The 127,725-nt window shown below is 35.4% G+C and overlaps 1 protein-coding gene across 1 annotated transcript; it reads right to left on the reverse strand.

Moving 5' to 3' along the window:
• Positions 1-26,172: 26,172 nt before the first annotated feature.
• Positions 26,173-121,628, reverse strand: LOC145676374 (solute carrier organic anion transporter family member 74D-like; the record flags this gene model as incomplete). Its single annotated transcript, XM_081747227.1, has 10 exons — positions 26,173-26,245; positions 54,619-54,814; positions 55,477-55,641; positions 56,088-56,270; positions 65,511-65,654; positions 71,920-72,060; positions 80,793-80,987; positions 89,146-89,376; positions 91,050-91,308; positions 121,499-121,628. Coding segments are annotated over 10 exons (1,717 nt in total), but the record flags the coding sequence as incomplete, so codon positions are not given.
• Between the last annotated feature and the right edge of the window lie 6,097 nt (positions 121,629-127,725).

A 127,725-nucleotide genomic window follows, 5' to 3' on the forward strand; every position in this document is an offset into this window, starting at 1 on the left:
TCACTTACTGATTGGAATCCAGATTATTTTCCAATAGAGTAACTTCCAATAAACCTTTTGTTATTGTTAATTATTCCATATCGGACTCCCGAAGAAAACTCATCGAAACAACTTATTGACCGTGCCAATAGCGACTACTCTCAATCATGACTCCGTTTTCTTTCATTTAGAAATAGGAAAGAAAGAGAAGAAAGTAGAAGGGTAAAAGAAGGAGGTAGGTAAAGAAGAAAGAAAAGAAATAGGATATTTTAATGAGAAACAGATTACTGGATAATTCCGGAAATATAGTAAAAGGTCGGGAAAGTCGTTGAAAGATGAATCATTCTAAATGTTATTAACAACTAATCAATTTTGGAATGCTTCGGAATAGACACATGTTCCCTCATACCACCCAGACCTAGCTCCAGGCACCACGATCATGGGGTTGCCCAGACCTAGACCTGGAAATGAGAAAAGTGAAATTTAATTCTTTGTAAAGTTATTCCGACCGGTGACTGATAACTATCCAGCATCTGAACTCTGTCCTCTAGGATCGACCACACATATGAATTAGCCAAGAGAAAAAAAAATCAAACTTATAAACTCAATATAAATTTATGTGTCGTATCAATCGAAGTCTCAACTTCCTGGAAGAAAGATGTCGTATTTAGGCTTATCCTGCTATTTTTGCTTCACTCCTCGAGCCGATTTAAACCGTTAGTGACGGTCCTTCATGACCTAGGTTATTTACCTTAACACATATATTAAAACATGACACATATATTACAGATGTTAATATGACAAATGATATCACTAAAATTACTTATATTAAATCTATCATGCATTCACACGCTCACTCACTCAGGACAGTGTATATATGTTTAAAGGAAACCAACTAACTACAAAGGTACAAATAGTTTATCACATTCATAGTGAAAAAAAAGGACAAAACAAATAATTATGAAGAAAATATTAAAAGCACAAGTTCTTGGTTATATATTAATAGAGTAAATAGTATTAAATTTTAGTAAGTTTTTATATATTCAATCATATTGACAAATGGGAAAAAAAACATGTATCATATCTTAGGCATGCTAAAACAAATTATGATTTGCGACATACGCAAATAAAAAAAACTTATTTCACTTAAAAAAAAATTGGACAAAGAGGAAAGGGAAAAAACTTTTTGGTGTATTAGAACTTATATGAGTCTCTACCTCACGTCGAGATATTAAAAAATATTAATAATTTCGAGCGTCCAAATCACAACTCACGCACTAGTCGTAGTGTCCAAAACGTTTCGCTCCATTTAACTTAGTTTGTGGTCATTTATATATATCTCTATATGTATATATATATATATCTATTGGTTTACAAAACCATTCGTCGTCTATATTTGGTTTGTAACTGGTAACAGTTTATATCTGCAATCGCACACTGCTACGTCTATACCCATCTAGGGATTTCGAGAAAATAACTTTCACTAGAGGAGGTTTCTCCTCTCAGACGATCTATTTCCAAACTTATTAATCGAATAATTTCAAGTTATTTATCCAACACTGGGACACTTCACGAGACCCTTCATTAGGATCACTTTCGTATATGTTTATATATGGTTCGGATTAAAAAAAAATGATCTTCCACAGGTGTACGGAGTATGATGGTTCAAATTGAGGATAAAAAAAAACTGGTCAAGTCATAGGATACACATGTAGGTGAGACGGATTCAAGGTACACTTTCCACAATGGTTTTAGGTTAATTGCTCAGGGATAATATTTGTTATGATGTGGGTTACGTTTAGACCTGCCGATATTTTTTCAATGCATGCCATTATATAATTACAGAGGTTATCACTTACATTGATTCAGAAGAAAAGGAAAATTACTTAAGTGCACGGCGGTATTCTTAACAAAATCTACGTTCTTAAATTCGTCGGAAGACTTCTGGTAAACTATAGCAACCAATACACGTCTAGGGGGACAGACACGAGCGCTCTTACATATATTCATAATACATTTAATATCATACTTTTACTTTAACATCATATTCACATACTAATTACACATACATTTCGAAGTATTTATTTCTCTCTCTATATATATATATTTATAATAAATGCGCACACATTTAAATTAATCATCCCCAACAATAAAATTTTACAAGGTTGCAACATTGTCCAAGAAAACAAATGACTTCCAACATTACATTTGGAAACAAATTAAATTTTATCTGATACCGCGCGTCTATAAATTTTTAACTTTTATATAATCAATTCGTGTTTAAATCATGAAGGGAAAAAAAAACTTTGTGAGGCAGGCACGTAACACAGAGCATTTCTAGATATAACTAGGTAAATCAAAATACAATTTCTGGGCCCAGGTTAACTACAAAGTAATTGAAAACCAAAACAGAAAGGAAAGTGACCAACGGATTAAAAAAAAACTTAAGAGGAACGACGGTGAAAGAACGTAATCGAAGTGTCGTCAAATACTAAGTCTTTGTTCATTTCAGCGATAGGTCAAAATGTGATGGAGGACCCAATCATTATCTACTCCATTCATGAATCGTGTCTTGCAACGTCTCAGCTGGTAATTTCAGATCAGAGTTGTACGTTAAATAAATCGTAAGTAACAAGTTCAAAATCTCGGGGGGGGGGGGAAGGTTGAAAAAAAAATTAAAAAAAACTTGAAGAAATGAAGACAGAGAGAGAGATAGAGAAGAAGGAAGACTAAGAATAGGGGCGCCAAAGACTTAAGTGAGAAATAACTAACGCTACAAAGTTAGAAGTCGAATTTCGCTCTCAACAAAATCCATAGCCAAAATATTCTTAATATGCCAAAAAGGGTGGTCTACTCAAATACGTAGACTCAAGGGGCGCCCTGCTGCCAAGGATGCAGTTCTGTGTCCATCAGATCCCAATCCCACAAGAGTTGGCTTGTAAGATTGAAATCCGATCCCCGTATCCGGCCCAGACCAGCAGGATAAAAGGAGAGGGGGAAAGGGACCAGGTAACTGCGTCCCCAATTTTGAAATCTCTAAGTAAAAAAAAAATATTCGACCCCTTAGAAAAACTAAGAAGGTTCGAGGACAGTAATGAAACTAGAATAGAAGTATTATCTAAGATATCCCTAACTAATGATTTGCCGAAATAAAAAAAAATTAAATAAACTGAATTTTGGATCGGTGATTTCTATTGCCAAACTTCACCGATAGCTACCCCGCGCAGACACGCCACAGTCTGGGATGTCGTTAATTTCCCTCATCTAATTAAACTAAGAAAAGACATGAAAATACTTAAAGGGACTAGGGGTCGACATCCGGGTACGCGAAAATAAATTTCAATAACTAATTGTTTTGATTCTGTACCCAGTCAGAGCTGTCGCCTCCATGAACATTGTAAGCTAGCCCGAGTAGGTAACGTGGGAAAAAAAATCTCACGGAGCAGCATATTCTATTTTAAAAAACCGACCAGAAAATATAATTCACTACAGCCTTGTTGTATAACTACTACTGTCTTTTCATAATTTATTATTCAATATGTCTAGTCTGCGATTATATGATGCTACCCCTTCTATCAGATGGTATTACTATGGTTGATTATTACTATAACACATTAAACTACAAAGTATTACCATAGTCCGACTATATATCGCCCTCCGGTCCTCGTGATATTATGGTGCAGGGGTCAGAACCTGAGATGTTTGTAGTTACACGTATCTATTCAATATCTATATATCAACACGCGGCGAAGTATTCACTGGGCTACTATATATTTAACTATATGGGTGTCCTATATTCTATATTCATTTACTACAATATTCATATACTTATTAATATTCATATTCACATTAATATTCATTTGCCACGACGTTATATTCTACAAACACCCTGTTTCCTCTATCTACGCCCAGCCTATTTACACATTTCATCATAATACTTTAAAATCTATAATCACTACAAACATTTCCCGCTCCGATCACCGCACGACAACCTCACTCGAACCCGAGACTCTTTCATCCCACACACAATACTATGTAATACCTGGTAGCTTTATTAAGAACGAAAAAAAAATCCTACGTATGTTCACTGAAACTAGAATTATCCGCGATAATATTTAATGTTTACGAAATTTCTGCAGCAACAATTGACTTCTGCAGCCACGAAGAAAAATGAACATCTAATATAATTCCAAAGCGAAGAACTAGCATCATATCGCCCGACTTCTGTTAAAAATTTACGTATTGTTTATTTACTTAAATATCTCGATTTCTAGACTATGCAGAATGTTGAAACTTTCAGAATATATTAATTTTGGGTCACTTGACCTAACTGTACATTCATATGGGCTGTGAATTATACCTTCTAGGTTTTATTTCGGAAAGAAAGGTCAATTTCATGAAAACTAAATCACTAAGCACCTCGACGGAAGAATGGCGGTTAGTACTGACTTTTGACACTAGGGCTAGCGACGATATAATCAACCCTTGAACAACGGAATGTGACCTTGTACACGGAATTATTATACTATATTACGTTCACTTAATGACGGAGTAATAAAAATTTATCGCATAGTAAATACTACACTGTCCGTATTTAATTGTCTCACACACTCTTTCATCACTTAACTACCACTACCACTGATACTACATTACAAATATACACATACTACTTAAACTACAAGACACATCATGCCAATACACACCAATTATCACTACCATTAATACATGTTGTACTGATAAATACACACAGAAAACATTCATATTCTACCATTTTAAATCGGCTCGAAAGGAAAAGGAAAGAAAGGGACAGGGCCAACTGGCCCTTGTTTCACTGAATCACATTCTTAAGTGTTTAATCAACGCCCTGAGGGGACGTATCGAAGTATTAGCTAACAATAGGACCCCTGCCCTGAAGGGGCAGGAACCCGGAACAAACTACATGTTTAACTCATCCCGCTGGAAGCCGTACTCCCAATTTGGGAGTCAGATAGGAGCCCTTACTGATAATTCACACGTGCATTGTGATCACTATCCTAACTACAAAGAAATTAAATACCGCCATGTTATTACTAAATAAGTACAAAAGAAATCACATTTACTACATACACGAACACAAACGGCAGTGGGGCAGGCCTAACGTAACTCTAAAAGGAGTAATTTTCAGGATGAGAATATTTTAAGGGAGAAACACTACTCTTCCGAAACTGTTTATAGATTTTTTTTCTTTCTAAGAACAACTAGCAAACTGATGCACTTCACAGAACCTGTCCACCAATAATTATATCAGCAAAACATGGCGTTACCGAGTTGACTTCCTATTTCTGCTCTACAGTCCGGTTTTTTACTATAAAATTGGCAAATTTATGGCTCCATAGCTTCCAGAGATTTTCTATACGTTAATAACGTCACAATATTACCTTTATTTTTAGTTTCTCTCAGTCCTTTCGACTTTTAAGTCAGACGAACAAAAACCAGTGTCTTCAGTAGCACTTTCCGGCGTGGAATGGAATAATTGCGCCCTAATATCATAGCGTGGGTTTATCAGCCAATCAAAACTAAGCATTTTGGCGGTGGGGCTTTGAAACGAATAAAATTTGGTAGAATCTGGATTAAACTAGTTTTTTAGAAGGACCTAGGTATCTAAAAGAGAGGTGAAGGGTGGTCCTGAAAATTCTGTCGAATTTTAGATTGGTTATTTGATCTGGAAAGTTCCGTCCAATAGTGGATCTATATTTTCGGATAGCACTGACACCGTAAGAATTGTAATAATCCATTTACATATACATATGCAAGACTTATAACTAATTTAAAATATAAATAAAGATATTGATTCCCAAAACTATCATTCCCAATGAAATTTTTTACAGTTTTTCCATGTTAATTTGAAATAGAATAATGAACAATATTACGAATTATATGAACAGCCAGAAATTTTTTGTTAAACATCAAGTACAGTCGGTGCAAAAAATTTCGGGCACCCTCCTATTAAAAACATAATCTCATTAGACTGTAATGGCATATTACAGTTCCCCGGCGTCGTTAAAAAAAATTTTGTTTGAGTAACAAAATTTTGTTGAATAGAATTAACATGTATTAATACCAATAAACTAACTACTCACTCATACTCTCATGCACTCAAATGAGACAGTGTAACATTCACTTTGGGTATTGAGATAGAAGTTCCCGTTTTTTGTCCTCAGTACAGTTGAAAAGCTTAAGATTCTGGAAATTGTGAGTTCCGATACTTTCACCTTTTAGATTGTGTAAAACAGCGCAATTTTTCAATAATTTAACTGCTAAAAATGTTCACAAAGGAACAGGACTGACAGGAGTTCCAGCTGAGATATTGAAAGAGACAACTCATAGGGTTTCACCCGTCGACTGGCACATCCAATGACATTAGGATCTAGTTTCTCGACTATCACTCCCTCGATTCACTAGAATTCCATTTCCGCCATTAGTTTGTATTTGCGAAGGGGCAGAATTCTGAGATCTACTTGCACAGTTATTGTTAACATTGCCGTTTTGACCATTACCGTTTTCTCTTCTCCGGTACGCCCCGTTAAAGTTCCTCCTATTATCGTCCCTATTCGGGTTCGATTCCCCCATTGTGCGGTCATAGGGGCGATAACCCCGGCGATTGTTAAACATCGGTCGGTTACGAAACAGACGTCGACCATTATATTGATTGCTTTCTGAGCCACTCCCACTCGGATAGCGAGATCCAGCTTGGGTGTAACTCAGAAAGTCCGTTTGGCAACTAGCCGTTGCCTTGCTTTTCACGGGTTTCACAACTTTGGCTTGTCGGGCGAAATACCTCTTTGGTGGGCCTCCAGTTTCTTTCCCACACAGAGCAGCTAGGCGTGACGTAACTTCTCGCACCGTTTGGCATAAGTGGGAAGCAATAGCCCGCGACTCATCTGGTGGAAGAGCGTTCACTATTATGTCCACTAGCTCGGCTTGCGATGGATTTTCTGCAATCTGATAGTACAGTTCGATGATCTTCCAAGCATAGTCCAAAAGGGACCCATACTTGGCCCGATCATATCTTAAAGATTGGAGGTTGCGTTTCTGAAGCCTCTCTATATGTTCGTTGCAGTATTCTTCCTTAAAAAGGATCAGAAAATCATCAAACGTATGGATTCTATATTTAATAGAAGCAAACCACGCGCCTGATGCTGCAATTAAAAGTTTTTCGACTATTTGTAAACGTTCTCTATCGGTCAGCCGATACATTTCTAAACACTGCTGCAATCTACGCAGAAAAACACGAGGCTGTCCATTGGTAATATTCCCGTCAAAAGTGGGAAAACGTTCGATGTCCCTCAGCGAAACCTTGGAACCCATACTAACATAAGCAGGGGAATAGTTACTGGGAATTAACATATTATCCTGCACAATCGGAGTCGTCACCGGATTTACCACCGACGACGTAGTAGCGGTGTTATAACTACCCATGTAAGTGAAAGGGATTCTGTTGGTCGTATTGAGTATGTTGGGCTCCATCCCCGGACCAATCGCACCCATGAACAACGACTCAGAATGGCACCCATCTCCTTTTCCCGGCAACACGCTATGTGATTGTATACCTCCATGTAAGGAGGGAGCACTCACGCTAGTGACCGTAGTCGTCACAACACTCGACTGATTCGGCACACTATTAGAATTGAACCACGACTTTGGTTCTGACCGATACATGGGGTAGTGAGTCGCAATATCCCGTGCATCAACTGACGTTAAATTTTCTTTTCCTGCGCTACATGTAGTTGTTATCGCAGGTAATATTTCTGAGAAATCGCTACCGGGGAAAGTATAGGTTACCTCTGATTTTTCGCGACTAGATTTTGTCATTTCTTTTCGAATATTTACTATGTCGTTCTGAATTTTCGAAATTTTCTGGTCAGTTACTTCCAGTTCGGTTTTCAATGATAAGTCTGACAAGGTTGACTTTAAACTATCAATTTCGGCCTGCTGTGTTTCTAGTTTATTGTCGATTTTATGTAATTTTGTATCCATTTGTTCGATTTCAGAATGTACATGATCTAATTTACTTTCAGTCTCCTGCTGAAGTTGCTTTATGGACTGTTGAGCCTCGCATCTGACCAAATCGATGTCAGTAGACGTTTGCTCTCTCAATTTGTTTATTGAGGAAGCAAAGTCCAAACATATGTTGTCTATTTTGTGAGTTAATACTTCGAATCGAGATTCGGTTTCTCGGTTCGAGGCATCTATTTTTTCATTCATTTCCCGGCTATTCTTATTCATTTCGCGTCTCATCTCTCGGCTATTATTATCTATTTTTTCATCTATTTTTTGTAGCATTTGTTGCAATGAAAGGAGGAGAGCGTCATTATTAGATGACCCAGTCTTCCTTTGCTTTTCTTTGGGTTTATCACCAATTGGATCCCCATCTTTTTCATCATCATCGAGGTCAGATATCTCCACTGGAGATATTTGGCCTCGGTTCTTCGGAGTACTATACCCTCGCTCACCGTCCGAATCGGGATGCTCATTTTCTTTTTCAGAGGATAAACTCATGGGTTCACGCGACTGGTGGAGCTTCCCCTCACATTCTTTACAATATTTGACTATCTCACCAGCCCGGACCTTTTCTGCATTTTCCGCAGTATCCTCTAAATTGATACAACTGAAATGGATCCATTTCAGCCCACATTCGTGACACCTCACTAGCCTACGAGAGACGCGAGCTCTTTTCTCACTACTTTCTAAAGTACATTGCGTACATGAGACTTCCGCGTTCTCGTGTGATACTACTTCCCTATTGGTTGCCATAGTTTCCATATAAAAGGACACAATATAAACACATGCAATTATATCCTTATAAACTAACAATACTTATTAATCAGGTACTATTCATAAATTAAGGGACTCCTATCTAATTCCCTCCTTGGGTCAACTTCCAGCATTTTCAAATTTTAGAAGTCACTTTAGCAAATTCCTTCATTTCCCCCTTTCTACAGAGAGAGACAAAGATAGCAGAACAGCCAATGACTATAATTATTTAGTCTCACTGTAACTTTTAATTATGCACCTTTTGTGGCCAAGTCAATATGTGCTCGATCCCAAACAGTGTTTAATAAATAATTTCAGATTCGTTACCAGGGAAAACAATTGTTTCCATGGTAACTGTCCTATGTCATCGGTCGCCAATATTGAAAGAAAACTCCTTTCCGTTGCCATAGAAACCGCCGTTTCTAGGGCAACAGATCCTGTCACGGTTAGCCAATATTGAAAGAAGACGTAAAAATTTAACGAAGATAAATGAGCTAATGTAGAGGTTGGAGAGGAGTCGCTACAAATTAATTCTCTTTAACGAGGACGATTACGAAAGATCACTTACTGATTGGAATCCAGATTATTTTCCAATAGAGTAACTTCCAATAAACCTTTTGTTATTGTTAATTATTCCATATCGGACTCCCGAAGAAAACTCATCGAAACAACTTATTGACCGTGCCAATAGCGACTACTCTCAATCATGACTCCGTTTTCTTTCATTTAGAAATAGGAAAGAAAGAGAAGAAAGTAGAAGGGTAAAAGAAGGAGGTAGGTAAAGAAGAAAGAAAAGAAATAGGGTATTTTAATGAGAAACAGATTACTGGATAATTCCGGAAATATAGTAAAAGGTCGGGAAAGTCGTTGAAAGATGAATCATTCTAAATGTTATTAACAACTAATCAATTTTGGAATGCTTCGGAATAGACACATGTTCCCTCATACCACCCAGACCTAGCTCCAGGCACCACGATCATGGGGTTGCCCAGACCTAGACCTGGAAATGAGAAAAGTGAAATTTAATTCTTTGTAAAGTTATTCCGACCGGTGACTGATAACTATCCAGCATCTGAACTCTGTCCTCTAGGATCGACCACACATATGAATTAGCCAAGAGAAAAAAAATCAAACTTATAAACTCAATATAAATTTATGTGTCGTATCAATCGAAGTCTCAACTTCCTGGAAGAAAGATGTCGTATTTAGGCTTATCCTGCTATTTTTGCTTCACTCCTCGAGCCGATTTAAACCGTTAGTGACGGTCCTTCATGACCTAGGTTATTTACCTTAACACATATATTAAAACATGACACATATATTACAGATGTTAATATGACAAATGATATCACTAAAATTACTTATATTAAATCTATCATGCATTCACACGCTCACTCACTCAGGACAGTGTATATATGTTTAAAGGAAACCAACTAACTACAAAGGTACAAATAGTTTATCACATTCATAGTGAAAAAAAAGGACAAAACAAATAATTATGAAGAAAATATTAAAAGCACAAGTTCTTGGTTATATATTAATAGAGTACATAGTATTAAATTTTAGTAAGTTTTTATATATTCAATCATATTGACAAATGGGAAAAAAAAACATGTATCATATCTTAGGCATGCTAAAACAAATTATGATTTGCGACATACGCAAATAAAAAAAACTTATTTCACTTAAAAAAAAAATTGGACAAAGAGGAAAGGGAAAAAACTTTTTGGTGTATTAGAACTTATATGAGTCTCTACCTCACGTCGAGATATTAAAATATTAATAATTTCGAGCGTCCAAATCACAACTCACGCACTAGTCGTAGTGTCCAAAACGTTTCGCTCCATTTAACTTAGTTTGTGGTCATTTATATATATCTCTATATGTATATATATATATCTATTGGTTTACAAAACCATTCGTCGTCTATATTTGGTTTGTAACTGGTAACAGTTTATATCTGCAATCGCACACTGCTACGTCTATACCCATCTAGGGATTTCGAGAAAATAACTTTCACTAGAGGAGGTTTCTCCTCTCAGACGATCTATTTCCAAACTTATTAATCGAATAATTTCAAGTTATTTATCCAACACTGGGACACTTCACGAGACCCTTCATTAGGATCACTTTCGTATATGTTTATATATGGTTCGGATTAAAAAAAAATGATCTTCCACAGGTGTACGGAGTATGATGGTTCAAATTGAGGATAAAAAAAAACTGGTCAAGTCATAGGATACACATGTAGGTGAGACGGATTCAAGGTACACTTTCCACAATGGTTTTAGGTTAATTGCTCAGGGATAATATTTGTTATGATGTGGGTTACGTTTAGACCTGCCGATATTTTTTCAATGCATGCCATTATATAATTACAGAGGTTATCACTTACATTGATTCAGAAGAAAAGGAAAATTACTTAAGTGCACGGCGGTATTCTTAACAAAATCTACGTTCTTAAATTCGTCGGAAGACTTCTGGTAAACTATAGCAACCAATACACGTCTAGGGGGACAGACACGAGCGCTCTTACATATATTCATAATACATTTAATATCATACTTTTACTTTAACATCATATTCACATACTAATTACACATACATTTCGAAGTATTTATTTCTCTCTATATATATATATATTTATAATAAATGCGCACACATTTAAATTAATCATCCCCAACAATAAAATTTTACAAGGTTGCAACATTGTCCAAGAAAACAAATGACTTCCAACATTACATTTGGAAACAAATTAAATTTTATCTGATACCGCGCGTCTATAAATTTTTAACTTTTATATAATCAATTCGTGTTTAAATCATGAAGGGAAAAAAAAACTTTGTGAGGCAGGCACGTAACACAGAGCATTTCTAGATATAACTAGGTAAATCAAAATACAATTTCTGGGCCCAGGTTAACTACAAAGTAATTGAAAACCAAAACAGAAAGGAAAGTGACCAACGGATTAAAAAAAACTTAAGAGGAACGACGGTGAAAGAACGTAATCGAAGTGTCGTCAAATACTAAGTCTTTGTTCATTTCAGCGATAGGTCAAAATGTGATGGAGGACCCAATCATTATCTACTCCATTCATGAATCGTGTCTTGCAACGTCTCAGCTGGTAATTTCAGATCAGAGTTGTACGTTAAATAAATCGTAAGTAACAAGTTCAAAATCTCGGGGGGGGGGGAAGGTTGAAAAAAAAATTAAAAAAAACTTGAAGAAATGAAGACAGAGAGAGAGATAGAGAAGAAGGAAGACTAAGAATAGGGGCGCCAAAGACTTAAGTGAGAAATAACTAACGCTACAAAGTTAGAAGTCGAATTTCGCTCTCAACAAAATCCATAGCCAAAATATTCTTAATATGCCAAAAAGGGTGGTCTACTCAAATACGTAGACTCAAGGGGCGCCCTGCTGCCAAGGATGCAAGTTCTGTGTCCATCAGATCCCAATCCCACAAGAGTTGGCTTGTAAGATTGAAATCCGATCCCCGTATCCGGCCCAGACCAGCAGGATAAAAGGAGAGGGGGAAAGGGACCAGGTAACTGCGTCCCCAATTTTGAAATCTCTAAGTAAAAAAAAAAATATTCGACCCCTTAGAAAAACTAAGAAGGTTCGAGGACAGTAATGAAACTAGAATAGAAGTATTATCTAAGATATCCCTAACTAATGATTTGCCGAAATAAAAAAAAAATTAAATAAACTGAATTTTGGATCGGTGATTTCTATTGCCAAACTTCACCGATAGCTACCCCGCGCAGACACGCCACAGTCTGGGATGTCGTTAATTTCCCTCATCTAATTAAACTAAGAAAAGACATGAAAATACTTAAAGGGACTAGGGGTCGACATCCGGGTACGCGAAAATAAATTTCAATAACTAATTGTTTTGATTCTGTACCCAGTCAGAGCTGTCGCCTCCATGAACATTGTAAGCTAGCCCGAGTAGGTAACGTGGGGAAAAAAAAAATCTCACGGAGCAGGATATTCTATTTTAAAAAACCGACCAGAAAATATAATTCACTACAGCCCTGTTGTATAACTACTACTGTCTTTTCATAATTTATTATTCAATATGTCTAGTCTGCGATTATATGATGCTACCCCTTCTATCAGATGGTATTACTATGGTTGATTATTACTATAACACATTAAACTACAAAGTATTACCATAGTCCGACTATATATCGCCCTCCGGTCCTCGTGATATTATGGTGCAGGGGTCAGAACCTGAGATGTTTGTAGTTACACGTATCTATTCAATATCTATATATCAACACGCGGCGAAGTATTCACTGGGCTACTATATATTTAACTATATGGGTGTCCTATATTCTATATTCATTTACTACAATATTCATATACTTATTAATATTCATATTCACATTAATATTCATTTGCCACGACGTTATATTCTACAAACACCCTGTTTCCTCTATCTACGCCCAGCCTATTTACACATTTCATCATAATACTTTAAAATCTATAATCACTACAAACATTTCCCGCTCCGATCACCGCACGACAACCTCACTCGAACCCGAGACTCTTTCATCCCACACACAATACTATGTAATACCTGGTAGCTTTATTAAGAACGAAAAAAAAATCCTACGTATGTTCACTGAAACTAGAATTATCCGCGATAATATTTAATGTTTACGAAATTTCTGCAGCAACAATTGACTTCTGCAGCCACGAAGAAAAATGAACATCTAATATAATTCCAAAGCGAAGAACTAGCATCATATCGCCCGACTTCTGTTAAAAATTTACGTATTGTTTATTTACTTAAATATCTCGATTTCTAGACTATGCAGAATGTTGAAACTTTCAGAATATATTAATTTTGGGTCACTTGACCTAACTGTACATTCATATGGGCTGTGAATTATACCTTCTAGGTTTTATTTCGGAAAGAAAGGTCAATTTCATGAAAACTAAATCACTAAGCACCTCGACGGAAGAATGGCGGTTAGTACTGACTTTTGACACTAGGGCTAGCGACGATATAATCAACCCTTGAACAACGGAATGTGACCTTGTACACGGAATTATTATACTATATTACGTTCACTTAATGACGGAGTAATAAAAATTTATCGCATAGTAAATACTACACTGTCCGTATTTAATTGTCTCACACACTCTTTCATCACTTAACTACCACTACCACTGATACTACATTACAAATATACACATACTACTTAAACTACAAGACACATCATGCCAATACACACCAATTATCACTACCATTAATACATGTTGTACTGATAAATACACACAGAAAACATTCATATTCTACCATTTTAAATCGGCTCGAAAGGAAAAGGAAAGAAAGGGACAGGGCCAACTGGCCCTTGTTTCACTGAATCACATTCTTAAGTGTTTAATCAACGCCCTGAGGGGACGTATCGAAGTATTAGCTAACAATAGGACCCCTGCCCTGAAGGGGCAGGAACCCGGAACAAACTACATGTTTAACTCATCCCGCTGGAAGCCGTACTCCCAATTTGGGAGTCAGATAGGAGCCCTTACTGATAATTCACACGTGCATTGTGATCACTATCCTAACTACAAAGAAATTAAATACCGCCATGTTATTACTAAATAAGTACAAAAGAAATCACATTTACTACATACACGAACACAAACGGCAGTGGGGCAGGCCTAACGTAACTCTAAAAGGAGTAATTTTCAGGATGAGAATATTTTAAGGGAGAAACACTACTCTTCCGAAACTGTTTATAGATTTTTTTTCTTTCTAAGAACAACTAGCAAACTGATGCACTTCACAGAACCTGTCCACCAATAATTATATCAGCAAAACATGGCGTTACCGAGTTGACTTCCTATTTCTGCTCTACAGTCCGGTTTTTTACTATAAAATTGGCAAATTTATGGCTCCATAGCTTCCAGAGATTTTCTATACGTTAATAACGTCACAATATTACCTTTATTTTTAGTTTCTCTCAGTCCTTTCGACTTTTAAGTCAGACGAACAAAAACCAGTGTCTTCAGTAGCACTTTCCGGCGTGGAATGGAATAATTGCGCCCTAATATCATAGCGTGGGTTTATCAGCCAATCAAAACTAAGCATTTTGGCGGTGGGGCTTTGAAACGAATAAAATTTGGTAGAATCTGGATTAAACTAGTTTTTTAGAAGGACCTAGGTATCTAAAAGAGAGGTGAAGGGTGGTCCTGAAAATTCTGTCGAATTTTAGATTGGTTATTTGATCTGGAAAGTTCCGTCCAATAGTGGATCTATATTTTCGGATAGCACTGACACCGTAAGAATTGTAATAATCCATTTACATATACATATGCAAGACTTATAACTAATTTAAAATATAAATAAAGATATTGATTCCCAAAACTATCATTCCCAATGAAATTTTTTACAGTTTTTCCATGTTAATTTGAAATAGAATAATGAACAATATTACGAATTATATGAACAGCCAGAAATTTTTTGTTAAACATCAAGTACAGTCGGTGCAAAAAATTTCGGGCACCCTCCTATTAAAAACATAATCTCATTAGACTGTAATGGCATATTACAAATTACTTTGCAGCAAATAACAACAGTTAGACCTACGCATGAATTTCGATAACAGTAATGACATTTACATCTTAGGGCGAACGGTAGCTCAATGGTAAAAGGCTTAGTGGTAGGATTCCTGGTTTGATCGCCGGACAAGTACGTTTGTGGTTGATTGCATTGAGTTCGTTGGTTTTCTCGGGTTTCCCTTTTCCTCCCAGATTCTTTCTAGTAATTCTTTCGTCAAGGGCGCCGATTTCTCTGTAAATTTGGGGTCTATTCAGATGCAGAAGGTATACATATGAAGATTTTAAGACAAATTGCACTAAAATTATGCCAAATATTGTACATCATAAATACAATAGGGGGGCCCAGGACCCCTCCGCCCCCCAGTGTCGGCGCCCTTGTCTTTCGTTATCATTCACTTACCTTAATAATTTTCTCAGTTAGCCTAAAGAACATAAAAGTGGGACGTTAAACTAAACGATTTTAAAGAGAAAAAAATGCTGACAAATTATTTAATGAAATAACAATGACATAGATATCTTAGTTTTAAAAAGGTTAAAAAGGAAAATAAACTTTAATTAATTTTAAAATAAAAAGTCTTTCTAATAGGAATATTTCAGTAACCTCACTCTGCAATACTAATTACAGTTTGATTGCAACATTAAATGAAATTTTAGGCCCAAAATCTGAAAAATTTTGGTTCCAATTTTTTAAAAACATATTCCAAAATCAAAGCGTTTGGAGTGAAAGAGCATTTTAAAAGTTCTGGACAATCTAAAAATCATTTGAAACACACAAGAAAATTAATTTTCTAGTTTTTCTGATTATTTTTATATCCAAAAGAGTACAGCAGCGAACAATTATCGTTTGAACAAATATAAAAGTAATTGTGAAGAACATATGTTACCAATGAAGAAGAATATCAATCAAAAAGAAGGAACTAAAATAAGGCACCGAGAGCTGATTAGCTTCTTTTGAATTAATTTAAAAGCCATGACTTGCTAGCAATAAAACGAAAACAATCGAAAATATAAGAAAAGAAATATGAGAGTAACATTCGGAATGCCACGACCACAGTAGGAGTGAACTAATCTACAATGTATCCAAAGAGGGAATGCGACAGTTGCAACCCCAGAAGCGCAAACAAGAACCACACAAAAGCCAGAAGAACACACGACAAATGCAAGGCAAGAGCTAACGCTCGAAACTTGGAACACTCAAAACCCCGCCAAGACCAACGAACGAACGAGATGTGTACTTGTAAAGTCCATACACGTGATTGTCTATATGGTAATTACGTCATTACCAATGTTCTTCATATATACCAGAAACATACTTAACAATATAAATATCTACGATAACCATATACTGGATATTCTATGCACGAAACACATTAATATATACATAAAAAATATTCATGCTGATAATTAGGAAAGTTAATTCAGTATTTAGCCATTTACTTCAAGTGGTATATCGGAATGTGAATTTTAGATTATTATTATTTTCTGAAGATTATTGGTTTCTTAAATTATAATGATCAAGCAGCACAATCTTTGTTGGATCAAAAGGTAAAATATATTTCAATAAAAATTTTGGCCTATGTTTAGCAGAAGGGGTCCAGCTCTTTTCTCTAAAAAATGATAGAATTTCGCTTATTTCTACTAATATCAGATTAGTTTTGGTTAGTTCATGTTAACTAAGGTTAGTTTATGTTGTGTAAGGTTAGATTTGGTTACGTTATGTTACGTCTAAGTACTTGCATCATTCATTTCTCCTGTAAATTTTGTGTTTTTACGTGCTTCTGGACCCCTTGTACTAAACATACTCCAAAAATTTTGTTCTAGGCCTTACGTCTGGAGAATTACAGACAGTGTAGCCAAATCTAAACTATCACTTAACTCAGAATGTTCTACTTATTCCGTAGAAAATTTTAGGGCACGTTCAAAAATTTTGTGTCCCCTGATCCAAAAACTAATCCTTGGCCAAGATCGCAATCTTTTGATGCATCCTTTTGGATCGTTTCTAAAATTCTTGGTCTTGGGAGTGTGACATGTAAAAATAATTGAAACTGACCGATATTAATGTCAAATTCATAGTTTGTCCCTAAATTGATTGGTGACAGTTTTGCTGCTCTTTATGCCCAAAATGAAACGTATCCTCCCCGTGCGAAAACAGGCATTCTGCTTGTACATGATATATTGTTCATTAATAATAAAAGAAACTTATACATGAGCCAACAAGTAAGTGTTAGGATAGGGGAAGAACTGACGGAAGAGAGTGCAATTGGAAGGGGAGTTCGACAAGTATGCTGCCTCTCGCCAACACTATTTAATGTCTATCTAGAAGACATAGTGAAAAAGAGTTCACATGATGATGATGGCATTTCGGTAGGAGGTAGAATGATTAGATGCATAAGATTTGCAGACAATATGGCGCTTGTTGCAGAATCTGAAAAGAAAATCAATAAAATCTTAGAAAAAATGAGAAAGGGCTTTGAAGAATATGGGATGAAAATAAATGTTAGAAAGACAAAAGCCATGGTGATTGGAACAAAGGGGTCTGTGTGAAATATAAAAGTAGGAGGAAAGAAAATAGAACAAGTGAATAGTTTTCGATATCTGGGTAGTATTCTTGGTAATAACATGAAGTGTGAACGTGAAATAAAAGCAAGGATAGGAATGGCCAAAGAAGCCTTTAGGAGGAAGAAAAGTTTGTTTTGTGGGACCTTGTGTGAAGAGTTGAGAAAAAGACTCATAAAATGCTTCGTGTGGAGTGTTGTACTGTATGGGGCGGAAACGTGGACATTACATAAAGGTGATGAAAATCGACTGGACGCCTTCGAGACGTGGGTGTGGAGAAGAATGGAAAGAATTAGTTGGGTCGAGCGCAAAACGACTGAGAGAGTGTTAGAAATGGTGGGTGAGAAAAGAACAGTTTTAGATATTATTAGGAAGAGGAAGAGAAACTGGTTGGGACATTGCCTAAGAAGAGATTGTATCCTGAGGAACGTCCTACAGGATATGGAGGCGGGAAATAGAGGGAGCGGCGAAGGAGACTACAATTAATGGATGATATAAAAACAGAAAGATCATACGCGAAGACGAAGAAGTTAGCGGAGGACCGTGGAGCATGGAGGCTTCACAGCTGCGGCAAGTGACCTGCCAATAAAGGCAGAATACCTATGATGATGATGATGAACCAGGAATAAACTTCAAATATATTCAATGTTAGAGGGTATATAATGAAAATCATAAAAATATTGAAACGTCACTTTTTATATTTGTTGCTATATTATATAGATCCATAAACTGTTAATTCCGTATAATAACGGAAAAGTCGATAAATAAGCGAATGGAATCGACCAATATACTCCGGTTTTGGTTGTAATGGAGAGAAATTTTAAAAGCTTTCCTTACCTTATAATTGTCGCGCTTCATTCTTAGGATATCCAAATATACATATCCCTTCCCCCTGACGTGAATTCAGAGCACTTCACTGCACTAGATTGATGTAATTCACTCCACTTTCGGTTATTGAAGTCCTTCCTTTGTATCCCGACGGGTTTATTTTAGGTAGACGAGTCCCCTTTGATCGTCCAACTACCTCCTTATAGGACATAACTTCTGACTTAAGTCCTGGGCCCCGATCCTTGGATTTCCTCCTGGGTCCATCCATGGATCATCTGGTTTCTGATCGGACAATTGTTGCTTCTGGCCTCATTAACGTTCCATCACGTATCAGAAATCTCCGGCACTTATACAATTGAATTTGCCTCACTCTCTCTGGACAGTTATGGATAGAAGCTTGCCACTATACAATAATTTATTTACTCTTTTGCCGTTTGTAAACTTGACGACAAATGTTGATCAACATCAAGGAAGTTTGCGGATAAGTGTGGAATAAAATTGAGTTGAGTTTAACGTCTCTATCAGCAGCGAGGCTATATGAGACGGGTCCTTCTGATTAATGTGGAATCTGAACCACACGAACTCCCGCCGGGAACCGGAACCGGGTCTCCCACACGCCAACCGCTTAGCCATGAAGGAGCTGAGGTGTGAAATAAACTATATAGTGTGAAGTAACTGTGTATTACATGTGAAGTGACATGTCATTTCTTCAGCCGAACAAAACCAGGAGGGACACAACAACAAGGGGTATTCGATACACGATTAGGATAAGTGTAGGATCGATGAGAGAAGCAGATCGCACCGTTGGAGAATAGCCAGCTCCATAAGTCAAGAGTACCATTCTGTTGGTTTATCGCCGCAGACACTTTTGAGTTCGTCAGCAGATTAGTGGAATGAAGGTGTAGGAGAACATCATCGTAAAGACGCATTATCGACGCCCCTTGCAGATCAACAGGATAGAGATCCAGATGTTGACTGTGTCCAGCTTATCCAGGCTCCTCCAGGGGAAAACATTCATCGTTCCAGATGACTAGGACGACGCTAGCCTCGTTGGAATTATCAGTCTGGTGCTCATTCCTTTATCTCAGTTAAACCCTTTCTCTTTCTCTTACCTTTCCCACAACTAGTCATTTTTCAAAATTAGAAACATTTGAATTTCATTAAATTCAACCATAATTTTACAGTTAGGTATCGTGTTGTGCATCAGTTCCATCCCCATTTAGTTGCATTTATTTATTACGTATTCTGAGCTACAACTGATGGCACAGCACCGGCACAATAGGAAGAGGGAGAGGAAGACGTGGAAACAAGTTGATACAGAAGAGGGCAGAAAGATGTACAGAAAGTTGAATAATGAGTTACGGAGAAAGGAGCAGACAGAGCGAGGGAAGAGTTTTACAAAACAAAATGCAAGAACATAGAAGAATTAGATAGAGTTGGAAAATATGAGGAAATGTACAAGGAGGTGAAATCTATTAAATTTCGGAGGAAACAGGGGGTATTACGATGGCAGTAGAAAATATGAATGGGAAGGTAGTCAGCGAGAGAAATGAGGTCATATGAAGGTGGAAAGAATACGTTGAAGACTTATATGAGAGTAGGAATAGACCGTGTAGCCTAAATGTTGAAGTAGAAAATGAAGTAGGCGAGGATGATAAAGGATTTAGTTAGTATTCTTCGGAATGAGTTTGAACAGGATATATCATAGATTAGTAATGGAAAGGCAACCGAGATAGATAATATACCAATCGAATTCATAAAAAATATGGGAGACAAGGGAAAGAAAGAATTGTTCCGACTATGCAATAAAATATATGAAACAGCAGAGTGGCCGAAAGACTTCCTGAAGACAATCATGATACCGATGGCTAACCCAAAGAGATGTGAGGACTATAGAACTATTAGTCTCATATCTCATGCAGCTGAAATTCTGCTCCGAATACTGAACAGAAGAATATGAAAGAATAAATAAAGATGTTGAGGAGGAGCAGTTCGGGTTCAGAATAGGCAAGGGCACAAGATATGCATTTGGATTATTAAGAACGATGGGTGAAAGATTTATAGAAAAATTGAAAGAGGTGTATGTTGTATTTATTGATCTAGAAAAGGCTTTTGACCGCGTGAATAGGGAATTTACAGGGACGAAGTTAAATTTATGGGGTTGCACCCAAGCACTTCTGGGAATGAGCACTTGTAGTGTTATACAAATAGCAATTGTTTCATGTTCTTTCACTACATATGCTTAAATTACTGTTTGCTGCTTAACAAGCTGTTTCTCGTGGGTGTGATTATAGACACCGACTTTTAATAGTTTTAATGAGTGGAGGCAATTTGGTATTATAAATCATGTCTCTATTCTATCCTCTAACCGATCGAATATTTCAGTGATTTTCAAACTGGAAATTCCCTGAGGAGCGTTGAAGCTCATCAATGGTGCACAGGCTACTGTAGTCAAATGACATAAACTGCCAAATCATTTTCAAACTGAAAAAGCAACTTTTATTTCGTTTAGTTTACCTCCTAAACGTTAAACTTTAGCAAAAGTGAAAAGTATCTATCGAAGGATCAATATAATATTAATACAAATTATTCACGTAGGCCTAGTACTAAATTCTCTTCGTAATTTCTCTCTCGTTTCATTTCTGTGCATTCCTTTTGACTGTCATTTTAGGAGTGATTAAGATTAGGAAAAACGGTGATGATGGCATTTTGACTAAAGTACGGACAGAAATTTTATGATTGATCTGTCATATGTGTATGAGATAAACGATTAATCGAACAAGAACTAAACAAATCGATGCAACACCAAACATTTCCTGACACAGCGACATATACAAATGACAAAGCGACATAATAATACCGTTTCGATGTATCGATAACTCTAGTTAAATTACTTAAAGCAGTAGGTGTTGCCAACAGTAAATCAGAGTTTTTACTTTTCTAAACGTATAGTTTTCAAACACGTATATCTATTTCTAAAAGTAAATGGCCAAGTTTTTAACACAATAATGTTTGCTGATGACATAGCACTGATAGTGGAGAATGAAAAGAAATTGATGGAAGCACTTACAAATTTGAACAGAAAACTGGTAAAAGCATACAAAATGAAGATAAATAAGAGGAAAACCAAAATGCTAAAGTGCACAAGAACAGAACAGTAAAAAGCAAACGTATGGTTACATTGAGACAAAATCAGATACGTTAAGACCTTTTCTCTATTTTGGGAGTCTAGTATCCTCGGACGGAAGAAGTGAAAAAGACGTAAGTTCAAGAATATCGCAGGCTAAACAAGTATTTTATAGGATAAAAGGACTGCTAATATCAAGAAAAGAGTCATTAGACGTTCGAAAAGTATTTATTAAGACCCTGCTTTACAGATCAGAGATGTGGACATTGAGGAAAGCTGAAAAATCTAAACCGAAAGTGTTTGAAATGTGGTATTGGTCCGAATGCTGCGCATATCATGGACCGAAAGGAAAAGAAAAGGACGATATATTATGAAGATAACAGGTAAAAGGAGAAACAGCATGCTTGTCCATTTTAGTCTGCACTACAAATTGATCATCGTGTTGATACAGGGAAAGGCAAAAGGAAAACCAGGAAGAGGAAGACCAAGGATAGAATATTTAGATGCAGTTACGAAGAAGACACCTTATGAAAAAATAAAACAACTCTCCCAAGCAGGAGAAAAGTTTTAAAATTTCCATGTTGCCTAGCAACTTATGATTGAGGTGAGTAAGAAGATATCTATTTCCCCTAGGTACCGTATTTTAAAGGTCAATGTCTGCAAACAATGATGCATTTCCCCGAGCAATTTCAAACGATATATTCTAGAACTAGTATTTAAACCCCTGCCTCTTCTCACCAATCTCTGGTTTTGCTTGCTGTTGCTTACTGAAGTTCATATGCTTTCTGGTGGTTTACGAAGAAAACTTTCTAATGTGTATCTTACTTCTAGAAGTTATGCAATATTCTGAACGATATATGCGTAAATGACTATGGTCAGAGGCGTATCCACAGGGGTCCACTAGGTCCGAGCCCCCCCCAAATTTTCTAAATTTATACACTTTTGTACACAGCAAAAATTTAGGAATTGAAACAACACACAAGTGAGTGACACACTAATTAAGTAGTAGCCATCTGTTTTCCAGGTCTGTTATTCTTATGTCTTCGCATGTAAGAACAGAAGATGGCAGAACCGCTACTCATGTAACTATTGTACAAAATTATTATTGTGAGAACTTATAGAAAAGAAGAAACGTTATTTATTGTTTGGTATAAATGCCAAATATAGTGTGTAAAATATTGCTTATACCGAACAATAAGATCCCATGCAAGTTCTGCCACCAGTAGCTAGTTATTTCTGATGTCCTTGGTGTTGTTTAGCTTGTTACTTGTGTGTTATTTCAACAGCTCTCTTTCTGCTGTGTACACTTTCTCCATAAAACTATCATTATTTGACAGAGAAATGATTGATGTGGCGTGAAAATTTGATCTTTTATCTCATGAATCAAAGAACTCTTTACCTTACATGCCTGTACTCCTTGCCTTATAAAAACAATCTAGTTCTAGAATTTTCCTCTCAAAATACAGGTAGAGTACTTTGCAACTAATATCGTCTTTTTCAGATGCAGTACAGTACCCGTTCAATACGACATTAACGTAGTGGCTTTTAGTATTGGACCCTCTAAAGTTTGGACTTCCACAACAAACATTTCTGGGTGCGGTCAATGTGTTTATGTGTCGCGTAACTGTCTTGACTTTAAGAAATATATATTTTATGGTGGTTATTCTTCCCTGGTTAAACCAATTATACTTTTTTTTAAAAAAAATCTTGTGATTAATGAGTTTGACCATCTTGCAAAATTTAGTTAATATCAATCAAACTGTTTAGAAGCTGGAGCGTCTCGAGTGTTTTCCATTTTTCGGGGATAATAAACCTCGGCTCCCTTTCTTCAATGAAGTGTCATATCACTTTAAATGTACATAGTTGCTATTCAAATTTTAATATACATCCTCAAACTACAGGGTTAGCATAAATGATTCATTCATTTTAAAAAGGCTATATTTTCCAAAGTATTACAAGTACACATAAACTCACCACAAACTCCCCAAGTTTTTACACGCTCTACAAATGTTTAATATGTGCCCCTTTGATGACATGACACGCCCAGACGATACTCGAGCTCATTTTATACATTTAGTAGCATAGTCCTCTCAATTGTCTGCACTGCAGCACTGATGCGTTCTTCGAGCTCGATTAAGGATTGCGGTAGTAAGAGTACGTAAACAAGGTTCTTAACGTCCCCCCATAGGAAGAAGTTGCAGGGCGTTAAATCAGGAGATCTGGGAGGTCAGGTTTTTTTTTTCTTTACACAAGCAATCAGTGTCCTTGAATTGCTGATACCATCGCAAAATGCTTTGTTTACATGGCAGGTCTTTTCCACACTTTCGTTTGAAAGCGCGTTGCACAGCCATAACAGACGAATATACTCCACCTACTCTCCATCTACATGTCTAAAAATTGGTGTGCAAGTACTGGAGCATTCTTAAACATCGATATTTGTGTAGTTCACATACCAATTCTTCAGTGATGTCTTGATACGACTACAATAGATCACATAGTAGTGGAACTATGAACTTTTAAAGTTCACTTGTTTCACATATTGCGTACCTTATAACTCCGAAACTATTCACTTTTGAGCGCAGATCTAAGTGAACTTTTTTCTTATTTCAATGTGAGGAATCTCATTCCAAAATAGAGACACATTTTTTAACACTCTTATATCTGTAAAACTGACATGATAAAAGTAGATAGGGCTACTTCTAATTCAAAAGTGATAATAAAGATATTAGTTCTACTGCGCAGTGCTTTTCTTTTACTTTGCTTTGAACCAACGTTAGCGTACGATTATAGTAAAATTTTACCTATTCAATCCTTTCTTTTTCAATTTTCCCATGTAGATCATCTTTTATCCTTCGTAGAACAGCGTATTTATCCGAATTTAGCGGTACAAACTCATTACAAAATGAAATCTTAAGAGCATACACATAAAAGAATTAATACATCATTATCTTTATATGCTGAGTGTGCCGGATCAGTCTCTATCCACTTTGCTGTAATAGCAGTGCGTGTAGATTGAGAATAGATTGTCAAATTAAAAATAATAATTTTTACTTAATTTCTATGGCTTTAGGTTACGTTAAGTTGGGTTAGTAGAGTAGGGTGTTGTGTTAGTACGGTAGGTATATTTAGGTTTGTAGAATAGAGTGTTATATTAGTAGGGTAGGGTAGGTTGAATTACTAGAGTACATAAATCCATGTTGGTAGAGTGGTTAGGTTAGTAGAGTATCTTGGGTTATCACCGACCCCAAGCACATTTATTGCATTTAAGCTAAATAAAAAAACATTAAACTTAATTAACCAAACCTTGTGTATATAAAAATCTTAAAGTTGCTCTCTCATAAGTTTAATATGTTTGTCTATGTATTGGTGCTTTTGACCGCAACCAAATATCTCAGAACTTCTTTATATGGTAAAAAAATCGCCCAGCGTTCGTTCCACGAGGAAGAGTCGTCAATATTTTTTGCCAGGTTCGCTATATATAAGCTATAGTTAACTAAAAAAAAAAAAAAAACAGTGCTGTGCACGATCTATTGGGGACGAGACCCGTTGCGGTCGTCGTTCAAAAAAGCACCCACAAAGGCACGCGGGGTGCATTGTTCTAAAATGGACATACGCTATTTGCCCATACGAGCTCCCCTGTGCGGGTTGAGCTTTACAAATTAAGGTATTATCCAAAAAAACAAATAGTTATCTTTAATGTGAAAAAAATAATATGTGCAAAAACAAACTTCTCAGCTTAGTAACAGTGACTATATAATACTTGTAAACGTTTTAGTGTTATTTCGTATTGTCATAGTTTAAATAACAGTGTACAGACGAAACTTCCTTCAAGCCAAACCTGAACTACTAAATGGAAAAGTACTAACGCTTCAGAGCGGGAAAATCTAAATCATCGTTTGCGAAACCCTACAACAAACTCTTAAGACTGTCCAATCTGCGGCGCAGGAACCTTTCTGAGGACTCCCTTGATCTAACCAGGACTCGACGCCAAGACCACGATCACTCCAAATAAATTGATCGGTCGAAGATCACAGTAAGTACAATAATGCGCCTTAATACTGCCACCAATTCACCAAAGGTTAAAAACAAATAGTCGCAAACGTTATAATTAAAAATTTGTTTGGTTGTACGGTATGTTTAATTCCATTTTATATGTATCATAATCCATATTAAGTGTCATTACACGTAATATACCTCATAAATTAAATTTTCTTTTAGTTGCTCACAAGATTGTTTTAAACTTATTATTTACGTTTAATTTAAGCACACGTATACATTTAAATATTTAGTCATTTTACATTTTTACTACTTACATTTTAACCGCCGCTCTCCATCTCCGGATGCGATAAAATGTAAGTATTGAACAAATCACGTTTCGTCATGGCATAGCTGAAAAAAAAAGAAAAAGAAAAGAGAAAAACAAGTAATAATTTATTTGTATTCATAAAAAATTCTAACCACACGAAAACCTCAATTACGAGGTTATGTTGAGTTAGTAGAGTATGTTAGCTTAGGTTAGTACGGTACGTAATTTTAGGTTAGCGAAGTCTGTTATGTGAGAGGCTTAGATTAGGTTAGTAAGATATGATAGGTTAGATTGGGTCAGTAGAGTAAGATAGGGTGGGTAGATTAGGTTAGTGAAGTAGATTATGTTAGGTTATTAGGGTAGATTAGGTTAATAGTGTAGGTTAGGTAAGGTTAGTAGAGTAGAGTAGGTTAGGTTAGTAGAGCATGCTAGATTAAGTTGGTGCGTGAGTAGATTAAGTTGGTTGCATTTATTAGTACTTTAGTGTGGCTTGTAAGTGACGAAATGAAATGAAAAAGAAATCTTTAAGTTTTACGTCCCACGGTTATGCCGGTTAGGCTAAAGAAGACGGTCTAAGTACAAGTTCCTAAAGCACTTGCAATGGTTTCACGCTTGTAACTCTTGAAATAACTCACAGGCGGAAAATAATATGTAATACAGTACTCTTCCACATATACTCACTGTTTTTAATCGTGGTATACTAGCTGCCATGGTTTGAGGTTATAAACCCTGCACTTGTAAACACAAAATACAGCTTTACTTTATTGTGCATAAATACTTCGCCGGTAGAAATTAACATATAATAAATCTTGGTTTGTGTGAAGATATTCATATTAACCGTGAAATTGCCATTTTTTATGACGATCGACCCTTAATCAGTGCATATCTTTGTTCTCAATACAGAGACGCACGTTAGCACCTGTTCAGTGCCTATTTCTTCCAAGTGTTCCTATGTGGTGACTTTTATATTGCTCATTCCATATTATGGGATAATTATGAACCAAAGATATTTTTTCTGTGTTCACGTCATCAAGTGTTAGACCACAACGATTGCGTTGAGTTCACAAATGAAGAAACCACAACAGTAAAGAGAATACTTGTAAATTTGTTTCCTTAAACTTCACTGAGCAAGCAGAACTAGTGTATGTGTGTGAGTAGCCAATCAGTGCGCTGCCCGCTTGATTCCCAACAGGAAAGAACTGCATTTTTGTTTCTTGAAAAAGAAAAGGTTATACGAACTTACCAGTATGCGGTATCATCTGGTTCCTATTTAAAACAATGTGTTTGTTTTACTTTCTTTGTCCCATTGAAGGAGGAAAAGGAAAGGATGACATTGGAAAATTACGGCATAACCGTATCCTTAATCAAATGTTTATAGGCTATAATCCTAATATTACAACAGTAGCAATAACAAAATGGATTGTTCACCTTTATTTAGTTTGATAAAATATTTTATACATTGTATAGGAGGGAAAATATTATCTATCTAACTTACCTTAAATATTAAATTAATAAAAACAATTAAAGAAGAAAACAATTAACTTACTTTTTAAAATCTTCGAGAGAAACGTAATTGACTCTGAGTGTCCACTGTATGTTGTCTTTGATTTTACCATCGAATTTCTAGAGGAATCTGTCCCATTCTTCTCCAATGTGGGCGAATTTTTAAGACAAATGTGCTGGTGTGCGTGATGGCAGGTTCAATCGTTGGTGTGCTCTCCGCATCAGAGGTAATGAGTTATTTGAATTAAAACAGGAATAGAATTTAACCAGTACAATAACTAGGATCTTTTTTTTTTTTTTTTTTTTTTTTTTGTTGATCAGGAACAGCTAGCGGGCTTTCAAAAACATGCTTTGAGATAAAATTTAAAATTATTTGTTGTTAACACTATATAGATATGTCGAGCGGGTGTGGTTCAGTTTGTACATAGTTGATTTAGAATTAGGGAGATTTCGTATTTATCCTGATTGAGGTTATTCCAGGGTTTCTAGATGAAGTAACTGTGTTGCATTGCATACAGTAATTTATTTCTTTATTTTCTGAAATGTAAAATCTGTAATAATCGTTATCTTTAATCCATTTAAACGAAATTCAAGTACTTATCGAAAGAAAAGAAAACCTCTATAAATAAATAAATAAATCACAATGTAAGTTTAACTTTTTACGTACAAGGTGTCAGTTTTCTATGTGCGTGCTGTAACCAGTGGCGAAGCGTAATCCTGCTAGTAGGATAGGCCCGATACACTAATAACACAAATAACATTTAATGTATCATAAAATGTTTAAAATTATAGTCAGCATTCGATTTTTTGAATTAAGTTAAACAAAAGAAACTACCAAATCTATTTATTTTAAAGAACTTTCTTAGCTGTATTTCTAACACTGTTTAGAGTTAAATTAATGTGCATGTATACATAGTAGTTTTTTGTTGTTGTTTAACAAGACAAAATTAATATTTATATAAACAAAAGTAGACCGAAAGTATTATTATTATTATTATTATTATTATTATTATTATTATTATTATTATTATTATTATTATTATTATTCAACAAATATTTACATGGAGGAAAACATGCAATGTGTATTTGCGGAATATTTCCATTTAGATCCACTACACATATTTTGAAATGCAGTTCATATTTTCTTCTGCTCTGGGATTTGCAGGCGGGATGAAGGGAATTTCCTCCTCATTGCTGACTTCATTTCCTCCATATTTGGAAATTGAGGGAGAGAAAATGTAACTAAATTCTTACGGTTAACTGTCAAATTTCTTGAATAAGCGTTTGTTACTTGCATCTCTCACTTTAAAGTAAGTACAATACTGCATTTAATTAATGCATCACGTGATAATGACTTCATTAGAAATGTTAATGCTCAGAAGGAACTTCATTTGAATCAACGCAAGATATTTAATATTGTATTCTATGCAGTGGCATATTGAAGGGAGTAGCTTCCCGGTGTAAGGACTCACCAAAATTTTATCTCAACTTTTTATTGTTTTCACATTTATTGCAGAATTTTCACATTACCAGGAATAAAGTTAGCAAAGCCCCCCCCCCGAAACAAGCAAAATTCTGTGAAACAAAATCATAAATACCTCATTGATTCTATGAAATGGAAAACTAAACTAAAATTACACAGAAATATGATTTTACGGTAGCGTTTGGTAAATTTATACTTATGTCTAATGTATCAGGAATATTCTACAAGCTATTATCGTCCAAGCTCCATGTAAGGGGTAAAAACATGTACTCTGAATAACTCCTGAGATTATATACCTAAATTAAACAAATTATCACTAACAGAAACACATAATTGTACACAGAAACTTCTTATTCTGTGCTAAGGAAATCATTTTATAACATATTAGCATTGAAATATGCTTTCAACGCTAAAATTAAACTCCCAGATGCGAGCCTTCTCACCTTCCCAACAATGCCTACAATCCCCAGCGATAATAGCTTCGCTTCCTGAGTAGCATACAGGGCTATTCTATTACAAATACATCTGTTAATAAGTATATGGGTCATCCACAGTAAGTAAAATACTCGTGAGTTAAAGAACTCGAATAAACTATTAGACATGCATGAATGTGATTGACACATTGAGATGCAAATGCTTTGGTTAATTACATAGTAAACTCATAAGCAGTATGCTGGTAACCGAACATAATAATTGTTATAATTGCAACCTTTGTAATTACTGAAAATAATTGCAACTATTGAAATAATGGTGACAAATTAATTTAATTATACCATTGAAATCTTATAAGAATAATTGATCCGGGCTTATCATAACCTAACCTACGGTTATGAGGATTTGATTAATATATACTGCCCTGCCATAATCACATGTACGAATATAAAAAAAACATGTAATATACAACTTACATTTTCTGATACATCGATGTCACTCAGGAACGGACGACAATATGTTCGCGTTTCTACGGTGGTCAATACAATGTACCACCTGCCCGATTCATTCCGACTTAACAATGCGAGTCGAGACAAGACGAGACTACGACCGACTGAACGCGATTGAAAGATTGGATATCTAAAGCTGAAGTGAACTGATTACTCTGGTTTAGGAACCATAAGTTTTTATATGCGCCTCATTTATTATTTTACTTTCTCATGTAATTCAGAGCGAGTGCATTCTAGGCTACGAAATAATAGTTTTCGTGACGTATGCGGGAAAACACTCATTTCTCATTTTTTTACAAACATAATATTTTTTGTTATACAATTGTTTTGGCTTTTTGGTGTCCTTTTCCAAGTATATTGGTATACTAATAACATTTTATTTATGTTACTTGGTTTTTCCAAGCTGACATTATCATGCACTAAATAATATTGGAGTCTGATTTTCGAAATTATAAAATTTTCGATCAAGTCCTTTACATTTCTGTAATACAAATTGCACCATAGTTGATTCCTCCACTACCATCTCAGGTTAGAAAGGCAGTTATTTTAAAATATGTAATGAGAAACCGGTGTTTTATAGCAAAAACACTTGATTTTCCAGAACTTAATACATTACTTTGTCCACATTGTTGGTGTAATTTCTTTCATAGATGTCACTTAAACAGACAGCATTTGGAAACATTGAAGGTTTGTTTTTATCAATGTATTAAAATCTAGTTTTAGCGTTTCTCAAGACGAACGACGTGGACGTAGTAATAATTTGTTACCTTCGAGATGCTTCTTTAATGTGAGTTCCCTTGCCTCTCACCATCCAGAGCAGAACGTTCGGGCGCAAGGCGGTTTCAGCGTGAGATGTTTGGGCGCAGAGCCGTATATCTAATTAGGTTAATCTATTTAAATGGGTTATAATTGTAATGTGTTTCATAACGAAAACCCGGATGTTTTTGCACTAAAAGCCTTGAAAATAGACACTAATATCACAAATATTCAGTCATAAAAAAATAACTGCACAATTTGAGAAATTCAGAAAGATGAAATTTGACACCTATTTTCTTTAAAAGTCTTAAAAAATTAAATTTTCGTTACGTTATTACACTATGCCCTATGGTAAACACTTACTAAAAGCCTCAGTTGCATTAAATGCTTAGGCCTTGTTTTGTTCTAGTAAATTTTTGTATATTGCAGAAGGAAGAAAATATCTTATGTTACATTTGTCATGACATTATGATTACATGACGGAATTATGGGCCAAACCCAGCAAGTATTCTACAATATCAACAGTTTTAAAATTTCTGTACAATAGTACGAATTTTTCATCTGTCCAAATTTATTTTCTTCTTTTTTTTGGGAGGGTTTCTTCTCAAAACATTGCCTCGTACACTAAGTTATGCTTGTTTTTCTGTCCTTCGAAGTGCATCAATAAACCACCAAGTCGATCAATATCGTTTCTTTATGTTAGATACGTGTATATATAAAGGTCAGAAGTTTATTTTGGGGTGTCACAGGCTGCCTACAGTAAATTTTATTTGGTATGCCATGACGGGAATATTTTATACCACTATACACTTGTTAAATCTTTATAAAATAGAAATCTGTTAACTATAAAAAAAATCTTTCTGTTCAAGTTGAACATAGGAGATGCAATTTTGTAATTCAATAGCAGCCTTCTTTTAGCTCTTTTCTTACAATTTAAAGATAAAAAAAAAAACATTTGAAGAAACAAAACATTTGCTCACGGGAGGTTACTTCGTCTGTTCAGTACTGAAGATCTAATAATCTATATTTTAATATGTTTTATATGATATATACATATTTAGAGTAACTTGAGTGGAAATAGGAGGATTTAGGAAGTCATACGCCACATAAAAAGTGAATATCAATATATTATTTGACTCAAACATGAGTAAAAATAAAACTTATAGAAAAATAGGCAGATAACATGAGTAAAAACAAGATAGGTTTTCTTGTTTTTATGAGAAATAGTATGAGGGTATGGCGGGGGAGGGGGTATGTAAGGGAGCATATTCGTGTGTAGGGGTATATATGTGTGTATGTACATATGCATTAATGTAGTAATTGTAATTCTTTGTGGATTAGACGACAATGGTAGTACGTATATCTTGTATACATGTTAGTTGGTTTTGAGTGTAAGAAAAAGTAGTACTCCCCCGCGTTTGCGCGATTTGACCTTGAACTCATTTTTGTGACGTCATAGGTCAAAGGTCAATGACCTTGGCCCGGGGTCAATGACCTAGGGGTACTTAGGACCACCCCCTCTAAATTTTGGCAGGGGTACCTTGGCCCACCCCCTAAATTTTGGCAGGGGTACCTAGGACTACCCCGCTTAAATTTTGGAAATTGCCAAATCTAAAAATTTGGTATGGTAGCCTAGGACCATAGTATGTACCTCTATTAGTATTGGGTGTCTATGTCGTTCCCTTTCATGGGTAAAAAATTGCCAAAAAGTCAAATTTTGGGGGTTTTTGACCTAATTTATCCCCTTTGATGAGGTATTATTACCATATATAGTTATATGGGCGTATACAGGGGTTCATTCCCTTTCATAAGACATGGGTATATTGGTGCACCCCTTTAAAAATTTGGGAGGGGTACCTTGGCCCACCCCTTCAATTTTGGAAATTGCTCAATTTCAACATTGGGTATTATAGTACCGGACCCTAATATCTATTATGATAAATTTGGGTGGTCCACCTCGTTTCCTTCTAGGGGTACACAATTGCCAAAATATAAACGTAAGCAATACGTTATACCACGTGTTTGGTTTTTGGTCGATTTTATCCCCCTTGATGAGGTGTTATTATCCTATATAGTTATATGGGCGTATACAGGGGGTCCATTCCCTTTCATAAGACATGGGTATATTAATGCACCCCTTGAAAAATTTGGGAGGGGTATCTTGGCCCACCACCTAAATTTTGGAAATTGCCCAATTTAACATTGGGTATTATAGTACAGGACCCTAATATGTATCATGATAAATTTGGGTGGTCCACCTCGTCCCCTTTTAGGGGTACAAAATTGCCAAAAATGGTTTTTGGTCGATTTTACCCCCTTTGATGAGGTGTTATTACCTTATATAGTTATATGGTCATGTATAGGGGTCCATTACCTATCATAAGACATGGGTATATTAATGCACCCCTTGAAAAATTTGGGAGGGGTACCTTGGCCCACCCCTTAAATTTTGGAAATTGACCAATTTCAACATTGGGTATTATAGTATAGGACCCTAATATGCATTATGATAAATTTGGGTGGTCCACCTCATTCCCTTCTAGGGGTACAAAATTGCCAAAATATAAACGTAAGCAATACGTTATACCACGTGTTTGGTTTTCGGCCTAATTTATGTGCTTGGATGAGGTCCTATTACCTTATATAGTTATATGATCATGTATAGGGGTTTATTACCTATCATAAGACATAGGTACATTTGTGCACCCCCGGGAGGGGTACAATGGTCCACCCCTTAAATTTTGGAAATTGACCAATTTAAACATTTGGTATTATAGTACAAGACCCTAATATGTATTATGATAAATTTGGGTGGTCCACCTCGTTCCCTTCTAGGGGTACAAAATTGCCAAAAATATAAACGTAAGCAATACGTTATACCACGTGTTTGGTTTTTGGTCGATTTTATTCCCTTTGATGAGGTGTTATTACCTTATATGTTTACATGAGCGTATACAGGAGTCTATTACCTTTCATAAGACATGGGTATATTGATGCACCCCTTTAAATTTTTGGGAGGGGTACCTTGGCCCAACCCTTTAATTTTGGAAATTGCTTAATTTCAACATGTGGTGTCATAGTGCTGGATACTAATATGTATCATGATAAATTTGGGTGGTCCACCTCGTTCCCTTTTAGGGGTACCAAATTGCCAAAATATAAACGTAAGCAATACGTTATACCACGTGTTTGATTTTTGACCTAATTTATCTCCTTGATGAGGTCCTATTACATCATATAGTTATATGGTCATGTATAGGGGTCCATTCCCTATCATAAGACATAGGTACATTGATGCACCCGGGAGGGGTACAATGGCCCACCCCTTTAATTTGGAAATTGCTCAATTAAACATTTGGTATTACAGTATAAGACCCTAATATGGATCACTATAAATTTGGGTGGTCCACCTCGTTCCCTTTTAGGGGTACAAAATTGACAAAATATAAACGTAAGCATTACGTTGTACCACGTGTTTGGTTTTTGACCTAATTTATTCCTTTGGATGAGGTCCTATTACCTTATATGGTTATATGGTCATGTATATGGGTCCTCGCTATCATAGTACATGACCTCAATATGTATCATGATAAATTTGGGTGGTCCATCTTGTTCCCTTTCATGGGTAAAAATTGCTAAAATATAAACATAAGCAATATGTTGTACCATGTGTTTGGTTTTTGGCCCAATTTCTTCCCTTTGATGAGGTTTTATTACCTTATATGGTTATATGGTCATGTATATAGGTTCATTTCCTATCATAAGATATGGGTACATTGATGCATCCTTTAAAAATTTGGGAGGGGTATCTTGGCTCATCCACTCGGTTTTAGAAATTGTTTAATATAAGCATTTGGTATCATAGTACAGGTCTCCAATATGTACCACTATAAATTTGGATGGTCCACATCGTTCCCTTTTCATAGGTAAAGAACTACCAAAAATCAAATTTCGGAGGTTATTGACCCTATTTAGCACATTATATGGGTATGTACAGAGGTTTATTACCTTTATATGTTTATGTTCCCTTTTAAATTTGGGAATTATCAAATAACAAAATTCGGTAAACGTTTTCTAGGACCCGTTGGTATTCCTCTTATGGCCAAATATTCAAAATTTAAAGGTTATTGACCGGCTTTATTATTGAATAAGTACAGGATTTATTACTTTTTTCATAAGACACAGGTGTATTTGTGTACCAGTCTTAAATTTTGGAAGGGGTACATTTCTTATTGTCGTATCAATAATTGGTAATTGTTCATTGGGTAAATCATTACGATCACGTGATCGGTTATTGACCTATGATGGGATTAGGAGTCCAGGACATTGGTACATTGAAACTTTTGTAGGATAATTTGAGAATGCGTCATTGGTTTTGATTATTCCCGCCAAATATAAACGTAAGCAAGACGTTGTACCACGTGATTGTCCTTGATGAGGTAGTGTACAGGGATTCATTTCCTTTGTTGTGGTACTTCTTAAGTTTGAGTACACACACACTTCTAGAAAACAGTTGGTTCTACTCAGGTAAACAATTGACGGACATTATTGACCTTATTGAACATATAATGATATGATTAACTCTAAGACTTAGGTGACAAGAGAAGTATTCTTTAAATTTGGGAATGGTGATAAACAGAATTTTAACATAAGGTGCGAAATTTGAAACAATACATTGAACTTTAGTCACAGCTCATAGTCTAAGATCATTGGTGGTGATTGATTTGAAATCTGATAGCTAACCTTATTGAATCTTATGACTCATAGACGAAAGGCAATACATGCTACAACAGTTTAAAATTTAATCATAAGGTGATGTAATCTGACACTAGCAAAGTTATTGTGTATGCAATTTGATTGGATGATCACTATCTTTCCTGCAATCTGATTGGTTGATCACTATCTTTCGTGCAATCTGATTGGTTGATGATTTTCAAATCTTTGCTGTATTCAGTTTTAAGTTTTGTTTTAACATTTAAAAAGTTTTTAAATTTTTTTGTTTGAAACTTTGGATTGACATTTTTCGTTTCCAAATTTTTTGTTTCAAAATTTTTTGTTTAAAAATTTTTCGTTTGAAATTTTTTGTTTGAAAATTTTTGTTCGAAAATTTTGTTTAAAATTTTTTGTTTGAAATTTTTCGTTTCCAAATTTTTTGTTTGAAATTTTTTGTTTCAAAATTTTGTTTGAAATTTTTTTTCGCTTTAAAATTTTGTTTGAATTTTTTTTCGTTTGAAATGTTTTGTTTGAATTTTTTTCGTTTCAAAATTTTGTTTCAAAGATTTTTTGTTCTAAATTTTTGTTTCAAAGTTTGGTTTGACATTTTTAAAAGTTTGTGCACTCATTAGTAAAGAACCGGAACTGTTTAGAACAAAAACCTTTGACAACATTGTGGTGCAATAGTACACGTCAGAACCTGGGGTTGTACTTGAAATGAAAAAACACAATTCATTGAAATGGATCATTTTATTACACTCCACATACATCCATACCAGATAGTGGTTCTGGATATTGTCGATACAATGTATTTTGAACTTCTTGCACTAGTTTGTCTTTAGCATATAATTTTAATTCCAATTGAAGTCTTTTAAGGTCTAATGCAATATCAATTGGTGGAAACTCAATGTCCATTTGATCACAAATAAACTGTTTATCAATACAGGTATGCACCCACGAACGATGTTGACAACCATCACAATATCTAGATACATGTTGTACAATATGCATAACACATTTTTCAAAATAGTACTTTTTCAGGAATATACTAGTTTTGTTGCACACTTCCACTGCATGTTTCACACACTGGAATACGCTGATGAATTTGTTCCATTCAGTTTGTGTTAGATACACCATGTTGCGAGGGACATGAAATGTACTCTTTTTACGTAACAGCACCATCTTCTCTTCGAGGACTGTACGCATCACCACTTCATGATTTGAGCCTAATGATTTGACTATGGTCACATTTAGCTCATCATGAAAATAATCGTTCATTTGGTCGATTCGTGAACATAATATTTGCCATTCTTCACAGGTCAGTTGTACACCAAATTGTTCTGCTTTGCCCAATCGAATCACAGGTTCAAATGTTCTAGCACTGATACCAATCATCACATGTTTTGTTTGAAATATATTTATTGGATAATAGCTTGCGAAGATGAACTCTTTATCGTTAGAAGTACACATCTTTCCTCCTGAAAAGCACTTGCTCAAATGATTTCGTGGGATGACACTGTATTTGCTGGTTTATAGTTATTGCTGACGTCATTGGAAAGGAATGTGCTGATTCATGATTTCATCACAGTTGCTGACGTCATGCCGACCAACCAAATTCATACAACTACGGCTGACGTCATTGGAAAGAAATGTGCTGATTCATGATTTCATCACAATTGCTGTGTACTAAATTCAAGTTGATGACTTCGACCCAAGAATCCTTTGTAACATAAAGATACAGATCCAGTATTTAAGAAACGCAGTAGTTCTTCTTGTTTTGATGCTTCCATGGGTAAATATCTTGCTGGTAAAATTATATTCTTATCATTTTCAAGCTTCACTACGATTCTTAATCCAAACTTTGTAGGGATCATTTGGCTAGCTAAGATTCTATAAGGTACATTCTGTTGTAAATCAGTAATCTTGGTAAATGATTTCATCACATCACGTGTGTTTAGAAACTGCAGACAAGTAGCCATGATGATGTTATCATGAATACTAACTCGAACGATAATGCAAAACTGATGACGTTGCATTATCATGTTCTGACATGTACTATTGCACCACATGTTGCCAGAGGTTTTTGCTCTAAACAGTTCCGGTTCTTTACTAATGAGTGCACAAACTTTTAAAAATGTCAAACCAAACTTTGAAACAAAAATTTAGAACAAAAAATCTTTGAAACAAAATTTTGAAACGAAAAAAATTCAAACAAAACATTTCAAACGAAAAAAAATTCAAACAAAATTTTAAAGCGAAAAAAAATTTCAAACAAAATTTTGAAACAAAAAATTTCAAACAAAAAATTTGGAAACGAAAAATTTCAAACAAAAAATTTTAAACAAAATTTTCGGACAAAAATTTTCAAACAAAAAATTTCAAACGAAAAATTTTTAAACAAAAAATTTTGAAACAAAAAATTTGGAAACGAAAAATGTCAAACAAAATTTTGAAACAAAAAAAATCAAACAAAAATTTGAAAGCAAGAATTTTTAAACAAAAAGTTTCAAGCAAAAAAATTTTACGTTTCACGGTTAACCGTCAAACTTTAACCGGTTTTTAACTATTCGATTAACAAATAAACGGTTTTGATCATATTTATCAGTGAGTGCAAAATGTTGAACGAAACCAAGATTTTTAAATGTTAAACAAACTTAAAACTGAATACAGCAAAGATTTGAAAATCATCAACCAATCAGATTGCACGAAAGATAGTGATCAACCAATCAGATTGCAGGAAAGATAGTGATCATCCAATCAAATTGCATACACAATAACTTTGCTAGTGTCAGATTACATCACCTTATGATTAAATTTTAAACTGTTGTAGCATGTATTGCCTTTCGTCTATGAGTCATAAGATTCAATAAGGTTAGCTATCAGATTTCAAATCAATCACCACCAATGATCTTAGACTATGAGCTGTGACTATCATTATATGTTCAATAAGGTCAATAATGTCCGTCAATTGTTTACCTGAGTAGAACCAACTGTTTTCTAGAAGTGTGTGTGTACTCAAACTTAAGAAGTACCACAACAAAGGAAATGAATCCCTGTACACTACCTCATCAAGGACAATCACGTGGTACAACGTCTTGCTTACGTTTATATTTGGCGGGAATAATCAAAACCAATGACGCATTCTCAAATTATCCTACAAAAGTTTCAATGTACCAATGTCCTGGACTCCTAATCCCATCATAGGTCAATAACCGATCACGTGATCGTAATGATTTACCCAATGAACAATTACCAATTATTGATACGACAATAGGAAATGTACCCCTTCCAAAATTTAAGACTGGTACACAAATACACCTGTGTCTTATGAAAAAAGTAATAAATCCTGTACTTATTCAATAATAAAGCCGGTCAATAACCTTTAAATTTTGAATATTTGGCCATAAGAGGAATACCAACGGGTCCTAGAAAACGTTTACCGAATTTTGTTATTTGATAATTCCCAAATTTAAAAGGGAACATAAACATATAAAGGTAATAAACCTCTGTACATACCCATATAATGTGCTAAATAGGGTCAATAACCTCCGAAATTTGATTTTTGGTAGTTCTTTACCTATGAAAAGGGAACGATGTGGACCATCCAAATTTATAGTGGTACATATTGGAGACCTGTACTATGATACCAAATGCTTATATTAAACAATTTCTAAAACCGAGTGGATGAGCCAAGATACCCCTCCCAAATTTTTCAAGGGGTGCGTCAATGTACCCATATCTTATGATAGGAAATGAACCTATATACATGACCATATAACCATATAAGGTAATAAAACCTCATCAAAGGGAAGAAATTGGGCCAAAAACCAAACACATGGTACAACATATTGCTTATGTTTATATTTTAGCAATTTTTACCCATGAAAGGGAACAAGATGGACCACCCAAATTTATCATGATACATATTGAGGTCATGTACTATGATAGCGAGGACCCATATACATGACCATATAACCATATAAGGTAATAGGACCTCATCCAAAGGAATAAATTAGGTCAAAAACCAAACACGTGGTACAACGTAATGCTTACGTTTATATTTTGTCAATTTTGTACCCCTAAAAGGGAACGAGGTGGACCACCCAAATTTATAGTGATCCATATTAGGGTCTTATACTGTAATACCAAATGTTTAATTGAGCAATTTCCAAATTAAAGGGGTGGGCCATTGTACCCCTCCCGGGTGCATCAATGTACCTATGTCTTATGATAGGGAATGGACCCCTATACATGACCATATAACTATATGATGTAATAGGACCTCATCAAGGAGATAAATTAGGTCAAAAATCAAACACGTGGTATAACGTATTGCTTACGTTTATATTTTGGCAATTTGGTACCCCTAAAAGGGAACGAGGTGGACCACCCAAATTTATCATGATACATATTAGTATCCAGCACTATGACACCACATGTTGAAATTAAGCAATTTCCAAAATTAAAGGGTTGGGCCAAGGTACCCCTCCCAAAAATTTAAAGGGGTGCATCAATATACCCATGTCTTATGAAAGGTAATAGACTCCTGTATACGCTCATGTAAACATATAAGGTAATAACACCTCATCAAAGGGAATAAAATCGACCAAAAACCAAACACGTGGTATAACGTATTGCTTACGTTTATATTTTTGGCAATTTTGTACCCCTAGAAGGGAACGAGGTGGACCACCCAAATTTATCATAATACATATTAGGGTCTTGTACTATAATACCAAATGTTTAAATTGGTCAATTTCCAAAATTTAAGGGGTGGACCATTGTACCCCTCCCGGGGGTGCACAAATGTACCTATGTCTTATGATAGGTAATAAACCCCTATACATGATCATATAACTATATAAGGTAATAGGACCTCATCCAAGCACATAAATTAGGCCGAAAACCAAACACGTGGTATAACGTATTGCTTACGTTTATATTTTGGCAATTTTGTACCCCTAGAAGGGAATGAGGTGGACCACCCAAATTTATCATAATGCATATTAGGGTCCTATACTATAATACCCAATGTTGAAATTGGTCAATTTCCAAAATTTAAGGGGTGGGCCAAGGTACCCCTCCCAAATTTTTCAAGGGGTGCATTAATATACCCATGTCTTATGATAGGTAATGGACCCCTATACATGACCATATAACTATATAAGGTAATAACACCTCATCAAAGGGGGTAAAATCGACCAAAAACCATTTTTGGCAATTTTGTACCCCTAAAAGGGGACGAGGTGGACCACCCAAATTTATCATGATACATATTAGGGTCCTGTACTATAATACCCAATGTTTAAATTGGGCAATTTCCAAAATTTTGGTGGTGGGCCAAGATACCCCCCCAAATTTTTAAAGGGTGCATTAATATACCCATGTCTTATGAAAGGGAATGGACCCCCTGTATACGCCCATATAACTATATAGGATAATAACACCTCATCAAGGGGGATAAAATCGACCAAAAACCAAACACGTGGTATAACGTATTGCTTACGTTTATATTTTGGCAATTGTGTACCCCTAGAAGGAAACGAGGTGGACCACCCAAATTTATCATAATACATATTAGGGTCCGGTACTATAATACCCAATGTTGAAATTGGGCAATTTCCAAAATTGAAGGGGTGGGCCAAGGTACCCCTCCCAAATTTTTCAAGGGGTGCATTAATGTACCCATGTCTTATGAAAGGTAATGAACCCCTGTATACGTCCATATAACTATATAAGGTAATATCACCTCATCCAAGGGGATAAATTAGGTCAAAAACCCCCGAAATTTAACTTTTTGGCAATTTTTTACCCATGAAAGGGAACGACATAGACCCCGAATACTGATAGAGGTACATACTATGGTCCTAGGCTACCATACCAAATTTTTAGATTTGGCAATTTCCAAAATTTAAGCGGGGTGGTCCTATGTACCCCTGCCAAAATTTAAGGGGTGGGCCAAGGTACCCCTGCCAAAATTTAGAGGGGGTGGTCCTAGGTACCCTTAGGTCATTGACCCCGGGCCAAGGTCATTGACCTTTGACCTATGACGTCACAAAAATGAGTTCAAGGTCAAATCGCGCAAACGCGGGGGAGTACTACTGAAAAGGCAAATATAGCCTTAACTCTGCCGTTAAACAAACAAATAAATAAATAAATAAATAAAATATCTTTTGTTTGAGACAAAGAAGAAAAAAATGTTCCATTAGCTAGGAAAAAGTGTAAATTTAGCTTTTTCTGAGTACAATAGTTCAAATTAGCAACAAATTAGGTCTCTAATACATTTATACGCGTATATGCAGCATGTATCACGAATTAATAAGAATATGCATGTACATTCAGCCACAAAAGCAATCCCCCTCCCCTAAGCGCTCTAATTCCATCACTTGGAGTCCAGGTCATTTGCAGTTCTGAGAACACCTAGACAGATGCAACCAAACTTACACGTAACTTTTCTCGGCACTGACAGCACTTGGTAGCACTGAGTGAAGTCTGTATGGAAGTAAAATTGTGAGTAGATGACGCACGAAACAGTTCTCCAATCTGAGATCAATCTCTCTGGTTCAGAGCATGTTGTCCAATGAAAGTCATATGTTAATTTCAATATTGTTGTGTATGTAGTGTATTTTTCATTATATACTGTGTATTCAAAGATATAAAAACACTGATCACATATAAATCAGAAAATGCTTGAAAGTAGCTGAAAATATCAAATATAGAACAACTACAGGAAATAACTTTGTAAATAATTGCCTACATTGAGCTCGACTCGAGAACTCAACTCCAAAAATTTCCTTTACCCTGACTCGAATTTGACTCGAGTTTCGATTCGAGTCGAGTCAAAACGAAGAAAATCGAGCCAAATGCTGTAGTTTCAAGTACTTTCTTCAAGTATCCTACATAAACAATATAATTATTATCAATGATGCTACTACTACTACCACTACTACTTCCATTTATTATTATTATTATTATTATTATTATTAATATTAATAATAATAATAATAATAATAATAATACTTTTACTATGGATCCGTAAAGTAAAACTGCAAGCTTATTTTAATGAAAAAAGTGTTATGAAAATTTTTAAAAATCCTTGGGTAATGTTTCAACTCATGCCAAATAGTATTTTCATTAGTAGAACGTTGCCCTAGAATACTCGGCCACGAGGGCCGACAGCAGTTTGCCTTAATTTCCGCTATATCTAGGTCATGACTCTTGATGTCATATTTGTATCGGCCAATAAGATCAGAGGATATCTGAAATTCTTTGAATCTCCCGCATACCAAGGTCTGCGGGGTCGTTAGTTACGCCTCTGGGCCCGTACATACACGACAAATTCATTAAGGGGACAATATTGACAAATCTTACAATAATATACGAATATATGTATATATTATTTCTAGTGCCCCTAATAGTAGACTTTTTTTTTTTTTAACGGAAATTTGCCCACGACTCATTAGTGTGTTATTTACGTTTAGTGTGCTGTTCTGTTTATGTAATGTAGTGAACCTGTTTGATGTTCACTTATAATTTCATTTTCGTATCGTATATGGAGTAAGCCAAGTTTGTCTTAAAAGGGGAACCCCTTGAACGACGGGGAGCTTCCCTGAGGTTGGGGGCAGTGGCCCCCTAAAATTACGGACCGTCGTCGTGGCAATCATTTTTTCGTAATTGCAAGGTATTGTTTACGTAATTGATTTTGTAATACTGTTATTTCTTTATTCTTATTCTTATTCTTATTCTTATTCTTATTCTTATTCTTATTCTGATTATTATTATTATTATTATTATTATTATTATTATTATTATTATTATTATTATTATTATTATTATTATTATTATTATTATTGCAAAGTCGAGACTTGGCTACATATTTTATATGTTATGAATTTTCTGAATGAATTTTAAGTCTTTTCGTTGAATAATCAACACATTCCACTTCAGGGGGTTTGGATGAGGGAAATATTATCCTGTTGCTTTTCATTGGTTTACTTGCACGCTACACCAAGCCTGGATACTACATTTCACCTTTCTATATCTACGGGAACTACCCTAAAGGTTGTAATGATCATAAGAGAATAAGTGAACAAGTGATTAGATCAATGAAATTTGCGTATTAACAACATTTCAAATATCAGGTTGTCAAAAAAGTCATGACGTATTTCAGTAAAATATGACAAATGATGGTTTGTGGATATACTAGAGTTATTCGGATCATGCAATAGTTTGTCCTAAATAGCTAAGATGTTGAGCGTTTTGTGTAGTTTAGTATTGCTCTTTGTTTGGTTTGGTTTTACAGATTTGATTAGAGATGGCGTGGGTCAATGAAAACTTGACCCACCGCGATCCACTCTGACTCATGATCCACCACCCAACTTGGCCCTCTGTGACTCATTACCCACGAAGACCCACTCCGATTTACCACCCATAATGAACCACTGACACACCAAAACACATCGTCATCAAATCTAACACGTGATCCACTAATCGGAGTTTGAATTTTTACTGTCAATCCTTCAATCACCGCTCTGTTACAATAATGATGGATCTGACCTTTTCGATATAAAATGGTAAAGTGTTTGTCATGGGCAAAGCTACGATGAATTTCAATTAAATTATTATGGTCTAATTATTTCCTTATTGAATTATCGATACTTCTCAGTTTAAAAGCGGATGAAATTGGAAAACTCCCAAATCAAGGTACGTAGACCAACACACAGAAGCTTACATTACAAATTTTATGTCTATTTTTCTCACAACCGAATGTGTTCATTGCCCTATGCTCTAAGCGCTCTATATAATAAACAAGCTTTTAGCAATTATTAAAAAAGCGCATGGTAAGCATATATGGATATATGATGCGAAGCACTGTATTTTTTTGAGTTGATTTTGAATTTAACGTCCCTTTCAGCAGCGAGGCTATATGAAAATGGACCTACCCATGCCGTAAACGTCGCCAACACCTAGTGGCTCACTTGCGGGTAAACGTCGATCGTCAATATAGAGACGAGACGGCAGGGCTTCGTCGAGTCGAAACAGATATCTTGCGTCGGGGTGTTGAAGTTCCCACCGCGTCGTAGCGAGACTTCGTTTTGGTCCGCGCTCTTTCGATTCGTCGCGGAGCATCGCGAAGGGACCAACACGAACTATCGCCAGTCATGTGCATACGGTTATTATTATATATTATTTTTTCCTGACGAATTGTTCCTAAAGTGAGCTCCGTGGGTCAAGAATAACCACTGCCTCAACATCATGAAGTGAAAAATCTTGAGTGCGATAATTGTATGAATTTAGATGGCAACTATCGTCGATCATTAGAAAGTGAGTATGGGAGAACTATGTTATAAAGTAAATAGACACGCGTCATTTTGTTATAAAATTACATGGCGAACGCATTTTATCTAATCCCAGTTATAGTCTCATATATACGGTTAAAAGAGCACTCTGATTGACTAGATTAAAAGGATCTCCACGATTTATCCCTTTACATGTGATGACTTCATCGTCTCCGTGGCGAAGTCAGAAAAACACCCGCCCAGTAATCATAATGTTGGTAGTTCGAACCTCCTCCGGGGTAATTTTTTGGTACATTTTTTTAGTGTTTTTTAGACTCACCTTAATGTAATCAAATCACACATACAGTCGATTTAAAATATTTTGGTGGAGTAATATTATGGTTCATTGGTGTTTTGTCGCGTCGGAAGATGCTGTCTACAATGCAGTGAGCAGAGAAGTTCGTTAAATGAATTAACTTAAAAAACATAATCCAGTGCTCTGAAACACCAGATTCCAATCAATATAAGTATCTGTCCAATGACGTGCCGTGAAAAATCAGGGCCCGAGGCGAGAGCATACAGCAGCGCCTCCGTACATATAAGTTGTCAATTTAAAGTTGACTTCTCTGGACTATTCTTTCTGCATAATACTTCACTATTTTATCATTACTGAAATCAGAAAGTTTCAGCATTATTACACTGGAATCGTAAAAGTGTGTAATTACTGAATTCACTACAGCCCCATTTTTTCCTTCTCCCAGAACAGTGTTGTCTTAGAGTAGTGGCTTAAGCGTTAGTTTAGTGATGTTGGGGACGTGAGATCGATTCCGGGTGTGGCAGTAGTTATGGAACATAAACATAGAACTGTCTATTTCTACACGTGTTGATACAACTTAAAGAATGTGAAAATAATTTCTTTCGTCTTTTCTTCTTTGGAAATTAGAAGTTATATTAAAGACGAAATATAATGTAAGTCGGGACCATCCCTGTAACTGATGACCAGCGCCGTAACTTAGATTCTTTTCTGGGGGGAGTCGGGCCCGGGTTCAATTCCCGTCGGGAGCTCATGTGGTTTGGATTTCACGCTAATCAGTAGGTCCACGTATCATATAGCCTCGCTGCTGAACGGGACGTTAAACTCTTCATTGATCGTGATACTTTCTTCATTGATCAACGTGTATATAACTTGTTTTTCAGTTAAACAAGGAAATCTCGAGTAAGTCATTAAGACATTCACACAAGTTGCTTATATTTTCTTATTTTATATTTTTATTTATATTTTGTTTATTTATTTTTTGTTATATTTGAGTATTTTGTTTATATTTTGCCATGAAACGATTTTAACTAGGTTTTAGTTTGGCTGGAGCATTGGGTGAGTGGTTAGCGTATTGAACTTCTATTGGGTGGGCCCGTGTTCGAGTTCCGGCCGGCCTGAAGTTTTTTTCAAGTTTTCTTGTTTCAATTTCAACTTCAATGCATGCTCAGTGTTGATAAGCAAGATCTTCTCTCCTTCAGAAAAAAGAAGAGATTGGAATGAGGAGAATTGGAGAAGGTCTCTCAATGGAGGCAATCATTTACAATGTTATTTCCAGCAGTAGTTCTATATTTGATATTTTCAGCTACTTTCAAGCATTTTCTGATTTATATGTGATTAGTGTTTTTATTTCTTTGATATAATGAAAAAAATACATTTCATACACAACAATATTGAGGTTAACATATGATGTTCATTGGACAACACGCTCTGAACCAGAGAGATTGATCTTAGAAAGGAGAACTATTTCGTTATTCACCTACTTTATAATTTTACCCGCATAAATACCTGGATCAGGGCTACCAACTGCTGTCAGTGCTGAGAAAAGTTACGTGTAAGTTGGATTGAGTTAGGCGTTGTCACAACTGCAAATTACCTGGACTCAAGAAATGGAATTAGAAGGCTTAGGTGGGGGGGGACAATTACTTTTGTGGTTTTATGTACCAACAAATCTCATTACCCTTTAGTTACCCCGCGTAGCGTAGTCGCTAACACTCTCGACTTCAGTGCGAGTGGTCCCGGGTTCGATTCCCAGTGAGAGCACTCGGTCGAAAAAGTGTAAAAACACTTTCTCAGGCCATCCAGCCTGAGTGAGGTTTTCCTGGATTCTCCTCATTCACACCAGGCAAATGCCGGGGTGGTACCTAAGTTATAGGTCCCAGACCACTTCCTTCCTTCCCCTTCCTCGGATAGTGTACTCGCAGAGGGACGTCATCCCTCAAACATGACGGACTAACATGGCCATAGATGCCGAAAGCCCAGAAATATAAATCCTAATGCTCATTATTCTTTGCTAAAAATATATTATTACTTTCTTTAAATAATTTATAAGGATCCTTTTAGTTTTTAGACTTTCTAACTATACTATGCATATATACTGGAAGACTGGCCCCAGATAATATAGTTGCTAATTCTCTTCTTTGGTGCAAGCGGTCCTAGGTTCAATTCCCGGTGGGACACTCGACCAAAAGTGTAAAACCTTTTTTCAGTCTAGCCATTCTGAGTGAGTTTTACTGCGTTTTCTCATTCACACTAGGCAAATGCTGGGATGGTACCTAACACACAGATCCCAGGCCACTTCCTTCCTTCGCTTTCTTCGGCTAGTGTGATCACCGAGGATCGTCATCGCTCATACGGACAAGCTAACGTGGCTATAGATCCCGAACGTCCAGAAAATGGTTATTAATCTACTCCCAATTATCGGAAGTCTTATATAACGGCTGTGTAAGTATATCTGACTGTCTGTTCGTTCGGTTCGTCACTCGATAAGTATCTACAGACTGGTTTCAGAAATCTATTCAGCGTCCAAAGAATAGGTTCCATCTCATCCGCTAATAACACTGTTGAACAACGAAAATGTAAGTTAACAAAATTAGCTAATTCTTATTGATTTTGTAGTGCTGATCACGAATTTGAAAGTTATTTTCGAATATTAGCTCTACTTTTCGTTTTACAGGCATGTCTAATAATAACGCTTTAAAAATAAATATATTCGCTTCGTTTGGGGTAAAATGTTACACTGATCCGGCAACACTGGAGAAACTATATGAACGCTTGGTTTCATTGTGTTCCTTATCTCAGTAGTGTTCTGTTATTGTTAGATAATACAGGTTTAGTGCAGTTATCAGCATTTTGGGTGTCACGTTTGTGTAGTGCAGGACATAAAAATACAACTACAAGTACGCAAAAATACTGGTATTCAGAATGTATATTTTTAAATAGTTGTCGGAACTATTTCAAGTGACATTTTGAGGATTTCAATGAACAAAAATGCCGCGAAATTGTGTAAACAGTGCGGGTAGCTTCTGCTACGGGTGTGGGGAAGTGACATTTTCCTCACAAAAGCAGACTATAACACCACTAATAAGAAAAGCCTATCAATATTACTTTGGTTGTAAAATTGGAGACCAAGATAAATCTTGGGCACGCCACATTATGTGTAACACTTGTGCCAGCAATCTAAGAAATTGGATTAATGGGAAGGGGCGCTCAATGCCTTTTGCAGTGCCCATGATTTGGAGGGAGCCAAGCGACCACATCAGAGACTGTTATTTTTGTATGGTTCCTTCCGTCAAGAAGGGAATTTCCACGAAGAAGAAGCGGGCCTTGATCTATCCTAACATTCCTTCTGCAATGCGCCCTGTTCCACATGGAGAAGGGCTACGTGTTCCTGGCCCATCTAAAGAATACGATCTTTTTTCTGATGATGATCAAGAAGTTGAAGCTCCTCAATCAAGTACTTCGAAGGACCCTACGTTTGTTGTAGAAGAACCTCCATGTGAACCACATAGACTTACTCAAGAGGAACGAAGTGATCTAATCAGAGACTTGGACCTCTCGAAAAGCAAAGCCGAAATTTTAGCGTCACGCTTAAAGCAATGGAATTTATTGCAGGAAAAAGTAAATATTTCAGTGTATCGGAATAGGGAGAAGATGTTCACTTCATTTTTTACTATGGAAGACACACTTGTGGAATGTACAGATGTAAATGGTCTCATGAGGGCACTTAAAATTAATTACGAACCAACGGAGTGGAGGCTCTTTATAGATTCGTCCAAGGTGAGTTTAAAGGCAGTGCTTTTACATATTGGAAATGAACTTCCTTCAATTTCTGTAGGTTACGCAGTTCATATGAAGGAATCTTATGAAAACTTGAAACGTTTACTTCAAGCCATTAAATATTACGATTTTCAGTGGCTCATTTGTGGTGACCTTAAAGTAAAAGCACTGTTGCTAGGTATGCAGTTATTGTATATAAAGTATTTTTGATCATAAATTAAACATAACTTTCTTACAAGGCTGTCTGTATTCTTTATTATAAATTAACGAGAAAAACAGTTTCCGAAACTGTTTTTCTCGTTAATTTATAATAAAGAATACAGAGAGCCTTGTAAGAAAGTTATGTTTAATTTATGTTTAAGATGGACACAAGGACTTTTTATAAAAATATCAAAGTATTTTTGCTTTATATGTGAATCGGACAGTAGAGATCGTGGATCTCATTACCGCAAAAGTGATTGGAGTACCAGAGAAACTCTTCAGCCGGGAGTGAAAAATGTGCAGCATGAACCACTGGTAGATCGTAACTGAATTTTGCTTCCCCCTCTACATATTAAATTAGGTCTTATGAGAAGTTTTGTTAAGGGCATGAACCAAGAGGATGAGGCCTATAAGTACCCAAGAGGACAATTCCCTCGATTAAGTGATGCCAAAGTTAAAGAGGGTGTTTTCATAGGGCCACAGGTTAGGCAACTATTCAAGGATCACAAGTTCGACGAAATTCTCCAAGGTGAGGAGAAAGCTGCGTGGGAAAGCTTCAAGATTGTTTGTTCACAGTTCTTGGGAAGACACCGAGCAACAAATTACAAACAACTGGTAGCAAAGTTGTTATTGTGCTACGAAAATCTTGGTTGCAATATGTCTCTGAAACTCCACTTTCTTCATTCATATCTAGACTTCTTTCCCGAAGATTGTGGAGCAGTAAGTGACGAACATGGTGAGCGTTTCCATCAAGATATTGCAGCCATGGAGAAGAGATATGAGGGAAAGTGGAGTTCTAACATATTGGCCGACTACTGTTGGACTATTGCAAGGGATGCTCCAGATGTAACCTACAAAAGGCAAGCCAAGCGAAGACGCTCAAAATAAAATAAACATAATCCTGTACAAGGGATCACTTGAAACTTTTGTCTATATTGCAGTGTAGTTCTAGCACAAAAAGGTATTTGTACATATTTTTGCATGTTTTGATGTTAATACTGATTTTTATTACGGAATTGTTAATGTTTAACTTGACCATGGTTACTTTATTTTCTGTATCGCTGTGAAACTGGTATTTGTGCATTTTTGAAAAAAGAAGTACAAGGGTATAGAAAGCAATAGGTTAGGGTACTTCTCAACTCCCCAGCTTATCACATCACAGTGAAATAGATAAAAAAGTGAAATGTAGGTTTTTACAAGGATTTTGCTTAAATGTTCTATAAATATTAATACATTTGTATATATACAGCTACTGTTGTACAAGGGCGTTTTTTTCTCAACCTGAGCTAAGAAAATTTTTCTATTATCATTTCCTTTCATATTATGCTTAAATAAATGTAAAAATCGCAATTTCAAAGAATTTACATACTTTCGATCAAAATTTGTTGAACAGTATAATCTATTTCAACCATAAGTGATAGACACTTATAATTTCTGATTTCAACATTGATCGCCATAGAATGAAAATGGTAATAGGTAGGGATGCGCTATTTTTTGAACCGATTCAGCGTGTCAATTAGAAACACTATCTTTAACAACTATTCTCCATAAAACCGGAACCGGTAGAAAGTTACTACTACTTCCGGTTTCAATATTGAATTTGCATAGTTTAGAAGTCTGTCATACTTTCATATTATAAACCAAAACTCACTTGTAACTTACAGACAAATGTCATACAGGAAAGCGTTAAATGTCTTTTAGAAGACTTCCAAATATTTTAGAAAGCTTTTAGTCCATGAATATATGGAATTTGTCTACAAGTTAACGATAAGTTGGAAGATCCGTATATATAGTTAAGAGATATAGGAGCAACGAAAACTGTCTGTCTCTTACCTTCAATAGTATCATTTGTAGAACTTCATTTTGGGGCATAAATTTTTTTTTTAATGTTACCAGCGCTCCAGTTGTGTGGATGTCAATTTTTATTACAAAAACAAGGAGCATCAGCATATTAGTCACGCAGGCTAACAATTGTCGCCAGCTGCGCTGCCTCCTACTGAAGCCAATAGATGTCACTAACGTAAAACAATTTCCATACGAGCCTGTGGCTTCGAGAGAGCAGCTAATGAAGATAAAATGAAGGCTAATTACTGTGCTTGATCACAGTAAGACTTACTAGACTTATTACGTAAATCGCATATCCGTATAAAATTAAGATCATGGGATATTTCCAATTGTTGGACGATATGGAGATAATAGGATCTTTCTACTTATTGGACAATATCCATGTAATGGGATCATCGCAGTTATTAGACCACATGGAGGTAATGGAATCTTTCCACTTATTGGACTGTATGGAGTTAAAGTTTATAAAAACACCAATACTAACTGACATTATATTGATTATAATTAAAACTAAATTATTACCCTTAGCAGATACTTGGTAGACATTACCCAGGTTAATGGTAAATATAGCATTGTATTACGGAAGTTCTATTTCTGGGATCAAAATCAATAATTCTAAAGAATTTACAATGGTATGTCTACATTTTAAATAAAAATTTCGCTGTTTTCCAATAATTTGAACATATTGGTAATATGTATTTGAAAAAAGCAATGAACTTGAGTAAATAGTTGGAAACATTGGTTGGTGTTACTATTCAGATAGTTTTTAATCTTTAAATTTTACGTCCCAGGGTTAAGAAAGCTAGGCTAAAAGAAACGGTGATGAGAAATGAATGAAAGGGTGGAATGAAGGAAGTGGGAGAACCCCGAGGAAACCCATGCACACGATGTTTGTCCACTACAAAGCTTAAGTGCTGCGAGCTAGGATAGACCAAAGGATCACATAAACCAGAGGTGAAAGATATATCACTGAGCCACAGGTGCCCCACTATTCAGATAATGTAGGATGTTACACTCATAGCCACAATGAGTATCTTCTGACACACAAAGTGAGCGTAAATGGATATAAATCCACAGTACCTCTATGAATTCACATTTCCGTACAGTCAGGACCGTAATTTAACAATACCAGTGGCAAAATATGGTATTTTCTGAAGGTATATTTCCTTTATCTATCACACGAAACCGAGTGTAATTAAACCACATTTGTAGGGACCAAAGATCAATCAGCAGCAGAGGATTTGATATCTTGCTTATGTATTTCCTAGACTATCAAGTGCTAAAATTAAATATTGTGTATTCTGGAGTTCTCAGATTTGAAAAGTTCTACAAGATCGAAGATTGGAAACATACTTAACACTGAACGAAAACGCAGTACGAGAATACTACAATAATGCAACACTGAATTTCCTTGGAAGTAAAAGAGCCGCCTAATACAAGGAATTAGAGAATCAAGTAATTAAAGCTTAAAAATATTTAAGATGCAATATTTAAGGGTCGTTGAAAGTATATTTTAGAGGTTCAATTCTGGACTTCTTTCCAGAATGTTGCAGCGATATACCGGGTGATAGTGATGGACGATTCCGTAAAGACATAGATAAATGATATGGAGGGAAATTGAAGTTCACAATGCTAGCAGACTATTGCTGAACAATAACTCAGGATAAGATTGACATTCAGTAGTCATAGACGAAATAAAATACTATATCGTGCTCGTGGGTTTTCTCGGGATTTACCCGTTTCCTCCCACTTCTTTCATTCCACCATTTCATTCATTTCTTATCTTTACCGTCTCCTTTAGCCTAACCGGCATAACCGTGAGATGTAAAACTTAGAGATATAATTTCATTTATAAAATACTATATTTGAAATTTGGCTGTACTTTATTTCTTAGAAAACCTGCTGAAAACTGAGTATATAAGTGAATAATGTGTGAAATATTAACTTTCGTTACTTTCTAAATTTTACAGTCTTTTTCTTGAATTATAATTATCATTATATGAATATAATGTTCAGAATTGAATGAAAATGCTGAAATAAATATAAAATGTGAGAGGAAGTAGACACGTATTTCAATTCAGCTCTTAAATGTTTATAATTATGTCTTCTTTTTTCTCCAGAAGAAGGAAAGGAATTTTCTTTTCTATGACAGTGAAAAATGAAAGTTCATTACTACAAAAGTAAACTTGAAGCATAGCTTAAAGCATATATTATCCAACGAACAGTATTATATATTATCCATCTGCCGTTGTAAATAGTTTAACAGTTTCGACCTCGCACCCTCACTTCCAAATTTTCACCTTTTATAGGAATTTAATTATATTGGCAGATAAGCGACAAAGCGGATAAATACAACGTAGGCCCAACGCTGGCAGTTGGGTAACATACCGTTTCCCACTATTAAGTCCACTGTCTGTGCTGTTAGGGTACGAACTGTCAAATTTAGTCGATTTACAGTTCGCACATGGACGCTAATTACTCTTCAACAGTGAACTTTGTGGTGGACAAACACCGTGTGCGTGGGTTTTCTCGGGGTTCTCCCGTTTCCTCCCACTTTCTTCATTCCACCATTTCTTTCATTACTCATTATCACCGTCTCCTTTAGCCTAACCGGCATAACCGTGGGACGTAAAACTCAAAATTTCATTTCATTTACTCTTCGACAGGATTACTGCTGTAAAGTGTATGTTGGTCCGCCCACAATTTATTTGTGCTGAGACAATTACAAATTATACCAATTACTATTACCAACAGTAAAACTATCTAAAGGGCATAAACTGACTGATGTACTGTCGATTATACCAATGCTACAAAGAGTTAATCGCTTTCCATTATTATCAGGAGTCAAGGAAGACTGGCTTCCTCTACCCCTCGAAAACATTATCCAAGGTCTCTATCTTCAAAAGAGAAGAACATTGTTTGTGTGTAAATTATGCGAGTGTTAAGACTACATTAGGTTACTCAGTAAAGAGTAAATAACAAATACAGTGTCAAGCGACTTAATGAGTTACTGGGTATTTCAGAAGCAACTTGTTAATTGAAGTTTCCTGGAAATCCCAATATATAATTAGGAATATTCGATATTTCAAACAGCTCAATAAGCTACTTGGTATTTCTAGCAGTTTATGAGCTATTCGGTATTTCAAGTGGCTTATTGAGCTATTCGGTATTTCAACCGGCTTAAGAGCAATTCGGTAATTCAAGCTTGTCAGAAATCTTAAGTTATAGTTACGAGCTATTTGGTATTCCAAGTGGCTTAAGAACTATTCGACATTTCAACCAATCTATGACCAATTCCATATCTCAAGCTTGTTTGAAACCATAACATATAATTAGGGATATTTGGAATTGCAAACAAATTATGAGGTATTCGATATTTGAGGCAGCTTAATAAGGTACCCGATACTTCAAGCAGTTTATGAAGTACTCGGTATTTGAAGCGACGTAATGAGCTACTCGGCGTTACACATTTAAACATAACAAACTTAAACGTCTGTACACATTTAAATATTTAAACATGTCAGAAATGCATAACATCAAATATATCAGCTCAGAGGCTTTTGGCTTAATTGCTATTCAACTCAATATGTGTATATCTGTAGCTTTCGTAGTGTATACATTAACCAAGGATTAGGGTACTTACCTCCCATCAGGCAGGAAGCGACCATGCATATCATCTGCCGGGCATCCAAGAAACGCGTAACCAATGTGACCCATAACATCTAAGGATTCTACAAATACGTTCCAACCTGCTACTAATCGTGGTCGTGGTTTGAACTTTGATACGACAATTCCTGATGTTAAAAGTCCGACACCTGTGCAGCCCAAACCAACAGTCCCTAAATAATTACATACCACAATTAATTCATAATATTCAGAACTCACAATGAAGGAAACAAATATGCAAATTAAACAGTGTTAGTGTTAGTTTTTTGGTTGATTGTTACAGCCTAAAAAGCATATTAATTGTACGTAACTGCGTTATATAACAATTTAGAATCATTCAGAATTCTAATAGATAAAGTTATCATTTACCCAATACAGGCACGAGGGTGGCTCAGTGGTAGGGCGTTCACCTCTGGTGCATGGGTCCCTGGTTCGATGCCAGCACGGGCCAAGTGAACTTTCTGGTGGACAAACACCATGTTCGCGGATTTTCTCGGGGTTCTCCTGTTTTCTCCCACTTCACTCATTCCACAATTTCATTCATTTCTCATTATCACTGTCACCTTTAGCCTACCTGGCATAACCGTGGGACGTAAAACTCAAAGATTCCATTTCATTTCATTTTTCAAGGAACCAACGGTCAAACAATGACTTCAATTCCAGATAGGCCTATTTGGAAAGTCCAAACAAAATACTGTAATTTTTATTAAAATTGGACAAATCTTACGGCGGTTATTGCATGACATTCCTACAATACATCATACTTTATATCTTGTCAAATTAAAAAAAAGCTAAGGTGCATGAATTTGCTACAAAGTAAATGAAATTTCCTTACCTGTTATCATGCTGGCCGAGGCAGCAGACCGACGAAACTGTGTCTCCATATATTTCGGCATAAAACTCCAGTAGCCAATGAGACCCATGATCCAAAAGACGCTACTCATGGAATTGAAAATTAATACTTTGTTCTTTAAAATTCTTCTCATTGTTATCTTAAAATCTGTAACAAACATAATTAGCATAATTATGCTAAAGAAAACCAGTATTATGTTTATAAGTAAAACAAATCATTTAATCTGTAATTAAACTATGGAAGAAGTCACTTTTTGCTACTGTTACATAATGACAACCTCCTCAGTTCGTGTCTAAAAATTCGGGGATGAAACGGTGAACTGAAGATGTCACCTTCCACTCACCATCTGAAATGAATGGGAACGTTTTCTACTTTTATGCGAGAGGTTAACTTATCGTATATAATCTTATGGGGATTTTATCATAAAATCACAACTCAGAAATAAATTAATAAAAGATGTTTGTATTTCTTATCGGAATTGTGCAAGTGTAAAATGTTATGTCTTTAGTTACGGGTATTTAGAAGTTTCGCCAGATTGAGCATCGCAAATCAAGCATTGATCTGTTGATTACTGACTTTAAAGTAACACATACCTCTGGGATACAATTCAGCTGGTCCTTCTGTGGTGGTCCTTGGTGGTCTCTCCGTGTCTGGTCGCAAGTTGAGAGATATCGCCTGGGTTGATATCTCCGTACTGTAGACTCGTGGTTTGTGTCTCGACGGGGGAGAATCTACGCTGTTGTCCTCGTTGGTTAGGATGTGGTTGGACTCCACATCTAATATACGTTATGTGTATAACTCTAATGTTCGTTTACTAAACGAAGTAGGTTCGTGACTTAGGATTAGTCACATCGGTTCTCTTCTCTTCTCTCTGATCAACTCGACTACTCGACTCGTCTCGACAACTTCTGTCCTCCGTCGACTTCTGTCTTGAAACCTCTCCTACAAAAACTGTGCTAACAGCTAAGGCCGTGATGAGAACAACAGAAAAGTGTCGTCTTTTAAAAATGCACTTCTGGCTCAGACTTAGTTATGTAATAACTACGAAGTGATTGAACATATGTTCTGTGCTACAATGCTCCATTGCGACTGACCATATGATATGGTGTTCCTTCCTCTTTCGGTTTCCACCGGGCCAACCAATATAAGTTATTACGCCTGCTCAATTTTGAAGTTTGAAATGTGTCAGTCGGCTCGGCACCAACCTGTATAAATTCAATTCAATCAAAGATGACATAATTTTTGCACTTCCTTTAAATCTTAGTTCGAATTTTCTCTGTAGCGTATATATTGTAAGGATCCCCACGTTGCCGTACCAGGCAATAACCACGTGTGAACTACATGTGTTAGTAATAAATAAAAACAGACGACAGTCCCGAAGAGGAGTCGATCACCATCGCCAACAGTCGGAAGGCCGAGTATCAACGATGAAAGCCGACAAGACAGAATAAAAAGGACCTGCACACCTCGACCAACATCAATCTTCCCGGATTGATCGCAACACCTAAAACCCCTCTCACGACGCACGTTGACCGAGAGTACCTCACCTCAAAGCCCACGACGCTTGGTCACCGGGCTCCTATCTAATCTTACCTAAATATTAATGGAATTTATTATTATAATTTGTATACATAAACTTTTATAATAAAAGGGTGAAGGGAAAACTCCAAATCCCGAGTACATTTATTGCTCTACCCGAGAGGTTTTACAATATACAATATTAAAGTTTGCTTTCACCATAACTTGGCTGTGTTCCAATCAATTTACTTGCTTGTTTCGAAGAATTTTCATATTATTTTGTCATGAATAATGGCGTAGACTTGGATGTAGAGTACAATGGTTCAAAATTTGAGAGTACTGCAGCGAGAGGATTTTAAAATTAACTTACTTTTAACCCTTTCCGGACCTAATGGTCAAAGTGATACTACGGGGTTGTCACGTACTTAATTCTCCCCTGTGTAAACGCTAATTAACACATCGGTATGATTTTTGTTATACCAAAATAGTTTATCCTGATGTTATTTTTTCTGAATGTGAAATTTAATTCTCAAATTTGAGCTCAAAGTCAAAAATTCGTCAATTGTCGAATTTCGATTTCCTTTTTTAGTTTTCACAGTATAAATTCTTTCGTTTTAGATAGACCTACTTTGTACTTGTCAGGTACATGCCTCATATGGACACCTAATTTTTTTTAGACCAATTTGACTAACTAACATTCAGTGTTGCCAACTAGGAAAATTAAAATTTCCCTATTTTTCTGTCAAAAGAATTGAAATTATCAAAATTTGTTTATAAATCCGTACCTTATACATACGAAAGCAAGTTAACTTACGCTAGTTTAACATCAGTCCTTACTGAGCAACAAGTGGATAATTAGAGGCCTCGCGTAAAATTCGAATTTAAGTTCCAAACCTTGATTTATTTTTACTTTTCTGTTTACCATAATCTATTTTGTTTTAAGTTACAAGCTTCGTTTTTTAGATATCGATATGAAAGCTATTTTAGATATCGAAATGATTTTCTGAATATCGATATAGACATGATACTTCTAGGATATATTAGTAGTGTACCAGAGTTCATTTTAAAATAGCTTTCATCTGTCTGTCTGTCTGGCGTTTCCAGCCATAAAAAAATTTTAATTCCCGATTTTAGGTGAAAAGTTCGGTAAATATTCTACTTTTCATGCTATAATTTCTCTTTTGTTGTCGTGTTATAATGCTATAAGCTCATCTTTGGCCTACACAACGCACCATAGGAAATTTCAATAGAATAATTAGGGAAGCTGGATTGCCTGTATAACTATTTATTTTTGCTTCTGAAGCGGAAAAAAGTCAAATTTTTGTGTGTACGAAGAGAGAAAATTATTTTTGTCTTTGCATGGCAGCTAACGACTTCATGTTTTCACTGCGAGTTGTCTATATAACAAAGAATATTTTGAGCTTACTGGGACCCATATGGCGACAGTGGTGCCAGCTTAAAAATCTTAAATTTCAGTTAGGGAATCTTTTATGAATTTTCACCTCTACATTTCCCTCCATAATTTCTCTATCGCTATCAACACTGCAATCAAACTTATGCAACACTGCCGTAAGATTGCCACATAATCATTCTAAAACACAAGGTCTTAGCCATATCAGTCGGGTAAACAGTCTCTGAGTTATAATTCATTAAATGAAAGACTACGAAAACGACAAAAATGACATGTGAGTCCAGCTGGCCCGCTCAAATTGCAAATTCGAATGAAAACGGTATCAAAAATTTGTACCCAATATGTACCAATTTGTACCACCAAAATTAGAATTTGTACTCTTACCAATTTCGAAAAAAATGACTTTTTGGTGGCGGACCAACTTGACGTTTTGTTGGCGAGCCGGCTTGACTATTTGTCTTTCTAGTTCGAACCAAAATTAGAATTTGTACCCCTACCACTTTCAGAAAATTAATAGTTTTGATAGCGGGCCTGGTTGATCTTCAGAACTTATTTTCTTTCCATTCGAATAACATCTGTACCAACAGTTTGTACTCAATATGCACCAATTTTTACCACCAAAATTAAAATATGTACCAATACTAATTTCGAGAAATTTGAATGTTAATTGGCGGGTAAAGCTGGCCCGCACAACTTATTTTTCATTCCAATTCTAATCAAAATATTACCAAAATTTGTACTCAATATGCACCAATTTGTACAACGAAAATTAGAATTTGTACCTCCACCAATTTCCAGAAATTTGAATTTTTGTTGGCGGGTCAAGTTTGCCCGTCCCTTATTTTTTTCAACTTCGAATCAAAATGGTTTCTAATTTTTTTCTCAATATGTACTAATATGAACAACCAGAATTAAAATTTGTACCCCCACTAATTTCGACAAATTTGAATTTTTCGTGGCTGATCAAGATATCCCGCACAACTTATTTTTCATTCCAATTAGAATCAAAACATTACTAAAAATTTATACCCAATATGCACCAACTTTTAGAGTCAAAATTAGAATTTGTACCTCCACTAATTTCGAGAAATTTGAATTTTTGATGGCGGGTCAAGCTTCCCTGTCCGACGTATTTTTCTTTCCAATTCGAATCAAAACGGTACCAAAATTGTAACCAATATGTACCAGTTTGTACCATCAAAATTAGAATTTGTAACCCCACCAATTTCGAGAAATTTGAATATTTTATGGTGGATCAAGCTGGCTGACAATGGTATTCTTTCGAGAGTGCTAGAAAGAATAAAGGAAAAATTTTTAAGATTATTTTCATTTGAATTCTAAACAAGACCTTGCGCTGGAAAATTTGACTTGGTGACAACTTCCCTGCTAGTTGAATAACAATCTTTAATCTTTATTCGTACATAATTTAATCTTCATTGCTGAATTAAGTTATATGCAAATTTTTCGTGCCATTTGTACGAATTCAAGGGAAATCTGGTTATACATGCTTGTTTGATTCGAATGCGAAATAAAAGGTTCCGTCTGCCTGCCTAGACCGCAATGAAAATTTAATTTTCAGAAACTGATGGGGGTACAAATTCTAATTTTGATGGTAGAAATTGGTATATATTTGGTACAAATTCTTGGTAACATTTACATTCCAATTTGTAAAAGAAATGTGTCGCGAAAGCCAGACTTTGTCATCAAGTTGGCCCGAGCAATATAAACTTAAATTTCGCTAAATTGTTGCGGGGTATAAATTTCATTTTAATGCTACAAATTGCCACATATTGGGTACAAATTTTTGTTACCTCTTTGATTCGAATTGAAAAGAAAAATAACGTGTGCTAGCCAATTGACGACAAGCTAGCCTGCCATTAAAACTTCAGATTTCTCGAAATTGGTAGGGGCACAAATTCAAATTTCGTGGTTCAAATTGGTATATAATGGTACAAATTATTGGTAGTGCTTTGCTTCGAATTGGAAAGAATAATAAGTTGTGGGGGACAGCTTAGCGCCATTCTGGCCGCCTTCAAAAATTCAAATTTCTCGAAATTGGTGTGGCTCCAAATTCTAATTTTGATGGTACAAATTGGTACATATTCGGTACAAATTGTTGATACTATTTTGATTCGAATTGGGAAGAATAATAAGTTCTGTAGGTCAACTTGATCCGCCTTCAAAAATTCAAATTTCTCGAAATTGGTGGGGTAGAAATTCTAATCTTGTGGTAAAAATTGCTACATAGTGGGTGCAAATTTTTGGTACCCTTTGATTCTTAATGGAAAGAAGAGTAAGTTACAGGGACCACCTTAACGTCAATTTGGGCTAACATCAAAAATTCAAATTTCTGGAAATTGGTGGGGGGTAAAAATTCTAATTTTGACGGTACAAATTGGTATATATTAGGTACAATTTTTGGTACCGTTTTTGTTCGAAGTGAAAAGAAAAATAAATTGTGTGGGCCAGCTTGACGTCAAGCTGCCCGCAATCAAAAGTTCTAATTTTCTGAAGGGATTTAGGATTTAAATTTCTGGGCTTTAGGCATCTATGGCCATTTAGCCCGTCTCGTTTTGAGAGATGACGTCCCTAGCTGAGCACACTATCCGGGAAAAGGCAAGGAAGTGGCCTGGGACGTAGAAGTTAGGTGCCATCACGGCATTTGCCTGGTGTGAATGAGAAAAACCCAAGAAAACCTCATTCAGGGTAGCTGGCCTGAAAAAGCGTTTAACACTTTTTCGACCGAGTGCGCCCACCGGGAATCGAACCCCTGAGGTCTCGCATCGAAGGCGAGAGCGTTAGCGACCACGCTACGCGGGGCCACTAATTTTCTGAAATTGGTAGGTGTACAAATTCTAATTTTGGTGGTACAAATTCGTACACACTCGGTAACATTTTAATAGTCTTGGTTCGAATTGGAAAGAAAAAATTGTGTGGGCCAACTTGACGTCAAGCTTGCCCACCATCGAAAATTCTGGTTTTCTTAAATTGGTGGGAATACATATTTTAATTTTGGTGGTACAAATTGGTACATATCGGGTACTAATTTTTGGTACCGTTTTAATTCAAACTGGAATGAAAATAAATTGTGCGGGCCAGCTCGACGTCATCAAAAATTCAATTTTTTCGAAATTGGTAGGGGTACAAATTTTAATTTTGGTGGTACAAATTGGTACATATTGGGTACAAATTTTTGGTACCGTTTTCATTCGAATTTGCAATTTGTGCGGGCCAGCTTGACTCACATAAAATGACCCTGTGTTGAAAGGGTTAAAGCATTATTGTACGTAACTTTGTAAATTAGAATAGACAATAACATCCATTGACGATGACAATTAAAATGTTATCAAGACAAGAAATATTATAAATATTTACCGACATTTGACAAAAAATGGTAAGTTAATAAGGGTGAAGTGAATGATCGAACTGTATTGTATATTTTCTTATGACAAGAAAATACTTGCTGGTAACACCACTGTCTTCATTTTCATAGCAGATAGAGATTGTCTAATGAGCCAATCCATCTGTTACACAATATTTACTAAAATGGGTAGATTAGGATCGCAGGTAGTCGAGAGACCTAATCCTAATTGGATGGTGGATATCATAGGGCCCTTGCCGGTGACTGATGGTTTTTCATATGTACTAATAGTTGTAGATAATGCAACTCGATTTTGTATGCTTGAGAAGCTGAGACGTTTATCTTCTAAGAATATTTGTGATAAATTATATGATCTTTTTACTAAATTTGGATTTGTCGAAAGTTTGTCAAGTGATAATGCTTCTGTATTCTCCTCTGATTACTTTAGGAAATTTTTGTTTAGTGTTGGAGCTAAACATAAAATTAAGCCCATACAATCCTGAAGCAAACGTAGTTGAACGATATATCAAAACTTTCAAATACGGGCTTAAATCCTACTTTGCAGAACAGCAGAATAAGTGGAGTTCGGCTATAAAAGAGTTGCAATTTAATTTGAATCTATCTCAGCACGAGGGAATGAGATCAGTCCCTTCAGAATTGTATTTAGGTAGATCTTTAAATAGTTCGTTGGAAATAAAATGCCACATTTGTAATGCTGATTTGCAAGGAGAAAAGACTGAAGAGTTATGGAAAAGAGCAATGCTTAACATGAAAACTTATTGGGAAAAAAAAGAAAATTTGAAAATCAAAGAAGGGAAGTAAATTTACAATTAGGAGGTAAAGTTTTGGTTAAAAAAACGTGAAAAGTCATCGCTAAAGGATAAAATAACTAAAGGTCTATGTTTTTTCGTGGATTGGTCCTTTTACTATAATCAAGTTCTTAACTTATAACTCAGTGTTATTACAAGAGGTAGGAAATGAGCATAATGTGAAACTGAATTTGTACATCCCAAAACCACATCATTAAAACAATTAGTTTAGGGATAGGTTAAGTTAGGTTAAATATTAGGTTAAGTTTACATTATCATGTTCATTTTCATTGTCATTCTAACATTATAGTTTCTAATGTAAGGACTCTTGCAATTCAATTATTATGTAAATGAACAATCTAAATTGAACTCTTCATTTCAGGAAGAATTGCTGTTTTATATAAGATGTGATAACTTTTGTATATTTCAAGTTTCACTAGAGGGTTTATCAATGTAAAGGTTGTCCAAATTGGGAAACAGTAAGAAGCTGGTATTGAGGCATGATCTATGTGTGTTATGGTGGAGATTTGGCGAAGATTTCCAGAACAATAAAGCTGCAGCGAATTACATCTGTGTATGGTGTGGAAATCTCTCCTGAAAAGGACTTAAAGAATGGAATGTAGAATATAAAAATTTTTGTGACTTTTTATATTAATTTTCTAAGGGTTGGTGATTTGTAACGTGTACACGTTCCAAGTTTTGAAAAAAAGAAAGAAAATGAAATGCAAGAAATTATGGACTTAAAATAATGAAAGGAAACGGAAATGGAAAATAATGTAAAGTCTATGGATATTCAAATTACATTGTAATGGTCGTTTAAATGAAAATTTAAAAATATTATTCTTTTTTTTTACTTTTTAAGATTGTTAAAGTAGCTTCTTTTGCTGAGTTGTTTTCTCGAAGTAAGGTGTGTTGTAAACAACTGCTCTGGAGGCAATGAGGTGTACGCGTGATGACGTGGTTGTAAGTTGCGTTGATCTGGCCTTGGTGGGTGGGCGGAGTCTTCCCGCTCTACCAGGCTTTGTTCATGCGAGCGAGTGACGGCTGAGTCATTACTGTTGGATAAACGTAGCAGTGAGGCTGCTCTCGGCTGGATTTTGTGCCTCTGCTATGAATTGTGTGCTATGGAGTTTAAATGGGTTTGAATTTACGAGTTAAAAAGTTTAAATTACGGAACATATAATGTTAATTTTGAGAGTAAATGGGAGCTTAATTGTTTTTCTTTAATATGTTTAAATCAGATGGGTTAGTTTCCATGGTTAAATAATTCGTGACTGAAAGTAATAATAAAAAAGGGCTGTGATTCAATGTTCTTGCTACGTTAGTCGGGTTTAAAAAGAAAATCTATTTAATATGTGAGTTAAAGACCCGAAAATTAGCTGGGTACGTTAATTTTTGTGATTTGTGCCTAATTGGAGTACTCTCGGAAGGGGAGTCAGACCCTTTCATCAAACTAAAGTTAGTTTGTAAAATTCGGTTAAAGCAGATATTTACGTCGCTTTGTCATTTAAATAACTGCAGTTGGTAACCTTTTTGACTATCATAAATTTAACTTAAAACAGTGGTAATTTTGTTTAGAATCGATAAAGTTATTGCGTTGAAGCATTGTAGTAATACCCAATCTAATTGTTAAAATATTTTTTAAAATTTAATGCAGGATATAAAACTTACAATTTCAAGATTTAATTGATCGTGATAAAATGGTTAGAATTAATACCTATTTATAAAGTGTATAATATTCTATTGCAGTAAAACTCGGTAATTAAAATCCGGAAGTTTGAAGGAAATTATAAAGGGAGAGCTCTTAACTGTAGTTATACTTCCTTGCTTAAAGTTTCAAATATATTTTTTTTTATCCAATTAACTTCCTGACTCTAGAATGAGCTTGTAATTAAATCGTGAATTTTTGCAATTAATATTCTGTTGGGGAGAATTGAGACTCATTCATTTTTGTATGGCAATTGCTATTTAAGTGGAGAAGGTCAAATTCCAATCCATGGTGGTCATGTGGAGTCTCTGGATAAAAGCGTAAGGATGTTACTATTATAGATACTTGAATCTGGTGAGTATTGCAGAGTATTAATATTACTGGTTACGGTTTAATAGAGTAGTGGTAGAGTAAGTACTGGTAGAATTCCATCTCACTCATTACCCAATTGCATTAATGGTATTCGTAAAATTAAATGTAAAGATTGTTGTTTGGTTTAAACAAGTAAAAAATAAATTAAAATAAAATAAAATCGATTAAAGTCAAATTATCAACCTTATTTTTCGGGTGATCAGAATTACAGATTCCGGAAGAATTAAAATTGGACTCCAAATAATTATACTTTATTCCTTCTAGAGCAGTCTGTATTGTTTCTTAAGGAGCTATTGTAATTAAAGATTTGGTGAGATTAAGCTTGCTTTAATCCAGAGTTACGACCATTTTTATTTTTTTTTAATCTGTGCTCATTACCTTAAATTATTAAATTCAAAAGATATATTTAGTTAATTTTGAACGAAAAATTCTGATTGGATTTTTTGTATATAGAAGTCACAATAATTATAATTATTAAAAGTCTTGAATTGAAAATTAAATTTTATTTCTACCTAAATAATTCAATCAGTGTTTGAATGAATTGGGTAATGTTAATTGGAAGAGGTGGAAAAGTTTATTTTTGTGGGAGTTTATAGATGCAGCTGAGAGCTACTGCTTCGGCTGAAGTCACTCGTACTTTAAATAATCCAACCAAAGAAATTCTTTTTTTTTTTTTTTGCTTTATTGCGAATTATGGTTGTAGTAAAGTGTGACAGCGATAATTGTGACAATAGGTAAAACTATAATTACGCTTTCAACCTTTTTTCGATATTTAAAAATATTTAAGAATTCTCAATAATTCAACGAATATATTTAGGTAAATGTTTTACAGCTTACCTGCAAAGGATCTTTTATTATCAACCATTTCAACCCCAGCTATTCTATCTTTTTCTCTTCTCATGTAAGCTCGAGGTAAAGTTTTCGGGAACATTGTAAGCATACATCCAAAAATTATGAGAATAGATCCTAGTGGAGCCCATCCTAATGAAATAAAGGAAATAATTTGTAAGAATAGTAACAGTAAAGAATCCAATAACTAACTCAATACTTATACCTAGGTATAATGTTAGCACATGTACACAGTAGAACCCCTTACGCGGTAGGCGGAGTTAGGAATCTATATATAACTGTATAGATAGATAGATAAATAAATAAATATTTCCATTATTTTGGAAAGTGTAAACTATAGCCTATATAAATTGAACATACAGAAGCGATTCGAAGACGCTCTAAGCACCAGCATGACTGGTGAGGAACCCTACAATACAATAAAACTCCGTTTTGTGGTTATCGCAGCATTGCATTTATGACACACGCTTTTCTGGAGTTAGTTGTTACTGATCGTAACCACCGCTTTAAAATTTCTTCGCGTTCCCACTCCTATCGCTCTTTCTGAGAATATTATTTAAAACTTTTGATTCGAATCATTACCCACTCTTTTCTTCGAAGAAGTTTCGCATGTAAAACAGAAGAAACTTTTTTTCCTGAAATAATATTTTCCGCGACGAAATTATCCACAATTTGCATATTATAAGATATAAAAAAACCTAATTTGTCGGATATAAATGTGGTACTATTTTTTAAATTATTATTTTTGGATTTGAATATTTCTGAAGAAATCGAGTTTATTCGCATTCTCGCACTGATTTAGGACAAGAAGAATTTGTAAAGTGGTAAGCTGAAGTCCAAAGTCCAAAGATTTTCGAAAGCTTGTTCACAAAAGAGATGTCTCCGATCCTTCATATGTTCTGCCACTTCGAATCTATGGTCGAGGAGGAACAGAACTTTGCATCGTTGACACTGGCGAACTTCAAATGCACGAAGCATCCTGGATCTCGAAAGAGGAGGTCGATGTTATTTCTTTAAATCGTGTTTTAACTCCATCTTCCGCAGTACTTTCTCCTTGCCAATCACCATTGATCTAAAATGATGAGTGCGATCTCCTTGGGAAAACGATAGTAGTTTTGAAGAATTAGAATTGGTTAATTAAACAACTTTATTGGTCTACCATTTTTCAATAATTTGTTGTGTCGGCGATAAACGCTACAAATATATTCACAATAATATAAGCATTTTGTATTTTTATAATAAAAAGTTCTACAATCAAAAATAGTTTTCTATTGTTATAACCCCCAAAATAATTGAAATTGGTGAAAAAAACAAAAATCAAAAAGTGTTACATAACAAAGGGGGAGGTATTCGGCCTTGCGTTACAAAGTGTGACAAGCAGGAGGGAGGGGTTAAAAATTGGTCAAAAATAGCGTTACGTAATATGTGGACGGCCACTAAAACAGGAAATGAGATATAGATGTTAATAAAATAAATATGATTTTTTTTGAAGTCACGAATAATAAATAAACATTTTTGTCAGGAAATCTTAAAGATATTAAGTGAAATTTCAAAGAAAATCAGTTTTATGTAGATAGTTTCTGTGTAGAAGGGCTTACACTAAAATACTTATGTACAAAGGTATAACGTTTGTTCCGGGACATTAGTTATTTGTTAAACCTAATAAAAACTACCTGGAATATAATTTACGAAGAAAAAGCGAATAATAATAATAATAATAATAATAATAATAATAATAATAGCAAAAAAACCAGTGTTTTCAGTTTTCCGGAAAGGAACCAAAGTTTTCCGGTTTTTTCAGGCCTCAGAAACACTAGCTACAACACAGTTTTTGGCTTTGTACATTGTAGGTGGTCCACCTCAAAAACGACGGGACCCTCCTACATAAACCCGCTGGCTAGACCCCTGTGCTAGTATCTTCTTCACTCGTGGTTGTGTTCCGCAATCAGTAGTGGAAATAATGCCAAAGCACTCAAATATTGTTATGGGATGTTATGGTGTTTGGGTTTAGTTCTTGGTAGCATTACGATACATTATATTTTTAAAAGTAATTTATCTTAATTTTATTGACATAATCACTTGTGCTTATTAAATTTTATTACTCGACAAAGTTTAAAAAGAAATAGTCATAAGAATTATTACATTGTTCATGAATTACAGTCTTTCTTAGGAAACCAGATACTGCAAGCTAGTAATATTACGTTAAGAGAATTTACATAATGTTATATGTTTACATTATATAACTGTTAGATAACTACCATTAAATCAGCATTTAAATGTTTATAATTGTATCAGCAAATGGTTGTAATGTAAGAATTTTGTAGTTATCTTTTCCAGAAATTTTTTAGATTGACAAAATTTAAATCATCCGGAAAATTGTGTCTTGAGCTTTTAAGGATTTTTGGTCAGCAGAATGTTCTTTCTCAACTGAGTTTCCTAAAGAGTTTCCACGTGCTGGCTGGAGCCATTGTTGCTTCGAAGTATCTCTGAAATCTGCAATTTCATGTTTTCGGTTACATAAAATTGTTTCCTTGGAAATAGGAAGAAGGAGTAGAGATCGAGAGTCGCGATGAATTAGTAAACGTAAAGAGCCGTGAATCGTAAACAGACGAATATATGTTTTCGACACAGTACTACCTACGAAGTAATGAGCCAGAATAATCCACTTAAATCTAAAAAGTGTTCGAAATTTCGTGGACGATTCTTGCTATTAAGTGTTTCGATTACCAAGTTTGATACTTCCAAGGACATTTTACAACTCCCGAAACGGAACTGCAGAGAGGGACTCTTGACAACACGGATCCAGAAGTACTCAAGTTATGACATTCTCTTTGGCCAGGTTTCCTGTCTTTTATCCTACACAATCTTTCAGACATTTAAACACGTCCAACCTAAGAACGCAAACTCAATGTCCAATAAATTGACCGGAAATGAATTAAACATCAACCTCATTGATCATTACTTCAATTACCTCTAGTTTCATTGTACACAATTTTGCCTAACTATTAGGGGCATGTTCATAGCAGAAATTTCAGATATTTCTCTAAGTTTGGTCTGGTCTTTTCCTTTCAGCTACAATCCCCACATTCGTTTAGAACTAGAGTAGACCAGGCTAACATGGTGGTAGATGCTGTAAGATCCCAAATTTTCAAATATTTTACGCATGTCCAGAACATAGTTGGAGATGCTGAAGGATCCCAAATATTTACATTAGCTTATCAGAACAATATAGTTACCGACTTACTCAGTTGAGTTCTGTAACGTTCTGTATAGAGGTTGCTCGTGTTTTGGTTCGTAAACTTCACATAACAACAAGAGAATGAAAATGTGTCTGTAATCCATAGAATTTGACAGCAATGCAAGCGGTTTGCAGACTGAACCAGTCTGGTTAAAATGTTCCATATGATACAATGGAATTAGAAACTGCCTAACCGCCGCTGCGGATCGTAACTACCAGTAGTTGTATTTTCAGACCGCAGTGGTTGGAGACCCGTTGCGCCGTGGATGAAAGAACTTATTTAACTCAACGTAGATAGTAAATGCGGCGGTTGAGCAACCACTAATTCAAGTGTCAGGGTAAAAGAAACATTACACTTCCAATCCAAACTATGCCATGCGTAAGTAACGAAGTCCTACAGAACCACTATTTCGTCTGTCGACAGATATCGGAACTAAAACAGTAAGATATATTGAGAATCACTTCCATTGGAATTGATTCAAAGTCCCAAGAATAGGTTCCACCTTATCCATCAACAATCTATTCAAGCAAAAAATGTTTTAAAAAAATTAAAAAATCTGGTTTCAATGTAGATAATAGAATAAAAAAGCCAACTAAAAGTGATAAGCGGGTTTTGGGAAACATTTCAAGGTCTATCAAGAAAATACGATATTCACCCTCATTTTTTTTTTCTAGAAGAGGAAGTGATATAAATTGACTATTTCTTCTAGTTTCAATATTAATATTCATAGAGAAAAAGCAATAAAAGATACGAGTAACGACTTTTTGGCATAGATTCAGCGACCGAGGAACATGATCTGTCTTTGACCTTTCTCTATTGCAACCAGCAGTTCTTGATTTACTATTTCTGGTTTCAGTATTGAATATTCTAGGTTTGGAGGTCTTGGCGTGGATTCAGCGACCGAGGAACAGGATCTGTCTTTGACCTTTCTCTATTGCAACCAGTAGTTCTTGATTTACTATTTCTGGTTTCAGTATTGAATATCCTAGGTTTGGAGGTCTTGGCGTGGATTCAGCAACCGAGGAACAGGATCGGTCTTTGACCTTTCTCTATTGCAACAAGTAGTTCTTGATTTACTCTTTCTGGTTTCAGTATTGAATATCCTATGTTTGGAGGTCTTGGCGTGGATTCAGCGACCGAGGAACAGGATCTGTCTTTGACCTTTCTCTATTGCAACCAGTAGTTCTTGATTTACTATTTCTGGTTTCAGTATTGAATATCCTATGTTTGGTTTTCTTGGCGTGGATTCAGCGACCGAGGAACAGGATCTGTCTTTGACCTTTCTCTATTGCAACCAGTAGTTCTTGATTTACTATTTCTGGTTTCAGTATTGAATATCCTAGGTTTGGAGGTCTTGGCGTGGATTCAGCAACCGAGGAACAGGATCGGTCTTTGACCTTTCTCTATTGCAACCAGTAGTTCTTGATTTACTCTTTCTGGTTTCAGTATTGAATATCCTATGTTTGGAGGTCTTGGCGTGGATTCAGCGACCGAGGAACAGGATCTGTCTTTGACCTTTCTCTATTGCAACCAGTAGTTCTTGATTTACTATTTCTGGTTTCAGTATTGAATATCCTATGTTTGGTGGTCTTGGCGTGGATTCAGCGACTGAGGAACAGGATCTATCTTTGACCTTTCTCTATTGCAACCAGTAGTTCTTGATTTACTATTTCTGGTTTCAGTATTGAATATCCTAGGTTTGGAGGTATTGGTGTGGATTCAGCGACCGAGGAACAGGATCTGTCTTTGACCTTTCTCTATTGCAACCAGTTGTTCTTGATTTACTATTTCTGGTTTCAGTATTGAATATCCTATGTTTGGAGATCTTGGCATGGATTCAGCGACCGAGCAACAGGATCTGCCGTTGACCTTTCTCTATTCCAACCAGTAGTTCTTGATTTACTATTTCTGGTTTCAGTATTGAATATCTTATGTTTGGAGATCTTGGCGTGGATTCAGCGACCGTGGAACAGGATCTGTCTTTGACCTTTCTCTATTGCAACCAGTAGTTCTTGATTTACTATTTCTGGTTTCAGTATTGAATATCCTATGTTTGGAGATCTTGGCATAGATTCAGCGACCGAGGAACAGGATCTGTCTTTGACCTTTCTCTATTGCAACCAGCAGTTCTTGATTTACTATTTCTGGTTTCAGTATTCAATATCCTATATTTGGAGCTCTTGGCGTGTATTCAGCAACTGAGGAACAGGATCTGTCTTTGACCTTTCTCTATTGCAACCAATAGTTCTTGATTTGCTATTTCTGGTTTCAGTATTGAATAGACCATTGTTTGGAGGTCTATTGTAGTTTCATAGTGAAAAATTATTTGTTAGGTTTATGGAGAATGGAAGAAAGTATGAATCAATGTAATTGCAATTTGAAATTATTGATTTTTAGCCATCCTAAAACGCCAATAAAATCATAGCAAACATTATATTTAATAGTGTTTTATTTTAGACGCCATTCATAAATATGGAAAAAATTCAGTTGAACGCTAAGAAAGAACGAGAGAAAGTTGCTTGATATTACTACAGCATTCAATGACTTGTTAAACCTCGTTTCTTAAGCTTCTGTTAAAATTGGGGTACAAATCAAGCATTTTCAGATTCAAATTTAATCACCATACAACAAACACAGTCATAGATAGCGTTAAGAATATTTCTGAAATGCAATCACAGTCACAAGAATACGCTTCACTCTCATCTTTACTCCTCTCTAAAATGTCAAGTGGCACTTATGTATGACCATGTCCGGTTTCAATAATAATGGATCAGGAAGATAAGATACAACAAGAATCAGCATATCTATTTAGATTCAGAGTCCAAAGACTAAGTACTTTTTCCCTATACCTATATGCATTCTGAATGTATTAGGACATGTTTTAAATTATTATTTACACACTTGCAAGTCCTTTCTGCCCGTAAAACCATTAAATAAATCAGACGGTCAGGTATGTTTTGAGTAAGATTAGGCGAATTCGTATTGCCTACTCTTAGGAAGCATTCTAAAACGGTTTTCGATCACTGATACAACACAAAAGGACACTTTTTGGATATGTTACACAATGATCAAAAGTCCTTCCGGAAAAAATGTCCAAATATTGATTTATTTCTTGCAGTGTAGGCTACAAAAACAAATCGATAAACCAAAGCACTTACCGTACCACCAAGCACCAATCCACCTTGGATCACTATTATCAATCACAGGAGTCAAGTTGGGGTCCACATACATCTCTAAACAGTACGAGGCAAGCACGAAGCCCAATGTTGATCCAATCATACGAATGCTGCTAGTTATGGCTGTAAAACATAATAGGATATTTGTATAATATTAAATAAATTTAGTACATCTAGAGATGCTTTTTTGAATAGATGGCTTTTTGCACATAAAAAGCCGGCTTTTTTGAAAAAAAAAAAACGAGAATTTTGGAAATTTTGGCCTTTTTTTTAAATTTTAATGATTTTTCTATTTAAATAGCTTTCTTATAGTATACTCTAAAGTTAAATAAGATTTCATGACCTAAATGCTATATTTCGCTCTGGAATTCACCATCAAGATAAATGGAGCACATGTTTTATGAATTAAAGTAAAGATAAAGTATGTAGTATTTGAGGGCAACTGTAAAAGATATTTAACTTTATTTTAACTTCTGAGTTATCGACATTTTTTTCTTCTCTACCTCATTTCTTTTTAGTTATCCATGTTTCATTTCTTAGAAATTAGTAGGCCTACTCTAGCTTCTAGCACATAAGTTAAACTTATGTTTTTCAATATATCCGTCAGAGCGTACTTCCACATTTTTGTTTACTGTAGCTGTGCAATGATTTAGCAATAATCTTCCGCATACAACCTTGAATACAGTTTTATAGAAATAATAAGTACCGGATTCAGAAAAGTATTTTGGGAGGTGTTTCTCTGCTTAATGTTTTTTTTTTCTAAAGTTTCCTAATTTTTATTTGGGAGGAGCTTGAAGTTTACGAGTATAAGCATAACTAATATTTCGTTTAGTTTGTATTCAGCAATAATCATCCGGATACAACTTTGAAGACCATTTTATACTGATAACTGTGGCGGATTTAGAAAAGTATTTTGGGAGGGTTTTTCCATATAATGTTTAGTTTATCTAAAAATACCTAATTTTTATTTGAGGAGAGCTTGAAGTTTATGAGTAAAGACATAACAAATGTATCGATTGTTTTAGAATTTCCGTAATTTCGGGGTACAGGCTTCAATCTGTAAGACATCCCCAGCCTAACCCCCTTCACAAATCCGTCACTGCTGGTAGTTAGTACTAAGATTATAAAACCGAGCTACCGAGCGAAGTAGCTCAACTGGTAGAGCATTGGCTTCGCATTTGGGAGGTCGTAAGGTCGATTCCCTCTGCCGACCATCCTGACTGAGGTTTTCCAGGGTTTTCCTCAGTCCTACCAGGCAAATGTCGGGATGGTACCTACTAAACAGGCCCTGGCCAATACCTTCCCAAATCCTTTCCATTGATATTGTTAGATATCCAGTGTAAAATAAATAAATAAATAAAGGATAAAGAAAGTCGGCCAGGATTCACAGTACATATACTATCTCTACATTCACAGATGGAATGAGGAAAAACTTTTGTAAAAATGCTCGAATTCGGGGTTGAATCCCGGACTTTCCGATAGAAGTGCAAAAACTAACCACTCACTCATGGTTGTTGTGCAGTTGTGCTTAACTTAAATATATCCTCTCTCTCTCTCTCTCTCTCTCTCTCTCTCTCTCTCTCTCTCTCTCTCTCTAGGGCTTGTGGAATCCGAAGGTTTACTGCCGCGTTCACAAAAGCTCTCGACTGAGTTCTATCCTTAGCCAACTGGATCCAGTTTTTACTTTGTATTCCTGTTTCTGCGAGATCCGTCTTAATATTGTCTGACCCTAGGTTTTCCTAATGGTCGTTTTACGATTGGATTTCCAGTTAAAACTTTGAAAGCGTTCCTACCTTCTTCCATTCTGGCTGCATGACCTGCCCACCTGAGCCTCCTAAACTTGATGACTGTAACGATGTTTAGTAAACCGTATAAATTATGCAGATCTTCGTTATGAAGTTTCCTCCATTCCCGTTCCTATTGTGTCTGAATATTCGTCTCAGGATTTTATTTCCAAATACTTTCAGTCTGCGTCCTTCCCTCAACGCAAGCAACCATGTTTCACAACCATACAGAACAACAGGCATGATTATCGTTTTATATATTTTAAGCTTTAAATTCCTCGACAGAATTCGCAACGACAAAATATTTTGAACTGAATAATAACACGAATTTCCTGATTTCAGTCCACATTTAACTTCTTTGTGGATATGATTTTGGTCTGGTAATATTGATCCTAGATATTTGAAAGTATCCACTTTGTCGAAAGTATTATTTGATATTTTAACGCATCCACAATTTGCCGTATTACGATCCCGGTGAACTTCAATGTATTTTGTTTTATCTTCATTTACTTCTAAACCAATGTCGCTGCAAGCGTTTAGTTAAGGCCTATGCATTTCTTTCTATTGTTCTCCTACCATCCCCTATTAAATTTACATAATCAGCATACGCCATAACCTGGTGAATACCATTCAGCTCAAGGGACTGGTTGCTATCTTTAATAGCGTACTCCGGAACAATGCTGAATAATAATGGCGATAACGCATCTCCTTGTTTCTGACCATTCTCGACGTTGAACCTCATGGACAAGAATTTCTCTACTCGGACTTTACTTTGGGATTCATTTAAACGCATTTTAATTAATCTAACTAGCTTTTTTTGGTATTCCGAATTCTGTAAGAATTGTACAATACTTCCCTCGTATCCGAGTCGTAAACCTTTTTAAAATCAATAAACAGCTGATGTACTTGGTAATATATTCCCATTTGTTTTCGAGTATTTATCGAATAGTAAATATCTGGTCGATAGTTGATCTATTTCCCTAAATTCACACTTATAATCTCCAATAATTTCATCTGCGTATGGAATCAATCTTGTTAATATAATGTTAAAACAAATACCTCGCTTATTATTACAATAAGTTTTGTCGCCTTTCTTGTGAATTAAAACAGTGATTAATTGCTGTTTTTTTTTTATTTTTTTTTAAAAGTTGAATTGCTGTCGTTAAAAATTCAGAAACCTTCAGGACTGGATAAACCGTGATGGTGGTTATAAGCCTAGGAAACCACACGATCAGATGAACGGCCTATTACGCATATGATCCATGAACAAAAAATTCGGTACTTGCCCGATTCTAAACAAATTTAAGGAACAGTCAGTGTATTATAGAATTCGGAATTTTACCGATTTTGCACTTCCAAAGCACCTGATAAGTGGTAACATTATTGCGTATGTGATCAATGAATGAAAAATTTGTTCGAAATATCCATACAATGTATATGAAAGTTAAAACTTAAAAGTTTCAAGAATGTGCAGAACCACCCGTAACCAAGCTCTTGATGTGCAGCCATTAAGATTATCATATATTTGTCTCATCTTTTATTTTATTTTGTTTCGAAAATAGGGTCTGTGATACTTTGAAGTAAAAATACAACATACAATTTTGCTAGTTATTTGTGTATCATTTTTTAAAAATAAAAGTACTTACTTTTGTGTATAAGAGGTTGAAAAATTATTACATCTATTGATTAATCCTTAGGAATTCAGAATGTAAATATGTTAAAAATTTTCAAAAAATCTTTTCGAAATTCATGGTTTATTTTAGGTTTTACATTATTACCTACATCAACTATTAATTAAATGGGTTTTTGTACTGTAGAGAAGCCAAACAATGTCTGTTTTATCAATTTAAATCAAAATTTTGAAAAAAAAGCCCAAAATTTCCCAAGCAAAAAAGCGAAGCAGAAAAACCCGAGTTTTTTCCAAAAAAGACGTTTTTTTCCGAGCCCTTGCATCTCTAAGTACACCTCGTATTTAGTGTTTTTGTATTAAGAATTAAACTTTAACCCTCAGATTTGTTTATTGATTAGTATGTACACTTAGTGATGGGCAGTGGGAATATTCCCGGTGGGAAGGAATTTAAAAAATGGGAATATTTCCGGCTTTTTCCTCGGCCTATAAATTCCCGGGAAGGAATTTATTTCCATTTCTTTACTTTATCTTTCAAATTATAGGAACCGTGTGACTAGTTACATTATTTTAATATATTATCATTTACTTCTAGGTTTTAAAGAATTTGGAGGTTTAAAAAAATTAAAATTCTTTGACTTTTTTATATACTTAATATGATTTTTTGAGCTCCATTTCCATTTCCACTAAAAAATAGAGTAATTGTTTAGTATTGGGGGGCCAAAACTAGCAAAAAGTAGGATGATTTACGGAAGAAATGAGTTGAAAGTAGTTTTAACAAAAGAGACACTGACCAAAGCTTAAAACTTTACTTTATTTTAAATTATAATTTGTAACTGTTACAAATTATAATTTAAAATAAAGTAAAGTTTTAAGCTTTGGTCAGTGTCTCTTTTGTTAAAACAATTAATCAAAAGCCATGAATAGTCTTACTATTGAAAGTAGTGTTCAAGTAGTCAAGAAATTATCGAACACATTTTTTTTTAGGGCAGCAGGGGATTTGTACAAACTGTAAAGGTAACTCAAAGTGATTTATGTGAGAAAAGAAAGTGAATTGTTGGTAACGAAGATAGAAAACATCGTGCCCTGCGGGGCTCTAATCCGCCTTCACTCGCTAACGCCTGCTCAGCAATGCTCTCTAAATTTAATGTTGGTAACATAATTTAACGTATGAAACCATAAAACAACAACATCGGAATAGAATATCGCAAAAAAGTCGGTGAAAAATCTGACCCGATAGATAAGCTAAATAATTGCCAAAAGTAGCAAAGTACTAATTTGAATCCAGTTTGTAAAGTAATGTAGAATTATGTAGAAATAGATATGAAGTACTATTAATAAACCCTGAACCACCGTTTTTAATAGACGTCAGTCTGTCTCCTCTCTCTGACTCGAATTTTTGAAGAGGTACTCGAACTTCTTTTACATGTGAATTAACGCATGGAATTTCGAGAAATGGGCAGGAGGAAAAGTCACGTGTGGCAATGTTACATGTAAAATTACAAAGACAGGAAAGACGTGTAACTATTGTGAACATACATATTTATGCGCAAATGTTGACAAAATGGTGGGACATCTGTGTTCTGGCAGTTACCCAATCTAATTAGTTTATAACATTTAAAAATTTAATATGTTTATAATATCAGTAGCAGAAGTTTAGAAAATCCACTAACATGTAAATGTAAACTGTTTAGCGGGTTAAAAATATGTGGACTTACTATACCATTTTTGAAACATATGTACTTTCATAGAACATATTGTAAATAAATATCCATTTTGCATACTCTCTAAATATAATAAAATGTTAATAAAATAACATAACATCGTTCAGAATATACATTTTAAAGACTCCTCTGGGGACAACAGTAATAATATACTGTGATATATAAACAAATTTAACTTTGTTATCATAATATAGTAATAGAATGCAATTTTCTTTGTGGTTGTACATAAATTCCCGGAAAATTCCAATTTTGGGGAATCTTCTCGGGAAAATTTCCGAAACATATCTCCCTGGGAATTTAACCATTACTAGACCCGACTGAAGTTAGGGGGGGCGACGCAACCATATTATATTTCATCACCATATTATAGTTCATTTCCCAGTCTACCGTGAACATTTTAGGGGGCCCCCTAGACCCCCCTGAATACGGACCTGGAGACAACTATAATAATATAGCTACTGTGATAAAAAAAAAGAACTTAACTTTGAAACCATAATATAGTAATAGAATGCAATTTTATTTAAAATTGTACATAAATTCCCGGAAAAATTCCCATTTTGGGAATCTTCCCGGGAATATTCCCGAAAAATATCTTCCCGGGAATTTACCCATCACTATATACACTGGCGAAAATCCCGGGAGGGTGAGGGGGACATGTCCCCCGCAATAATGCGATTTGAAATTTGTTTTTCTTCGGGAGAAATGTGATAATTTGTCACAAAGGAAAGTGAGATGAAATTGATGTACCCCAGAATAAGCCTCAAATCTGCCCGCCTCCCAATGTTGAAGACAACACTGTTTCCGTGATCCTCCAGAACACTGTTTTTAAACTTCGTAAATATTTTGAACATCGTTTAAATATTATATTGGAAAGGTCTTACCCATCCTCAATGTTGAAGACAGATTTCCGCCGATGAGTATGTATACATTCAATTCACGTCGTTCCGGGCTGGATTTCCGGTGGGAAAGTATTGAACGCATGACGCTAGTTCTAAATTCACTTCAGTTATAGGTTCATGTCTTGTATACTCTCGATGCGATAAAGGAAAGCTAAACATCAAAAACCAACAACCAAACTCTAAGTACATGATATATATTTTTATGAATCCAGATATCGTGCTGGTTTTTAGTGTGATAAACTTCATACAAGCTACCAACAAGTTTAGAATGTTGTTAAGGATGAACGTAGAAGACTTTTTATCAAAGCTAGTACTACAGGGTGTCCCACTCGTAAGAGGTCCCGGGAAAAGCGTTATAAAAATTTTAATAAAAGAGGATATGGAAACAAATTTGCACATGAATCTTTATGGTTAAAATATGAAGGTACATTACAGTAGGTATTGCAAATGTCTTCCCTACCTGTATACACATTTCAATATGGCGCTGCATGTTGGTGAATCCTGGTGCAAGAGCATAAGGCGTGACTGCCTGGATTTGATGGTGATGTTCTCACGTAACTCGTCGGTGGTGCTTGGTTTGTTCTTGTACACATTACCTTTAAAGTGACCCTATAGAAAAAAATCAGGGGTCAAGTCAGGTGGCCTGGGGGCTATAATCCTTTGGAAATCACTCTGACAGGGAACAATGATTCCATCGCAGCCATCTTGCCTCTAACGTATGACATGTGGCCTTATCTTGCTGGTACCAAGTGTCAGTTTCTCATCCAACTGATGACACAAATTCGTGAAACAATTCGTAGTTCACTTCAATGGTGAGAGTAGTGTTAAAAAAATTGCCCTCATAATGTGCTGCTATGATAATGCACGGAACACGTCTATCTTCTGTGAATGAGGTTTCTTGAACGACTGCATGTTGGTTCTCACTACTCCATGATGGAGTGATTTGTGTGTTCACGTATTCCAACATGTCTTAAAGGAATCACTTATCCAGTACTGTTTCACAAAAGAACACGTACTCTTCCGCAGATTTACAATGCTGCCACGTAGACAAATTACGGGAGAACATCCGCCGTGAAATCCAGACAGTCATGCCCAATACACTGGCAGCAACATTTACGAACATGCAACGCCGTGTTGAATTGTGTATACAGGTGGCGAAGGTCATTTCCAGCACCTCTTGTAATGTACCTGCATTTCTCAACCATAGAGGTATGTCGTGTACAAATTTGGTTTCATACCCACTTTTATGATACCCAAGATTTGTATAACACTTTTCCTGTGGGACACCCTGTATTAAGCTTTTAAAAATAGTTTACAGATTTATGGAAGATAAATAAAACTCAATGTAAATTAAGGGACAAACTGTTTTATTTTTTAATTTCCAAAATTTAACGTTGCGACAGACGACATTATCTACTTTTAGTCCTATCATATTCACTAAGGAGAAAGGAATTCATTCTTGGTAGGCCTACTTGGTCTTTTTACATTTAACATTCTGTGAAATTATTCTCTTCTATGTTTTTCACTATTCAAACCCACAAAGTTCTATGAATTTTTAAAGCGAATATTTTAAGCCGGAAAAGGTTTAAAATTTACATGTAACAAATATATTATTTCAAGATCCTATGAAGTTAGATTGCTGTAAATTTGTGTGTAAAGATTTTATTCAAAATAAGCGGAACGTGTTCAAAGGTTATCAAAAAAATCTAAATTTAAAGGAGGGAAGGGTTAGGTTAGTTTTCACAGTTGTTTCCTCTTTTTATATTCAATCGACGTTGTGTTTCAAACGGGAAAACGGCCGAACCGTTTGAAAAGAATTTTGGAAAATAGTTAGCAATGGACATATCCACTGATTTTCTTCTTGTTGCTCCAAAAGAAATTTCAGAGCTAGCTGATTATGAAAAATGAAATGAAATTAAATCTTTAAGTCTTACGTCCCGCGCTTATGCCGGTTAGGCTAGAGGAGACGGTGATGATAAAAAATGAATGAAATGGTAGAATGAAGAAAGTGGGAGGAAACGGGAGAACCCCAAGAAAACCCATGAGCACGGTGTTTGTTCACCACAACGTTCACACGGCGCGAGTTGGGATCGAACAGGGACACCAAGCACCGGAGGTGAACGCTCTACCACTGAGCCACCGTGCGCCCTTAGCTAACTGATTATGAAGAACAGTTCCTTCCGCTCATGTGACGATTCCATAGGCGGCGCCACAATGGGTGCAGTGGGGCAGATGCACCCACATTAACTTTGATTTTCAGATTTCCTATAATAATCCTTTCTATTTTGTATATTTATTGTTTCCTTTGTTTGGATATATTTTAATGATTTCTTAAGTCTCTCATAAGTTATTTGCTATCATACAGTGTTTTTCTAGTATTTTCCTATTTTTAAGTAAAACTTAGGGATTATTTTTGAGATCTTAAAAGGCTTAATATTGTATAGCGTTCTGACAACAATGTTAGAGTGTTTTGGCAAAGCGTCTTCGGTTACTAGTTCCTCGTGCGAACGGAGTTTCACCAAGGTTAATTATGTCAAGTTCAAAGTAAGATCGACTATGCTTCAACGGAGACTTAACTCCATAATGTTGCTTTCTGTTGAAAAGTCGAGTTCAGTGACCATAGATATTGAAGATGTCACTCAAGAATTGAAAGCCATGTTTCATTCTACAGGAAAATGTCCTTATAAAAGCTCTTGTAATTGATGCCATTGAAAAAAAAAAAAAAAAAACAGGAAGAGTGATTGTTCAACTCATTTACTTGAGATTTCGTTTTTTTAACTCTAGTGAAGTTACCAATAGTTAGATGCCAGAGTTTTCTTACCTATAAGCATAGGCGACTTGTTTTTCTTACAGTTGTCATCCATGTATGAAATACCTAATGTCCAATACACTGAGGCCCCAACTCCCATCATCATTTGCGCCACAAAGAATATGCCTGAAGATATTCCTGAAAAATTTCCTTCAGAACAATCCTCTGGGTCTTCATGTCCGTTTCCACAGAAGGGCTCTTTGGTTTCTGTAAATACGTATAAAACATGTGTTACTATATTTTACAGGAAATAGCTATTGCTTATGCCAGTGGTAAAACTGTCCACACTTAAATAAACCCTTTAATTTAGCTTTTTTATACGGTTATACCTCGTACTAACATGATGACGTTGAAACCAATATTTCAAAGCAGAATCGTCCATGAGATAATGTGAAAAGTAATAAATGTTTCATTCTTCCCACAAGTGGGCACATGACTACATGATATGGAACACTAAACGCCAATTTTCTGCTCCTGAAGCACATGTGTATTGCCACTGGTCTACACACGAACATTTTACGTATTAATGGATCCATCCCGATGAAACTATGTCTTACCAGTCCAACCAAGTTGATTCCCTTCTGGCATTACAGATTCCATGAACCAACAACAATAGTCTTTTCGAGCATCTATGACTTAAGATGACAGTTGGTGGATCGCTCGTAAGGTACAATTCTAAACATTTGAGCAAGGCAAGTGTGTGCACTGCCAACGAGAAGCCCAGCATAGTTAAGAAGTTTCGCACTGACTTTATTGGACTCACAACATATGCAGCATGCACAGCGATCAACTGTGCTTCTATTAACAAAATTTTTCGATCGTTTATTAGTGCATCTACTACACTGCTTCTTTAGTGAAACTTGCTGTGCAGCCGCTTGATGAAGGACTTTCTTGGAACATTTATTCCATATTTCTCTTGTAAGTCCTCTAAATCAAAGTACTACTGCTGGAGCGGTTCTGTAACAATGAATATACGCTGTGGCAAGGTATAGCTGATGGTAGCTTAGTTATTCAGTACCTACACTAACTCTGAGATCATTTTCCCCGTTATCCAATGGACTGATGCATTTTAAAATAATTTCATTAGATTCAGTGGTCTCAAATTAGTATGAAAAGTGTAGTGAGGAATTTATCCAGTTTGAGCACTTTCTACCGGTGACTTCCTATTCGAGATTCACTTAATAACCTCAGGCAATGGAATTTACAGATGTTAACTCAATAGAAAGTGTAAATAAATAATCGGAAATATAAGCTTCCTGCAACTCTCAGCATAAAAAAAACAATAGAGAAACAATAATGTACTTAGATGGCCCGTATATTACTACAAGTACATATGAGGACCCTTTTTTCAAAACTCGATACAGCAAATTTTGAGAAACGGAGGTATGCATTTTTCTCGTATGCTTTTATGCTACCAATCGAGGTGTGCAATCAGAATTGACAAATCTCGAAATGTGCCCTGTGTATAGTATACTTAAATCATGAACGTTTTGTCAGAACTCGATAGAGGTTATGTACAATTAGCACAAAAATGCAATTGTTTTAAAAGAAAAGGGAAAAAAAAGATGTTTTGTGCTCTGTCGAGTTTTGAAAAAAAAAAAAAACGCTTCTCATATATTGCCTATTTATATGAGAAGTGGAGATCACAATAACAATAAGCTGGGTTCAAAGAGCATTTGGCTGCAGTATGATATAACAAGTGATCATCATGTAATATGAAGTTACAGTGCATTTGACATGAAAAGGAAGAGATCACTTTGCAGGGGCAGATCCAGGACCGACTTCTGGGGGGGGGGCGGTGGCTTGTTATACTGCTACTTTTAAGGGTTCCAAACTTTGGGATGGGTTTTATTCATATATATAAAATAAGAAAATTTCCTCTTCTGCGGGGGCAATTGCCCCCCCTGGATCCGCACCTGTCACTTTGTGGATATTTAATTCCGAATTATTGTTTCTTAACATTATTACGGGGATCAACAGTTAATAAAATTCACTATATTGGACTCCTAAAATTTTTTGAACGACAAATTGGCTATTGCTGACATGGAACAAACATTTGCATAGCTATCTCTGTATTTCACAATTTTATTGCTAATGATCTACGAGCTATATTCGCGGAAAACCTCTGTACACATTTAATGACTCCACTTTGTCCAAATCTATGTAATTAGGTAGTGCAAGTGCGTTCTTCAGTTACAGAAGTAATTTAAACACATGTTGAATTTATGTTAACACTTCTGAGAATGGAATCGAGCACTTTAGATGTTGTCTACATTTTAGAACTCCGGGAGGATTCATTCTGGTTCTTATAATTTATATCTTTTAAGATTTTATTCTTAAGATTAATTTCTTTTTGTGTATTGTTTATTATCAATACCTACAATACCAATATAATAAGTTCTAATACAATTCTGTATTTTCTATCTTTTAGAAAATGCATTAACAAAAAATTCCAAATGTTAACAAAACGAGTTAGAAATACATATCTTTTCGAAAAATAAGTTTTATAATTTTCAAAAATGTCCTTATAACAAAAGCAACCAAAGATGTTGTTTTCTATTAAACTTGTGAGAAAGCTAAAATCCTACGTCTGCTGAGAAAAAAATATTATTTTAAGGTGGATCACCACCCAGAAGTAGGGATGCACGCGAGACGCGAGAAGTCTCGTCTCGTCTCGCGTCTCGTCTCGCATTTGCGAGACGAGACACGAGACGAGACTGAAAATTTTATGCGAGACGAGACTAAACCATGCGAGACGAGACGCGAGACGAGACTCAGTTAAGTCTCGCACGAGAAGTCTCGCGAGACTTCTCGCAGTCTCGCAACATTTATGAATTACATGTAATTATATATTTAGTGATTTTACATTTATTGAATTTTCTAAGTTGAGCGTTAATGCCTCGAGGAACAAAAAAGTCACTGGGGCAATAGACATTTATGAGATTTATTATTATTCAAGGTTGATTTTCAGAATTAAAGCCTTCTTTAGTTTCTAAACATCATTAAAAAAGAAAAGCTTTGTAAATTGGAAATTTATTACAACATCGATTTCGGACTTTATTTTGCGACACAAACACACACACGCGGGCGCGCATGAATACATGAACTTCTGTTTTTTGGTCTGAAAAGCTAATAAGACTCCCTATTGTTGCGAAATGTGACATTTCTGTTGTTTCTGTCTTTTTCACATTACTACTAGTGATTTATGTTGGGGGATGCCGGGGAAATCCCCTCTCGTCAAAGTTTATCCCGGGTCCGGCTCGCAAGAATTAACATGATATTTTTACATGGAATAAGTATTTTCTTTCTATATATTTATCAAAAACATTCCCCTCTAGTTCGGAAGTTTAATTCAAACACTGGTTTGGTAGGATGGCCCTATAGGTTTGATGCGAGATGATAGGAATGGCCCTATATCTGTCAGTAATTTTATTTTCTAGATCTGGCAACAGTACATAAGTTGAAAGCGAAAGTTGATAAAATGCGATAATGCAACATTGCTACAAGCGCGAACGAACCAAAAGAATTGGGTCGTATTGTGTTGTGAGGAGTTCTTTTGTTGTCTACAAGCGCTTTTGGTGGTATAAAAACATCTTTATAATGGAAAATAACCCTTCAAGGAAACGACCAAAACGTGTAAGAGCCAAATATTGCTGGAGACCTCTAAGCTGGAAAACAATGTTGGATCCAGCAACAATTTATGCTGGTTTTGCTGTAAATTATGCTATTAATAATCCTTTGGGGATCCCATGGTACTATCTGTACCATACGGGGTGTTTCATGGTACATTGCGATATAACTCTCCTATTTGAGCGTTTTCGTCCCTTTTTTTTTGTTTTTTTTTTTGTTTTTCAAGTCCAGAGGCATTGTAGAAGACCTTACGTATGGTTTCACACCTTCCTGCGTCGAGATATAGGAGGTGATGACGTCATAATTCTAAAATATATATATATATATATATATATATATATATATATATATATATATATATATTTTCTTTTAATATTGAGGGGCCGGTATATGTTCATTATTTTTTGGCGGGCTTATTTTTACACGTACAAGATTGAAATTTTGTACAAACATTTAGTACACCGAGTAGTATTTACCAGATTTTTTCAGATTTCTGCGTTAAAACAGGGGGGATCCAGAGGGGTAAAAATTGAAAAAAGGGATATTTGAACAAAAAAATCCCTTTCTTCGCGATTTTCCCGCCTTAAATACATGATGGAGACAAGTGAATGGTACCGCCTGAAAGGCAGTTCTATTCTGAAGAGAATGATGTGCGACACATGACCCTAGGGTAATTAGGGAAGTGTCAGCGAATTTTTATGAAAATATACTTCTGTATAGGGGAATTATGGACATTTTCGGTATTATTTTTTGCGGGCTTATTTTTGCACCTAGAAGATTGAAATTGTGCACAAACATTCAGTCCACCGAGGAGTATTTACGAGATTTTTTCGTACTTCTGTGTTAAAACATGGGGGTACAAAGGGGCTAAACGTTGAAAAAGGGAAATTTTTACCAAAAAATCCCTTTCACGGGATTTTCTCGCGTTAGATACATGACGGAGACAAGTGAATGGTACCACCTGAAAGGCAGTTCCATTGTGAATGATCCTAGGGTAATTAGGGATGTCTCAGGGAATGTTTAAAAATTTTCCTCTGTATACGGGAATATGGGACATTGTCGGTATATATTTTTTTGGCGGGCTTACTTTTGCAAATGGAAAATTGGAATTCTGCATAAACATTCAGCCCACCTAGTAGTATTTATCAGATTTTATTCAGATCTCTGCGTTAAAACAGCGGGGTCCAGAGGGGCTAAAAGTTGAAAAAAAGGATATGTAGACCCAAAAAATCTCCTTTTTCGGGATTTTCCCGGCTTAGATACATGATGGAGACACGTGAGTCATACCGCCTGAAAGGCAGTTCTAAGCTGAAGAGAATGATGGGCGAAACATGACCCTAGGGTAATTAGGGATGTCTCAGGAAATTTTTTACCTGAGATCATGGTGTTATACGGTAATTTGGGGCATGGTGGGAATTCCTGATAAAATTTCTCCCGCCCTTACTATCCAAGATAGAAACTTGTAATTTGGCACACACATTTAGTATACCAAGTACTATTTATCAATTTTTTTTAGATGGCTACGTTCACACAGGGCCGCTCCAGAGGGGCCCAAAGTGCGAGAAAAATTCCCTCCGTAATTTTACCTTTGACAACATTTTTCCCGCTCCTGGTATATGGTATGAGCATGCAGGTGGTGGAAAGCCAGCTTCATTTTCAAGAGAATGAAGTATGAACCATGATCCTAGGATAAATAGTGACGATGCAGTAGCTACTTGACTGAAAGTCTAAAACATAGCCCAAAAAGCCGGGTACCAGAAAGGGTTAATTTGACGAAAATTAATAGTCCAGGAATCAAATTCCAGCACAACTTTTCTTTTAATTTGGAGCGGAGGGGACACAAGTGCGGATACCATGTTGAACTCTAGGTTCCGTCTCCTTAGGATGTTATGAACATTCATCCCATGGAAAGGAAAGGCCAACCACCAAGGATTCAGCTTGCCAAGGGACTTTTAGGTCAAATACCTGCCTTCGGACAGAATATCACATCATCATTCATTAACAGCCATAGAATAACACATTGCAAAATTTTGACCAGAATATATGCGAGACTGCGAGACCATGCGAGAAAGTCTCGCGCGAGACGCGAGACGAGACTCAAAATTTTATGCGAGACGCGAGACGAGACTTGACATTTGCGAGACGAGACGAGACGCGAGACGAGACCAACATTTGAGGCTGCGAGACGAGACGAGACTTTTCCATTTCTCGTCTCGTCTCGTCTCGCGTGCATCCCTACCCACAAGTCAGTACATATTTTAGCTCATTTCCTTAACTACTGCGCAATGAAACGTTACATATAAATATTGTACTATAAGATAGAGTATTGTTTCAGCTACAGCACAAGACACTGATTCATTTGGTTGTGTCTCCTGATACCGAAAAATGTAACAAATAAAAAAAAATATTTGATTCGTTTAACAATGAGCAAACAAGATGGCACTTGTTGTTAGATCTTACTAGAAGCGCAACGTTTTATGAAATGTTTATTTGTATGTGTAAAGTATTTTAAAGTAACGATCTTATTACGAAATAGGTTTGACCGTTTTTCGTGTTATGTTTCACATTTTATTTAAATATTAATTTACATTTAAGGAAATAGATTTAGAGACGAAACTTGGGCAGAACGCCATAATGCGTTGTTGTCAAATTTGACCGTTTATTGTAGTAGTCACAATAAGAAAATTCCTGGATTCTAGCGTTGCAGTTCGAGAAGAGGAATCGCGGTAAGGGTCGAAAAATAATTTCTCCAGTAAGTATGCAAGCAGAATTCCATGATTACTCCCTTTATTATCTGGTATCAGTAAACACTCGACACTATCTTGCAACGCCGCACTATTCAAGCAGCAGCTAGTGATCCACCTTAAAAGCCTTCTAGCTAGATAATCTTTTATGTAGCAAAGTAATTGCCTTCTTTATTACGTATATCATTACTTTTTCACAACTTTTTTTAATAGTTATTGCACTTATTTCAATCGATGATTTGAGAAATGTCATAAGTCAATAATGTCAATAAAGCCGTAAATCAATGATTTGTGATGTTTCTCAACTCAAGGACACTTGTTGCAGCTCCATATTACACGAATTATTAGCGTGACTTCTGACATATCACAACCCAACGGTGTAGCTACCCTTCAAGAATCAAAGCTACATGTAAACTCATTTTCGGCATATGGCTGACTTATATCATTTCTCAAATCAGTGATTGATTACTAATATACAAAAATGATTTATTTCTAGAAATTATTGTCCTACAAAATAGTAAAATAATAATAATAAAGCAAGAAATAACGGATGAAAGATGCAGAAAATGTGGAGACACATCATAAACTACAAGTCTGCTGCAAGAACCGTTCAGCATTTTCTGATGCATAAAATGGCATTATTCTTCAATATCAAACAATACTACAAATATCAGCCGAATTCAAAACTTTGAAAAGAAAAACGCAAACCTCGAAAATCTTTTAGTTTAACGTCCCATGATTATGCTCGTTAGGCTAAGGGAGACGATGATTAAGGCAAGTGGAAGATGATGATGATGATGGAAAATATGGTGGAATGAGAATGTGGGAGGAAAAGGGACTACCCCCAGAAAACCCACGGACAAGATGCTATCCACAACAAACTTATTTGGACGGGTATCGAACAAAGGACTTCAGTGTTAAGCGCACTACCAACTTCTCCTGAGATAGAGAAACTCGAATGCATGCAACGGTACCTGCAAACAGACCAGCCATTGCTACCATCAACCAAATAGATCGAGATGTAACTCTCATAGATGTAGCAGATCGGTTCGGATGACTCACATTATACATACAACATTCATTATGAAACTCACAATATATAAATGGGGGGCGCGGTGGCTCAGTGGTACAGCGTTCACCTCCGGTGCTGGGGGTCCCCAGTTCGATTCCAGCTCGCGCCGTGTGGACTTTGTGGTGGACAAACACAGTGCTCGTGGGTTTCCTCGGGGTTCTCCCGTTTCCTCCCACTTTCTTCATTTCACTCATTTCTCATTATCACCGTCTCCTTTAGCCTAACCGGCATAAGCGTGGGACGTAAAACTTAAAGATTTCATTTCATTTTTTTTTTTTTTTTACAATATACATACAACATTCATTATGAAACTTAGCAAATAGATGCATAAAAATCTGCCAGAGGAAATCAGAGAGATATAAAAATGTCAGGAAGATACAGTAAGACATATCACTGTCTTTGCTATATATATTTTTCCTGAATACATTGTGATCTAATTGGGAAAAATAAATGCAAAACATCTTTTTAACAAACCAACAAAAATCAATAACTCCAGACTTCTGCCATGTGGTCAGAAAATTCTTTGAAAAATAATTTTTCCAGCAATATGCACTTGCTAGAGATGGATGTCATATCGTTAAGTTGAAACTAGCTTAAACAAAAATATAGAAGTCATTATAACAATGAAATGAAATCTTTGAGTTTTACGTCCCACGGTTATGCCGGTTAGGCTAAAGGAGACGGTGATGATGAGAGATGAATGAAATGGTGGAATGAAGAAAGTGGGAGGAAACGGGAGAACCCCGAGAAAACCCACGCACACGGTGTTTGTCATTATAACAATTTTCTTAATTCAAAAATGCTACAGAAAACGTATAAATTGCTATACAAACATAGATTTGCTTCACAGTCTGGTACACAAAAAAAATCCTAATAATAATAAAAAATAATAATAAAACTCCTAATGTACTTCACTTACCTGTATCGTTAATGGATATATTCTGATAGCTAGATCCGTATTCTAGAGTTAGCTGAAGAGCATCTTCTCCAGGGCCATACATCGCATGAGGAATAAGACGAAAATAACAACCAATTCCCATTAACATAGTGCCGAATGCAATCCAAAGGGGCTTATTCCCTCGCCCTCCAAGATAAGAAATAGCGAGTGTGAAAAACACTTCCCCAAAATCCCATCCGGTTTCTATTAAACCTATTAAACAAAAATTTATTTTATTATTACATATCACAATGTAGAGCCCTTAAAAATACATAAGCACTTTAATGAAAGAAACCTATATTTTGTTAGTGTTAATTTAACAGTATATCAAAGTTGAATACCTATTACAACTAGTTGAGAATGCTCCAACAGCATTGCCAGAACGAACTTAAAAAGAATGGAGAGATGGAGCGGGAAGGATAACTGTCGTTGTTCCTAGATATAAAAGTAAATCTTTTTAACCGCACATTCTTCTCTTGCTCGCAAAAATTAGCAAAATATCATCGCTCTATGACTCACAGTTCTCTCTATGGCTTCTTAAATATCTAGAAATTCGAAATTTTTTGGCCAATATCTGGGGAACATTGGCCAGTTGGGCAGTAGACAGTTAATCAATGGCCACCGGTTACTATTTGGTACCAAAATATTTACCATCCTCTTAGGTATTGATCAACATCATCTCTCTAGAACTTATGGTTCCCGAACTATGGCTCGTTAAATATGTAGAAATGGGCCATTTTTGGCCAATACCACGGGAATGGTTAGAGAGATGACATTGGTGATAATCAATCCCTAATAGAATGTTAAACATTTTCGTAGCGATATTAATTGGTGGCCACTGGCCAACTGGTCATTGGCTAAACCAGTGGCCAAGGGGACAGTGGCCACCGGTTACTATTTGGTACCAAAATGTTTACCATCCTTTTAGATATTGATCAACACCAATATGATCTCTCTATGACTTACGGTTCCCGAGATATGACTCATTAAATCTACGGAAATCGACCATTTCTTGGTCAATTTCTCGGGAACGGTAAGAGTGACGCGAAAACTTTAATCACTTTCTATGATAGTTTTTGATTCTCTACCGAATGCAGTGTTCAAAATTGAAAAAAAATCGCAAATAACAGACAGACAAGACAGACACACAGACATAGAGAATTCAGTAACGAACAATTTAAGTTCGTTAATAAAGCATAAGTTCCTAAGTCGTTCTAACGTGCACATTGATTAGAAGACTTTTTAGCTACTTTGAAATCATTTGTTGAAAAGATCTCAATAGAACCAGGACCTGTACGGATCTTCCTAATCTTTCTTTGTGCACACAACAAATGACACTATGTGTCTCAAACTAGACGCTTGACAAAGCCGTGTAATTATTATGCGTGTAAAAGGTTTCGTTTCAAACTCACGCCAAAATGTAAGTAATCCGGTTACTTTATCGAATTCGTCCTCAATTGGTGGTTGGAGATTAGCGCTCTTGTTATCCAATCGAGAGATTCCCAGTTCTAATCTGGTGGTTGGTGGTCAGGCCTCTACGGTTTAGGTGGAGCTCTCCCTCAGTTTGATCATACGAATGTTGGGATAGAACTTTACATATACATAGATGGTTTCAGTCTTCAATGGCCGTAGCATTAACTAAATGAAAGCAACCGCTTTTATTATATTGATGATTCAAATAATGTGAATCTTGATAAATTAAAACACTGTTATAATAACCTATTTTTAGCAATAGCAGAAAGAAGTATTGTAGGAAATAGATGATATTTTTAACGATTTTTGGAAAAAGAATCGAGCCCTGGCTTTTCTCGGACTTAATGTTCAAGAGTAAAGGCTGAAATCATAAAAGTGAAAGCGACAGCTCATTAAATTACAAATCTACTTACCTGACATTTTGCTGGGAATCTTAAACCTCTTTTCCGTTGTTGACACTGTAGCAACGAAATACGTCCCAAGAGCAAATTGGGCCAACCCTGTTAGACCATAAATAAGCACATAGGTCTTTTTACTAGCCAAGGTTTGCAACCAGGCGAAACGGAAGATCCAAAATCCACACGACGTATCTTTATTAATAGAATCCTTACGATTATTGGTAGATTTGGAGCACAGAGCTGCATCTGGCTTCGATAACAGGGCTGTGGCGTTCTAAATAGATGAGAAAAGGATACGAATATTCACAATATTAAGTGATATTATAAACAGTGATCAATATAATAAGTGTTATCTTTTCATATATATACCAGTTAGTCAAATAACCAGTACGTGACAAAGGTCTGAAACTTATTGTATTGATACAACAATGAAAATAGGCAAAAAAAAGTTGGACAATAATCTACTTTACAAGTAAATAAATTAGCAATTGTGTGTGTACAAAGTCTGCAACATACACTGAGAAAAATCCATTATCCGGACAGCGGTATATTGTACAAATACAAGGATTCGTTATGTTTACTAAGGAAATCTGTACGGAGCGTACTTTATCCATATACTACATAGGTACTGCCTTTTACCCGCTTAGATATTACATCATGTCGCTGCAGGATGTCTGACATCTAACAATCTTCCGTATTTTACATACGTATACGTATGTTAAATACTTCAGCTATATGTTAAATACGTCCATCTGTGTGTGAGATCCAGGCCGCCTATAGACACCTCTTTCTTTCGCCATGGCTGACGTCATTGAACTACCGTCTTTTGCTTGCGAAACGAGGTTGTTTACAAACGGAAAAGAAGAGAGGAAGGAAACAAATGCTTGGGTTAGTACACTAGTTAACTATTACTTTAGTTAAATATTCCATTAATTATATATTCTTTTAGTGTAACTTGCTTTAATATAGTACTAAGTAAGTAATGTAGTTTATGAATACAATTCTTACTATTGTAAAACTCGTTAATGATTGAGGACAATGGAATGGGTGAATCTGAATTTTGAGAAATCTTTGAATATTAATGTTTTGAAACATTTTACATTTCAAGGTAGCAAAATGAATGTTATGTGTTTATTCATTCCGTTTTATATGTGACGATTTATTACTTGGTGCAGATTTACTACAGGGCTGCTTAACATAATTGCTAATAAACCGTTTTCAGCGCGAAAATTCCCTTGTGTAGTGAAGATTTAGATTTCTGGGCTTTCGGCATCAATGGCCTTGTTAGCCCGTCGCATATGAGGGATGACTTCCCTCGGTGATCACACTATCCGGGGAAAGGAAGGGAAGAATGGATTGGGGAAAAATGGGGCCGCGGTGGCTCAGTGGTAGAGCGTTCACCTCTGGTGCTTGGGGTCCCGGGTTCGATCCCAGCTCCCGCCAAGTGAACTTTGTGGTGGACAAACACCGTGTGCGTGGGTTTTCTCGGGGTTCTCCCGTTTCCTCCCACTTTCTTCATTCCACCATTTCATACATTACTCATCATCACCGTCTCCTTTAGCCTAACCGGCATAACCGTGGGACGTAAAACTCAAAGGTTTCATTTTCATTTTTGGATTTGGGAAGGAAGAAAACGGCCTGGGACCTATATGTTAGGTACCACTCCGGCATTTGCCTGCTGTGAATGAGGAAAAGCCAAGGAAACCTCATTCAGGATGGCTGGACTTAAAATCTTTTGATACTTTTTCGACCGAGTTCCCCCACCGGGATCGAACCCGGGACCGTTCGCACCGAAGGCGAGAGCGTTAGCGAATACGCTACGCGGGGCCACTAGTGTAGTTTAGAAAACTCATTTTTACTAGGATATTTGCAAGATTTTTTTTTCTTTTAGTTTAACGCCCCATGATTGTACATCAATGTAAGAGAGAAGGTGACGATGAGATACATGATAATGGTGGAATCAAGAAAATGTAAGGAAACTGGAAAGTCTTAAGAATAACCACACCTACAGTGTTCACCAAAAGCCTATTTGTCGGGAGCAGGAATCGAACCAGGGACCTACCACGTCAGAGGTAAGCGCTCTCAGAGCTTTCTTTTGTTTAAAGAACTTGTTTACAATGATATATATATATATATATATATATATATATATATATATATATATATATATATATATATATATTACGAAGATATTTACATATTTTACAGCCTTACTGAAATTTTAAAAAAAAAGTAGTCAGGGAGAGCTTACTTGTCAGGTTTTTATTTTTTAATTTAATTTATTTTTATTTATTTATTTTTGCTTTGTTATGTTCCCTAGTTAATTAATGTTTGGGTTACTGAAAATTAAAACCTTTTTAGTATTATTGTTATGTCATCACTTTGGAACCAAAACGTTAGATTTTTTTTCTTGTGTTTTCATATAGGAAGTTGGTGAGTTTGTGCCTTAGCACTGGTTTGGTTTCTAGAACGTAATTGAAGGTCATGTTGAGTTGAGTCTTGGTGGGTTTGAGTTCGTGAAGTGTCAGGCACTGCTTGTGCCCCTGTCTTCTGTTTGTGATGTTTCCTGGCTTTGGGCTGTGACGTATTTATGTTGAGGAGTACCAACGCAGGCCGCGTGATATACAGGTAGCTACAACACAGCTTCAACAGTTACGAATGCCAGGCCTTTGAATTTCAGCTTTCGTTACGGCGTGACTAATGCAGTATAGTGCTTGGTTGAAATTCTATGGGTGGTAAAAACGGTATGGTAAGAAATACAACGTAATTGTTATTAGTTTAATTAGTGTTTCTTCATAGTATTGTTTCACTATTTCTAGAAGGAATTAAGTATTAACGAAGTAATGAATAAGCAAAAGCACACATTGATTGACGTTTACTATTTCTCATACTCCATTGAGAATGTTTTGATCCTCAGTTGCGCAAACATCCAGTGTGCGTTTATTTTCTTTCTTTTTGGGGGGGTTTACACTGCCTCACAGATGAGCTCCCTCGTGGCTAAGTGGTTAGTGAACACGCCTTTGGCGTGGGACACCCGGGTTCGATTCCCGGCCGGGGGCCGCGGTGGTTCAGTGGTAGAGCGTTCACCTCTGGTGCTTGGGGTCCCGGATTCGATCCTAGCCCCGCCAAGTGAACCTTGTGGTGGACAAACACCGTGTGCGTGGGTTTTCTCGGGGTTCTCCCATTTCCTCCCACTTACTTCATTCCACCATTTAATTCATTGCTCATCATCAGCGTCTCCCTTAGCCTAACCGGCATAACTGTGGGACGTAAAACTCAAAGGTTTCATTTCATTTTTTCTTAATCTCTTGCACCGACCGACCGATCTCGATCAAATTTCCAACGTAGATGCGGTTCTGGCCTGGGAGTGTTTTTAGCTATTTCCTTTGACAGTAGAACTTAGGGGAGGGGGAGGAGGGGGACAGAAAAAATAAATGACTTAATTTACTTTGAAGTGTAAAAGTGCGAGCGTTTTCTCTCTCTCTCTCTCTCTCTCTCTCTCTCTCTCTCTCTCTCTCTCTCTCTCTCTGTCTCTCTCTCTCTCTCTTCACTTCTCCAGTCTCCTCTCACTTTTAGGGCCGCGGTGGCTCAGTGGTAGAGCGTTCACCTCTGGTGCTTGGGGTCACGGATTCGATCCTAGCCCCGCCAAGTGAACCTTGTGGTGGACAAACACCGTGTGCGTGGGTTTTCTCGGGGTTCTCCCATTTCCTCCCACTTACTTCATTCCACCATTTCATTCATTTCTCATAATCACCGTCTCCTTTAGCCTAACCGGCATAACCGTGGGACGTAAAACTCAAAGATTTCATTTCATTTTTTCCTCTCACTTTGATTTCATGATTTCGCACTCTGATGAAAAGTATTAAATACCGCCAAGAAAAGTACTAATATATAACCTCTCTTTTAGGCGCCCCTCCAACCACGCGCCCGGGACACGTGCTTTGCTTGCTCGCCCATAGCTGCGGTTCTGTGAGCTACATAAGTAACATACAATGCTTACGTAATACTTTGGGTCATAAGTACTATTAAGAAAGGAAGAATTGCATTTTTTTAACTTTGGGAAAGGAGCTACTATGTGATTAAAGATAAGGTAGGAAAGGCAACACATTCCAGTCTATGCTTTCACCCAGCAGACATATTGTTTGGAACCAAAAAAATGTGACTTTTGGAATCTTGTACTTAGGTTCACAGCGGAAGCGACGAAATAACTTGAATCATCCATTGTAGCTCTCCCCGCAGCCAGTTTCTAAAATGTTGGCAATAAGTTTGCGAAACGAGAGGTGACGACTCCAATTTTGGGTGAAAAGTCGCTATAAGAAATAATCGAGAAATTCATTGTCTATAAGCATTGTAAAAGTTGTAGATGTAAACTAAACAATATGTTCTACTCACTGGCGCAAATCCCGGGGGGGGATGACGGATACATGTCCCCTCCAATCTTGGAACTGAGGGGGACTTCTCCCAAATAATCCGATTTGAAATGTGTTTTTTTGGGAGAAATTTGATGATTTTTGTCCGATTGCTACAAAGGAACGTGAGATGTCCCCCAGAATAAGCCTCAAATCTGCAGCCTCCTAACGCTAAAGACAACTCTGATCCTCCACAACATTGTTTTTCAACTTCATAAGTATTTTGGACATCGCCAAAAAAAGTATGGTAACGGTCTTACCCTCCCCTCCCCCCCTTAATGTTGAAGACAGATTTGCGCCGCTGGTTCTATTCACATCTTTGTAAACAGGGCGCAACCAATCCTTTAATTCAGGGATCATTTCAGGTTGTTTGGGGTACTTTTGTTCATGTTGTGGTCAAAATAGTTCCGAAATAATTAACACTACAGTACTTACGTTAAGCAATTTTTTGTAAAAGAAAAAGTGCAGAATAATTAAAAGACCCCAGAGGACAAATATAACAAACACCTTCTTCGCCTTTTTTCACGCATCTATAGCTAATCTTGTTGCTATCGGTAATGATGTATTACGTGTGTCTCTCAACGGAAACTCTGCGAACTAAAGGACATCAAGTTTGTAGTTATTCTTCGTTAGAGGGCAAGGGTAACATAACAATGCAGGATTGTGGAGTAGTGAGTACGCTGTATTTCCAAACTCTTCATCACTATTCGAAAAAAAAAAAAAATTGTAAATAGCAGTGTTCATACATAAATATGGAACTCAATTTCCCTGAATTTTGCAGGTTTTCCAGGTATTAATTTTGCAATTTCCAGGTCTAGTGGAAGAAACTAATAGTACGAGAACACATAAATTTTAAGAATACTATATTTATATATTTGAGAATGGCCACCCTTCTCCCCAATGAACGATTGCAATTAAATATTGAGTCACAAGAAAATAAATAATTAAAATAAATAAAATTTAAGTTGAAAAATATTAAGTTGAGAAGCCTACTAAGGGAATTATATAATACTTTTGTTCCATACTTGAATACATTCAAAATATACAAAAAAATATTGGCTTGGGGAAGAAAAAAGGGCCCGCGAGATTTTAACTGATTCTTGTAGTACTCGACGACAGAAATAGATTACTGAAAGAATTTTCAAAATCGGCACAGGCAAACATGAAGAAAATCGCATTTTCAGGTACCGGTTCAAAATGAGAAGAAAAAAGGACCGCGAGATTTTAACTGATTCTTGTAGTACTCGTCGAGAGAAATCGACTAGTGAAGGAATTTTCAAAATCGGCGCAGGCAAGCATGAAGAAAATTGCATTTTCATGTACCGGTTCAAAATGGGAAGAAAAAAGGACCGCGAGATTTTAACTGATTCTTGTAGTACTCGACGAGAGAAATCGATTAGTGAAGGAATGTTCAAAATCGGCGCAGGCAAGCATGAAGAAAATCGCATTTTCATGTACCGGTTCAAAATGGGGAAGAAAAAAGGGCCCGCGAGATTTTAACTGATTCTTGTAGTACTCGACGACAGAAATAGATTACTGAAAGAATTTTCAAAATCGGCACAGGCAAACATGAAGAAAATCGCATTTTCAGGTACCGGTTCAAAATGGGAAGAAAAAAGGACCGCAAGATTTTAACTGATTCTTGTAGTACTCGTCGAGAGAAATCGACTAGTGAAGGAATTTTCAAAATCGGCGCAGGCAAGCATGAAAAAAAATTGCACATTCATGTACCGGTTCAAAATGGGGAAGAATAAAGGGCCCGCGAGATTTTAACTGGTTCTTGTAGTACTCAACGGGAGAAATCGATTAGTGAAGGAATTTTCAAAATCGGCGCAGGCAAACATGGAGTAAATGGCATTTTCATGTACCGGTTCAAAATGGGGAAGGAACAAGGTCCCGCGAGTTTGAACCACTACGATGTATGTTCACGAATGTGCCCGTCTTCTCAAATTTAGTTAATTACTGTGACACTGAAACATGTGACACAGAGTCACATTGTGGATGACTCTGCAATCGGCAACCACTGCACATATACTCCTCCCGCCCCACAGTTTGATTATTTCGATCCATTCCTCACGTGCTAACGGCATGGTTCAACATCTGCAAGAAAGAGGTAAATGTAACGTTCAATTGGCAATAGCTTTCCACCAAATTAAGCTGCATGAAATCTGATTGCATATTTGACATACTGAGAAAATTCTAGCCCGTGGCCATATGTATCACATATCCCACCAGTTCATAAAAATTTTGAACACAAAATTACGGTCGTCCGTGTGACGTACTCCCAAAAGGCCTAATGTGTATCACCCACCTCACATTCAATTTAACCACATCCGTGTAGAATTTAGAAAGGAACTTCTTATGATGTATACAGGATGTCTCAAAGGGTAACTCTGTTATCAGAGTTACAACAAAATGTAAGAGGAAAAAAAATCTCGAAATATGACGTTTTCAACCTAAAGTGAACACTTTAAAAAAATCGGACGAGATGTTTGTGCTGTATACTCTTTATGCACCCAATTTTAAATGAAAATGCAACGTTGCCATTTACCTGAACCCACAACATAAGTGAATGAAGTTACTGTTTGAAACGGAGGCTGGCCATCAACATGTTAGCGTAAAAGACAGTAACTTCACTCACTTATGTTGTGGGTCCAGGTAAATGGCAACGTTGCATTTTCATTTCACATTGGGCGCATAAAGAGTGTACAGCGCAAACGGGTCATCCGATTTTAAAAATTCCTTCACTTTAGATTGGACACATCATATTTGGAGATGCTTTCCCCTCCGACATTTTGTTATAACTCGGATAATAACAGAGTTACCCTATGTCAGGGGACTTTTGAGACACCCTGTATATCTTATTTAATATATGTTTGATGTCACTATATCTGTAGTATAATTTAGTTTGTTTAAATTTACAATTTAATAAGTAGATTCGGATTTACATGCGTAGGATTTTGTATGCATCTAACTAATGAATTCTTTTATATTCATACTTAACTTAGTGACTTGGCTTTGGACTGCAACTGATTATTGTAACCCATTATTGCTTGAGAAGAAACAAGATATCCGAATCTTCATTTGGAGAAATCAAAGGTCTATTGGAAAGCTGGGAATTACAACCATTAATTTCTACATTTCAAGGTGTGTAAATTATATATTCTGTGTTTATTATTACTATTATTGGGTTTAGAATCAATCAAGCATTTCATGATATTTTAGAGGGATCAAGATGGGTGCCGGATAGATAAGTATTTGAGCGTCAGGCTCTTATTTCTTTTCAATTCAATATTTAATCAATGATTATTTTTCTCCCTCATTATTCCACCAAATCGTATTCCAAGATCATAAATTTTCATTACTCATTTGTGACCGTCAGCCTACATAACATATTCGTAGGACGTAAAACAAAGATTTCGTTATTATTGTTTCTATCTCTTTTCTCCATAGCTGTGAAAAATAATGCCTTCAACATCATAAATTTGTATGCCACTTGCCTGCTTTCGCCTTCAGTCGTCTTACTCTTCGGACATCACGAAGCAAAGCAGGTACTTTGCAGTTTTCATAGTTTTGAAAGGATGTGACATAACATAATGATGTTGGTGTTGCGATGTTCAGTACCGTAGATAATTAAACAATGCTAGTAAACAAATCGAGTAGCAATTGTAATTTTTTAGCTTACATGCCTTTCAGACCGGCCATTTTTGTTTTACAACATATTGTTATTTCTACTCTATATGAAATATATTCTGAGGTTGTGTTTTGGGGGACGTGGTAGCTCAGTTGTGGAGCGTTCACCTCTCCTGCGTGAAGTTCCTGGATCGATCCCAGCACGTGCTAAATGGGCTTTGTGTTGGAGAAACACTGTGTGTGATTTTTCTCGGGGTTTTCCCGTTTTCTCACACATTTTCATTCTACTATTCCATTCATTCTCATCATCATCGTCTCCTTGAGCATATCCGGCATAATCGTGGAACGTAAAACTCAAAAATTTCATTTCATTTCATTTCATATAAACTTTGTTGCAAAGTAACCTGATAGCTGAAGATACTTTGCAACACATACAAAAAAGTATTCTCAGCATACGAACATAATGTTTCTGTGCAGTGTTTTCTCTCTTCTATTGATACATTTCACTTCCTACACAAAACTGCATGCAGTCTATAAATATTGAGGTTGGACTTACGGTACCGGTGTCAGTACTTAGTACGAATTATTGATATTTGTAAAGAAAATTATGTATTTTCTGGTACCGACATAGGAACCACGTTCTGATAGTTTAGTATGTCCCACAAAAATGGCAACTCAAGAACAGCAAAAATCTTCGAGATCTGATTTGCCTTGGTTGCTCTTTATATCCAAGAATATCATCCCAACCGTAATCAGTGGAAGATTTACGGGATTTGAGGCTTTCAGGCTGAAGCTCACCCAAATTACAGGATTTCTTTTTTACAAAATTCTGATGTTAGTCATTCCTATGCGTCTACGCTTCAAGCCCTTCAAAAAGTCTAGTCGTTTCTAAATAAAGGAAGTCTTTCTGTGTGAAGTCACTCTCAAACTATTTTTCTGAATCCGCCGCTTTTCGTAATTTATTTTCCAACAAGAAATCCATCCCGACATTTACCTGAATAGGAAATTTTCCTAAAGTTAGATGGCAGGAGGTACCCGTAGTAATAATTTCCTATCTGAGGGGTTACGTTTGATCGGTGCAAAGTAGCCCCGATTAGAGGCTGAAACAACCTTCTCCCAGTTTTATTTTTCTATGACTTTAAAACGTTTCACACTTCAATTTCAACTATTGTCTCAAAGTCCCATTATACACAGAGTATTCTACGAAACTGACTTGACTTTGACGAAAATTCTTGTAGGTGATATCTTTCAAATTTTGTCGGCCTTTACAGTGACTGCTTTCCATACCTCTACAACAACAAACCCTTCAGGTAATTAGAACTGATGTTAACCGCCAACCAAATAGTCAATGTTCTATCTTACGGTGACAGTTGAAACTTTCTCTTTACAGTCCATCATTTTACCGACAGAGGACTGTGAAACTTTTGCCGTATTTTGTGCAAAGTTAATCCTGAAGTGCAAAATAATCCCGTCTTATGGTACTTACAGAATATTAGTCAGTAATTTTCACATTAATTTTAAAGGTGACAACAGTTGGAGCCTAGGGCTGTGTGATATTTAAATCGAACGGTTGATATTTTCAAATATCAAAACATCGATATCGAAATTTTTGATCGATATATCCATATTCTTTTCTCTCTTTCGTATTTCTATATTTTCGATTTTTGATATTGTTTATATTTCGATATTGCTGTATTTTTCAATATTTCGAACAAGTTTCGATAGTTTGTCGATATCGATTATCTATATTTAAATTCGGATATCGCAAAGCCCTATCGAACCCTTCGGAAATGAAGTTTTTGGCTATGGACCTGATTAGGGATGCACACGAGACAAGACGAGACATAATTTTTGTTACGAAATTCGAGACGAGACAGAGCTCTTCCAATAGAAACGGATCCAGTTTTCGAGACGATACATAACTTTCGCGGCACCTTTTCGAGAGGAGACAATCTCAAATCTTTTCTCTTGCGCATCCCTAGACTTGATCACGAGTTCTCAAAAAAAAAAAAAAAAAAAAAAAAAATTGTTAATGAGAAATAACATCTAAATACAATATCGGTAGCTAAAACATTTTTGTTTTCATTCTTCAGTAATGCATTGTTATTAATCTCAGTATTTTATAGTGTATTCTTAAGCTTAAGGTGATGTATAATTAAATTTTGAATTCAGTTAACTTATTTTGTTTCTTAGATTGTTTTCAAAATGTATGTACAAACGTTTATTTTCATTTTTGAGTGTTTAAAGTGACGTATAGTTATTAAACATAGTATTTAATATTGTACTCTTAACGTGAAAGTGATATACAGTTAACTTTAGAATTCAGTTAACATTTTTCTTTCTGAAATTGCTTTAAAAAGTACGTATGTAAAAACGTTTTTTTCTTTTCTTTCTTGAGTGCTAAAAGTGATGAAAAGTTATTAAGCTTACTACTTTATATTGTATTCTTAACCCTAAACTAATACACAGTGCGTTTTTGAATAAATTATGTCAAGTTATTTGAGTGACGAACACTGATAGAAAATCCTGACTATTACTGGAACATTTTGATTTTAAGGTGAGGACTACTGGTGCAAGGATTTTAAAATATTGTTTTTCCTTCTACTCCTTTTTGAATTCTGACTACATGGTCATTATAGGAAGGATCAGTGAGTCTTTCCAACTACTGTATAGCTCCGACAGATTCACAATGCTCAGAGAAAAGACAAAATAGTATGTTTTCAACCTTAAAGTGAGAACCACTGGCGTTTTTACCCTGCTATGCAAAAGTAAGTGAGTACTCCAATGGGGTTCCAATGCGGTCCCTAATTTCTGCATTTTAGATATATGGAAATACATGTCTCTAAAATGTAAAGAACTGATTTTTTTTTAACTGAAAACTGCAATTCGGTAAGCCTTATGGATACCGAGATATGGGAAAATAAAGAGAGATACTATAGGTATGTGGGTCTTGCATACTTGACGCTACAATTCGGAAAATGAATTAAAATATGACTAACGGCCATCAAGATGATGTCAAATAAAGGGGGACCAACACAGTTAAGGGGTTTTCGTGTTAGATTTCGCTAAAATTTCCGAAATCGTTCATGGACAGTTAATAAACACCAGTAGCAATTTCATCTTAAAGTAATTAGATATATTCATGGGGTGTTAGAACATCATGGAGTCTACCAATATTAAATTTTAAAAACTTTTGAAAATATAATGTGACATTTGTAAACAGTATTTGAAATATGTGTTTACCCAAAACTTCCAGCTAGTACATCTAACATCTGGAGAAACACTGTGAAATAAAAGTGTATGAGATCTTGAAATTTCGGAAACAATTATTGGTCGCAACAAAATTAAATAAGATGGTACTTCTATGGGTTAAATGAGTATCTCAGTACAATTTCGATCGAAAGATTAGTTCAGTCCTAGGTTTTCTTCAGGCAATTCCAAGGGTTCATCGAGCTGTACAAAAGAATGAAAATTCGCTGTCAATATCTAAGATAGTAACCAAGATAAAAGGAATTATATATTTTATGGCGTAAAAATAGAGATCTTTATATATTTGTACTTTTGGGTCTTTCCTATAAGAAAAAAAAAATCAGAAAACTACTGTATATACCTTAATAGACAATTCAATGGGCGGGGACACAGTAGCTTAGTGGTAGGGTGTTTAACTAATCTTTTTTTTTTTTGCAGAAACTATTGGAGTATTCACTTAACCCATAGAGATACGATCATACTTAACTCCCTATTTAATTTTAAATTAAATAAAAGGAAATATTTCAGTGTAGCGACCCACGATTATGCATTTCAGTCTCAGGGAGATTTTGATTAAAGCAAGTGAATGTTGTTGGCAGAATTGATGGAATGCAAAGGTGGGAGGAAAGAGAGAACCCCGAGAAAACCCACGAATACGATGTCCACTACAAACTGACTTGGCCGCGGATAGAACCAAGAACCCAATACACCAGAGGTAAGCACTCTACCACTAAGCCACTGTGCCCCCGCCAATTTAATTGTCTATTAAGGTATATACGGTTGTTTTCTAAAATTTCTTCTTCTTACAGCAAAGACTCAAAAGTACAAATCCATGTGGGTCTCTATTTTTACGAGTCATAAAATACACAATTCCTTATATCTCGTTTGCTATATTAGATAGACAAAAAATGTTCACTTTATTTCAGAGCCCGATGAACGCTTGGAATTGTCCAAAGAAAATTTAGAGCTGAATTAATCTTTCGATCGAAATTGTACTGAGGTGTGTCACTTTTTATTTCATCATATTTCGGTAACTGTTAGGCGTACCGACTTGCGGTTTCGGTAAACACACACCTCTAAGGTTCTTTAAAACGTTATTAAAACATATTTTAGAATGTTTAGAAATGAGAGTTCTGCGAATATTATGGTACCCGAAAACCCCCATCAGGGCGTGTGTGTAGTGTATTTAATTGAAACTACTTTTGAGGTGGTTGTAAGCTCTCGTAATTACGTTTCCGAAACTGCCCATCTAGTACGCAAACCCCACATTTCTATGGTGTCGTTCTTTATTTTCCCATATCTCGATATCCATAAGGCTTACCGAGTTGAGGTTTTCGGTAAACAGATATCAGTTCCTTACATTTTAGAGACATACATTTCCATATATCTAAAAAATACAGACATTAGGTACCCCATGGTACCCCGAACACCATTGGGGTACCCACTTACTTTTGAATGGTAATACATTTCGTGTTGTTGTTCAGCATCAATAAACACCTCATATTTTTTCTACGTGCAACCCAAAAGTCCATACCTGACCGAACAGATTTTTTCCATTTAATCTCAAAAAGGTTAAGATATTTTGTATTGTTAAGTACAACGAAATTAAACACACTGAATATAACATTTTAAATATTTTCTGATTTTTGTTGCAGGTATTTCGTGCTTCAAACCAGGATTCTGCTTGAAAGACAGTCAAAAGAAGCAGTGTAGGTTGTGGCTAAAAGTACGTCCTTTCTGAAGACAGACTCAGTTGTACTTACATTATTTTGTACGAATATATAACCCTAATAAAGATACTGTACTACAAATTATTTCTTTCTTCCATAAATTATAATAAAATATTATCTCTGTTTAAAGAAAATGATTGTTAATGTTAAGTCATTTTAATTCTTTTTCTCTGTAATAAGAACATTATCCCTCGCAATATTTTTTATCTTTGTGCTATTGCGATTGGATGAAGTAAAATTCTATACGAAGCACTATTATTTCAGACATGCATTAATAACTAATGTATGGTTCTGTATGTAAGACAATGTGTATACTGAACATGTCTAGCGAAGGTGTTGTTTTAATACAGAATCTATAACTCAGCTTTTCAGTAGTCAACTTTATTGGGAATCCGAAGAAAGAAGTTAAAAAAAAAAAGTTGGACTTGTGTGTGTTCGTGTTGTGTGTGTGTTCGAATTCTGGACTAATCCAAATTATCCAGAGAAATCATTATATATTTCTTTGTTGCTATTTCAGATGTATCCTTTATCCAAGTCGTATGAAACGGAGACTTCATACATCGCTATACTTTCTATGAACTATGTTCCGTATTTACTTAATCACTTTGTAACTTTCTCTAGTGTTGACAAGACCGCAGGTGTCAATCGAATAGTTTAGTGTTTCACTCATGTCACCTTGTGACTAAGGTACGTCCTGTCGGTATATATATGGTACTGGGTTCAATTAGCGATAAAATACATTTTTAGCGTTAAACAAATGCAAAAATCTACACGAAATGAGATACCGTGATCTCTGACTTACGGATAACACCAAGCAACTAATGGTACTGAGTGTGATTGAGTTTACTAATTACTATTTGGCTAAAATCAGTGTTCCTTTATCTATAGTTCTTTTCGTGCTTTGAATTGCAAAGTTTGAAATAACCGTTTTAAATTGTGTATATATATCTTCCGAGTAATTCTGAGAATCATTGCTCTTTCTTTAAGCAATGTATGAGACTGTTAAATTGCTCGTTGCTTAAAATGTTGCACTAAGAAGGATGCATCCAGGAAAGTCCAAATTTTCAGAACGTCTATAGCAGGGAAGAATAAATATGTTTAGTCGATGGCTGCACAACGCCTCCGCTGTCACCACGTTGTCACACAGCGAATACAGCGAACGTTTAAGAGTATTCTGCACTTACTATTAGGTATTGGCCTGGGAACTTTGGCGCACCTACCCAGTCTCCTTCTTGGTGTTGCATTTTTAATAGCGAGTACTGAGTAGGAATCATCTTGTAAGCGAATACGTTTTCGGCTGACACTACACTTTTAATTATTGCGACATTAAAAAAAAAAAAAAAAAAAAAAAAGACATAACTTACCTGTTAATTAAAATGTACAGAGAAGTTATTTCTGGAAAATTCTATTCAGGCCTCTTGTGGTAACAACTGCACTTTAGAAGAAGATACTATTAAGGAAAGGAATGAGGTAAACTAATCTTTATATCGTACAAGCAATGGATGATAACAGCTTAATAAATGATTGTACGTAAATCTTGTTTGAGTTTGAATATAGGATTGTATAAGGCTGTGCATTTTGCATTATTATTGAAGTGCTGCAACTAACTAACTGCAAACCATATGATAAATTCTTACAGTAATATTGATTTACTCTGTATGGAAACGAAAATAGTTTAATATATGGTTAACCTCCTTTGTGCCCATAATTTTAAAATTAACGCTTGTGTCACTTTTCAACACTTGGCTTTGCAGTAGCTTTCCAACGAATTAGCAGGAAGCCCAAACTTATAGGACACCCTGCAGGTAAATACATTTCTTTGGACAGTTTCACTGCTCCAAACTAAGATTTGAAAAGTGTAGTATTGTTAATTTTATTATTATTGGCACAAAGGAGATCAACCATATTTTAAGCTATTTTTGTTTTCATACAGAGTAAAACAATATTTGACAACATTACAGTAAGAATGTATCATGCACTTTGCAGTATGTTGCAGCACTTTAATAATGGTGCACTATACGTACACTCTAGATCCTGCATATGTCCGATCCATACATTACAAGAAGGCAATACGTATTCGATACAGGTAAAATCTGTATATTTCATATGGACAACCTATTAGCTATATACATCCGATCTATACATTACATATGGCCAACCTGTACGCGACATACGTATAATCTATATGCTGCATGCAGACAGTCTGTAAGCTACATATATGCACTCTGTATGGTGCATACGGATATTCTGTATGCTGTATCTGGACAAGCTGTGTGCGACATAAGGAAAATCTGTATAATACATACGTACAATACGTATACTGTATCTAGTCGTACGTATGGGGCACAAGTACAATATAGATGCTGTCTCGGGGTTGAACGCAAGAAACATACGTACAGAACGTATATTGCATACTTCTTGAAATCATGCTCCGTCTTGATAGTCAGTGTATGTCGTCATTATTAACCCACATGCTACATACGACCCTGACGTCACAAAGCTAGATATTACCTCCGTATATACTTGTTACTGCAGATGACGTCACACGAATGACGTCATTGCACTTATGCAGACAGTACGTATAATACATACTTTTTCAGCTATACGTTTGCTGCAGGATGTTATATACGGTTGTACGTTAAGTCCAGAAACTACAGGAATTACGAATGTAACCTACGTTTTTAAGTATGCCACCTACATTTTTTTTCTCAGTGTATTTAAGGTTTATTCACACAAAGTATGCCGTTGCCATGCCATTGCTATGTGTGGATTAACCATCTATCTATCAGAACGTGAAAGATTCACAATTATCTAGGTTGTGAAAAATTTTTTTAAAAATTGAAATGGTTTGTTCGAGCGCCATATTTGTGAAAATTTAAAAAAAATATAGAGATGTATAGGTGGTTGTTCGAAGCGCCAAATTTTGTAGAACTTAAGAAAAATTATAGGGGTGTTGGGTTGGTGTTCCGAGTGCCACTATTTGTCATGTGTCCCACCGTTGAACTCTCCGTTCCCCGAACTAAAATCGTTTATGACTCGATGAAGACTGATTTCACGGTTTGGAAACCCTATCTCTCCGCGGTATCGCAGGGCTTTAGGGAAATAAGATCCCCTAAACCGAGAGCAAACGAAAATTTATTTTATTTGCATCTGGATCCGTGTATTCACATGCTGCAATGCTAAAAAAGAATTCTGCTCCAATTCTGGTTTGTAGGGACAACTTATTTTCACTTATTATGAAAATTAGAGAATAATAATAATAATAATAATAATAATAATAATAATAATAATAATAATAATAATAATAATAATAATAATAAAATTAATAATAATAATAATAATAATAATACTAATAATAATAATAATAATAATAATAATAATAATAATAATAATAATAATAATAATAATAATGCAAAAAATGAAACAATGTCTTGAATTTAAAATTTTGATTGAAAATCAGTTCAATTCAGTACATGGTAGATATAATTAGAAAATTGCCTACATTGCCTTATTAGTTTAGCCTAACAGACTCTAAAAAAATGTTATTTCGGAGGTTGGGGATACAATTTGTTCATGAAGGACAAAGTTCACGAATTTAGGTTAACAATATATTAAAAGCTTTTTGAGTAAACACAAACAAAAATGTTTAGATAAAAAAGATATTTAAAAAATCAAGTATGATGAAAATTAACACTGAATTTGGAATTTTGTGACAACAGATATGAAGAACTAGCAGCGTTCACCCCGCTTCGCTGCGGTCACCCCGGAACGCAATAAACTTTGTTACTTAGATAATTTTTACTTTTTCGCTTTCAAGTGATATGATAAAAACCATAGAAGATTGCACTAATGTTAACATTATATCGCCTGTCATTTATGTTAACCCGCCCCGCTTCGCTGCGGTCACCCCAACCCGCCCCGCTTCGCTGCGGTCATCCCGGAACGCAATAAACTTTGTTACTTAGATAATTTTTACTTTTTCGCTTTCAAGTGATTTATAGCGCCTGTCAGTTATGTTAACCCGCCGAGTCACAGGGTCATGCGGGTTGCATATAAATACGTTTATTTTTATACCTATGATGAACTAATAACAAAGGATTTGTACGTATGGACACCTGAATGGTCAATTATCTCAAGACACTGGTAATTGAAAATTAAAGTGATATGATAAAAAACATCTAGGGTCCACATCCTAACAACCCCCCAAAAATGAAAGAAATCGGTTCAGCCGTATTAGCGTGATGAGCGGACAAAGGATTTTTTGTACGTATTGACACCTGATTGGTCAATTATCTCAAGACACTGGTAATTGAAAATTAAAGTGATATGATAAAAACCATCTAGGGTCCAAATCCTAACAACCCCCCAAAAATGAAAGAAATCGGTTCAGCCGTATTAGCGTGATGAGCGGACAAAGGATTTTGTGCGTTCTCTTTTATATATATAGATAAGGCAGAAGGCCTTAGCACCAAAATCAATTTGAGTTAGGTAAATTACATTTTGGTTTTCTTTCTTGATCTAAACCTTGAATGAATTATCATATGTAACCTTACACACATTAATGAACTAATGAAACCGATATTCATATCCAGTCCTAGGTGATATTTATGATTGTTCCTCCTTACATAATGAGCTTTTATAATTTGGTACAATACAAAATTGGGTAATTTACAACTTTACCTTTGAAAATATTAATTTGCATAACATTGGATAATAAACATACTATTAGTGTTGATCAGCTGATACTTTATGATATTCCAAAAATTAGAAATTTAAGATTTGTATAGTTTGATGGAATGTGAATTTAATTACCTACAATTTAAGTTAAGCAATAAATTATATATATATTGGAGTAATCCAGAAATAAGTTGGAATACGTTGAAATAAGTCGAAATAAGTCGAAATAAATTGAAATAAGTCATGACTTTGATTTAGGATTTAGTGAGAAATTTGAAAGAAAAGTAGGATGACCTAAAGAAACTCAGTAAGCCTATGCCTGACTTCTAATCATTTCTAATCATAACTGAGAATTGGAGATAATTACACCTGGTATTAAATTTGATGTTCACCTAAACAAGAAGAATACATCATACATAAAATCAACGCGAGTAATATTGTGATTTAACCAGGCATAATATATATACACACATATTGGCGAATATAGAAAAATATCAAAACACAAATATACAGAGATAAATCATAAATATAGGCATACATACATACACAGAATACAGTTAATACTCAAATATTCATAATGGATGCAAGCACGTCTTTTAAAGGAATTTTTTAGACAAATGTGACTATTTTGCATGGTTTTGATTATGTTGCAACAGTAACATACACATAGAGCCGTAGGTTGTCGTTATTAGTGTGATCTATGCGCATAAACTTTTGATCGCTCTATTGGTTGGAGGATCAGAATAATTCATTAAATGCGGCTTTGCTTAGCCTACATCATGGTTATTGCCAATACATACTTTTTATCACAGATTATAATATCTGTTCCGTTTTATTGACGGATTCTGTATCTATAACACAAAAATGACTGATCGTGAGATTATTTGCGCTTTTTTAATTACTAATTAACCTTTAAGCTCTCTACGTCGAAGACTTTCATTAAGACATGACTGCAGATTATTAAATAAGCTCCTATTACCATATTGATTGAAATAAATTCAATCAGTTACCAACTCCTATGTAAATGAATTTACAAACATAGCGATTTCATACAATTTAAGCAATACACTGATTGCACTTCAAAAAAAAATATCAAGCTTTGTTTTTAATTATCTTACATAAAAAGAGTGTCTGTCAATGGTTTAGATGACGCACTTCCACTTCATACAAATTTAAATATTCTAAATTTGAATACTTAGATTGTCATCTTTTATCAAAAATTGCACAATTCGAGCCACTAAAAGTCTACATGTTATTTTGTTTACATTTAGCTTACCTTTCTTTATCCGCAATTCTGTTTCATAAATGACAATAAAGAAAAAATTATAGGAATGAATATCTCTTTAATGAGAAGGATGCGGTCACTAATATCACATACTATATAAATAAAATTGCCAAAGTGTCTCTACAGATCAATGTAGGCTGACTTTAAGGTAACAATTCTAATCCTTGATAGCTAAAGTTTGAATTATAGTATCTATTCTCAATGCGATGAAATTATGCTTAGAAGTCTAATCTATTTCCGGCTTTAAATTTTGTACACAGAACGTCTTGCATTTTTATTTAATGCTGAGAACTTCCCTTTTAATAATAATAAATAATTTAGATGGGTCCTACCTTTCGTTGTCACCACTGCCTTGACCACGCTCGTTGTTGCCACGGCGCTGACCACACATACACAGAGGTCCTTACGTTTCCTCGTTTCGTGCCTGCGCGATGAATGTTTTCGGTTTTGAGTTCTCTTCTTGGACTCCTCCTGGGCCTTCCTCCTAAACTGCAAGGGACGGCGCTCTTTGGTCTGTCCATGTCCATCCAAGCAAGCTCTGTTCCGTTGATGGATCTCTTCAACAACGCACTTTTCTACACTAACAATTTCAATTATTACACACTACCTCTTTGTGTCGTCGGTGTAGTGTCGCACGGACTAATTATATTAAATGTTTTTATGAAGTGTTCATGGTAATTCAAACTAATTGCGTATTGTCAGGGCTATCCTAAGTGTAGTCTAAAAGTGTGTAAGCAACGTTCAAGTTTGTTTTCACGAGTCGTTAGTAATCTTAGCGAAATCAGTTCATTAGCGCTCGCTGTGCGGAATGTTTCGTAAATACATGTAAGCGTGTGAAAATGTATCATTCACACAAAATGTCTGTAAACGTTTTACGGTATTTCTTAATTTCGAAGGTTTTCTTAGTAGAAGAAAATCTACGTATAAATGCCTATACTTTAGTGCTGCCGAAAAATCTTTCACTGGGCTACTCTTTAGCTTATCCGCGCATTCTGTCTTTTAATTAACTTGTGATAATTAGTGTAGTGTGTGGAATTTTTGTGTATGACCAAATTTGTGTCGCACTTGTTCCCGGTCTTCGACTAAAATTGCTACTCCGTTACAATTTTGAATTCTCGAGTTGCCGATCTTTTAGGACACGCCTCTAACTGCGTTTTTGTTCTCCCTAATTTTCTCTTATTCGTCAAATTATTTTGGTGACCTCAATTCTATTTTATTCGCATCTTCCCATTTACGGTGCTCTAGCGTCGTCTCTCCAAAGTACGTAATTTCTTTAAATTTCACAAGTTATATCGAAAAGTTATCATTTGGAGACTTTCTGTCTCGTTCGTGCTCTTGGACCAACTTACAGACCTGTGTCAAAATTTTATCTAGGTTCCACATGGAGACATTCTGACTGAGATGTGTGTTTCACAAATTCATAGAGATTATTTTGCACTGCGATTCTATTCAGTTTGAACAGACTTTAATATTTTTCTCCTCTTTCACAGAGAAATGTTGAAAGCTCTTCTGTTTCCTTTCTTGGGCTCACGAAGGGTCCTCTGTATGTATGGCCTTGTGTGGCTTCACACGTTCAGCGAGTATTGTTATAGAGACAAAAGAAGGGTAGTTTAAATGACCTTGCCGCAACGACAGGTATACAGAATAATAAATAAAAAACATTTTACTCTTGGATAGAGAAAGAAAATAAAGGCACTAATTCAGTTAACTTTGCTTTTTAACACACAAAATTTAAAATGATATTCGCTAACGTTGTTTTAATCATATGCATAATTGAATTAAAAGAATTTATTTAAAATTAAATAAAAATGAATATGAGGCAACTGTCACAATGTATTTTACAAGTAAATAATTAACAACTATTCCCCTATAAGGTCTGGGAGGTATTGCAGAGATCAGAGAAAACAAAAGGCGAGAAAGGTTTACAATCATAAATTAAGTTTATAGGATTGAAATGTACGTCTTAACGTTTGGCCGAAAACCATTCCTTGTAACGTAACCAATAGATAGCCCGAAGTCACGTATACGATGTGACTATCTCCGTACATATTCACAAAAAACTGGTTAAGATGTCCGGTCAGTCAAGAGGCAGTATGCTGTTGAGCAGGATCATGAATGAACCTTATAGCACTCTTAACTTATACACTGTTGTTTCAATAGTAGAGTATGGAATTTAGACAAAAGCCATTAAAGTCGTTGTTACCTAGAAGATGTTAACAAACTTGGCCTTTAGTCTAGCTGTTTATTGAAAAAATAAATAAATAAATAAAATCAAAAATTAACCTAGGTTTAAGGGTTATTGTGTGGAGTAATACACGTACATATTGGCATAACAGTCTTTTAAGTATCACTTGCGTGATAATAATAAAAATGATACAGATTATTCATGTAACATGCCATCTAGTATTGGGACTACCAATCTAAACTATGCATAAGTATAGGAAGGTTAATAGAACGGCCATGTTCGTGGGTCGTCTGTCTGTCCACAGTTATTAAAGACAAAGCAGAAAGGCACGGGGTGAAGTGGTTTCTAGAATTGTTAAAGCATCAGAACAAAAGCTTCCATATCCATCTTTCATCTATTTTTCCATCTCCGGTTTCAAGCTTCATCATCATTGAGCACAAGCGGCAAACTATAGCAGTAGAGGCAATATGTATGTTTTGCAGACAATTTCACCCCATCCGTTGCCCTTGCACAAGATTGCACGTTATTAACACTTGATAGCATAATAACCATAAACAACTTATAACCAAAATTATACTACACCAAAAATAATTACATTTTTACTCTATCCCATAATGCCCCTAAGCTATGGTATTTACCCCATCCCGTAAAATATATCTCTTATCGTCTAAAGAATGTAATGCCAGCTTATTAACAGTTATGGTATATAGCTCATGCTTATGGCTTCTAATTAGGTTTAAATCTCCATACGTAACGGGGTTTAACTTTTCAATAGATATATGTTTTCATCTTAAGTCAATGCCGTCGTTTGTATGGGGTTTAACTTTTCAATAGATATATGTTTTCATCTTAAGTCAATGTCGTCGTTTGTACGGTGTTTAACTTTTCAATAGATATATGTTTCAATCTTAAGTCAACGCCGACGTTTGTACGGGGTTTAACTTTGCAATAAATATATTATATGTTTTCATCTTAAGTCAATGCCGTCGTTTGTACGGGGTTTAACTTTTTCAATAAACATATTATATGTTTTCATCTTAGGTCAATGCCATCGTTTGTACGGGGTTTAAATTTTCAATAGATATATTATATGTTTTCATCTTAAGTCAATGCCGTCGGTTGTACGGGGTTTAAATTTTCAATAGATATATGTTTTCATGTTAAGTCAATGCCGTCGGTTGTACGAGGTTTAACTTTCAAATAGATATATGTTTTCATCTTAATTCAATGCCGTCGGTTGTACGGGGTTTAAATTTCCAATAGATATATTATATGTTTTCATCTTAAGTCAATGCCATCATTTGTACGATGTTTAACTTTTCAATAGATATATGTTTTCATCTTAAGTCAATGCCGTCGGTTGTACGGGGTTTAAATTTTCAATAGATATATGTTTTCATGTTAAGTTAATGCCGTCGGTTGTACGGGGTTTAAATTTTCAATAGATATATGTTTTCATCTTAAGTCAATGCCGTCGGTTGTACGGGGTTTAAATTTTCAATAGATATATTATATGTTTTCATCTTAAGTCAATGCCGTCGGTTGTACGGGGTTTAAATTTTCAATAGATATATGTTTTCATGTTAAGTCAATGCCGTCGGTTGTACGAGGTTTAACTTTCAAATAGATATATGTTTTCATCTTAATTCAATGCCGTCGGTTGTACGGGGTTTAAATTTTCAATAGATATATTATATGTTTTCATCTTAAGTCAATGCCATCATTTGTACGGTGTTTAACTTTTCAATAGATATATGTTTTCATCTTAAGTCAATGCTGTCGGTTGTACGGGGTTTAACTTTTCAATAAATATATGTTTTCATGTTAAGTAAATTCCGTCGGTTGTACGGGGTTTAACTTTCAAATAGATATATTATGTTTTCATCTTAAGTCAATGCCATCATTTGTACGGTGTTTAACTTTTCAATAGATATATGTTTTCATCTTAACTCAATGCCGTCGTTTCTACGGTGTTTAACTTTCAAATAGATATATTATATGTTTTCATCTTACGTCAATGCCGTCGGTTGTGCGGGGTTTAAATTTTCAATAGATATATGTTTTCATCTTAAGTCAATGGGGTCGTTTGTACGGGGTTTAACTTTTCAATAGATATATCACATGTTTTCATCTTAGGTCAAAGCCATCGTTTGTACGGGGTTTAACTTTTCAAATATATATATTATGTTTTCATCTTAAGTCAATGCCGTCGGTTGTACGGGGTTTAAATTTTCAATAGATATATGTTTTCATGTTAAGTTAATGCCGTCGGTTGTACGGGGTTTAACTTTCAAATAGATATATTATATGTTTTCATCTTAATTCAATGCCGTCGGTTGTACGGGGTTTAAATTTTCAATAGATATATTATATGTTTTCATCTTAAGTCAATGCCATCATTTGTACGGTGTTTAACTTTTCAATAGATATATGTTTCAATCTTAAGTCAACGCCGACGTTTGTACGGGGTTTAACTTTGCAATAAATATATTATATGTTTTCATCTTAAGTCAATGCCGTCGTTTGTACGGGGTTTAACTTTTCAATAAACATATTATATGTTTTCATCTTAGGTCAATGCCATCGTTTGTACGGGGTTTAAATTTTCAATAGATATATTATATGTTTTCATCTTAAGTCAATGCCGTCGGTTGTACGGGGTTTAAATTTTCAATAGATATATGTTTTCATGTTAAGTCAATGCCGTCGGTTGTACGAGGTTTAACTTTCAAATAGATATATGTTTTCATCTTAATTCAATGCCGTCGGTTGTACGGGGTTTAAATTTCCAATAGATATATTATATGTTTTCATCTTAAGTCAATGCCATCATTTGTACGGTGTTTAACTTTTCAATAGATATATGTTTTCATCTTAAGTCAATGCCGTCGGTTGTACGGGGTTTAAATTTTCAATAGATATATGTTTTCATGTTAAGTTAATGCCGTCGGTTGTTCGGGGTTTAAATTTTCAATAGATATATTATATGTTTTCATCTTAAGTCAATGCCGTCGGTTGTACGGGGTTTAAATTTTCAATAGATATATTATATGTTTTCATCTTAAGTCAATGCCGTCGGTTGTACGGGGTTTAAATTTTCAATAGATATATGTTTTCATGTTAAGTCAATGCCGTCGGTTGTACGAGGTTTAACTTTCAAATAGATATATGTTTTCATCTTAATTCAATGCCGTCGGTTGTACGGGGTTTAAATTTTCAATAGATATATTATATGTTTTCATCTTAAGTCAATGCCATCATTTGTACGGTGTTTAACTTTTCAATAGATATATGTTTTCATCTTAAGTCAATGCTGTCGGTTGTACGGGGTTTAACTTTTCAATAAATATATGTTTTCATGTTAAGTAAATTCCGTCGGTTGTACGGGGTTTAACTTTCAAATAGATATATTATGTTTTCATCTTAAGTCAATGCCATCATTTGTACGGTGTTTAACTTTTCAATAGATATATGTTTTCATCTTAACTCAATGCCGTCGTTTCTACGGTGTTTAACTTTCAAATAGATATATTATATGTTTTCATCTTACGTCAATGCCGTCGGTTGTGCGGGGTTTAAATTTTCAATAGATATATGTTTTCATCTTAAGTCAATGGGGTCGTTTGTACGGGGTTTAACTTTTCAATAGATATATCACATGTTTTCATCTTAGGTCAATGGCATCGTTTGTACGGGGTTTAACTTTTCAAATATATATATTATGTTTTCATCTTAAGTCAATGCCGTCGGTTGTACGGGGTTTAAATTTTCAATAGATATATGTTTTCATGTTAAGTTAATGCCGTCGGTTGTACGGGGTTTAACTTTCAAATAGATATATTATATGTTTTCATCTTAATTCAATGCCGTCGGTTGTACGGGGTTTAAATTTTCAATAGATATATTGTATGTTTTCATCTTAAGTCAATGCCGTCGGTTGTACGGGGTTTAAATTTTCAATTGATATATTATATGTTTTCATCTTAAGTCAATGCCGTCGGTTGTACGGGGTTTAAATTTTAAATAGATATATGTTTTCATTTTAAGTCAATGCCGTCGGTTGTACGGGGTTTAACTTTCAAATAGATATATTATATGTTTTCATAAGTCAATGCCGTCGGTTGTACGGGGTTTAAATTTTCAATAGATATATTATATGTTTTCATCTTAAGTCAATGCCGTCGGTTGTACGGGGTTTAAATTTTCAATTAATATATGTTTTCATGTTAAGTCAATGCCGTCGGCTATACGGGGTTTAAATTTTCAATTGATATATTATATGTTTTCATCTTAAGTCAATGCCGTCGGTTGTACGGGGTTTAAATTTTCAATAGATATATGTTTTCATATTAAGTCAATGCCGTCGGTTGTACGGGGTTTAACTTTCAAATAGATATATTATATGTTTTCATAAGTCAATGCCGTCGGTTGTACGGGGTTTAAATTTTCAATAGATATATTATATGTTTTCATCTTAAGTCAATGCCGTCGGTTGTACGGGGTTTAACTTTCAAATAGATATATTATATGTTTTCATAAGTCAATGCCGTCGGTTGTGCGGGGTTTAAATTTTCAATAGATATATGTTTTCATCTTAAGTCAATGGGGTCGTTTGTACGGGGTTTAACTTTTCAATAGATATATCACATGTTTCCATCTTAGGTCAATACCATTGTTTGTACGGGGTTTAACTTTTCAAATATATATATTATGTTTTCATCTTAAGTCAATGCCGTCGGTTGTACGCGGTTTAAATTTTCAATAGATATATGTTTTCATGTTAAGTTAATGCCGTCGGTTGTACGGGGTTTAACTTTCAAATAGATATATTATATGTTTTCATCTTAAGTCAATGCCGTCGGTTGTACGGTGTTTAAATTTTCAATAGATATATTGTATGTTTTCATCTAAAGTCAATGCCGTCGGTTGTACGGGGTTTAAATTTTCAATTGGTATATTATATGTTTTCATCTTAAGTCAATGCCGTCGGTTGTACGGGGTTTAAATTTTCAATAGATATATGTTTTCATCTTAAGTCAATGCCGTCGGTTGTACGGGGTTTAAATTTTCAATAGATATATTATATGTTTTCATCTTAAGTCAATGCCGTCGGTTGTACGGGGTTTAAATTTTCAATAGATATATTATATGTTTTCATCTTAAGTCAATACCGTCGGTTGTACGGGGTTTAAATTTTCAATTGATATATTATATGTTTTCATCTTAAGTCAATGCCGTCGGTTGTACGGGGTTTAAATTTTCAATTGATATATTATATGTTTTCATCTTAAGTCAATGCCGTCGGTTGTACGGGGTTTAAATTTTCAATAGATATATGTTTTCATGTTAAGTCAATGCCGTCGGTTGTACGGGGTTTAACTTTCAAATAGATATATTATACATTTTCATAAGTCAATGCCGTTGGTTGTACGGGGTTTAAATTTTCAATAGATATATTATATGTTTTCATCTTAAGTCAATGCCGTCGGTTGTACGGGGTTTAAATTTTCAATTGATATATTATATGTTTTCATCTTAAGTCAATGCCGTCGGTTGTACGGGGTTTAAATTTTCAATAGATATATGTTTTCATGTTAAGTCAATGCCGTCGGTTGTACGGGGTTTAACTTTCAAATAGATATATTATACATTTTCATAAGTCAATGCCGTTGGTTGTACGGGGTTTAAATTTTCAATAGATATATTATATGTTTTCATCTTAAGTCAATGCCGTCGGTTGTACGGGGTTCAAATTTTCAATAGATGTATCAGACGTTTTCCTTTAGATAATTAAAATATACGCTCATCCTAAAACGAACATACAAGAACACTCAAGATTAGATATAACAAAAACATCATACAAGAATAATTAATTCTAAAAATGACCATAAATATAACAGACATAAAACATTTCATCAAATAGATTATGATACACTTTTTGCTTTTTTTCTTTGTTCTTCCTGCGTTAAAAGATTTTGTTTCGCTTTTTATAGGCTGTTTTGAAAAAATAAATTAATGGCTGCTAAATTACTTAAATCATTATAATCTAGAGAATGAAGATCTTCTACTATTAACATCGTTATAGCTAGTAATATCTTTAGCTAACCTAGTAAAAGAAAATTCTTCACTTACGTTTCGAATACATTGTCCATTATATTCAGTAGCCATACTATAAAAAGTAACGGAGCGCTCTCTCTATATAAGGAAGATTGTTTCATACACGCAAGGTTTATTCTTGTTCACGAAGCGTTGCAGGCATCAGACACACGCATATATATGCAATTCAATTTGATGAAGGCCATACATATATATTTCCTCGTAATCCGGTCTCTCAAACATACATACATATACAAACACGCTTTTTCAGTCTACCAGATGGTGCTTTGATGACGTTGTCTATTCTCGTTAGCATAGATGGCAATTTTCACTGAGCTCGCTCGGGCTCGCGCTCACCTCTGTCAACTGGGCTCGCGCTCACTTCTCTCACGTGAGCTCGCACTCACTCGGGCTCGCGCTCATGTCCCTGGACTGGGCTCGCAATCCCTCGGGCTCGCGCTCTCCAGTCTCAACTGGAGTCGCGGTCACTTCTTCCAATTCGGCTCGCGCTCACTCGCGCTTGCACTCACTGATCTTATCTGGGCTCGCTCTCACTTCTCTCCACTAGGCTTGCAGTCACCCGGGCTCGCGCTCGCGCTTAGTTCTGTCAACTGAGCTCGCAGTCACTCGGGCTTACGCTCACTTGTCTCAACAGGGATCGTGCTTACTTGGGCTCACGCTCCCTTCTCTCGACTGCTCTCGCGCTCGGGCTCATTTCTCTCAATTGGGCTCGCACTCATTCGTGCTCTGGCTGTTCCCTCAATTGCGCTCGCGCTCACGTATTTCATTGGGGCTCGAGCTCACTTGCACTCGGGCTCACTTGTCTGAGTTGAGCGCAAGAGCCATGCTCGCAAGCTTGTACAGATTAATGGGCTGATTAATGGCGTATGCCCTCTCCAATTTCAACCCCTGATGGAGTTGTTACAATTAATCGGAGTTTTCCTATTTTTGCGGTAGCCCAAACTATTATCTAAATCGATTTTTGTTAAAATAAATTGAGTCACTTTTATATCGATTTTCATTGTTTCTGCTTGCAAAATCTACGTGGATAGAGCTATCATTTAGTTACAAAATAATGTTTTTTTTCTTATCTCATAGAAATACCTGACATATTAATACTAAACTTCGTTAAAACAGCTGCTTTAACAAAATGAACCATAGGTTGTTTATGCAGCTGAAATTTGAAATACTGTTGATTGAGTAATTGATTATCTTTCACCGTCTCGTTACATCAGCGAGGCTGTATGAGACATGGACTTATAGTTTTAACGTGGAAGATTTAAACAACGAGGATGTGCAAGGCGGATTTTACGAACCAGAAGTATTAAAGACTAAACATAAAGATGAATACTTGGTGGAAAAGGTGTTGAGAAAGAAAGGTGACAAAGTATACGTTAAATGGTTAGGGTTTGATGATTTACATAATAGCTGGATAGATAAAAGTAATGTAATGTAAATATAAATATTATCTCTTATGGAACAATAGCCATAAACAGGTTAGGAAAAAATAATTTTTAAGTAATAAATATGGCTAGCATGGATAAAAGTTTGAATAACATATGTTACGAACAGATTAAAGATGACTATTGGTATAGAAAGTTTGGCGATCTTAAATTGATTATAGACAAATCAATTGGATACTTAAATGCTACTAAGTTATGTCAAGATGGCGGTAAAGAGTTTAAAAATTGGTCTCAAAACAAAGAATCAAAAGAACTCATAGCATATATTTCCAGAGCTGGAATTCCAGCCGATGATATCAAAAAAGTAACAGGTGGTAAAGGAGAAATATGGAATGAACTTAGAGGAACATATGTAACAAAAAAATTAATTCTCAATATATCCCGATGGATTTCTCCTGAGTTTTATCTTAAATGCAACGAAATTATTAACTACTTCATCCAAGATTTTAGATAATACCAATATGATATAGAAGAATTTTAAAACAAGATTAAAAGAAGTTGAACTGTCAATGAGAAAAATTAAGGATTCGAAACGAGGGCTTAAAAGAAATAGCAGCACCATATACAGACGATGATTCAAAAGATAATTGCCTAATCATATACAAGAAGAACAAACTAAATTATCCTTTCCCTTATTATGCTATCAGATGTCAAAAGAGAAGTTTATATAAACCACTTAATGAAGCAGAAGAAAAATATCCAGATCATGAGATATTATACGAAAAGTTTAGCTATCCTAATAGTATTAAATTATTCAAGTTAATGCAACAGGAACTAGATATTCGTAAAGGTAAGGGTAATGAGTTTTGGACATCCCTATCAGAAGAAGATTTAATTAAAGAAATTGATTGTTTATATGATCGGTTAATATCTAATCCTATGTAGAAACTTTTAATGTAACTTTTATGATTATTATTTCATAAAAGCTTGACAAATTTAAAACTAAAACAAGGTACTCAACATTCAAACTTTATTGTTGCTAGTTCCAATATACTATCCTAACTACACTCTTCTTCTTCTTCTTCTTCTTCAGTGTAATCATAAATAATTGGATTATCAAAATCAAGATATTCTTCAGGATATTCATTGTTGTTGTTATTGTTGTTAAGTCTAATAACTGTTTCACACAAAGGACAAGTGTTATCTCTTAACCAGGTAAGCATACACAACACAGAACACACGCTTACAAGTCACTTTACACATTGAGTTTTTGTTTCTTTACATATTGGGCATTCTTCTGAGTTCACTATTAAGCGTAAACCTGTTGAGAGTAGCAATAGTTTGTTTTTGAGGGAATCATGTACATGCTTATTTACTTTTAAGAATTCAACTATATTGATCTTGTCCCTGATTTTGATTTGAAAGTTTTCAGAGAACTTCCTATTACAACAAGTGTGTATTATTCTGTTTAATTCTAAACCTTTGTTTTCAAACTCAAGAATAATTTTTTCACTTTTATCTTGTAAACTGACTTTGACCAATAAACTTTATTTTGATATTTTCTTACGTGTCACACTCACACTCACCATCTAGCAGTGGTGTGATAGCTTGCCAATCGATAAGCGAATCAAATTCTCTCAAGAAGGCTGTTACTTCTTTCCCTGTGATGAGACAACTATTAGAAAATATATCCCAATAGAGTTTGTCTTTAAAGGTTTTTAGGAACGTAAGTTTGAGTAAATCCGTTTTATAGGAGAGTGTACCCCAATGTAAATATTCTTTGAATTGTGGACAAACCTCAATAGCTCGTTTCTCTGAATACTTTCTCCAGTTATTTTCTTCACTGAACTGGAGCCAATCAACCTCTTCTTTAAACTCATTAAGAAAATGTTCAGACATTTGTTGAGCGTATTCATACGTGTAGTCTCTGCAATGAATAATTTGTCTTGTATGTTCTTTATGTTTTAACACGAATTCTGGTTTTAAATGGCGATAACATCGTAAACCATACCTTCGTTCACACAATTTGTTCCAGAAAAGTTTATCACAATATTTATTAATAACGTTTCGTGTTTAAGTAAGTCTCTTCTGTTTGATAATCTAACCCAATCGATATATTCTTCATAACGTTCAATAAAAGAAAGTGATAGTTTATGGTTTGATGTAACTGAATACCAATGTATCTTGTTTTTGAACGTAAGTAGAAAGTCATCGTTTAAATTCTCTATATTTGAAATTTGTTTTCATTCTTTTAATTTTGGACTATTAAGTACATCTATAAGTATTATTCTACAAAGCGAATTTTGAAAGTAGTGTACAATATGTTCAGAATTTAATTTTTGGATCATGTCTTTTATAAGTTCATCTTTACTCCTAATTGCTTTATCTTGTTTACTTCGTTGTTGTGAATTTGTGATAGTAGTTGTTAAAGACTTATTTTTGTGCTTGTTAATTAAGGTTATTATTTCTGCTTTCTTAAGGTTTGAATAACCATGTATTACGTTCTTTCTACAATATTGTTTAAGTTGAGGAATAGTTTTCTTTTCCGTAACCTCGTTTATTATAATAATAAAATAATAATATTCATTTTTAAAGATTTTTATATAATAAATATGGAGAAGCATTGTGATTTGATACATAATAAACTTATACTTATTCATCAAGATCTTAAACTCATAACAGCACTACTAGAAAAACAAACATTATTAACAGAAAAAGAAATGTTATTAAAAGAAAAAGAGGATGGGGTACTAGAAAGATATATACCAGAATCAAATTGGGATAGTGACAAAGAGTTTGAGCCTACAAATGATGATGATGATTCTGAATAATAGTAAAAATTAATTAGTTGTTATTATATTATTAATGACTTTGATGGGGTGAGCCACCACGTCTCCCATGCTACTTATTGTGATGGAACTAAAACTGAGACATACTTTTATTGACCTCTTCATTATGATACTAGAATGATTATGGGTAAAACTATGGTTAATATTTCCCCTAAACTTGTTATTTACTGTTAAATTTAATATCTGCTTAGCTAAAAATATTTTGCAAAAACAGTTCATATATCAATGAACAGAGTACATTGAACAACAGAAAATATACTTGCGCAGAGCTGGATTTAGTTTTGTTGGGGGTCCTAAGATATTGAAGGTAATGGGGCCCTTTATGTGTCAAGATGAACATAAGCAATCTATATACAGAAATGAAGACACTAGTAATATTTTAGAAATTAGTCTAGAAGAAGGAGGCCCATTACATCATAGGATTTGCACAACACGAAGCATTGTTGCTATATGCTAAATTTTCTTATTTCCTCTTTCTCCTAAATTTTAGAAATGTAAAACCAGTTCTTTCCTTAATTTTTGTTGGCCCCCAAGCGAGTGGAGCTATCAGCTATAGCTTGTTTAGCCTACACGTAAATCCAGCACTGTAAATACAGATAAATTGTGCTTGTGTAGTTTTTGGGAAAGTTGAGAAATAAAGAACTTTTCTGGTGATAGAAAACTGTTATTCGTTGCCAAGAAGAATTTTTAGTTTTTGTTTTGCTGGAAGAAGTTGTTATCTATTGTTATATTTTTCCTTATGGTGACGTAGATATTTCTCTACTTAGATACTACTTATTGTAAACTCAGTCCGTTATCTATGAAAGTCAAGAATTGGTGTTACAAATAAAAATCTAGTTTCAAGTCACAGAAACCGATTCTTCTACGAAATTTTTCAATGAACTAGAATTTGGTAGTTTTAGACTAGTAGCTGTAGCACAATTCTGACTGTTTACAGTAGCTGTCTGATATGGTTCTCAAAGTTCATATTGTTATAAATATTTGATGTACTTGACAGCGAGCGAGAGAACATAAAGTTGCCTACAATTAACCAGTTATGTATGTTGTTATAGTTTATATAAATATATCTTTATACGGTAAGGAAATTTGAAGAATAATTCATCCCAGATCTGTTCAGTACAAACATTTTAATAGTCATATAATAAACTCTATTTTGAGACAAATATTTCTAATATTCTTCAGAAACAAGCACATCTGTATATTTCACACTTCCAAACTAAGTTTTGAATAAATGTAGAACATTGTTTATACAGGGTGTTTCAAAACAACGACAACATTTGGCAGGTGATTCTTGACCCCAAGATAAGACAAAAAGTATAGAACAACCTGGGGCACAAACGCTTCTTTCCTCAGTTTTAAACAGCCGAAAACATGAAAAAATGAAATTTTAAAGGTCCATAGCTCCAATACTATGAGACCTACCGTAGTCAGGTCAAGACTTCACTTAGAAACTAGTACGTGCCCTATCCAAATTTCCATGTTTCAAAGTCCTGCGGTACTTCCGCAAACTATTTTTATACAGGTAGTTGGTAGATATTTCAAATTATATGCCCGTAGCCAAACTCCCACTATAAAATTTGTTGCGTGAGTACCTTAGGATTCTGAAACATGTACTTTTGATAGCGCACATATTAGTTCCTAAATGAGGTCTTGACCCGCCTACGGTAAGTCTCATAGTATTGGAGCTATGGACCTTTAAAATTCATTTTTTCCTATTTACGGCAGCCTATAACTCCGAAAGAAAGCATTTGTGCTCCTAGGTTAGTCTATAATTTTGGTCTTATCTTAGTGTCAAGAATCACCTCTCAAACGTTGTCGGTGTTGTTTTGAAACACCCTATAGAATGAGATTCTCCGTCCAACTGTCTCTTCCTTGAGAAGTATTAGACCCAGAACGCGTTACAAAGTTCCATTTACCAGAATTCCCCGTCCGTCCAGGAGGACTATCCAAGTCAGGAAACAAAAGATCTCAACAACTGCTTCATGGACCAACTGATTTCGGTCAGAATTTAGACGGTAGAAATTTATCTGAGTTTGTTAAATGGAAGAAATCCATCCACCGGAAGTAGTACCAATTAACCATTTCCGGTTTTGAGTTTGATCGCTATAGAGCAAAAATGGTAATATATAGCCTCATGCGGTTTCATGCAATCGATAAATCTTTTTGTCTATTTTATTATTTTTTTTCGTCTCTTAGATCAATATCGAAACCTGAAATGGTAATATTTTTCTATCACTTCTAGTTTTACTAGAAACTGAAGGAAGTAGATGAAATTTTCTTTTCGAGACGGTTAATTGATTACAGCAAGTTGTTTCTCGCTATCTATTCCGTTCTTATGTCTAAAGTTATCAAAGTTAAACATGGAAAACTTGGAAACTGTCAATTTAGACAACTTGCAGTAGAGAGACCGCTTCTATGATCGATCTCTATTCTGAACTTTTGACCTTCGACAACCTCACCTTCGACAACCTTCAAAATTGCCAAATCTAAATATTTGGTGTGGTAACCTAGGACCATAGTATATACCTCTATTAGTATTGGGGGTCAATGCCTTTCATGGGTAAAAAATTGCCAAATATTCAAATTTCGGGGGTTTTTGACCTAATTTATCCCGTTTGATGAGGTGTTATTACCCTATATGGTTATATGGGCGTATACAGGGGTCTATTATCTTCCATAAGACATGGGTATATTGGTGCACCACTCTAAAAATTTGGAAGGGGTACCTTAGCCCACCCCTTAAGTTTTGGAAATTGCCCAATTTAAACATTTGGTATAATTGTATAAGACCCTAATATATATTACTATAAATTTTTGTGGTCCATCTCGTTCCCTTTTTATGGGTACGAAATTGCCAAATTTTAGTACAACCACGTGTTTCGTTTTTGACCTAATTTATTCCCTTGGATGAGGTCCTATTACCTTATATGATTATATGGTCATGTATAGGGCTCCATTTCCTATCATAAGACATAGGTACATTGATGCACCCCGGGAGGGGATTCGGTATCATAGTACATGCCTCAACATGTATCATGATAAATTTGGGGTGGTCCACATCGTTCTCTTTTAGGGGTACAAAATTGCTAAAATATAAACATAAGCAATATGTTGTACCATGTGTTTGGTTTTTGGCCCAATTTCTCCCCTTTGATGAGGTTTTATTACCTTATATGGTTATGTATATAGGTTCATTTCATATCATAAGATATGGTACATTGATGCATCCTTTAAAATTTGGGAGGGGTATCTTGGCTCATCCACTCGGTTTTAGAAATTGTTTAATATAAGCATTTGGTATCATAGTACAGGTCTTCAATATGTACCACTATAAATTTGGATGGTCCACATCGTTCCCTTTTCATAGGTAAAGAACTACCAAAAATCAAATTTCGGAGGTTATTGACCCCTATTTAGCACGTTATATGGGTATGTACAGATGTTTATTACCTTTATATGTTTATGTTCCCTTTTAAATTTGGGAATTATCAAATAACAAAATCCGGTAAACGTTTTCTAGGACCTATTGTAGATGTTGATGTTCCTCTTATGGCCAAATATTCAAAATTTAAATGTTATTGACCGGCTTTATTATTGAATAAGTACAGGATTTATTACTTTTTTCATAAGACACAGGTGTATTTGTGTACCAATCTTAAATTTTGGAAGGGGTACATTTCTTATTGTCGTATCAATAATTGGTAATTGGATAGTATCTCATTCATTAAGTAAATCATTATGATCACGTGATCGGTTATTGACCTATGATGGGATTAGGAGTCCAGGACATTGGTACATTGAAACTTTGTAGGATAATTTGATAATGCGTCATTGGTTTTGATTATTCCCGCCAAATATAAACGTAAGCAAGACGTTGTACCACGTGATTGTCCTTGATGAGGTAGTATACAGGGATTCATTTCCTTTGTTGTGGTACTTCTTAAGTTTGAGTACACACACACACTTCTAGAAAACAGTTGGTTCTACTCAGGTAAACAATTGACATACATTATTGACCTTATTGAACATATAATGATATGATTAACTCTAAGACTTAGGTATATCAAGAGAAGTATTCTTTAAATTTGGGAATGGTGATAAACAGAATTTTAACATAAGGTGCGAAATTTGAAACAATACATTGAACTTTAGTCACAGCTCATAGTCTAAGATCATTGGTGGTGATTGATTTGACCTTGAGCTTTAGAAATCTGATAGCTAACCTTATTGAATCTTATGACTCATAGACGAAAGGCAATACATGCTACAACAGTTTAAAATTTAATCATAAGGTGATGTAATCTGACACTAGCAAAGTTATTGTTAATGCAATTTGATTGGATGATCACTATCTTTCCTGCAATCTGATTGGTTGATCACTATCTTTCGTGCAATCTGATTGGTTGATGATTTTCAAATCTTTGCTGTATTCAGTTTGAAGTTTTGTTTAACATTTAAAAATCTTGGTTTCGTTCAACATTTTGCACTCACTGATAAATATGATCAAAACCGTTTATTTGTTAATCGAATAGTTAAAAACCGGATAAAGTTTGACGGTTAACCGTGAAACGTAAAATTTTTAGTTTGAAATTTTTTTTGTTTGAAACTTTTTGTTTGAAAATTCTTGCTTTCAAATTTTTGTTTGAATTTTTTGTTTCAAAATTTTGTTTGACATTTTTTGACAACTTTTGTTTCAAAAATTTTTTGTTCGAAATTTTAAAAAATTTTTTCGTTTCAAAATTTTGTTTAAAATTTTTGTTTGAAATTTTTCGTTTCCAAATTTTTTCGTTTGAAAATTTTTGTTCGAAAATTTTGTTTAAAATTTTTTGTTTAAAATTTTTCGTTTCCAAATTTTTTGTTTGAAATTTTTTGTTTCAAAATTTTTTCGTTTGAAATTTTTTGTTTGAATTTTTTTTTTCGTTTCAAAATTTTGTTTCAAAGATTTTTTGTTTGAAAGTTTGGTTTGACATTTTTAAAAGTTTGTGCACCCATTAGTAAAGAACCGAAACTGTTTAGAGCAAAAACCTTTGACAACATTGTGGTGCAATAGTACACGTCAGAACCTGGGGTTGTACTTGAAATGAAAAAACACAATTCATTGAAATGGATCATTTTATTACACTCCACATACATCCATACCAGATAGTGGTTCTGGATATTGTCGATACAATGTAT

Source organism: Thermobia domestica, unplaced genomic scaffold, assembly GCF_964235325.1.
Source record: "Thermobia domestica unplaced genomic scaffold, izTheDome1.hap1.1 HAP1_SCAFFOLD_119, whole genome shotgun sequence".
In the NCBI taxonomy this organism is placed as follows: Eukaryota; Metazoa; Arthropoda; class Insecta; order Zygentoma; family Lepismatidae; genus Thermobia; species Thermobia domestica.